Below are 144,179 nucleotides of genomic sequence, written 5' to 3'. Positions count from 1 at the left end.
TAGACTTGTGCGTTATATAATAGTTTGTGCAAAACGCGCACCTGTACACTGCCACCGACTGCCACACACGTGCTGTTTTTAAATGCAAGCACGGACGCAATAAGAACCTAACTGGTTTTTAGGAGCGACAATTACTGAGAAGTCTGACACTATCTGGACTGTTTTACACTGTGTACACCAGCCCCAGATATGATGAAGGCTGGTATACGGTCACCACTACCCTGCCTGCCTGCCTGTATACTGCTACAATAGTCCTGACAAGGACTCTTCTGGTCACTAGCCTGTATTCAGACCTGGCTATACCCTGCCTGTATATAGCAACAATAGTCCTGAGAAGGACTCTGCTACTGTACTCCGACCTGGCTATACCCTGCCTGCCTGTATACAACTAGAATAGTCCTGAGAAGGACTTCTGGTCACACTGTTTGCAGCCCTGCTCCGGAACTAACTATAAAGGGCCGCAAAGCTTTCCCTGAATCAGCGACACTCTCCCTACACTCACTGTCAGAATAGCTGTGAGCAGAGCACAGCGCGCCGGCCGATATAAAGGCTCGGTCACGCTGTGCAGGCCGGCCAATCACTGCAATTCCACAACTAACAGGGCTGTGGCATTGCAGTGGTCTGCCAGCCAATCCCTGCATGAGGGCTGGCTCTCAAAAGAGCGCCAACATGCAGAAATGAAGACCACGAGTACAGCACGAGTATCGCGAGATTACTCGATCCCCGCCGAGCAGCCCGAGTACAGCGATACTCGTGCGAGTACCGAGTAGTGACAAGCATGCTCGCTCATCACTAGTGGAGATGTCAAGAAGGCGTGCATTTCTAAGGTTATTTATTCACCTGGACTTTCAGGTCGTATAATTTTCATTGGAAAAGAAGAAGATTCTAGTCTCAACATCTCAACGGCCAATTTTTAGTTATTGTCCCGTGCTTTGTTAGAGGGAGGTAACTCCCAGCTCTATAGCGAGGTGAACATGACTTTTATGAGTATTTATTATCAGTTTAAGCCAATTAAGGACTGAACCGTCATTTTTTATAGTTATATTTATTGATATTGATTACATTGATTTTTGTAATATCATCCCTTTAAGAAAGCACTACAGCCTATTTATGCAATATGGTGTTATGCTGATTATTTAGTGGTAAGAATGGAACATATATTCTCATGAAGATGTATGTTTCTGAAAAAGGGATGGTCTTTTAGAGAGGTATCAGTGTATAATGTAAAATAAATGATTCAGTTTCAAAAGATCTAATTCTTAAGTTTCTTACTACAATGCCATGTATTAATATTTAAATATGTATTTTTCCCCGATTTGTGTCATATTTTTTAAGAACATATTTTTTTACTTAATAAAAGTAAAATTGTCCCTTTTATTTTTAGAACATTTTGTACATTGGGAATTTTATTTAGATATTTTTGGAGCCATAGAAATATCCGCACTACAAACCATACATAAATGGATTCATCTCCTCTTTAGTAATGTTTGTACAGTTTTCAGCTACCGAAATGTATCATTGTGACATTTTTACATTTTGTCCTGGAGTAATATCTTCATAACCAACTCAATATGACTAGAACTCTTTTGAAACATTTTTACTTTGAACACAATAATATATTCAGAGACTTTCAAATAATATAGCGCGGATGTGGACATTTAAAGATAATTTGAAATATTTAGCTTCACTTTGTCTTCTATCAAAGCAATAAAAAACATCTCAGATAAAATTGCAGACGGTAAAAGCCAGTAAACTGCTTCTATAGTTCAGCACAACCAGGTATTATTTTCCAATGATTATATTATGCATGTTTAATGATAAATGCAACATGTACTCTCTAAGTAGCTTGAACACAATTAATGCAGATATTAGCTTTACATATTATTATTATTAATCATAGAAGAGTTAGTGAGTTATAAGTACAGTGCAAATAATCAAAGGCTTAAACATCCCACACAATAGACCTGAAATAATTACTCTCCCTGAGCTACTATTGTTTCCAGCCCCAGGCACCTCTAGACTAATAAAAGGTTTCATTTTAAATTATATGAAAAGAATGTCAATATTATACAGCAAGTATGTGTTCAGCTGTGGAGAGCTGCATCAGATGAAAAAGGTTCAGTAATGAATTTTTATAGAATTGGCCAGATGTATTAAATCTTGTGACACTTTCCCTTTTTCATCTTTTTTTTTTTCACTTTCTTGGTAATAAAAAAGATTCAAATATTGTATGATTTACTGTGGAGGAAGTCATTTTAATTGCACATATCTTACAGTTTACATACATAATTCGATTCTAACTGTTAAAATTGAAAGCAATAAAATATTTCTTTGGTTTGTATTCTAGCGTGATCTACAATACTTGAATGTTACAGCAAGATACAATCAGGCTCAGACTGGTCCACAGGGAAGCAAGTGAACCCCCTTGTGGGTGCCTTTTCAGTATTGACCACCCCAACCCCTTTATATGAGTTGTATTTGGCACAATACACTTAATTCACTATAGATAAATTCAGCAAACAACATTCATTTAACGAACTACCCAGTATATTATTTGCATATAGCTGTACAGTGGGCTCCCAAACTCAATGTTAGGCATCTTTCACAAGACCGTACAAAACACACATGTTTTGCACGGTACATGGAGTAGGCGCGTATGTGTCTACATGTGTCCGTGTGTGTGTTCAGCATGTGCTGTCAGTGTGCTATCCGTGTGACATCCACATAGCACACTGACAGCATGAACTTCTATACTCACCTGTCCCCACTGCTGCTGTCTCCAAACGCTGCTGCTGCTTCCGGTCTGAGTTGCAGTGAATATGCAAGGAGCATAATGAGCAGGGATCGTAAGAAAGTGACAGCAGTGCTTGAGACATCAGCAGTGGAGACAGGTGAGTAAAAAATGCATTTTATTTCACAGACATATTTCTCTGGTACATGTCCCACTGATTTCATACGGGCTGTGTGACATCCGTGCTACTTGAGAAATACGGACATGTCTATGTCTGGAGCCCACGGATACACGTATGCTCCCCACGGACACATGATCCATGTGAAAACACAGAGGTGTGCGTAGACCCATTGATTTTAATGGATCTATGTGTGTCCATGTTTCCGGTACATGTGAAAACAGACCTCACGCTTACTGGAAACATGGATGTGTGAAGGAGGCCTTACTGGAGGGCCCATGGCACCCCTGTCCAATACTGGATTAATTGTTTTTATAAGAGAGGAAAAGCTATCTATTTGTAGACAAAATTCTGGATTACTTGTATAGTAATTATCAAGTTGAAAGTGGCTGCTATAGGAGAATTATCATCATATATAAGCAGATGCTCTACAAGAGCTTGGTTGATCATCTTGCCTACTGGCCTCAGATTGTCCCCTCCATGGCTATAATTGGAAGCAATGATCTTGTAACTAGTCTTAATGCTAATCAGACTGAATGTGTTAGCTACTGTCAAAATATGAGCCAGTAGTAGTGGTTGTCCAAAACTCAATAGTTATGAATAATCTTCCTGAAAGAACACAGTCCAAGAACCAAGAATGTTCACAGATCATTCTCAAAAACAGGACTGGTCTTTCACTTGCTGCCATTAAACACAAGATTTAACCAGCTTGAACTTAGATATGTATGGCTGCTTTGACTGGACAAGGCTGATTTGGCTTATTGCCTCTGTTGAGGAAATGAAGTAGGAGTGTGGAACCTTTTTCTGCCAAGCTGGAAGTGGAAAAACTCACATCCCTAGTGTGCCGCCCCCGCGACAGCTGACGGGCTGCTCAGAACCTGATCCGCAATGACTCGAGGGGTCTCCAGACCCGAGGCGGGGACGCACGGCCACTGAAAATGAAAAAAGGGGGGTAAAGGTATTTACAAAGGGGTGAAAAATAAAGTTTGTGATGCCACCCACGGGTTGTGGTAATGTGGGATACCACCTCTGCTGCGTTTGGGGGAGCGCCCGGGAGCTACGGGATGGCAGCTTGTGATGTTAACCCCTCCGTGGGTAGGGGGAAGGTGTCCCGGGGACCCAGGAGTGGAAAGGACAGGGATCCGTCGGAAGGAGAGGGGCACAACGTACTCACAAAGTCCAGGAATTCTGACACTGACAACGGGTAAACCAAAGACTTGAATGCCCTGCAGATTTTGTTGGAGCATGCTGGGTCCATGCCCTTTTGGTGTTGCTGGTTGGTCTGAAGCCTTGTCCCTTGGCACTGTGTTTACTCTTTGTGGATCCCTTTTGCCTTAAACTACTCGGGTCTCACTCACCCGAGTGGCTAACGATGTGAGCTTGCTCTCAGTGTTCACGCTTGGGATTTTCTGGACGTTTTTGGGAAGTCCTATCCCCTTTGTTGTGCTAGTACCCCGGTTTTGGAGTGGGTGCAGAACGGCTAGTGAAGACTCTGTCCTTGTCGGGTGAAGCTACTTCCCAGCCTAGAGTCCCCATACCCCGTCGTGCCCTGGCCCCTGCCTGGTTGTAGCACAAGGCTGCCGAACTGCCCTCTGTGGCAGTACTGTGCCCCTTGCCACTACCCCCTGCGACCGAGGTTCCAGCTCCTTCCAGGCCAGGCCAACGTCTGGTACCTGGGACGGGTACAGGAGCCCAGCTCCACAGCGTGACCTCTCACTGTCATCGCTGCTCTCGAACCGACTACTCTCTACCAACTCCTGACACTTCTGGCCCTCCTTCTACCATCCCTCCATCTGGGTGGCCCTATTCCCCTCAGGCTGCCCAATGGGTGTCTAGTGGGTGTGGTGCAGAGTGTTCCTCAGGATTTGTGAATACCTATTCTTAGCAACACCAAAGGGACAGGACCCGTAACTAAGGAGGAGCAGGTGCCATGCAGAAGGGCAGGTTGCACAGCACCCTTGTGATGACCTGATAGGCCAGGGCGTCACACTAGCAGCCTAGCTGGGACCAAGGCCTTTCTTGCAGGAAGAACCCCTCTTGGGTGCTCAAGCTGCTTACCAGCTTTAAAGAAACCCCCAAGATTGATGGGAGCCGTAATAAAGGAGTTATGGAGTTATCGTATATCCTAACCATTTACTGGTTACATTTTTGAGACTTCAGGAATGGGACAAAGGTCTACCCAGATCTCAATCTGTTCTAGCACCCCAGGTTGGGAGGACACATAAGACAACTTGTAGAAGCCTGGTAGAAAAGCCATGTTTGCTCTTAAAGCGTAATGGGGGCCCAACTAACCTATGACCTTCTGTTGAGAAGATATGATACATCATATGTTTTGGACTTTTAGCTACCAGATCTGAGGTAGAGGTAAACTAGGATCTTCCTGGGGACAGGAAAACCAGTAACTGACCAAAGATATAATTGCTACTGTGAGGCAGTGGCCATGCATTCTCTGAGGGAGGTCCCGCCATTGTATCATGTTGGAAGAACACGATTCTTCCAGCCACATTCCAGACATCTTCCATGTGGTAACAGACTTTGTATCATCTGCTTATACATATTGTACTACTACCTGAATTTGCATATCTGATCATTGTATATGTATATCCAATGTGTATATAGTACAGTCCCTGACAGAAGTTCTATCGCTTATCCATGTTATGTAAATAAAAGCTTATATAACCTGACTTTAAATTCATCCAATGGTTTTATAAATTACTCTTTTGAAAGCTGAAACCCTCCCAAATTTGGTTTAGGTTGTGAAAATAAAGTTGGTGCAAAGCTGAAATATTGATCATTTAATGAACACAGACAGGTCAGATTTGGCAATTTTTTTTTACATAACATGGATAAGCGACAGAACTTCTGTCAGAGTGTGTATTTTGTCTAGTGTACCCTTAAGGCAATTAAATATCCAATTTAACTCTAGGTTGCTCTTTTATCTCAATCTACAAATCCAAGTGTCCATGTTCTCAGTGTAACGTTACATGCTACTGTGACGCCCTGGGCAAGCCAGGGGTCACAGGTCACAACACCACACGCACCCCACATTCCCTGTAGGCACACCAAGGTCAGAACACAAATCCTTGTTGCCTTCCTCCAGGGGCTGATGTTCACACCAGGGGGTGGGCCAGGTGGTTGGCTGCGCCCACCGAGGAGTTCACAGCCCTGGAGGCGGAAAAACCAGGCAGTTCAGTTTAGGAGGTGAAGGAGTAAACAGAGAGAGTTGAGAGTTGAAAGTGAAAGGAAGTGAAGTGAAGTGGTAAAGGAGGAAAGTAGGAGTAGTGACAGCAAGAAGCCTGAAGTTAGTCCGGGTGTGTGCCCCGGACTGAGACAGCAAGGTTGGCAGACGGCGGTGACCGTCTGCAGGCGAGACTGATTGGAGGTTGCCGAAAGGACCGTGGACGGGTGGTGACCCGGCGATACCGGAGCGGTATACGAAGATTAGTCAGCACCAGGGCAGGGGCCTTTCGGATCCCGGCAAGGCTAGGAGTCGCCATAATTTGCCAAATCCGTCAGTGAAGGGGACGACTGTCTCCCAACAACCAAGTCCCGATTGAAGGCAACAGTCCGACCGTTAAGGGGAGACACCGCCACCGCCAAGGCACCAGTTTCCCAGGGCCAGCGCCTGCGGGCAAGAGTGGAGCTCCTCCGGCTCATATCCAAGTTGGGGAGCGGGTTACCGGTGGGAACCCATCGCTACCAAACAACAACACACACAGTTAGGTCCAGAAATATTTGGACAGTGACACAAGTTTTGTTATTTTAGCTGTTTACAAAAACATGTTCAGAAATACAATTATATATATAATATGGGCTGAAAGTGCACACTCCCAGCTGCAATATGAGAGTTTTCACATCCAAATCGGAGAAAGGGTTTAGGAATCATAGCTCTGTAATGCATAGCCTCCTCTTTTTCAAGGGACCAAAAGTAATTGGACAAGGGACTCTAAGGGCTGCAATTAACTCTGAAGGCATCTCCCTCGTTAACCTGTAATCAATGAAGTAGTTAAAAGGTCTGGGGTTGATTACAGGTGTGTGGTTTTGCATTTGGAAGCTGTTGCTGTGACCAGACAACATGCGGTCTAAGGAACTCTCAATTAAGGTGAAGCAGAACATCCTGAGGCTGAAAAAAAAGAAAAAATCCATCAGAGAGATAGCAGACATGCTTGGAGTAGCAAAATCAACAGTCGAGTACATTCTGAGAAAAAAGGAATTGACTGGTGAGCTTGGGAACTCAAAAAGGCCTGGGCGTCCACGGATGACAACAGTGGTGGATGATCGCCGCATACTTTCTTTGGTGAAGAAGAACCCGTTCACAACATCAACTGAAGTCCAGAACACTCTCAGTGAAGTAGGTGTATCTGTCTCTAAGTCAACAGTAAAGAGAAGACTCCATGAAAGTAAATACAAAGGGTTCACATCTAGATGCAAACCATTCATCAATTCCAAAAATAGACAGGCCAGAGTTACATTTGCTGAAAAACACCTCATGAAGCCAGCTCAGTTCTGGAAAAGTATTCTATGGACAGATGAGACAAAGATCAACCTGTACCAGAATGATGGGAAGAAAAAGTTTGGAGAAGAAAGGGAACGGCACATGATCCAAGGCACACCACATCCTCTGTAAAACATGGTGGAGGCAACGTGATGGCATGGGCATGCATGGCTTTCAATGGCACTGGGTCACTTGTGTTTATTGATGACATAACAGCAGACAAGAGTAGCCGGATGAATTCTGAAGTGTACCGGGATATACTTTCAGCCCAGATTTAGCCAAATGCCGCAAAGTTGATCGGACGGCGCTTCATAGTACAGATGGACAATGACCCCAAGCATACAGCCAAAGCTACCCAGGAGTTCATGAGTGCAAAAAAGTGGAACATTCTGCAATGGCCAAGTCAATCACCAGATCTTAACCCAATTGAGCATGCATTTCACTTGCTCAAATCCAGACTTAAGATGGAAAGACCCACAAACAAGCAAGACCTGAAGGCTGCGGCTGTAAAGGCCTGGCAAAGCATTAAGAAGGAGGAAACCCAGCGTTTGGTGATGTCCATGGGTTCCAGACTTAAGGCAGTGATTGCCTCCAAAGGATTTGCAACAAAATATTGAAAATAAAAATATTTTGTTTGGGTTTGGTTTATTTGTCCAATTACTTTTGACCTCCTAAAATGTGGAGTGTTTGTAAAGAAATGTGTACAATTCCTACAATTTCTATCAGATATTTTTGTTCAAACCTTCAAATTAAACGTTACAATCTGCACTTGAATTCTGTTGTAGAGGTTTCATTTCAAATCCAATGTGGTGGCATGAAGAGCCCAACTCGCGAAAATTGTGTCACTGTCCAAATATTTCTGGACCTAACTGTATCTTAGCCTATTAAGATGTTTTTGATTGGAAAAGCTTTTCATTTCAGTAAATGTGACCTCTTAATGTTTTAAATTCAGCAAATGACCCTTTTCACTTCTTTACAACTTATGAAATGTTTGGAAATGCTGTTGTGCATAATAATTTAGAACAGTGCATTTTGATTTTTAGATTTTTATAGTTTTGACAAAAAATATTGTTATCATTGGGATGTTTGCCAATAAACTTTTATTTATCCTCTAACAGTTGATGATTTGAACATTATAGTAACTCAGTAGTAGTAGTGTTCTAAACACAGAAAATAATATCTGTGCATGCTGTATTTACTTGTGCCTTTATCTTTTCTTTAAAGGGAACCTGTCAGGTGCAATATGCACCCAGATCCACAAGCAGTTGTCATAGTTGTACATAGATTGCACACAGATGGACTTCCCTTCACTAAGCATGTGACTTATGAAGGTAATTGCTTGGACGAGAACTTATTAGGGTCATCATATCAAAAGGGGTGAATATATATGCACATTTAAGATTTTCTTAATTTTATCCTATAAATTTAATTTTTACCTATATTTTTTCACTTCCACAACTTGGACTATTTAGTGTCGATATATCACGCACAAATCATATTACAAAATATTTAAACACGTTATAGTTAGTGATGAGTGAACCTGTAGATATTCGGGTAGCCAAACCAGCATGGGAAACTAACAAAAATTTGGTTTGGCAAGAGAATTTGACACCGAACTTGACCATGATCAACAAACTCCATACAAGTGAGACATCCAGAGATGTAAAGTGGCCATATTAAGTGCAAATAATGTAATTCCTATGAATTTCCACCAAGATCCCGGCTTTGCTACATACTGAAGTCGCAGCACGCGGGCACATTAGAGAACATGACTGCCCGCTGCAGCTTCAGACAAACACTGACTGAGCCACAGCTGTGAGCGGTGACGTCCACTGTCCCCACCTGAGATCACAGATAAACTCACCTCAGGTGAACTCATTGAGTTCAATGAGGCTTGCATCTCCTGGCAGAAAAAACACATTTTTTTGCCAAGAGATGCATATTTGGTGCTGTAATTTATACACAAAATTCCTACACCAAACCTGTATCTTCTGGCAAAAAAACCCCATCTAAATACAAGAAGATGCAGATTTGGTGCAATAATTTGGTGTATAAATTCCAATCTCAAATCTGCATATATTGTCAAAAAACTTGGTTTTAAGTCAGGAGATGCAGGTCTCATTGAACTCAATGAGTTCACCTGAGGGGAGGTCACTGAGTTCAATGAGTTCAGCTGAGGGAGTTTATCTGTGGTCACAGGTAGAAGACCATGGGAATCTCCAGATGTGAGCGCAGGTGAACTTAGGGACATCACAACTTACAGCTGTGGATCAGTTAGTGTCTGTCTGAAGCCGCAACAAGGTGATCACGTTTCCTAATGTACCTGCATGCTGCAACTTCAGTATGTAGCAGAGCCAGGCTCATCATGGAACTTTGTATGGATTATGTTGGATCTGCAAGGATGTTTTGAGGGGTTATTGAAGGGGCGAAAGTGGATTTTTTGGTGTTTGTGATTTATATCTTTTCACTTACAGGATTAGTAATGAGGTGGTCTCATACACATTGTAATATAACAAAATATTTAAAAAGCCAAGGTAAGGGGGAATACTTTTGCAAGGCAATGTATAGACAGTACTTGATTTACAAATAAACAAATGATTAATTGCAGAGCTGAATGTTATTAATAAATAAATGACCAATGACAGAAAAGTAGGCAGCAAGTAAAAAAAAAAAAAAGTCAAAAAAAAAAAAAAAGTAAAAAAAAAAAAGTAGGCAGCAAGTCAGTTAGCTCACTGACTTGGGGCATTGGATGCACATCATATTTGGAAACTTAACTCAATTCAGTTTACAATAATTATTACAAAACCACCATTCTCCATGTGGCTTTGGCACAAGGACAATGGGACTGGACACATCCATTTTTAGACTCTTCAATTATGCCAATGCTCAATAGCCTCTTCACCTCTTTAGAAAAAGCCTTCCAGTGAGCTTTGGGGATCTGATATAGCTTTGTTTACTCACACATGAGGCTCAGTAAGAACCTCATGTTCTATAGCCTAAGTACATCCTCGTAATTCTGAGAAGAAGTATCTACTTCGGTAAGCAATTCTCAGCACTTCTGTTTATGGGCTTGTCACAGTGCCTCTGCTACCATGACATCTTCAATCTCAACTTCTATCTTTAACCACCAGACACAGATGTGTACTCCTCTATTCAGCCTGAGTGTCCTGCTTCATGAAGCAGGCAACCCAGGATGAGCTGCGCCCGCAATGTGTAATCCTCTGTTCAGCTTGAGTGACTTGCTTCATGAAGCAGGCAGCCCAGGATGAACCACGCCGGTGATGTTTCCACTTCTGCTCAGCCTGCGCCTCCCGGTGCATGAATCGAATTGTGTACTGGGAGGCCCAGGATGAGCCGCGTCAGTGATGACCCGCAGACAGCATCTGTGAGCAGAAGCAGTCAGACGCTGTCACAAAGGCTGGGGGTGCATCTGATTGCACCAATCACAGATGCCAGGGAGGCAGCAGGAGCAGCATACAGCCGGGCCGGAGCTTGGGTAAGTATGAATCTCTTGCTTCATTTTTATTTTCTTTATTGTTCCTTTATTTTTTTATTTTCTCAAGTGCTGGATTCGGATCAAACACCGGAATCCTGGGCCCGGATCCGGCACCCGAGCAACTTTGAAACCGCGCGGATCCAGAGTTTTACAGTCCGAGTCTGCTCAGCCCTATTCATTATATATTTACTTTCATTAGTGAAGTATTCCACATTTTGTTTTTTGTTTTTTTAGGGTAATACAGCCTATAATACACAATTTGGTTATACCAAGCATCTTGCACTCTCAGCAGCACACATAATTTTACACCATAGCACTTTTTTACTATAATATAGTTGCATTAGTATATAATTTTATTACAACTATGTAGTTGAGGAATACATAATTTTTTTCAGGTCAGCATTCATGCCTTGTAAAGCTGTCCACGGTGTGTCCTGATCTAGGCAATTTGGGAAGCACGCCCACACGTTGTCAATGATGACCTGTGACATGTGCGTTCCATCATCCAAGTTTCCGGACTTACTTGTTGTGGAACGCATGTACAGGGCGCCTGCACCGACTTCTGACCTGCCACATATGGCAATAGGCCTTTCCGCATTCACCACGCATGCTCGGTATAACACGAGTGTTCCATTACTGAACTTTCAGATTATGGAGCGCACGCATAGGGCGGAAGCGCCATCGTTACATAGTTACATAGGTTGAAAAAAGACCTAGGTCCATCAAGTTCAACCTTTCTCCACCAATTATACAATTTCTCATTTATTTAATTGTATGAATGTATACCTTACCATCATATAAAAATAAACACCAGACAATAGATAGTGATTGAAAAATATCAAAAGGATACAAATCAAAGTTAAATATCAAGATTTTCTATATATGCAATAGCGTTATCATTTACAATATAGAAATCATTCTTGTCACCATGGTAAGATCTCAGGGGGCACTCCTCAACAATGTGCTGGATAGTTTGATGATCTCCTCCACAGTCACAGGTCGGAGAGTCATATTTTCCCCACTAATACATAAAATCTGCACAGACGCCAAAGTTTGTTCTGATACGATTTAGAGTAACCCATGTTTTCCTTGGTAGATTGAAGCCTGGTGGAGAGTTTTGTAAATTAGGGAACATTTGGGGATCACCGTCTACTACATTGACCCAAAGTTCTCGCCATTTCTCCTCTAAATTGAAGTCTTGTTCATGCAAGGTGATTGCAGTTCGGATGGGTGGGTGTCTTGATTTTAATCATTGTATTGTAACATCTCTGATATTTTAGTGTATTGGAAGTTTTTCATTATTCACTACTTTAGTGTATTCTTTAAGTAGAAGCTTTTGTCTTCTTAAATTCGCGGGTGCGATATGACTCAGCACAGGTAACCAGTCAACAGGTGTAGGTCTAATAGCACCAGATATTATACACAAAGAGTTGTTCAGCTGAGTGTCAATTATGTTTACATGACAGCTATTTAACCATGCTGGAGCATAGTATTCTGCAGCAGAGTACACCAGGGCAAGAGTAGATGTTCTCAAAACAGATGTTGCCAAGCCCCAGGAGGATCCACAAAGTTTCTGAATAATATTATTACGTGCTTTCAGTTTCTGCGCCAATTTATCCAGATGGGATTTAAAAGTTAGACTTCTATCAATGGTTACACCTAAGTACTTAGGATTGAAATTGTGTTTAACAGATTGGCCTTCAAATTGTACTTTAAGTTCAGTCTTAGCACTTGCATTGTGTAAATGAAAGCAACAAACTTCAGTTTTTGATGGGTTAGGTTTTAATCTCCATTGTCGGAAGTACTTTCCCATTACACTAAGATCTTTTGTAATAACATCCTCTGCTTCCTCCATTGTTTTGCTTACCATAGCAAGTGCCCAGTCATTGGCATATCCAAATTTCCATGACACTGTTTTCACATTAAGTCATTTATAACCAACAATGTTGTGTGTACTGAGGAAATCATCCAGCCCTTTTTTAATAGCTATTATAGTATCTGCCATTACTACCTCTTGCTATAGGGCATTCTACAGTCTGACTGCTCTAACTTTAAAGAACCCTTTCCTATTTAGCCGGAATTGCTTTTCTTCCACTCGCAGTGAATGCCCCCTGGTCCTTAGTATTGTCTAATTGCCAGCCTTTGAACTGACTCTAACTTCTGAATGTCCATTTTAAAATGTGAAGCCCAAAACTGGATCCCATATTCTAGATGTGGCCTTACAATAGATTTATAGAGGGGTAACAATACATTGGGATCCTGGGATCTAATCTCTCTTTTTATACTATCCTAAAATCTTGTTTGCTGTTGCAGTTGCTGCTTGACATTGAATAGTGCTGCTCAGCTTACTTGTAACCAGAATACCCAAGACCTTTTCCTGTTCTGTAGTCCTGAGTTTTCTTCCATTTAATGTATACGCAGCTATAGGATTACTCTGCCCTAGGTGCATTAATTTACATTTATCAATATTAAATCTCATTGCCAAGTATCTGCCCATTCTGACATCTTATCCAGATCTTTTTGTAATATTGTACTATCAAGGTCAGTTTTTAATATCCTACATAGTTTGGTGTCATCAGCAAAGACTGACACTTTACTATCAATCCCATCCACAAAGTCATTAATAAAGAGATTAAAAAGAATCGGTCCTAGCACAGATGCCTGCGGCACCCCACTGCGGACTATAGCCCATTTAGAGAATATACCATTTATCACTACTCTTTGTTTCCTATCTTTTAGCCAATTCCTTACTTTCCGTTGTATGACCAATGACTCTCGGTTACAGTATGTACATTCTTATTGGTGCCCATTGATATAAATATCCATCCCTTTCCTCCCCACCTCATGACTCCTGAGGAAGTATCAACGAAACTTGCAATTGGGCCACAGTTACGGATGGCTGTACATTTGGTTTTATTCCATACTTCGTTACATATTTCACACTTAGGGTTTTGGTGTTGGATCAATTTTGTGTGTGCACATTTTAAGCATAAGATTTTTTGCTGCAATCATTAAAAAGACTATGTTAATTAATATATGTATTGATCTTCAAATTCATCAGCTAGCTGTCCTGTACCTGACATTTGATGTCAATGTGTATATATATTTTCAGGTGAGCTTTTAATATATCATAAAATGAAATTTTTAGGCCCAATACTTTTGTATTTATTTGTTTAATATTCACACTGCTATTTGTTAATACCAGTCAGCTATGGTTAATTTCTCTGCTCTTTATGCTCTTCACCCAGCACCTATCTTTTCTTATTTGTTAGGAAGTAGGTGGCATGTTCTTCTAGCAGTAAGCTCTTTTTTCCACTCTGCATTTTGTGGTTTGTTTTAACTCTGTGATTTATCTAAGAACTCCTTCCTTATTTACATATATTGCATTATGCTGTATCCCTCGATTTTTTAGGAGGTTTGAGAATCTCTCAATGGCCTGTTAGGTAGCCTCGGTCTGAGTGGCTCCTACTTCTTCTGTGATTAAGGCTATTTCAGCTCACACAGGAGCCACTAGAGATTACGGGATCAGGAACCTTAGTTTGTACCGGAACTGGCTTAGTCAATTGCAGTTTTTAGTGTTTTACCAATTTTCCGCGTGAGATGCTATGCAATCATAACAATGAGTTTGTGTTGTGTCCGTGAAAAAAATGGACAGAACATTTACGTGCAACATGGACATCTGAACGAGGCCTTACAGAATGTATCCGTAATTGCATTTGTGTCTATGATCACAGTAAAGGGGGCTTTACACGGAGCGATATTGCTAGCGATGGCACCCGCCCCTGTCGTATGTGCGTCTCAGGCAAATCGCTGCCCGTGGTGCATAATCTCGCTTGTCCGTGTCACACGGATAGCCCTCCTTAACGACGTCGCTGTGGGTTGTGAACAACCTCCCCTGAAAGGGGGAGTTTCGTTCGGCGTCACAGCGACGTCACAGAGCGGGCCGCCAATAGATGCGGAGGGGCGGAGAGCAGACGCATCTCCGTCACTCCCACCTTGGTGCTCATTGAGGACACAGGTACGCTGTAGTTTGTCGTTCCCGAGGTGTCACACGTAGCGATCTGTGCTGCCTCGAGAACGACGAACAACCTGAGTCCTCAACAACCAATTTTGTTTTGAAAATGAACGACGCGTCAACGATGGACGATTTGGTGAGTATTTTCCATCGTTAACGGCCGCTCGTTGGTGTCACATGAAACGACGTCGCTAACGATGCTGGATGTGCGTCACGGAATCCGTGACCCCGGCGATATATCGTTGCGTGTAACAGGGCCTTAACACAACAAACTTTTTTTTTTATAGCCTTGTTACGTGTAATTTATGAAGCAGCCAAAGTACATATGATAATGATGGATCATGATTTATGGACCACTCTTGTTTGGTTTGATCCCTATTAATCTCCAAAATTCATGACAAGGACTTGAGATCAGAAGATTCTAGAATATTTAGTCAAAATCTTCCATCCCTCATCACCTGTAGAAGTACCTATGGCTAGGAGGACACAATGACAGTATTTGATTTTAAGATCAGAAGCATGGAACGGTTAAACAGCAGCAGTGTAACATGTCACAGAAGACATGATATGCCAATACATCTAATATGTAAAGCTGAATGTGTGTGTGTATGTGTGTATGTCCGGGATTCGCATCTGCACTGTCGAAGCTACAGCCACAAAATTTTGCACACTCACACGTCTGAACCCCGAGAGCATCATAGGCTATGTTGTGAGGTGAAATTTTAACCCCGTGCATTCCAATTTACCAATCAATTTTGCCCCTATCTACATAATGGGGAACAGGTGAAACGAAAAGTGTATCCACACCGTCACATTTACAATCACGAAATTTTGCACAGACACCTCATGTGACCCAGGGAACATCGTAGACTATGTTTTAACAGGAAAATTTAACCCCGCGCTTTACAGTTACTCTCCAAAAACATGCCTCCATTAAAGTAAATGGAGCCTGCAACTACAGGTTATTAGTAGGATCTGTGATTGGTTTCTCTAGGAACAAAAGACATTCGTAGTCTAAGAAGCTTATATATGAGGTAATAAGATGTCGGTGGGGAGATGGATATAGAGAGACAGAGAGAGACAGACAGAGACAGAAAGGGAAAGAGACAGAGAGATAGAGACAGACAGGGAAAAAGACAGACTTGGAAAGAAACAGACCTGGAAAGAGACAGAAAGTGAAAGAGACAGACAGACATGCTGACAGGGACAGAGACAGGCAGGCAAGGAAGGAGGAGACAGCCAGAGAGACAGACAAAGATAGATGGGCAAAGACACAGACCTTGATATAGACAGATGGGGAAAGAGACAAGGAAAAAGACAGACAGAGACAGGCAGACAGGGAAAGAGACAGACAGGAAAAAACACAGCCAAGGAGACGGGGAGACAGACGGGGAAAGAGACAGACCTGGGAAAGAGACAGACCTAGAATGAGACAGATGGGGAAAGAAACAGAGAGATAGAGAGAGACAAAAAAAGAGACAGACAGAGACAGGCAGGCGGGGAAAGAGACAGACAGGGAGAGAGACAGACCTGGAAAGAGACCGACGGGGAAAGAGACAGACCTGGAAAGAGACAGACGGAGCACATTACTTGGCCAATTTAGTTACATCTGTGTGGAATATCTGTGGTGTTCAAATATATGTTGTGAAATGCTTCTATTAGCTTAGTTTTTGCCTTTTAATAATTACATTTCTATTTATTTTGTGGTTTTTGTGTGCAGAATAAATTTTTGTTAATACATTCTATTTTGTTAACAGCAGTTATTAACCCAGGTAGTACAGCTAGTTTGATATATTTACTGTTGATTTGTTTAATTTTTGTAATAAATACTAGTTTCCTGCTTTTTCTAAATCTAAAAAATGTAGACTGTTCATGAAATAAATGATAAAATGGTCTCTAACTTTAGCACGGTATAGTCAATTTTTTTCATGTTTTCAAAATTACATGAGATACAATTGCATGCTTTTAATTAAAATATCACTCAGAGGATTAAATAGAAATAAACTACAAATGCAAAACTGTCTGCAACAATATTCATCTCATGACAAATTAATGCTGTAATGCATTTTTGCCCTTGGCCAAGGATTTTCTACATCTTAGATATCGCTAGATGTAATACCATAAACATGTCACATTAAGCAGAAGATCAGCAAAAACATATGGATGAAAGTTAAAGCAACCAAACTAAATGACATTCCTGGTGTTACTGAAAGGCTAGCTATGAGAGGCAGCAATGTTTAACATACTAAATATGTATTTGCTATTTTTTCAAGGTCTATTTGTTTTTTTTGTATTTTTTTACCATTTTCAGTCCATTTGAAGAACAACCAAGTATAAAAAAAAATGATAAAATGTTTAAAATGTTTCAATGAGTAAGATAAAATATGTAAGGTACTGAATACTTAAGGGGTTGTCTCATAAAGACAACTGCTTTCTATAATAACCTTGCCTACATATTATTTTATCTGTCAGATTTTGTATCTTTCAGCTTTTCCTTCGATCAGCTGGTGTTATGAAAGGGCATTGTTGGGTAAATATTTCATTATATGGTGGCTGCTCAAATGAAAACTGAATGGTCCCTGACTGCCAGAGTATAAAATACTGATAGGTGTTCATTCAGGCTTGGTGTATCCAAATGTCAACCCCTTTAAGATTATTTACATTATATGAGCTACACAACTTAAGAAAAAAAAGTTATACCTAAAACGAGCATTAAAGGAAAATCATGTAAATTTTAAAAAGCATATCTTTTAAATCCTGCTGTTCCAGTGCCCTTATCCCCACTAGTGAAGAGCAAGCACTAAAATGTTTGAGTGTTCGTTACTCATATTGAGCAGGTCAGACGCTCGGACGGGTTCTATTCAAGTAACGAGTATACAGGAAGTCAATGGGGAACTCACCTACTGTGTCCTCACCGATCCCTTGTAGACTGTGAGCCCTCGCGGGCAGGGACCTCTATCCACCTGTACCAGTCTGTGCCTTGTTTTGTTTATGATTATTGTACTTGTCCCTATTATGTATACCCCTTTCACATGTAAAGCACCATGGAATAAATGGCGCTATAATAAATAATAATAATAATAATAATAATAATAACTCGAGCATTTTTCCAGAAGACCCTAACAGGAGGGCTGGGGGGCAGGAAAATCACTGAAATAGATGGAAACAGCATGGGGAAGATGCCTGGACTCCCAGGTTGCTGCCTAGAAGTAAACAAATAAATAATTAATTAAAACTAATGATGTGAGGTTCACAATTATTAATTATTATAATAACCAACCAAGGTAAAGCAGACAGCTGGGGGATGACATTATCAGACTGGGAAGGTCTATGGTTATTTAGCCCTTTCCAGCCTAAAAATACCAGCCCACAGCCTCCCCAGAATTGACACATCACAATAGATGCACCAATTCTCACGCTTTACCTAGATCTTGCCAGTTGCACTGGTGCAGTGGCAATTGGGGTAATAGTTATGTAATATGCTATGTAATGTCAGCTTTTACCAAGCACAGGGGTTAGTAATAGAGAAGTGTCCATCAAACACCCCCATTACTAACCCAGTAAGTGAAAATAAAATAATACAAACACGCAAAAATAGTTTATTTGAATAGAGTCTGTAGCATGTCCATTGGGGCTTTGTTGCAAAAACAATGCTTCAAAGGTCGCTCCCGATCAGGCTGCACTTTGCAATACTCAGCAACTGTGTAGAGCGCAGCCTGATATGGAGTGACCTATGAAGAGTCATTCTCAGAACAAAGCTTCATAGATTGTGCTACAGAATCGGTGAACATCATGGGAAAACCATGGACAATATCGGAGCTGCGGGGATTTTTAAAAATAATAAATTGGTGAATGTGGGACAGTCTGTGGTCTTCCTTTCTCTCTTTTCATGTCTTTCAAGTTCCCTTTTGAGCACTACATCAGATTCAGTCGACTACTTTGGAACTTCATGGCTTTTTTTTTTACAAATTGGTGAACCAGGGAGTGCTTTTTAAATACAATATATTTTGTGTGTTCTTTGCAATTTTTTTTCTTACTGGGTTAGTAATGGTTTGTCTGATAGACATCTCTCCATTACTAACCCCAGACCTTGATGACAGCTGATACTACACAGCTGACATCCACCACATCTACCATTACCCAGATTGCCACTACACCGGGGCAATGGGGAAGAGCCGAGGTAAATTACTTCATCTAATGTGCTGTATGAAATCTAGGGGCTCCTGCAGGCTGATACTTTTAGGCTGAAAAGGGCCCAATAACCTTGGACTTACCCAGCCTGATAATACCAGCCCGCAGCTGTCTGCTCTACCTTGGCTGGTTATCAAAAATAAGGGGCATCCTATGTCATTTTTTAAAAGATTTATTTACTTATTAGGTTAAACAAGGCTGCAAACATCCTTTAGTGTCACAGGAAAGGCACAAAAGGGTGCAAGTGTACTCTAAGCTAAGCTCTCCCTGATACATCATTTACAGTAATGCCAGTAGCCAACATGGTTATCAATCCTGGCATGTTGATTGGCTGTCTAACAGCCACAAAACATGTGGGGCAGGGAGCACCCACCATTATCGATCAAGTGATGAGCATCTCATGCACCTCAATGCTTGATTGAGTATCGAGCAGTGCCATGCATGCTCACTCATCACTAGTCCACACCAGTCTTTCAATGAAGATGCCACATCTGCTGTTGCCTATCACTGGCCTCAATGTATGTAAGGCATGTGAAGAATGACGCAAACAATTGGCTCCAGTGGTAACTTGAATGATGGATGTGATGTTTGCAGAATGGGAACCATGCACTGATGAAGACTTGAATAGATAAGTAATGCTTTTATTCATAATTCACATAATTTCCTGTTGTTTGCATAGGCTTTGAAAAATCCTGGACAGCCTCTTTAAATGACACCTTAGTCAAAGTCTGTGAGCATATTATAATATTCTGTGCGCTTGTAATACAAGAAATTGATAGTTAAAAATGGCAGAACAATGCTATTTTGAAATGAGATGATTTAAAGTACATCACGTTTGGGAAATATGAGTTAGAATGGCTGGTAGTAAATATATTTATATTTTCTCCCATTTTGTTTACTTTTTCTCAGCATTTCTGGTTGCCATTTGTTGGCAAGACCTAAAGCCCCCGTCACATTTAACGACTTACCAGCGATCCTGAAAACGATGCGACCTGATAAGGATCGCTGGTAAGTCGCTGGGAGGTCGCTAGTGAAATGTTACACAGTCAGATCTTACCAACGATGCAGTAACAATCAGCGACCTGTATAACGATCTCGGCGGGCGTTGGGACTGTGTTAGGAGGTCGTTGGTAGGCGTCAAACACAGCGATGTGTCCTGCCCAGCAGGACATCGCCTTTGAACAAAATGGTCGAGAACATTGAGCAACAACTAGCAATCTCACAGCAGGGGCCTAATCGCTGGTAGGTGTCACACATAATGAGATCGCTGGTAGGATCGTTGCTGTGTCACAGAAATGGTGACACAGCAACGATCTCATTAGCGATCTCGTTGTGTGTGACGGGGCCTTTATTTCTGTCTAATTATCATAGAATTGCAAATATTTAAAGAGGACGTTTCACCAGGTAATAGTGGCCAGCTTTTGCTCTTATTTTAATCTTTCTATCTCTCTGAGTGTTAATTTTTGCCCATTAAAAGTGCCCCAAATAGGCTAATTGTATAGTCTTTACCAAGAGGGTGCTGCTCATGGGATTCTCTTGGGCTTGTCTTTAGGCTGCTCTGAAGGATTACCTTGTGATCCATATCACCTTTTTTAAAACAATAACAATTTGCTTAAAAAAAAAAATTTAAGGTTGAACTAGATAGACCTAGATCTTTTTTGAACCTATGTAATTATGTAAATATTTGGTACGCTAAGTTTAAAAAACAAAAAAAAAAAACAGAATACCCAAGGGAGCATCAAATATAAAATTAAAGGAAAGTATGGCCACTTTTCACTTAGTGTCAGGTCTTCTTTAAAGATTGCACTTGCAGATAATTATCCACGTGTGACTCTTGAACCTTGTAAATCAATTGTATTATCACAGTTGAATATTTCTTGATAAACTTGTATAATTCATAATTAAACTTTCTCTTCTGTGTTCATCGGTACGGCTGTTCCTAGCTATAATATTCTATACACACAGCACTCTGCATGAGCCTTATATAAACAGAGTCTGTGGCTGTGTGATTCCAAGTCTCGGCTCTAAATGATAAAATAAACACAACTCAGTTTGAGCACTGTGTAATTGAATGTGGAGCTCACTTGAGCTAGTGTTAAATTACCACTACATTCAGGCCCATCACAACAATATGTTGTGTAAAAAGCAGATGTAAATTCTCGTATAATAAAATAATGCAATTACACATTATACATAATCTCTTTTAAAAGTATTAAGTAATTTGGATTTAAGGTGTAATAGTATAATGGTGTTATATCAAACCAGATTTTACAGAATGTTTACACATTTGCATTTACTTTTTATTTTTTTTCTACAATAAAAAACATGCAACTTTGGAAAAATAGTTCTATTTTTCTGTTATATGCTTAAGAAAAACTCATTTGTATTGTATTGTACAACAGTTGATCTAAAATGTGAATAAAATATCTTTGTGAACATACATTAAGCCTTCAGGCAATTTCAAATTTCTTAGATTTATTAAAGAGCCATAAGTCCATTAATATAGTGGCATGCAAAGGTTTGGGCCCCCCTGGTCAAATTTACAATTATTAAGCAAGTTGAAGATTAAATTATCTTTAAAAGGCATGAAGTTAAATATGACACATTTCCTTTGTATTTTTGGCATATATATTTAGTCTATGGCACTTTACAAGTGAGAAGGGTATACATAACAAAACAAGTACAACAATCATGAACATTGCAAAAGCAAACTAGTACAGGAGGAGAGGGGACCCTGTCCGCGAGGGCTCATAGTCTACAAGGGATGGGTGAGAAAACAAAAGGTGAGCACAGTGCTGGTGTCGCAGTAGTGTACTGGTATTCATGCTCTAATAATTTTGACCACGGTTTCAGACCTTAATTAGCCTATTAGGGTCATGATTTGTTCACTATCTTCGTTAGGAAGGGCCAGATGATGCAAATTTCACAGTTTTATAAAAACCCAGCCTCCTCTGACCTTGTGCCAAAAATCAGCAGCCATGGGTTCTTCTAAGCAGCTGCTTAGCACTCTGAAAATTAAAATGGTGCAGGAAGCAGGAGAAGGCTAGAAGATGATAGCTAAGCCTTTTCAAGTTACCTTTACCTCAGTTTGAATTGTAATTAAGATATTGCCGTTAAGGCTGCTTTCACACTACGTTTTTTTAACATCCATCATGAACGTTTTTTTAACGCAAAAACGGATCCAGTGCAAATGCGTTTTCATTTCAATGCATTTGCAATGGACTCGCGTCAACATGCGTTTGCGTGTGTTATAGTAAGGATCCAACGACTTGCAGTTTTTTAACTGTTTTCAAAAACGCTACTTGTAGCGTTTTTGAGCTGCGTTCAAATACTGCAAATTGCTGGATCCTGACTAAACAGCACGCAAACGCAAGTGAACGCTGGCATGCTGATAGACAGGATCCTGCTTGCTCTACTGAGCATGCACAGAAACCAGCCTCGCGTGATCAGTCCCTCTCTCCCCCTCCCCCTCCCTCTCTCTCCACCTCCCTCACTCCACCTCCCTCTCTCCCCACCTCCCTCACTCCCCCTCCTTCTCTCCCCACCTCCCTCACTCCCCCTACCTCTCTCCCCACCTCCCTCACTCTCTCTCCTCTCTCTCTCCCCCGCCTGAGAGCGGAGGACGCTCGTAACCAAGGTAAAGATTGGGTAACCACGGTCTTAGTTACCCGATGTTTATCTTGGTTACGTGTGCAGGGAGCAAGCAGCCGGCTCCTAGCAGCTGCGGACGCTCGTAACCAAGGTAAACATTGGGTAACCATGGTCTTAGTTACCTGATGTTTACATTGGTTATGTATGCAGGGAACCGGCTCCTAGCAGCTGCAGACACTCATAACCAATGTAAAAATCGGGTATCCAAGCAAGTTACCCAATGTTTACGTTGGTTACGAGCCTGCACAGCTGTCAAAAGCCGGCTCCCAGTCTATCACGTTCAGTTCCTTGACTCCCGATCACATGACTCCAATGCCCGCCCATAAACTTAAAGTGACAGGATCCTGCAAAATAACACATGCGTTTGCATGCGTTTTTTTGCTGTAAAAGCAGGATCTGCTTTTGCAGCAAAAAAACGTTCATGACGCATGTTAAAAAAACGTAGTGTGAAAGCAGCCTAACAGGAACAGTGGAGGTCAAGATAAGGTCTGGAAGACCAAGCTAAATTTCTGTGAGAGCTGCTGTAGGATTTTTAGAGAGGCAAATCAGAACCCTTGGTTTACTGCAAAAGATCTTAAGGAAAATTTAGCAGACTCTAGATTTATAAAACATTGTTCTTCTGTTCAGAAACACCTGTACAAATATGGCCTTCATGAAAGAGTGATCAGAAGAAAACCTTTCCTGAGTCCGCACCATAAAATTCAGAGCCAGCAGTAAGCAAAAGAACATTTAAACAAGCCTAATGCATTTTAGAAACAAGTACTGTGGACCGTTGAGGTTAAAATAGAACTCTTTGGCTCCAATGACCAGAAGTACTTTAAATGAAGGGATAAAAGGACACATAATTTAAGGAAAAGAACATATCTCCAACCATTATGTGTGGGAGTGGATCAATAATACTTTGGGGTTATAGTGCAGCCAATGGCATGGGGAACATTTCACGGGTTGAGGGAAGAATGGATTCAATTACATTTCAACAAATTCATGATGCAAACATAACACCGTCTGTTAAAAAGCTGAAGTTGAAAAGAGGATGGCATCTACAAATGGATAATGATCCTAAACATGTCAAAAATCCACAATTGACTACCTTAAAAGGGTGAAACTGATGGTTTTACAATGGCCTCACAGTCCCCTGATCTGAACATCATTGAAGATAGTTGGCGCTGTCCTCTAAAAAGAAGCGCAAGCAAGACACCCCAGGAACACTTTTCAAAGGAAGAATGGATGAAAATCCCTCAAATAAGAACTTGAAGATACTTGGTTGCTATAAAAAGTATTTACAAGCTGTGATACTTGCCAAAGGGGGAGCTGCTAGATACTAAAGGGTACCTTACACACTGCGACATCGCTAGCGATCTCATTAGCGATGTGAAATTCTAGATAGCAAGTGCAATCTTTCGGGATCGCACATAGGTCATTTAACGCATGTGCGATCCAAAAAGATCGCACTTGCTATCTAGAATTTCACATCGCTAATGAGATCGCTAGCGATGTTGCAGTGTGTAAAGTACCTTTAACTCTGCAGGGTGCCCAAACGTACACGTTGGCAAATTTTCCTTGTTTTGTTAATTTAAGGATGTAAGAGATAAAAATATTTTTTTTTTTCTAGAATAGAAGGAAAATCTGTCATCTTTAACTTTATACCTTTTAGAGATCATTTAATCTTCATTTCCTTAACTGTTCACAATATCATAATTTGGAGCAGGGATACCCAAACTGTAATACATTGCAATTTTCACCAACTACTCTCTCAAATTCCATTGGTGCAAAATATACTATGTTTGGTACAGATGAGTAAATCATTTGTAAAAGTCTCAATTTTTTTTGGCATTCAATTTGGATAAATTCAACGAAATTGTAGCCATCCACGTTATTGATATTAGTGAATTATATCACTCCCCACATGACCGCAATGGGCCTAGTCAACAAAAGCAAACGTCAAACGCCTGGGACAAGATGATGGCATAAGAGGAGCAATCAGAGGACTGGGCTTATTTCTGCTTGACTTGTTTAATGAAAGCTAAGCAGAGATGGGTATAATAATAACTTTTTGTTTTTCGCCTCAAATTAATTTAATGCTAACCTTATTTTCTCACCTAAATTGATTCATCTGCAGGAAACACATTTTGGAAGATTTGTTTAAATCTATTACATCAAGTTAAGGGTACTTTACACGCTGTGACATCGCTAGCGATCTCGTTAGCGATGTGAAATTCTAGAGCGCAAGTGTGATCTTTTGAGATTGCACATGCGTTAAATAACCTATGTGCGATCCCAAAAGATCGCACTTGTGATCTAGAATTTCACCTCGCTAGCGAGATCGCTAGCGATGTCGCAGCATGTAAAGTACCCTTTACAATAGTATAACCACATCTGTATTTGAAAAAGTAAAACTACTGATTTTAAAACAACAGCATTCACTTTCTTAACATTAGGAGCCTCTGCGGAATGGAGTTTGAACCAGAATGGTACAAGACTAAAGGCCTGTCACACACAGAGATAAATCTGCGGCAGATCTGTGGTTGCAGTGAAATTGTGGACAATCAATGCCAGGTTTGTGGCTGTGTACAAATGGAACAATATGTCCATGATTCCACTGCAACCACAGATCTGCCAAAGATTTATCTCTGTGTGTAACAGGGCCTTAAGGCTCAGGAGGACTTAAACATGACTATATGTTCTTATTCTTAAACAATTTCCTAAAGTTATAAAAAGTTTTTTAGACTGCAGAAAGACAATTTCTGTTTCAAGGCTTTTCTCCTTTGAACATTTTGTAAAAGTTCATTCTTGCCTTGATAACTAAAATAACAACAATATTAGCTGGTACTCACCCTCCCTGGATCCAGCAGTGTGACTTGCTACTATTGATGATTGTGTACAGGCTATTGTAGTGATATGCCATCTGCCCAGCTTTAGCCTATCACTGAACTGATATATACAGTACACAATGCTGAGCTTAGTGATAGGCTGCAGTGTTGTACAGTGCTGGAAACAATGCTAGAGCGTGAGAAGGTGATCACCTGATGATTTTATTTGTAATCAGCAAATCCATAAAATGATACTATATGATAAAACCCATTCAATGTGTCTACAATATTTAACTACCATTCTATAAAACAAATGGGCAGCAGGTGGGTGGGGATGGGGCACACTATTGATGCAACACATTCAGCCACACAGGGTCCTAAAAGGTAAGGGGACCCACTTATATCTCCAAACCAGGTAGAACAGAAAATTTTATGAGCTATTGGACAGCAAAGAGCCCATATACTGTTCTTAATCAGGGGCCTCTTCTGTCTGTGTTAGCTTTTGATGATTAATGTAATGAAAAGTCATCACACAACTTTTCCTTCAAATGCAAGTACCATACCTTAGTTAATATATTGAAAAATCTCCAAACAAAAAGGGTTAAAGGGAACCTGTCACTGTTTTCCCAATATAAAGTATGACTTCCAATTTTAAGGCCGCTTTTACAACATTCTATTATGCTGTATGTATTTCCCCAATCCTCTTTGCAAAGCTCAAAAAGACCATTTATTATACCCACAGAAGGTGTAATCTGGTCTGATGTGAATCTCTGGCCTTCATCCAGCGCCTTAACTCTTCATACAATTACCTTCTCTTCTTTATGCGGATGATGTGTCCTATGCCATCTGCACAATGTCTCAAAATTGCAATACTGCACAAGTTTACTTTGTACAGCATGTTCGAGCAAAGTTGTGCAGTGGCATGCATTTGCATTACCTCCTGGCTATAGATGCTCTTTAGCTTTTCCTGGCGCATGCGCATTACAGTACTTTGCTGTAAAATGATATAAAAGCAGCCTTAACCCCTTAGAGACCCATGACATACTGGGTACTTCATGGATCGCTCGAACTTAATCCCCGCAGGCTGCCGTGGGCAGTCCGCGGCGATCCACGCACATGTCAGCTGATTTCAACAGCTGACATGTGTGCCTACTAGTCGTGAGTGGAATCGTGTTCCACTCGCGACTATTAATCCCTTACATCTCGCTGCCAAAATCTGGCAGCGAGATGTATATATGCGCTGCCATTAGGATAACTTACCCTGCCCCCATCGGAAGTCTTGTGACGTGATCATGTGACTTCCAGTAGTTGCCATGGTAGCACAGGGTCATGTGATGATGCCCATAGCTAACATGAGTCACTTTCTCTCAATGCCAGCATAGTGTCGGCATTGAGAGTAAAGGAATATATCTGCAGATCTCAGCTCTGTAGCTGTGATCTGAAGATATGGAAGAGCGATCAGACAGCTGATCGTTATAGTCCCCTAAGGGACCTAGTAAAATAAAAAAGAAGTTAAAAAAAAGTTATAAAAAATAAAAATAAGTTCAAATCATCCCCCTTTTGCCCCATTGAAAATTAAAGGGTTAAAAAAGTAACAAATATACACATATTTGGTATTGCCGAGTTCATAAATGCCCGGTCTATCAAAATATAAAATCAATTAATCTGATCGTAAACGATGTAGCGGCAAAAAAATTTCAAATGGCAAAATTAAGTTTTTTGGTCGTCTCAAATTTTGCACAAAATACAATAACAGGTGATCAAAATGTAGCATCTGCGCAAAAATGGTACCATTAGAAACGTCAGCTCGAGACGCAAAACATAAGCCATCACTGAGCCATAGATACCGAAAAATGAGAATGCTACAGGTTTAGAAAATGGCGCAAAATGTGCGCCACTTTTTTTGGACAAACTGGTGAATTTTTTTAAAACCCTTAGATACAAGTAAACCTATTCATGTTTGGTGTCTCCAAACTCGCACCGACCTCAGGCATCACAATGACATATCAGTTTTACCATATAGTGAACATAGTGAACAAAATATCCCAAAACGTACTGTGCGATCACACTTTTTTTGCAGTTTTTCCATACTTGAATTTTTTTTGCTGTTTTCCAGTACACTATATGGTAAAACTTATGGTTTCATTTAGAACTACAACTTGTCCTGCAAAAAACAAGACCCCGTATGGGAAGATTGACGGAAAAATAAAAACGTTACGGCTCTCGGAAGATAGAGAGAAAAAAAAACAGAAAAACGCAAAACGCCTGGGGGCTGAAAGGGTTAAAGGTGCTGACTATACTTTATACACTTCAGAAAAACTGAAGACAAGTAACCTTTAATACAATCACATTTTCCATCTAAAGCCATCTTGACTATGCATAATTTTCTGTACTTGTCAATGGAATGAGCAAATACATCTCAGTGTATGTTATTCTGGATTTATATTAAAGATTCTGTTGCCTTTACCTCACTTTACTGTCTATATGCAGATGATGTCACGTTGGTCTCCCTGCATGTAGAGACCAGTGGCAGCTTTTGGACTGGAGCCTCTCATCTGACTTTCTACATTTAAATGGGTTTCATTCCTCATGCCACTGAAGTGGTTAAGTGTCAGTTTTTCTCTTCTAGCCTTTCCAAACAGTTCCCTGCTGAGTGTTTTCAGCTGCACTTACTTTGTAGTCACGCCCTTCAGGGTTAAATAGTGGTGTATCCCAGCAATCTCTGCTGAAGGTTCATTGTCTTTTGGTCTCTGGTCGCCTTGGAGGAAGATTCTAGAGTTGAAGTTTCCTGTGCTCAGGCTATATCCTTTTGGTTGTTTTTTTCCCCTTGTTTGTCTTTACTTCCCTAGCGTGTTGTTAGTGCATCGGTGAAGTCTAGTGAACTCCACCTGCCCCTCACTAGTCAGGGCTACTATAGGGGCTTCCAAGGGTCTCAGGTTCCTGTTTGGTGACAGTTGAGAAGACTGTATAGGGACTGGGGAGGAGAAGAGGGACAGCAACAGGTGAGGTCAAGAGGTGTCCAGCTACTCTCTCACTAGTTCCAGGGCTTCTCATTGTTCTTGTGTCCCCGGTGCCCCCTTTTTTGTGTTTTTTTTGTTGTGCATCAGACGCACATAGGTCTGAACGCACCTCGCCATGCTTGTTGCACCCGACAAGCGTGACAGATGACAATTTTTTTATGTTTTTGGAGTTTTGATTTCTATTTTTTGTTATCTTCATTGCTTTATTTTATGGTAAAACAAAATAATTACAAGAAATGACAAGCATGTTTCCATAAAGCAACTGCCAATAACATTCAGAAGATATTCAAGAAAATATTCCGGCAGCTTATCAGAAAAAAAAAATATAAGGGACATAAAACTGGGATTACTAGTGGAACCTATTTTCCTAGACATCTTGTCAGTAATCTCACTGAAGGACAATCAACTTATTTCATGATCCTTGCACAGGGGGTTTCCATTCAGCAAAACCATCTACAATATTAAATATTTCAGGTTGTGTTAAGGAACATGAACACAATGAAAGGTATATATAGAATCCTATTTGGAGCTCTTTTATAAGGCAATTACATTTTATGTTCATTCAGTGGTTATTTAGACATAACGACAAATGAGAAAATTCATACATGCTCAGAGACATATAATACCGGGTTTTCAAGTTTTACCGTACCCCATTAACATAATATGCTTGAGTTTTGGAACTTGACTAGCATAATGGAGGCTTTTCATTACTTTCACACATACTTTATTTTACAGTGGAAAGACAGTTTTTATAAAAGTAATTGTGGAGAAACATTTTTCCTACCGCTCTGAAGTAAACTAATTAAGTCCATGTTGCAATATAGACACATTTACATTTTTTTTATTTTTTTTTTTTTACACCCCGGCACAAATTAGAAATATTTCCACTCGTATCAGATTGTCTTTATTGTACATTCCAAATCTTAACATTCAATCTGATCAATCTAGATTAAAAATAAAACAATTCCCTCACTTGTGTATAATGTTTCATATGCGCCGAAGCAGTATGTAAACAGAGTATTTGGCATTTTTATTAGGATGTGGAACTCAGTCATTTCCTTTGCAACAACATCTCATAAACTATTTTGACAGTCTAATAAACTATAAAAAGCTGTGGTAAAAACTGGCTCAGAATGTTATAACCGTACAAAATGGAAAGAGCAAGAAAAAACATCTATCACTGGGATTATTATCACTGTTGTCATAGCAACTTAGTTGCAAAGGCAATATCTCCATGGTTCTGCTGTTTGTTATCATCCTTCTTGATTTTACATCATTGAAATTGTAGTAATTACACTCTGCCTGATGAAAAATGCATGCTGTCATGGCAACTAAGTCAAATATTCTTAATCATTTCACCTCTTCAATCTAAAATATAATTGTTTGTCAGTAAAATAGGTTAGACTGAAGGCTTCTACAGAATTATGATTGCCTTAAGTGTTTCAAAAATGTACTCTTAAGTTTAAAGCTTTAAGATAAAACACAGTAATGGCCCGATACACAAAACAAAGGCTTTTCAGAAAATGTATCAGCCTTTTGAAAACACTTCTGCTCCAAAAATTTTGAGGGATTATACTCTAAACATTTTTATAATTGCGCTTAAATATTTATGTTTGACTTGCTATTGTGTCTGGTCTCATGAGAAGAGGAGCAGTAAAATATGTGAACATTAGAACAAGTATTTTCATATTCCTAACCATAAAAATATTTACAACAAAGACATAAGTATCAGTGACTGCAGATGTCTCGTGCTTTTCTTTATCAAACTCTGGACATAAACTACATCCAGTTGTGGGGATATTAATTATGATGGGTTCACAGAGAGCATAAAAGAACCCACTTTGAAACTAATCTGGATAATAGGCAACAAAATATACATGTTGTATATGAAGATTTTGTCGTAGATTTCATTTTGACCACAAATGCCATCCAGTGCAATAGGTGTAATCACAAATAGGGTGTGGTATATGTAATAGATTTTATATCCAAAAATCTGCAATAAGAATCACATATGGCATTTGGCAAATGCGCCTATAGTTCATTTAACCATGCTAGAAAAAAAATTGAGCAAATGTAATGTCACCACTAAGGGGAGTCAGCACACAGTATGTGTAATGATAACAGCCACCACAGGGAACCAGAGCACAAGGCGTCCCAGGTAATTAAGTGGTTGCTAAGAGGAGTAGTGCTAGTCGGGTCAAATCCAAGAGGGAGCGCAGTACAAGAGAGGAGATGGAGTCAGGGTCAGGAACAAACCAGAAATCAGTAACCAAGAGTGCAAGCCGAAGGAGGGGACGCTCTGACGGGACAACAAGCAGGGAGCAGGAGGGAAGAATGGAAGGTAAGACAAGATGGAGGGCATGGGAGACAGGGTGGTTTGGCAGAACAGAAGTGAGGGAGGTCAGGCAGAACAGACGTCAGGGAGATCAGGAAAGGTCAGGGGAGGTAGCGGACAGAATCTAGAGCACTTACAGGGACCAGGAGAGCACGCTGCAGAGCAGGGCTATAACTGGCACTGTGATGATGGAGGGAACTTCCTGATAACGCAGCGTGCTCCTGGGAATGAGGCGTAGAAGGATAGGCTCTTCTCACCAGGAAATGCCAACCAAGGAATCAGGTGACTGATACAACTTTGCGACAGCAGAATGCAAACAGTATTGTGACAGTAGAAAGGTTTGTAAATGAAGAAATTTAGACATGTTTGGTAGATATCATCATTAAATTATTCATCACCAGTGTCACCACTCTGCCCCTACTTCACTACATCCTCTTTCAGTATTCCTAAAGGAAACAACACATCAAAGCATCATTCATTCACTTCTTATGAACTTCAAAAAAATAAAGAGGCTGATTTTTTATATAGGATCATGTCATCAGGATATTAGACACCCTACATAAGGCGTGTGTGTTTAGGCCCATTGATGTTTATTAAATCCATACCTTGCTTGTACTAGAGAATTTAGAAATTATAGAGAAATCCAGCCTTTTAACTGCAAGTATAGGAGGCAAACATTGCACTCCCAGCTTTTCTACCTCTCTGCCTATTTCCTCGCGTGCTGATGATCTCCAGTCTGCATAAAACTATATTATTTAGGGAATGTGCAATAAGGTTTTATCAAAATATATTGAGGTGAAACAATGCTGGTTTGCTTATTTGTCAGGGTTGTGAGTAGCACAACCATTACTAAGACTATATCAGCTGCTGAAGCATCCATAGAGGTGACATATGAATGCCAATAGTTAATGAATTTGTCTCTCCAGGGAGGAAGAAGACAATTTGAATATTTCCCAGAGGGGCATTGCAGCTATAAGACCCCTCACTGGCAGCCAGACTGGTTTGTCAGGTCTCTGCAAGGAGAAAAATAGTTAATGAAGTGATTCTGTGCTGCTGATCAATAAAGGATACAGGATCAGGATTAGGAGAATGCTTTATTGTCTACACATTTCAGATTTAATTCAACTCCTTCCACAGAACATCCACATGTGAGTGTCCTGAGGAAGGAGTTGGAATATCTCTGAAACGCATATACAATAAACCATCTTCTTAATCCTGATCCTGTATCCTTCATTGATCAGCAGCAAAGACCTCCCGTCTGTGAAAGATAAGTCACTCTTTTTTCATTAACTTGTCTATTTTGCTCAAGATTCTGTTCATTGCCCTGGGTTGTTTTCTCAGAGAGGGCGATACATGTGCAGTAATCTCCTGAGAATCAAATGATGAATAAGACCATTTGTTGCCCCTTCTGAGATGACTCCAGACAATAATGGCTCCTGCATGGAATCTTGGGCAGGGATGGCAGGTCACTGAGTGAAGAGCGACCTGTCAGTCTAAGACCAGGGGTTGGTAGTGGATGGTGAAATAGGAAGAGAAGCAGGAGAGTTGGAAGTGCAATACCCAACCCTTGCACTTGTTATTAAAATTTCAAGTCTCTACTTCTTTACAATTTCCTGCATTGGAATTTTAAGTGACTGAAGGCAGTAGAATACTTCCTGAATACAAGAGGCTGCCAATTCCAAATGCATAATATCTGAATTCTGAAGCTTTGTTTCTGTCTGCTCAGAAACTTTATTTATTTGACCAGATACTCCACCACCACCAGCTCCATGGCATTGCTATGGGGGGCACTGTGATGGCGAGCCTATGTGCCCCCATATATGCCAACTTGTTACTGGGCTGGTAGGCGGAAAACAGGCTCTTCAGGACAGAAATGGAGGCAGTGACAATCAATTTTGAGGTCTGGACCAGCTACGTAAACTATATCTCCATCAAGAAAGACTCAAGGACGGAGTTATCTAACTATGCAGTGGGTCTGAGCAGAAATTATATAGGCCAGAGATTTTCTCATGTTATTAAGAAATCTTGATCAAACAGGATGGATTTAGGGGGCTACATACTTTTCTACATACAGAAAACCTATGGCAACCAATTCATTGCTTAGATAGGAGAGTAGCCAACCCATACATCTCAAGAGGAATCCCTAAGGGAAATTTCCTCATAAGCTGCAAGAACTGTTCCTATGGATTCAGTTTTGAGAGGCAAGCCAATGAGTTGAGGGACAGGTTCCAAGAACGGGGTACCCAAACGATATTTTGAGAAAGTCATATCATTAAGCAAAGTGCACTACAAAAGTAGAGCGGCTTACTCCTAAAACAAAGCCTCCTACTCACGATGAGACAGCCAGATTTATTATGACATATAACAACAGCACACATGAAATACGTAAGAGCCTTAAAAAGCATTGGCCCATCTTAATGATGGATACACACATTGGTCCTATGTTACTGACATATCCATTCATTACATACAAGAGGGGTAAACCTATTCAAACAATTTGGTTGACTAGGGACCTAAAGGGATGCTACAGATGCTCTATATGTATAGTGTGCCAATACACTTAGATACAGTTAGGTCCAGAAATATTTGGACAGTGACACAATTTTCGCGAGTTGGGCTCTGCATGCCACCACATTGGATTTGAAATGAAACCTCTACAACAGAATTCAAGTGCAGATTGTACACTTTACGTATGAACTTTACTTGCATAAGCATCGCTGTGCTAAGCTACGCTCAATGCATTTCCCAGTGGCAGCTGCTTACAGTGTTTGAATGGTTTTCACTGGGGGTAACAACAGCGTTTTCAGATTTTGTGTGCAACAAATGTGACACCATAGCGCTGCCAGGTGGTCACAGAGGAGCACTACACCCAACATAACACCATCCTACACCAGGTTCCATCAGCCACAAAATCCTAGCCACCCCCCTCAGGGAAGGAAGGAAACACCAGTGGGCAGGACCAGGTGGACCCCACCTAGGGGTCTTGAGGATCCAGGGGAGGAAACCAGTCAGTCTAAGTTGAAGTTTGGAGTTGAAGTTTGGAGTTAAAGTGGAGAGGAGTGGAAGTTACAGTGCAAGGTCAAGGCTGTGCCTAGTGGAGGGTAGCCAGGGTAGTGGCCCTGGCCTACTGGCTAGGTGGAAAGCAGTGGACCGTGTACAAAGGTGACGGGAGTCCGGTCGTGGGAAATCCAAAGTGGACCGGGACAGGGTTGGAGCCCGCCGGTACCGACAGCGGAGATCCGGTCCGGAAACCGTGCACAGGCGGGGTACCTGGACCCTAGTTAGAAGACGGTTGTAAGCCCGTTCTCTAATTAACCAGGCCGGGAGCAAGGTTCCAGCCATTGTTCCAGAAGTGTTAGTCCAGATAGAGCGAAACGGCAGCCCACCACGGGGGATAGGGTATCCGCAAACACCCACTGAGATCCCAAGGGTCAGCTTTCGTGGGCACATCTCCCAACCAGAACATACCGGGAGCAGACTTCCCCATTCCATACGAAGTCATCCAGAATTGAGAAAACTACAGACTGCCGGAGGAAGGGACATTGGTACACCAGCCGGGTGTGGGACCCAAGTACACCCGGACGTGGCAGCCTGCCACTGACACTTTGGTTTACCAACAGACTTGTGTGGAATTATTCAACAGTGAGTACATCAACATTCCCCGGTCCGGCCCGGCGCGCCACCTCCGGCCTACATCACTCCCCGTGTCCTGGACACAGAGCCCTGGGGCATCCACCCCTACCTACGAAGGGGTTAAACAACCAGCTGCTATTCCATTGCCCCTGGGTGCTTCCTAATAGTAGCGGTGGTACTCCATATTACCACACACCGTGGGTGGCGTCACAAAGTATCCACAGCAATCCCTGTACATATATGCCCCCCTTTTATTTGAGTGTCCGCGACCCCGGGTCCAGAAACCCCTCGAGCCACTGCAGATCCGGATCCGAGCAGCCCGTCTGCTGACGTGGGGGCGGAACACCTCAAAACCTGGCATCACGAACAGGATTGTAACCCATCCACCAACCTGGTGGAAGTGTGCCTTGTTTTGGACTGTAAACGGTGATCCGTTTGAAAATTTTTCAACACCGCCATTTTGCCGCCATTTTTGGGCGCGAATAACAACAAACCGGCATCTTCTTCCACGGAAAAGGGCACAAAGTTGAAGCCCCGCCCCCTGGGAACGCGGGCGGAAGTTGGTGACTCCCCAGACAGGAAGCGCAAAGAACAGTGGCTCCCGTGAGACTGCTGTCGAAAAACCAAGGGGGAGGACAGAAAAAGCGGCATGTGACACAAGAAGATGAAAGGCAGAGACACCAGGACTTTGCAAATCCCGTTCCTGGACAAGCAAGCCACAGGATGTCTCAGGGGTCCGACAACCAGCAAGTGGAGAGGCCCGTTCCCGGGACCACTGACTGGATTTAAGCGCAGAATGAGAGGATGCGTTGGAGGATTCAGGCCCAGGCGCATTTTCTAATGATGCGATGGACCACCGAGATGAAGGGCTTGGCTGCCGCTGTCTGGGCACGCAAGATGGAGATGGCCTCAGAGGAGTGGGTAAGCAGTGACCCACACCCCTATGTTCCCCAGGAACCGTCCGTCCCGGCTGAGGGGCCTGGCCTGCTCCCGTCCGCCACGCCATCTCCCTCGCCACCCGTGTCCGCAGCCGGTACCCTGATCGGCCAGCTACCCTAAATAATGGCAGCGGAACTTGTCATGTTTACCAAAGAGGCCCCAGCAATGGGGACCTCAGGCCTTACCAGCATCCCTGCTCTGACACCCGTCCCGGCCCCACGCCGAACCGCAATCAGGAAGACATCCCCTCCGACCGCAAGCCCGGCCGCGGTGATGATGAGGTCATCCCTGGCCCCGGCCCCAGCAGTCTGCCTGTCTGCAGCAGAGATTGCGATGACTCCATCAATCCGCCTGGCCGCAGCAGAGATGGCAACGGCTTCGGCAATCCGCCCGGCTGCAACAGAGATGGCGACAGCTCCGGCAGTCCACCCGGGGGCAACGGAGATGACGACGGCCCCGGCAGTCTGCCCGGCCGCACCGGAGGCGGTGCCCACCCAGAAACAAGCGTCGGCAATCGCGCAGGTTGTTACCCAGTGCCCAGTCCTGGCCGTGGAGCAGCTGGGATGTACCTGCAGGGAGACAGAGAATGCCAATGAGAGATGGGGCCCTCGGCACAGTGAGAAGCTGGTTGTAGTTGGCACCGAGGCCATCTGTGTGGGCCACGTCCCTGAGCAGGAGGAGGAGCATGGAGCCCGAGCCCCGTACTGGGAGCGACAAAAGCGACAGTTAAAGCAGGAGATTGCTACCTGGGAGAAGCGAAAACCGAGGTGCTGGTGCGTGCCTATCAGGAAAAAGATCACCTGCAGTAGGCTACCTTCCGGGTGCGGGGCCCGACCTATCGAGGGCAGGTACGCCACTTTAACCCCCAAAAGAGATGGGGGGTTATCTACGAGCTGGGACTGGATTCCGAGATTTTTATGTCCCAGAGGGATGTGGCCCCTCATCTGCCCACAGGTCACCCGGACCAAGAGTTGGAGCCCGGGGACCTTGTGAGTTACACCCAACACTGTGGGGAGTGAGGGTGGTTTGCCCTTGATGTAAAGAAGTGGATGGTAGTGAATGAGACCCCCTGCCTCACCTCCCACCATTTCCTGTATGAAGACAAACAGGAAAAGGTAGCGGTTCCCCGGCTACCCATTCAGTGTTACAGTTAACCCCGGTTTCCGTTTAAAAATGGACCAAGATCTCAGAATTGGTGAGGTCACCCCAAAAACTTCTTGGGTCTTGTAAATACACCTACCTTCTTGTTATTCTTCACCTACACGGCCTCTGGAGAGGTAGATTGGAGGAAGGGCCTGCGGTGGAGTAGGCTGAGGCCCAGCCACTACTGAAACCGGTGGCTAAATTCCAGGCCAGAGGTCCCTGAACTTGGGGCCCTTGGGATGGACTGCCGGGTAAGGAACTTTTTACCCGGACCGTGTAAGTGTTACTAGGAACTCCTGTGGACTGCGAAAAGGGGTGCCCACCATTCTTAGCAGTGCCACCATGATACCAAGTTGTTTGGGTGGCAGGTGAAGAAAAAGGGAAAGTAATGTGTTTTATGTTTTGCAACATTAAAGAAATGTGCCTCCCATAAAGGGAAGAAATGTTTACAATGTTTTACTATTTTTCCCGTTTCTTTTAGAAAAAAATAAACGTCAGTGGTCAGACAGCCCGCGGATGGGCTGTATTCAACCAAGGGGGAATGTGACACCCTGGCGCCGCCAGGTGGTCACAGAGGAGCACTACACCCCATATAACACCATCCCACACCAGGTTCCATCAGCCACAAAATCCTAGCCACCCCCCTCAGGGAAGGAAGGACACACCAGTGGGCAGGACCAGGCAGATTGGGAGCGCCCACCTAGGGGTCTTGAGGATCTGGGAGAGGGAACCAGTCAGTCTAAGCTGAAGTTTGGAGTTCAAGTGGAGAGGAGTGGAAGTGACAGTGCAAGGTCAAGGCTGTGCCTAGTGGAGGGTAGCCAGGGTAGTGGCCCTGGTCTACAGGCTAGGTGGAAAGCAGTGGACCGTGTCCAAAGGCGACAGGAGTCCAGTCGCGGGAAATCCAAAGTGGACCGGGACAGGGTTGGAGCCCGGCGGTACCGACAGCGGAGATCCGGTCCAGAAACCGTGCATAGGCAGGGTACCAGGACCCTAGTTAGAAGACGGTTGCAAACCCCTGCTCTAATTAACCAGGCCGGGAGCAAGGTTCCAGCCATTGTTCCAGACGTATTAGCCCAGATAGAGTGAAACGGCAGCCCACCGCGGGAGATAGGGTATCCGCAAACACCCACTGAGATCCCAAGGGTCAGCTATCGCGGGCACATCGCCCAACCAGAGCATACCTGTAGCGGACTTCCCCGTTCCATATGGAGTCATCCAGAATTGAGAAAACTACAGAGTGCCACATGGGTGGCGTCATGAAGTATCCACAGCAATCCCCGTACATATACGCTCCCCTTTTATTTGACTGTCTGTGCGACCCCCGGGTCCGGAAACCCCTCGAGCCACTGCGGATCCGAATCTGAGCACCCCATCTGCTGACGTGGGGGCAACACACAAAAATAAGTAAAATGAAAAACCCCTGCCCACTCTGAGCCGGCAGTGATCTGCTTATGGCTAGCTGCATATGGGCGGAAACCCGCACTGCAAATTAGTAACTTCCATTGTGGTTTGGGCCGAGTCTGAACCTGTGGAGGTACAGTTTGGCTGTAAGCGCCGAACCAAACTTCCACAGGTTCGCTCATCTGTAGCCTCTACCTGTGGATCTTAGGATTATTCCCCTCTTTGTGCCTTAAGTCACCTGAAGAATCCACTGGGAAGACACTCGATGGAACACACTTAGGGAGAGAGCAGGGTTTCCTAATCAAGGCAAGCTGTGGACTACCATTGTGAGGGTGGGAGAAATTGTGGATAGAAACATTTTTGTCAAAATAGAAAAATTTCCAGTGTCTCCAGGAGATAAAATAACAATTATTTTATTCGTGTAAAAATCTTCTTACCATCAAATAAATGACACATATGGGCATGAGGACAGAGGAGCTCTTTCCTACGCGTTTCACTATGTGGAGGGCTTAATCGTGGAATTATGGAATTGTTATTTTATCTCCTGGAGACGCTGGAAATTTTTCTATTTTGCCTTGTGATTACACACCCGGGTCAGGGTGTTTCCGTGCATCGGGGGAGAGATCAGGAGTGAAGAGGGGTGAGCTGAAAATCCTTTGTTTTCTGCAGAAACATTTTTGTCATCTTGAGGGATTCCTAGGGTTAGCAATTCTGATAACCTGGAGGGACCTGATTTGAAGTATTATGACCCTACACCCTGTCTCCCATCTGCTTAGTAGTAATATTGTTCCATAATTATCATATATGCTTGAGGTTCAACATTTCCACTGTGATTTAATTACCACTGTCATGTTAGGATTATTATTTGATTTTTCTTGGATTTTTCTGCTAAATTGTTTTTTGATGAAAAGCAACTGGGCCGCTGCCTGTTACAAAATAAGTATACCCATTTGAGTTTTTGTATTGTGTTCTATTTTTTGTGTTTTTTGTGCACCTATTGGCTACTAGTATCTCCCCCTACGTTCAGTATACTTGGTGGAGAGCGTTTGATGATTTTTTTATTATACCCCCCTAAAAAGCTTTGTGTTTTATTGTGGGTAATCAATCAGGTTGCTTTATGTAATACTGTATGTTCTATGTTATGTTATAGCTTTATGTTAAGAACACTTATGTCTATAGACGTTGATGTTTTTATTCTTCTAAGGATATTTTTAACTTTACATCATTAAAAGTTATATTTCAATTTTTGTCAACTTAATACTAATTATTTTCTTTACAATTTCCAAAGAAAATACTACTAGCAAGGTAAGGATTTAATAACCATTAAATGGCTTTTACACACATTTTTAATTAGAGGTCTAATATCCTGATGACAGATTCCCTTTATGACTGTCTTATAATGAAATGTGTTGTCATAAAATGGCCAGTTATTAAAAATGTCATGAATATTATAAATTCACCTGATTAGCATGAATGAATCAATTCTTAATTAATTGAATTTATTTAGAATTCCCAACTTTGCAATTCTAACTTATCCAAATATTTGTGAACATGATTAGCGCAAGTCCAGTAATGTTGGCTGCCATTTTACTTAATTCATATGAACTGGAAATTGGTTAAATCAGAATGAAAAATTACTATTGACTGCTATGGGTATAAAAGGAAAGAACCTCATGGTATGGCCACCAACTTTTTGAGTATCCTCACGCAAAAGGACTATGACAGTGGGAGGCAGTTCACATCAAACATCAGATCTGGGAGCCTATTCTATATCCTGAAATGAAATTAAAGCAGAAGCTATCAAAAAGCTCACAAGTTATATGGATGCAAGAATTGTGAAGATGACATCATTGTGAAGGGGTCTTATGATAATATATACAGTCAGGGCCAGAAACATTTGGACAGTGACATAAGTTTTGTTATTTTAGCTGTTTACAAAAACATGTTCAGAAATACAATTATATATATAATATGGGCTGAAAGTGCACACTCCCAGCTGCAATATGAGAGTTTTCACATCCAAATCGGAGAAAGGGTTTAGGAATCATAGCTCTGTAATGCATAGCCTCCTCTTTTTCAAGGGACCAAAAGTAATTGGACAAGGGACTGTAAGGGCTGCAATTAACTCTGAAGGCGTCTCCCTCGTTAACCTGTAATCAATGAAGTAGTTAAAAGGTCTGGGGGTGATTACAGGTGTGTGGTTTTGCATTTGGAAGCTGTTGCTGTGACCAGACAACATGCGGTCTAAGGAACTTTCAATTGAGGTGAAGCAGAACATCCTGAGGCTGAAAAAAAAAAAAAATTCATCAGAGAGATAGCAGACATGCTTGGAGTAGCAAAATCAACAGTCGGGTACATTCTGAGAAAAAAGGAATTGACTGGTGAGCTTGGGAACTCAAAAAGGCCTGGGCGACCACGGATGACAACAGTGGTGGATGATCGCCGCATACTTTCTTTGGTGAAGAAGAACCCGTTCACAACATCAACTGAAGTCCAGAACACTCTCAGTGAAGTAGGTGTATCTGTCTCTAAGTCAACAGTAAAGAGAAGACTCCATGAAAGTAAATACAAAGGGTTCACATCTAGATGCAAACCATTCATCAATTCCAAAAATAGATAGGCCAGAGTTAAATTTGCTGAAAAACACCTCATGAAGCCAGCTCAGTTCTGGAAAAGTATTCTATGGACAGATGAGACAAAGATCAACCTGTACCAGAATGATGGGAAGAAAAAAGTTTGGAGAAGAAAGGGAACGGCACATGATCCAAGGCACACCACATCCTCTGTAAAACATGGTGGAGGCAACGTGATGGCATGGGCATGCATGGCTTTCAATGGCACTGGGTCACTTGTGTTTATTGATGACATAACAGCAGACAAGAGTAGCCGGATGAATTCTGAAGTGTACCGGGATATACTTTCAGCCCAGATTCAGCCAAATGCCGCAAAGTTGATCGGACGGCGCTTCATAGTACAGATGGACAATGACCCCAAGCATACAGCCAAAGCTACCCAGGAGTTCATGAGTGCAAAAAAGTGGAACATTCTGCAATGGCCAAGTCAATCACCAGATCTTAACCCAATTGAGCATGCATTTCACTTGCTCAAATCCAGACTTAAGACGGAAAGACCCACAAACAAGCAAGACCTGAAGACTGCGGCTGTAAAGGCCTGGCAAAGCATTAAGAAGGAGGAAACCCAGCGTTTGGTGATGTCCATGGGTTCCAGACTTAAGGCAGTGATTGCCTCCAAAGGATTTGCAGCAAAATATTGAAAATAAAAATATTTTGTTTGGGTTTGGTTTATTTGTCCAATTACTTTTGACCTCCTAAAATGTGGAGTGTTTGTAAAGAAATGTGTACAATTCCTACAATTTCTATCAGATATTTTTGTTCAAACCTTCAAATTAAACGTTACAATCTGCACTTGAATTCTGTTGTAGAGGTTTCATTTCAAATCCAATGTGGTGGCATGCAGAGCCCAACTCGCAAAAATTGTGTCACTGTCCAAATATTTCTGGACCTAACTGTATCTTAGCCTGTTAAGATGTTTTTGATTGGAAAAGCTTTTCATTTCAGTAAATGTGACCTCTTAATGTTTTAAATTCAGCAAATGACCCTTTTCACTTCTTTACAACTTATGAAATGTTTGGAAATGCTGTTGTGCATAATAATTTAGAACAGTGCATTTTGATTTTTAGATTTTTATAGTTTTGACAAAAAATATTGTTATCATTGGGATGTTTGCCAATAAACTTTTATTTATCCTCTAACAGTTGATGATTTGAACATTATAGTAATTCAGTAGTAGTAGTGTTCTAAACACAGAAAATAAAATCTGTGCATGCTGTATTTACTTGTGCCTTTATCTTTTCTTTAAAGGGAACCTGTCAGGTGCAATATGCACCCAGATCCACAAGCAGTTGTCATAGTTGTACATAGATTGCACACAGATGGACTTCCCTTCACTAAGCATGTGACTTATGAAGGTAATTGCTTGGACGAGAACTTATTAGGGTCATCATATCAAAAGGGGTGAATATACATGCACATTTAAGATTTTCTTAATTTTATCCTATAAATTTAATTTTTACCTATATTTTTTCACTTCCACAACTTGGACTATTTAGTGTCGATATATCACGCACAAATCATATTACAAAATATTTAAACACAAGTTATAGTTAGTGATGAGTGGACCTGTAGATATTCGGGTAGCCAAACCAGCATGGGAAACTAACAAAAATTTGACACCGAACTTGACCATGATCAACAAACTCCATACAAGTGAGACATCCAGAGATGTAAAGTGGCCATATTAAGTGCAAATAATGTAATTCCTATGAATTTCCACCAAGATCCCGGCTTTGCTACATACTGAAGTCGCAGCACGCGGGCACATTAGAGAACATGACTGCCCGCTGCAGCTTCAGACAAACACTGACTGAGCCACAGCTGTGAGCGGTGATGTCCACTGTCCCCACCTGAGATCACAGATAAACTCACCTCAGGTGAACTCATTGAGTTCAATGAGGCTTGCATCTCCTGGCAGAAAAAACACATTTTTTTGCCAAGAGATGCATATTTGGTGGTGTAATTTATACACAAAATTCCTACACCAAACCTGTATATTCTGGCAAAAAAACCCATCTAAATACAAGAAGATGCAGATTTGGTGCAATAATTTGGTGTATAAATTCCAATCTCAAATCTGCATACATTGTCAAAAAACTTGGTTTTAAGTCAGGAGATGCAGGTCTCATTGAACTCAATGAGTTCACCTGAGGGGAGGTCACTGAGTTCAATGAGTTCAGCTGAGGGAGTTTATCTGTGGTCACAGGTAGAAGACCATGGGAATCTCCAGATGTGAGCGCAGGTGAACTTAGGGACATCACAACTTACAGCTGTGGATCAGTTAGTGTCTGTCTGAAGCCGCAACAAGGTGATCACGTTTCCTAATGTACCTGCATGCTGCAACTTCAGTATGTAGCAGAGCCAGGCTCATCATGGAACTTTGTATGGATTATGTTGCATCTGCAAGGATGTTTTGAGGGGTTTTTGAAGGGGCGAAAGTGGATTTTTTGGTGTTTGTGATTTATATCTTTTCACTTACAGGATTAGTAATGAGGTGGTCTCATACACATTGTAATATAACAAAATATTTAAAAAGCCAAGGTAAGGGGGAATACTTTTGCAAGGCAATGTATAGACAGTACTTGATTTACAAATAAACAAATGATTAATGGCAGAGCTGTATGTTATTAATAAATAAATGACCAATGACAGAAAAGTAGGCAATTGAAAATTTTTAACTACTGTCAGAAGGGAAGAACAGGCAAACTGGCTAGCTCCTAGCAGAAACATTTCAGCAGAGTTGCATTGTGAAACAAATTTCACTGAAATAGCAAATTCCAATATCCCAAAGATGATCACTCCACCGAAAAAAATAATGCCCATAAAATTTAATTTTTAACGAATTCTAGGAGGCTTAAATAACCCACATACAGTGCACTATTGTAATTCATATCCCAATTGTGTACTTTTATATATCACATGACTACAATGTAAAAAGTGTAAACAGCACCAGTATAATTGTTTGTTGTTTAATTTGCAATGATGCATTCTGCTTAAAAAGTTGCATTCAAAATTTAATCTGTGTGTGTCTGGGGCAGATCATATCAACCAGAACTTGGAAAAATGTTACTGTGCAAATTGACATTGCTGGGAATACATTGCTAATTAGAGTGGCACTGTATATTTAGGACCATGACTTGTTTAGTTAAAGCTCAAATGAGCAATTGTTAGTTTCTGTTTTACCTGAATTATTTTCAAATGTAAGGATTTGTGTTCATTATGCATTGAGACAAAATCAGTCAATCCCTGTTTTTGGATTTGATAATCCAGATCTCCACTCAGATTAAGCTAAGCCAAATGTTTCTACATCGTCTAACTCATTTGATGCTAATTTGCCAGACATACTGCAAGTCTACTAATGAGATGTAAAAAAAATCCAAATCAAAAATAGGGAAATAGGTTTGGTCTGCAGCTCAACCTAGTGATAGCGATGGGCAGATCTGTTATGATATTGATGGAAGAAGGCTGAAATCCAGTGGCCGCAAGAGCACGGGCAGGGAAAGGCAGACAGTGGTGGTAATCCATGGATACAGGAATAGGAGTTGTAGGAATAATCCAGAGATGAGTGGAACAGCCTGGGTAAAGACAGTTCTCAGCAGCTGGAGACTTAAACTAGGCTATAGCTAGACATAATTCTCAAGGAATGAGTAAATGTTCTATGTGGTTTAAGTAGGCTCAATCAGGAATCAAGATGGCTTACATAGGATCAACAGCAGCCATCTTACCAAAGGGTGATTGCAAAAGTAAAAGGAGTGGAATTGCAACACAATTTAGCAAAAGGATTAATAGCAGCCACTAGTGGTCAATCCACAAAAGGGAAACAGAATCCTAAATATTACTTCCCCCTTTTAACAGAGGCCTCAGCTTGGTATGGTTTATCTAGATATCTATGGTGAAACTCTTTAAGCAAATGGGGAGCACTGATATTTTCTACAGGTTCCCAGGAATTGTCTTCAGGGCTGTACCCATGCCCTTTTATTAAGCACTACAACCTGTTTCTGAATATTCAGGTGAAAACGCACATTCTGAATTATGAGATTGGCAGTCTCATTAGCAGAAGGCAAACCCTTACAGGGAACAAAACGTGCTGCTTTGGTGAGTCTGTCAACCATCACTAGGAGGGAACTCTTCCCCCTTGAAACTGGTAAATCAACAATAAAGTTCATAGATATAGAACCCCAAGTTCGGGAAGGACTTTACAGAGGCTGCAATAATCCCATTGGTTAAGGGAAGGGAGTTTTATACATGGCAAAGGTGCATCAGGAAGAAACTTATTCTTTAAAATATTTTTGGTAATTTGGCCACCAAAAGAAGCAAGACAGAAATTCTTGTGTTTTCTTAATTCCCTTGTGCCTTGCTAACTTTGAGCCATGGATCAGTTTGAAAACCCTTAGTCCAACAGTTTATGAAACATAGATGCAAAGATTATGTCTATATTTTATTTTGAAAGGTAAGAAATATTTCATCTGCTGGGCTCCGATTAGTTGGTGGTGCTATTCGGGAGGAATCTTTGGAGAACATCCTATATAGAGCATCAGCCTTATAATTGTGCTGAGGCCACACGGGGTTATGTGCATGTTCTCGCATGCCACTCAGATCACACTCGCAGCACAGCGGGAGCCAGGTGTCATGGGAGGGTCATGTGACTGTGGTCTGATTGTGCGATCAGATCACAGCTGCAGAGGGGAGGGCTGGTGCTGCAGAGGAGAGGGAGGGATTTATCTCCCTATCTCCTCTGTTGCCAGCTATTGCGATTCTCACACTGCACTTGCATTACACTGGGGTACCATGAGTGCAGTGCGATATTTCTCTCGCCCCGTGAAGGATGAAGGCTATAGGATGCTTTACACGCTGCGACATCGCTACCGATATATCGTTGGGGTCACGTCATTAGTGACGCACATCCGGCATCGGTAGCGACAATCGCAGCGTGTGACACCAAGGAGCGATGATAAAGGATCGCAAAATCGTTCAAAAACGGTGATCTTTTACACGTCGCTCCTTTCCTTAATATCACTGCTGCCACAGGTACGATGTTGTTCGTCATTCCTGCAGCAGCACACATCGCTATGTGTGACACCGCAGATGCGACGAACATCTCCTTACTAGAGTTGAGTGATGGTCGAGGTTCGCCAATTTTATATTCGAGTGATTTTGGGGGGTGCTCGAGATCGAATCCGAACTCGTGCTTTTTGCTAAAAGCTCGACAGTTCGAGTTAGGTTCGAGAACGGTTCGATCACCATAAACGTGGCTTTTCACAGTAAGGCTATGTGCAAATATTGCTATCTGCATGCGTCCTGCATCCCCAGCACAATCCCTCTCCCTTTCCTACTCCCCGATCACGGGCGCCTCGCTCCACGTCTGTCACAAATCTGCAGTGTCTTTTCCTCTTTAGAAAATGGCTGCAGCTTCATTAGTCAATTAGTTGTTCCGTACTTTCCCCGCCCACCGGCGCCCATGATTGGTTGCAGTCAGACACGTCCCCAAGCTGAGTGACAGCTGTCTCACTGCAACCATTCACAGCCGCCGGCGGGCAGGTCTATATCATGCAGTAAAATAAATAAATAAATAATAAAAAAAAAAAATGCGGTTCCCCCATATTTAATACGTTTCAATGTAATATTCAATAGAACATTTGAAGGGGAAATGCTACAACCTGGAATTTTAGGAGAGCTGATTTCAACAAATTAATGGAAGAGCTTAATTGTGTATATTGGGATAATGTCATGGTATCTGGGGATACCAAACATAAATGGGGAATGTTTAAGGATATACTACTAAAGTCCTGTAAAAAACGTATGCTCTTTGGTAATAAAATGTCCAGGAATAAAAAGAAACCATAAAACAGTACAAGGTATAATAAAACAAAAACAAAGGGCATTCAAAATCTTGAAGGCTGAGAATACCGAAATAGCATTTCAGAAGTATAAAATTCTCAAAAGGAAATGTAAAAATGAAATCAAGCTAGCAAAATTAGCTACTGAAACAAAAATCGCCAAAGACATTAAAATAAACCCCCTCAAATATATTTAAATACATCAATGCCAAAGGGAAAAAAAAGGATGATATTGAGCCATAAAAGATTATACAGGATAATTATAGAGAACAAAGAAAAGGCTGAGATATTAAAAAGGCACTTTTCATGAGTGTTCACCAAGGAACTGACTATATAAGGGGATCATTCAACAAGGCAAAAATAAAAGTCCCCCCCGATATTTAACACAAGAAGATGTATGCCTGCATCTGAGTAGATTAAACATTGAAAAAATCCCCAGGTCAGATGACATTTATCCACAGATATTGAGGGAATTGAGCTCAGTAATTGACAGACTGCTGTATCTTATCTTCTAAGACTCTCTTGTAACAGAGTTGGTACCTCAGGATTGGAGAATCACTGAGGTAGTACCGATATTTTAGAAAGGTAAAAAAGTGGATCCAGGCAACTAGCTTCCTTGTGCCAAGTCATTTGACCTCACCACCTCCTCTCATAAGTAGCTCACTGTCTATAGTATGCTACTTCCAGATGAGGTAGCAAAAAAAACTGATCACAGATTCCCTTTAAAGCATTTGGCAAATCTGAACTTTAAGTTTATACCAGAATCTATTCTAGGAATAACATTTTTGATTTAGCCCTTGTGTCAGGGATAGCATAACAATTATTCATTCAGTATATGAGTATAAGCAACACTAAGAAAGATCATAGCCTAATATCGTCACTTCTGGATTGCTTTCACTGACTCCAGGAAGATGATATAGGACATTTTATGTATGTTATTATTATCTCTATTACCAAAAGAAGGATTTGTGATCTCTGATTATCATGAGTAGATAGGAGGTCTTCTTTTTCTCACTAAAGGAATGAGAATCCGAGCAGTTGCAGATCTAATCACACCGTTCACCTAATCGGGCTACTTGTCAATTCAATAACTTAAATGTTTACTGGCATCTGGGTTGAGAATGTTTTTCTGTCTGTTTAATTCTGGTGATTATGTTAAGATATGTGCATGTAAACACAGGCATTTGTGACATGTCGAAATGCTGCCATCCTGTATGTTTTACATTTTTGTACTTCTAGCTACAAATTCAATTTTGCATCCATTTTTTTTTGCGTTCTGCTTTAATGTGAAATTTCTTAAAGGTCCTCATGAATGTAAAGTGTTGGGCGGTATTTTGTATTATGTCTCTACTTATTAAAATTCATGTGCATGGGTAAAGAAATATAAATATTTTTCCTTTCATTATTGACACTTTATTAATTTCTTAAAAGTGTGTACATGCTGACCTCTATGTCTTTTAGTGAACAGTGTGTGATATCCGGAATGAAGACTATCAATTTTGAGAAGTATTGAGAAGTTGTACTGTCTAAAATGAGAAGCCTAACGTCATGTGATACACTTGCGTTAAACAAAGCCATATCCATCTAGTCGGATTCTGGCCAGGAGTATGCATATTGTGTATTCGCCTTGGCATTCTTGGCCCTGACATTGATGAATCCTCACAGTGATAGCATGTGATGTGAGGATACACAGGTCTGCAGTCACATAGACTGATTGCAGACTTGTCATTTTAGACTGGACAACCCCTTTAAGTTTACTCTCAGATAGCACCTGGCAGAACAGAACATAAAATGCTGAAATGTAAACAAATAAATATATAAACTGTTATGTTTTTGCAGTTCCATTAGAGATGATCAAATCAATTCAATATGAATTGAATTTTAGTAGAATTTTATGAAATTCGCAGGTTTCAGTGAATTTAAACAAATTGTGATTCCAATCAAGTGAATTACCAAAATAATGCCTGTGTCCTTTTTTATATATTCAGTTACAGATTGCTCACCTGACTTTAATAAACCTGAGCAGTCTTCCCCATATTGCCTTGCAGCTATATCATTACATGTGATAGAACAGCCAATCAGGAGAGACTATACTAGCATGTTTAAAAGCCTACACAGGGAATGCAGCCACTATTTCAGGATGGCTTAGGATGGAGATAATCATAAAAAACAATGGACGAATCACAATCTCCAGATAATAATATGTTGAATAACTGTAGCACTGAAGAAGATCAGAGCAGTAACATACATACACTATGTGTCAGCACATTGCAATTCAATTATACATGAATTTCGCTAATGCTAGACAATTAAATGTAAGGTACTCAACTAACATTTTTTTTCCATCAAACAGAGTAAAAACCAACCGACCGTGAAATTAATATATATATATATATATATATATATATATACATATACAGTGCCTTGCGAAAGTATTCAGCCCCCTTGGATTTTTCAAACGTCTCCCACATTTCAGACTTCAAACATAAAGATAAAAATGTTAATGTTATGGTGAAGAATCAACAACAAGTGGGACACAATTGTAAAGTTCAACGAAATGTATTGCTTATTTTAAACTTTTGTAAAAAATAATAAACTGAAAATTGGGGCGTGCAATATTATTTGGCGCCTTTACTTTGAGTACAGCAAACTCACTCCAGAAGTTCATTGAGGATCTCTGAATGATCCAATGTTGTCCTAAATGACTGATGATGATAAATATAAGCCCCGTATGTGTAATCATATCTCCGTATAAATGCACCTGCTCTGTGATAGTCTCAGTGTTCTGTTTAAAAGGCAGATACCATCATGAAGACCAAGGAACACAACAGGTAGGTCTGTGATACTGTTGTGGAAAAGTTTAAAGCCGGATTTGGTTACAAAACTTTAAACATCCCAAGGAGCACTGTGCAAGCGATTATATTGAAATGGAAGGAGTATCATACCACTGAAAATCTACCAAGACCCAGCTGTCCCTCAAAAATGTGGTCTTAAACAAGGTATAGACTGATCAGAGATGCAGCCAAGAGACCCATGATTACTCTGGATGAACTGCAGAGATCTACAGCTGAGATGGGGGAGTCTGTCCATAGAACAACAATCAGTCTTACACTGCACAAATCTGGCCTTTATGGAAGAGTGGCAAGAAGAAAGCCATTTCTCAGATATATCCATAAAAGTGTCATTTAAACTTTGCCACAAGCCACCTGGGAGAAACACGAAACATGTGGAAGAAGGTGCTCTGGTCAGATGAAACCATCTAATCTAAATCTAACTTTTTGGGCTGGGCAAAATGTCAAACGATATGTTTCGCGTAAAAGCAATGCAGCTCATCACTCTGAACACACCATCCCCACTGTCAAACATGGTGGTGGCAGCATCACGGTTTGGGCTTGCTTTTCTTCAGCAGGGACATGTAAGATGGTTAAAATTGATGGGAAGATGGATGGAGCCAAATACAGGACCATTCTTGAAGAAAACCTGTTGGAGTCTGCAAAAGACCTGAGACTAGGACAGAGATTTGTCTTCCAACAAGACAATGATCCCAAACATAAAGCAAAATCTACAATGGAATGGTTCACAAATAAACATATCCAGGTGTTAGAATGGCCAAGTCAAAGTCTAGACCTGAATCCAATTGAGAATCTGTGGAAAGAGCTGAATACTGCTGTTCACAAACGCTCTCCATCCAACATCACTCAGCTCGAGCTGTTTGCAAAGGAAGAATGGGCAAGAATTTCAGTCTGTCAATGTACAAAACTGATAGACACATACCCCAAGCGACTTACTGCTGTAATCGTAGCAAAAGATGGCGCTACAAAGTTTTAACTTAAAGGGGCCGAATAATATTGCACGCCCCACTTTACAGTTTATTATTTTTAATAAAAATTTAAAATAAGCAACACATTTCATTCAACTTCCCAATTGTGTTCCACTTGTTGTTGATTCTTCAATTTAAAATTTTAATTTTTTAACTTTATGTTTGAAACCTGAAATGCGGGAAAAGGTTGAAAAATTCAAGGGGGCCGAATACCTTTGCAAGGCACTGTGTATACATATATATATATATATATATATATATATATATACACACATATATATATACATATATATATATATATATACTGTATATGAAATGTAGCGTGCTGGTGCATAATTTATTTATATAGTTGAAACCAGAAGTTTACATCCACTATCTAACAAGACACATCTGCATGTTTTTCTCACTATCTGACATGAAATCAAAATAAACCTTTCCCGTTTTAGGTCAATTAGGAACAAAAATTATTTATGTTTTCCAAATGCCAGAATAATGAGAAAGAGAGAAAGAATGTTTTAAACATTATTTCTTTCTCCAAAGTCAAAAGTAAACATTCATTTCATTGGTATTTGTTACCATTGACTTGGGTCAAACATTTTGGATATCCTTCCACAAGCTTCTCTCAATAGTTGGTAGAAATTGGGGCCCATTCCTCCTGACAGAACTGGTGTAACTGAGCCATGTTTGTAGATCCCCTTGCTCTTACCTGCCTTTTCAGCTTTGCCCATAAATTTTCAATATGATTGTGAGCAGGGCTTTGTGATGGCCACTCCAAAACATTGACTTTGTTATCCTTAAGCCACTTTGTAACCAGTTTGGCGGTATTCTTCGGCTCATTGTCCATTTGGAACACCCATTTCCGTCCAAGCTTTATGCACATGGCTGATGTCTTGAGATGTTGCTTCAGTATTGCCACATAAACATCTTTCCTCATGATGCCATCTATTTTGTAGAGTGCATCACTCCTTCCTGAAGCAAAACAACCTCACAAAATCTTGCTGTGACCCTAGTGTTTCACATTTGGGATGGTGTTTTTAGGCTTCAAAGGTTCTCCCTTTTTCCTCCAAATGTAACCATGGTAATTATGTACAAACAGTTCAATTTTAGTTTCATCAGACCACAGGACATGTCTCCATGTCTGCATTTGCAAACATTAATCTGTCTTTTTTATGTTTCCTTTGGAGTAATCGCTTCTTCCTGGCAAAGTGGCCTTTCAGGCCATGTTGATACACTACTCGTTTCACTGTTGATAATGATACAATCTTGCCAGCTTTCGCCAGCATCTTCACAAGGTCTTTTGCTTTTGTTCTTGGGATGATATGCACATGTCTGACCAAAGCACATTAATCTCTGGTACACAGAACCTGTGTCCTTCCTGAGCGGTATGATAGTTGGACCTTACGATCTTGTTTGTACTTCCATATTATTGTTTGTACAGATGAGCAAAGCACCTTCAGGTATTTACAAATTGCTTCCAAGGATAAACCAAACTTGTGCAAGTCCACAATTCTTTTACTGAGCTCTTGGCTGATTTCTTTTAACTTTCCCACGATGTTACAAAAAGAAGCAGTGTGTTTCAGGTGTGCATTAAAATACATCCACAGGTGTGTCTCTAATTAATTCAGATATTGCCAATAAATAAATCAGAAGCTTCCAAATTCATGACATCATCATATGGGCTGTCCCATATGGTTTAAGGCACAGTACTCTTTGGGGTACTTTTCACGCTGCGACATCGCTACCGATATATCGTTGGGGTCACGTCGTTAGTGATGCACATCCAGCGCCGGTAGCAACATTGCAGCGTGTAACACTAATGAGCGACGATCAACGATCGCAAAATTGTTCTAAAGCGGTGATCGTTGACACGTCGTTCAATTCCTTAATATCGCTGCTGCCACTGGTACGATGTTGTTCGTCATTCCTGCGGCACCACACATCACTATGTGTGACACCGCAGGAACGACAAACATCTAATTACCTGCGTCCACCGGCAATGAGGAAGGAAGAAGGTGGGCGGGATGTTATGTTCCGCTCATCTCCGCCCCTCCGCTTCTATTGGCCGGCCTCTTAGTGACGCCGCAGTGACGTCGCTATGACGCCGAATGCATCTCCCCCTTGAGGAAGGGATTGTTCGGCGGTCACAGCGATGTCGCTAACCAGGTATGTGCGTGTGACACTGCCGTAGCGATAATGTTCGCTACGGCAGCGATCACCAAATGTCGCACGAGCGACGGGGGCGGGAGCTATCACGCTCGACATCGCTAGCAATCACTAGTGATGTCACAGCAGGTAAAGTACCCTTAAGTGTGTGTAAATTTTTGACTTTGCAGAAAGTAATAAAAATGCCTTAAAACATTCTCTCTCTCATTATTTTGGCATTCGGCAAATATAAATAATTTTGGTTCCTAATTGACCTAAAACGGGAAAGGTTTATTATGATTTCATGTCACATAGTGTGAAAAACATGCAGATGTGTCTCTTTAGATAGTGTATGTAAACTTCTGGTTTCAATTATATGTTTGTATATTGGCCACATCATTTTGCATGGGCATAACAAAGAGGGGTAATGGCAGGGCATTTGCTTTGGGCACAATCATCAGGCAGATGCTTTGCATCTTCACTCTTGCAGCAGTCTGAACTGTTTCTCATGACCCGACTTTAGCTGACTTTATGACTTAAGGTCACAGATACAGCTGAAAATAGTGGTGAAAGGAGCTGACATGTTTTTAAATATGAAAAAAATGAAGGAACTGCCAAAAAAAATCATATGAACTTTGTAACTTCTGTTTAACATTTATACCAGAACATATAGGTTAAAGAGGACATCCTGGCAGAGAACATATTTGGCGACCACTATAGCATGCCAAATTTTAACAGTGAGTAAACAACTCATGATCAGAATTTAGCTCTGCTTGTCAGATCCAACAGTCATCATGTCACCACTCATACGCAGTTTTCATACTTACGGTCAAGTGCACACTAGCTTTCCTTCCTGATTTTATCAAACAAGCAGGGGTTTTAGCTTTTTCCTGAGAATTTTGAAAATCAGGTCGAAAAACTAGTAGGGATTAGAGTTGAGCGAGGTTCGAGGTTCGCCAATTTCATGTTCGAGTGATTTTGGGGGGTGCTTGAGATCGAACTCAAACTCGAGCTTTTTCCTACGTTCGAGAACGGTTCGATCACCATAAACATGGCTTCTCACAGTAAGGCTATGTGCATACGTTGCTATCTGCATGCGTCCTGAGTCCCCAGCACAATCCCTCTCCCTTTCTCCCTTTCCTACTCACCGATCACGGGCGCCTCACTGCACGGCTGTCACAATTCTGCGGCGTCTTTTCCTCTTTAGAAAATGGCTGCTGCTTCATTAGTCAATTAGTTATTCCGTGCTTTCCCCGCCCACCGGTGCCCATGATTGGTTGCAGTCAGACATGTCCCCAAGCTGAGTGACAGCTGTCTCACTGCAACCAATCACAGCCACCTGCGGGTGGGTCTATATTGTGCAGTAAAATAAATAAATAAATTAAAAAAAAATGCGGTTCCCCCCATATTTGATACCAGCCAGGATAAAGCCACACAGCTGGAGGCTGGTATTGTCAGGATGGAGAGCACCAAGTTATCGGGAGCCCACCACCCTAACAATATCACCCAACAGCCACCCGGTATAGCCGCATCCATTAGGTGCGACAGTCACGGGGGACTCCACCCAGCTCATCCCGAATTGCCCTGGTGTGGTGGCAATCGGGGTAATAATGAGTTTAATCATGCCAGGTGTCTCCTCGAGACACCTTTCATGATTAAACTGAAAGTGAAAGTAAAGAAAAACACACCGCAAAAAATCCTTTATTTGGAATAAAAGACAAAAAACACCCTGTTTAACCCCTTTATTAATCCCAAAATACCCCTCCAGGTCCGACGTAATCAACACGACACTGTCAGCTCTGCTACAGAACACGAGTGCTCTGTATGAGCTCCATGTAGCAATGAAGTGAATCGCGCGGTCAGCTGAGACTTCAGCAATGCAAAGTCAAGATTACCAAATCTGCCTATCTTTATCATTAGAGGCAGTAGACTGGTGGATAGAGTGCTTGCCTAAGAAGCATAATGTCAGGAGTTCTGGTCCCAGTAAAGAATTATTTTTTTTTTTTTATTTTTAATTTTAAATTATGATTATTATGTATTTATAAAATGAAACTAAATAAACACACACCGCGAAAAATCTTTATTTGGAATAAAAGACAAAAAAACACACTATTTCACCATTTTATTAAAATCCTCCAATACCCCTCCAGGTCCGACGTAATCCACACGACACTGTCAGCTCTGCTACAGAACACGAGTGCTGTGTATGAGCTCCAGGTAGAAATCAAGTGAAATGCGTGGTCAGCTGAGACTTCAGCAATCCAGACTTCAAGATTACCAAATCTGCCTATCTGCGTCATTAGAGGAAATAGCTGAGTGCACAGAGCCCTCGCCTAAGCAGCATAAGGTCACGCGTTTTAGACCCGGTAAAGATTGTTTTTTTTTTATTTTTAATTTTAAATTATATTTATAATATATTTATAATTATAATTTAATTATGCAATGAGGGGAGGTGCCGGACATCAGCTGTGAGCTCTCTGTCTCTCTCTCTCTCTCTTCTTTCTCTTTCTCTCCTTTCTCTCTATCTCTCTCCTTTTTCTCTCTCATTTTTTTCTCTTTCTCTCTCTCTCTCTCTCTCTCTCCTTTCTCTCTCTCCTTTATCTCTCTCTCCTTTCTCTCTCTCCTTTCTTTCTCTCTCTCTTTCCCTCCTTTCTCTCTCTCCTTTCTTTCTCTTCTTTCTCTCTCTCCTTTCTTTCTCTCCTTTCTCTCTCTCCTTTCTTTCTCTCCTTTGTCTTCTTTCTCTTCTTTCTCTTTCTCTTCTTTCTCTCTTTCTCTGTCTCTCTTCTTTCTCTCTTTCTCTCTCTTCTTTCTCTCTTTCTCTCTCTTTTTTCTCTCTTTCTCTCTTCTTGCTCTCCCTCTCTTTCTCTCTCTCTCTTCTTTCTCTTTCTCTTTTTTCTCTCTTTCTCTCCCTCTCTCTCTTTCTCTCTCTTCATTCTCTCTCTCTCTTTCTCAGACCTGGCGATGATCAACTGATGTGGTCACATGACGGAATCAGCTGACACTATAAGTCAAGCTGTGTGGCCGGCTTTTTACCGCCCGGCTGGCTAAACTATCAGCTGATGCTGTCGGACAGGAGTCTGCACTGAAGTGTGTAGTTTGTTTTGGGTTTTTTGCACTGATGCATCAGCTGATTGTATAGAAGCCGTTTATACAATCAGCTGCTGTGTCATGTGATTCAGGCCCTTGAACCTGACACATCATCTGATCGCTTTGCCTTCCAGCAAACCAATCAGATGATATTGGATCCGGATTGGACGACATGGGACTCTTGACCCAGGATTACTGCGGAGGGGGGTTCTTTTTTTCAATAAAGATAGAGTCACTAATTGTGTTGTGTTTTATTTATAATAAAAATATTTTTCTGTGTGTTGTGGTTCTTTTTATCGATACTAGAAATTCATGGTGGCAATGTCTAATATTGGCGTGACACCATGAATTTTGGGCTTAGGGCCAGTTGATAATATACAGCTAGCCCTAACCCCATTTTTACCCAGCAAGCCACCCGTCACCAGGGCAGCTGGAAGAGTTGGATACAGTGCCAGAAGATGGCGCTTCTATGAAAGCGCCATTTTCTGGGGCGGCTGTGGACTGCAATTCGCAGCATGAGTGCCCAGAAAGCTTGGGGGGCACCCTGAGCTGCGGATTCCAATCCCCAGCTGCCTAGTTGTACCTGGCTGGACACAAAAAATTGGGTGAAACCCACGTCATTTTTTTTTTTAAATTATTTCATGAAATTCATGAAATAATTAATAAAAAAAAGGGCTTCCCTATATTTTTGGTTCCCAGTTGGGTAAAAATAGGCAGCTGGGTGTTGGGGGCAGCCGCTAGCTGCCTGCTGTACCTGGCTAGCATACAAAAACAATGCAAAGCCCACATAATTTTTTGGGGGGGGCAAAAAACTCCTGCATACAGTTCTGGATGGAAAAAGGGAAGGGAGCCAGCACTGCTTATGAATGGCATGCAACAATGAAGAAATAAAAAGTGTAATATTCACAAATTCATTCCTACTGTAACAATTCAATGAGATTTTTTTGCAAATGATTGATCAATGATTTGAGCCCCCCTGCCCCATCACGGCAAATCTCTATAGGGGGGTCCCTAACGCTATATTATAAATTATTATGTACCATAAGGTCTCATATAATGAGCAGGACCATATTAAAACACCACTTACCCGAGACATGTCTGAACCGCTCCCATGCTGCCAGGAATGACAACCGCGAATAAAGGCAGCCCAGGTGCCAGTGTGTGTGGCAGAACCACACACACCAGCACAATGTCAGGACTGGCCCTCACAGTGCCAGACCAGCAAACATGGATGAGGGCAGAACAAGGTTCATGCAGGTGGTGTTTAAATAATGATGCCTTGGAGCAGGAGGCGGTGGCTATGTGTGAACAAGCACCAAACTGAATTTTGATGGCGACAGAAGGAATTTGCAAACCACACTGGGCGTGCATGGCATGGTGGCGGTCAACCACCTGACCAGTAAACGAAAAAAGGAAGGGAGCCAGCACTGCTTATGAATGGCATGTAACAATGAAGAAATAAAAAGTGTAATATTCATCCATGTTTGCTGGTCTGGCACTGTGAGGGCCAGTCCTGACATCGTGCTGGTGTGTGTGATTCTGCCACACACACTGGCACCTGGGCTGCCTTTATTCGCGGTTGTCAGTCCTGGCGGCATGGGAGCGGTTCAGACATGTCTCGGGTAAGTGGTGTTTTCATATGGTCCTGCTCATTATATGAGACCTTATGGTACATAATAATTTATAATATAGCGTTAGGGACCCCCCTATAGAGATTTGCCGTGACGGGGCAGGGGGGCTCAAATCAGTGATCAATCATTAGCAAAAAATCTCATTGAATTGTTACAGTAGGAATGAATTTGTGAATATCACACTTTTTATTTCTTCTTTGTTGCATGACATTCGTAAGCAGTGCTGGCTCCCCTCCTTTTTTCGTTTACTGGTCAGGTGGTTGACCGCCACCATGCCGTGCATGCTTAGTGTGGTTTGCAAATTCCTTCTGTCGCCATCAAAATTCTGTTTGGTGCTTGTTCACACACAGCCACCGCCTCCTGCTCCAAGGCATCATTATTTAAACACCACCTGCCTGAACCTTGTTCCGCCCTCATCCATGTTTGCTGGTCTGGCACTGTGAGGGCCAGTCCTGACATTGTGCTGGTGTGTGTGGTTCTGCCACACACACTGGCACCTGGGCTGCCTTTATTCGTGGTTGTCAGTCCTGGCGGCATGGGAGCGGTTCAGACATGTCTCGGGTAAGTGGTGTTTTCATATGGTCCTGCTCATTATATGAGACCTTATGGTACATAATAATTTATAATATAGCGTTAGGGACCCCCCTATAGAGATTTGCCATGACGGGGCAGGGGGGCTCAAATCATTGATCAATCATTTGCAAAAAATCTCATTGTTTTGTTACAGTACGAATGAATTTGTGAATATCACACTTTTTATTTCTTCATTGTTGCATGCCATTCATAAGCAGTGCTGGCTCCCCTCCTTTTTTCAGTTCTGGATGGAGTATGCTGAGCCTTGTAGTTCTGCAGCTGCTGTCTGTCTGTATGGAGGAGAGCAGACAGCAGCTGCAGAACGACAAGACTCAGCATACTCCATCCAGGACTGTATGCAGGAGTTTTTTGCCCACCAAAAAAATGATGTGGGCTTCGCCATATTTTTGCATGCTAGCCAGGTACAGCAGGCAGGCCCCAACTCCCAGCTGCCTATTTGTATCCGGCTGGGAACCAAAAATATAGGGAAGCCCATTTTTTTTAATTATTTCACGAATTTCATGAACTAATTTAAACAGAAATGACGTGGGCTTCGCCATATTTTTGTATGCTAGCCAGGTACAGCAGGCAGCTACGGCTGCCCCCAACACCCAGCTGCCTATTTGTACCCGGCTGTGAACTAAAAAAATAGGGAAGTCTTTTTTTTTAATTATTTCATGAATTTCATGAAATAATTAAAAAAAAATCGACATGAGCTTCGCACTATTTTTGTGTCCAGCCAGGTACAACTAGGCAGCTGGGGATTGGAATCCGCAGCACAGGCTGGCCCGCGCTTTCTGGCCCCCTCTGCTGAGAATTGAAATCCGCAGCCACCCCAGAAAATGGCGTTTTGATAGAAGCACCATCATCTGGCGCTGTATCCAACTCTTCCAACAGTCCTGGAGCCGGGTGGCTTGCTGGGTAATAATGAGTTAATACTAGCTTTGTTTTACTAGCTAGTATTAAGCTAGAGATTCTTAATGTCAGGCAAGTTTGACCTGGCCATTAAGAATCTCCAATAAAGGGTTAAAAGAAAAAGACACCACACAGCGAAAAAATACTTTAATCGAAATAAATACACAGACACACTTAGAGACTCCATGTTTATTACTCCCTCTTATCCCTCCACGATCCATGCTCTTCTGTCTTCTCTCTCCTTCAACCCATGCAGCTCTGCTACATCAGACAGCGCTGCATGGGAGGAAGAACGCTGCTGCTCCTGTGCAGCCTATTCACTCAGTGAGTGAGAAGCAGCTGCGTGCTGTAAGCGGTGACGTCACCGCTGACTGGTGTGTTGCTATAGCAACAGTGATCTCCGTTATTGACCGGCTGTGGCAGCTGGTGAATAATGGAATGGGGAAGCAGAACGGGGAGCCGACGGTGTGCCAGAGCTTGTCGCCGGTACACGGAGATACACAAACGATCACGGCGTACTGGAGAGATGCACTGACAGGATCTAGCATGACGTCAAAGCCATGTGACCAGTCTGTAGCCAATGAGATAATAGACACGTGACTGGCCAGACGCTTTATTTAACGTCACGGAAGGTCCTATCATCAGTGCTGGTTACCGGGAGGGCGCAGCGATTATCGGAAGGAAAAGCGGCAGGAGACAGAGTGCAGGACGCATCGCGGGGACAGGTAAGTGTTATGGCAATGTTTATTAACTGTATGTGTACATTTATAATGTGTTTTTATGTTTGTGCTTGCCTGCCATTGGTTTCAATGGGGTTCGAGAGGTTCGTCGAACGGCTCGCCGAACCAAACTCGAACGCGGCCTTCGTTCAACGAACCGAACTTGAGCCTCTAGAGGCTCGCTCATCTCTAGTAGGGAGATAGCTGTGAGTAAGGGAATCACATATGAGAGATCACATGAGAACAATTGAAACTGATTAAGTTGTTTATAGGAGGGGGTGCAAAACTGAATTTTTGCCCTGGGTCTTAAAAACCTAAACTCACCACTGACTTGAGCACCTGCATGTTAATTTAATACTTTAGGTATACTAGCCATTTTTTTGAGGGGTGGTGGTGGGGATTATGCATTAAGGGTGAGGAGGGAGCTTGTAGAGGGAGGGGGTCCCATTTCTGCTTTAATCGGCACAACATGATTGCATTGTGCTGATGGTTTCCATGGTGACCCAGGGCCCAATAATGGTTCCAGGATCACTCAGGTATAGACGACTTTGAGATTCTGCCTTGAACAGCACCTGATACACCTCCTGCCTGTGTGCCGGTCACTGATCTGATGCCCTGCAATATAAAAGAATTGCAGAGCATTAGATCAGCGTGCAGGACAGGGAAAGTTGATGTCCCACCCTGGGACGAGGTAAAAAGTAAAGACAACGTTGAAAAATTGTAAAAATATTTTTTAAAAAATCTCAAAATAATAAAAAATAATACACCAATAAATACTAAACAAAAATAAAGGCAAAAGTACACATATTTGGTATCTACACATTCATAACAATCCACTCTATGAAACTTTCACACTAGTCAACCTTTTAAGTAAACATTGTAAAAATTTTAAACGTGGCTAAAAACAACATCTTCATCAAATCGCTGAAAAAAGAGAAATAAAATGCGAAAAAATTGCATGTAAGTAAAAATTGTACAGCTGCAAAAGTCATCTTGTCCCACAAAAAATGATCCCCCACTCAGCTCTGTCCACAAAAAAATAAAAAAGCTATAGCTCTCAAAATGTAGTGATGCAAAAAAACAAGTCTTTTTTTCCTATAAAATTTTTTTAATTGTTGAAAAGCAATAAAATATTATAAAAACAATATACTTTAGATATGGTATCACTACAGTTGTAATGATCCAAAGAATAAACCTGTCTTATTAATTGTACCACATGGTAAACAACATTAAAAAAAAATTCACAAATTGCATCACGCTACAAAAAAGCGCTCACATGACTCTTAACAGAAATACAGAATAACTAGAGCTAGCAAAATATATGTAAAAACTTTTTTTCTGAAAAGCATTTTTTAGCATGACTGTACCCAACCATAAATAAAAATATAAATCTGGCATTACTGTAATCACATCTACTCAAAGAATAAACCCACCTAATTACTTATACTACATGGTGAATGGCATAAAAAAAATAAAATAAATTTGTGACCTGCTGTTGATTTATTCATTCTTCCTCCCAAAGATCCTAGAAAAGCTCGGCTCACATTTATCGTGCGCACTATACTGAGTGCTTACATCGAGTTTTCATGTAAATTCCTGAAATACGTGATGCTGAAAGAACCCCCTGATGTAAGATTCTGTATAATGAGACAGATAGAGTCACCATGTCTGTGCTATGAGCAGAGTTGAGTGCGGTTCGCGGTTCGAGTGATTTTGGGGGCTGTTCTAGATCGAACTAGAACTCAAGCTTTTTGCTAAAGCTCGATAGTTCTAGATACGTTTGAGAATGGTTCTAGCAGCAAAAAGACAAGCTAATTACTAGCTGGCTTTCCGCTGTAATAGTGTAAGTTACTCTGTGACTCACACTATTATGAAATTTCAGTGTATAGTGTGCAGGAACAGCGCATTCAGATCACTGCTGTTTGGATAATGGCGATCGCCATTTTTTTTTTTTCCTTGTCTTCCTTCCCTAAACGCGCGCGTGTAGTGGGGCGGACCAGCATGTCAGCCAATCCCAGACACACACACAGCTAAGTGGACTTTTAGCCAGAGAAGCAACGGCATGTGTGATAGGATGTCCATGTCACATGTCCCTGCATTATAAAAACAGACATTTTCCTCCAGCACGCCATTATCTACCTTCTGCGTCTTGGTGTCAGTACGCTCTATACACAGCGCTATACAGAATAGGGATAGAAGTTTCTTTCAGCCCTTGTAAGGGCTAATACCGGCAGGGTCAGAGCCATAGGTGACAGTCAGGGCCGTGAAAACAGATTTTAACAGCTACACAAGATGACAGCGTCTGTGTAGCTAAGGTCAGGGATTTCCTCGCTGCCTTTCCCCATTAGGATAACAGAGAGTAGTAGAGAATGGGTTTCACAGCCGCGCCAAAAGACTACTGGATTCTTCTCAGATTAATGTTTCTTTTATTTCATAACAGGTCAAGTCTACGCGTTTCAGGAGAACACAGCTCCCTTCTTCAGGACAAACCAGCAAAGAATCATCAAATCTGCTGTATAGAGAGCCTATACAACAGTATATACCTCATGGAATGAGGTCAGAGCACACCCACCAAAAGGAAAAAAAAAAAAAAAAGGAGGCGGGAAAGACATGCTTGCAAGTCACAGTGACGTAGTATGGAATAAAAAAGTCATAACGCAATACAATTGTAAAGGCTCTCTATTAATTCCAACAACTTAAAAATCAATGAATTAAAAATACCGAATAAAATTATGTTTATATTAAAATGTTTCTGAGTGATTTATTTAATTGTGTATAAAATGTGTATATATGTATAATAAAGAACACTCTCAGGGAAGTGTATAGTGTATTGCCCAGAACACTGAAATAGCTTAAAGTTTTCAGTACCATATAAACCGGGAACCATGTGTGGAAGACGTGCAGCTGAACATGCCACCTGTGATTATATAGATCAGACCCATACAAACACTTGTTTAGGGAGTTAAATCCTTCCAAGAAGGATTGGAGACAAAAATGGATAAAATATCTATATAAGCAAGAGTCTATTACTAGCGGTCCCATAGTGACCGCCCAGACATAAGAAGAAAAAAAGTCTCCAAAATCTTAGAATGACCTGGTGTTTTGTGAATAATTATCTATGTTATTATATAAACGCAATCGTGACATTAGTGTCAACGTGTGTGTGCCACTGAGGGAATAATCAACCTTACAATCTTGGGACAAGGGTTGGTATGGATACGTGCAGTGAAAGGAGATATACTAATGAAAGTGAAACACAGGGTCGGGCCGGATTTGCAACACTTCATGCATAAATACAATTTAGACCATACATGAGTCCAACTATGGCTCACGGGTCTTAGGATCATAGATTCAAATAGGTCAAATAAGTTCACCGGGTGAATGGGGTTTAGGACCGTGGGAAAATGTGGAGTACACATGCTCAAAGGGAAGATACAGAGCTAGTGCTCCATCAGAACTTTAGAAGTGAAGACGGGGTCAATGGAGTTTAGGAGCGTGGGAAGGAAAAGCAGTGCACATGTACTAAAGAAAAAAAAAAAAAAACACCTAGAATTAACTAGAGAAAAATAGAACCGTGAGAATCAGGATAGAGGAGCGGAAAGAAATCCCTCCACTTGTTAGATGAAAGGGAGCATCTCAAACAACAGGTTCAATACCCCCATGCTAGTGAAAAGAGTGAAATAAAGTTATCCTCCACAATGACATATGAGTGATACTAAAACTGCATATATATATATATATGCATAAATATGTGAAGAATTACATATATATATATAATGTATAATAACGGGCAAAATAAATTAATCCATGACAAATCCATGAATCCATGGAAAATAAGACGTGTATATAAAAATAAAAAAATATAAATAAAATGACAATAAATTAACAATAAAATACATAGTAGGAAAAATACATATCCTACTAGCTACAATCAACCCAAGCTACCCAAATCATACACACATTAAAAATGGGAATAAATTGACGCATACAATTAAAAACAATAATTAATATACGAGACCTGGCACAATATCCACAAATTATTATATAAAACCTTTAGGGCCCATATTTACAACAATTACAAAAAAAAATATATATATATATATATAATAAATAAATAAAATTTAAATTATATAAAAAAATATATGGGAAAGGGACCACCTCTTAATCCTAAATCAATAGGCATATGATATGTATAGGAAACATGTCTCTAATAAAATAGATCTGTCACTTCATTAAGCCCAAGAGGTTTTAAGGTATTCAATTTATATATCCAGTATGTCTCTTTTCTTTTCAATAGATCCATACGGTTATGGGCAGACAGGGGTATCTGTTCGATGGGAGTAATCCTAAGACTGGATTTCCCATCGTGACATAGAGTGATGTGTCTGGAGAGGCCGTGTAACATGAACCCTATTTTCACATTGTGCCTATGAGAGTTCAATCTCTTATGTAATGCCTGTGTAGTTCTCCCAATATATTGTTTTTGACATTCACAATCAATCAAATTTATGACAAATTCGGACTGACACGTGAGATGGGTCCTGATGGAAAAAAACCCTCCTCCCATGAAGGAAGAAAAATCCACCCTTTTATGTTGTATAGATTTACAACACAAACAGTTTCTCGTAAAACATTTGAAAGACCCCACCACATGATGGGCAGTTTCCTTGACATTCTTCTTTCTCAACCTACTAGGGGCCAGCTGATTTTTCAGACTGGACGCCCTCCTGTAAGTAATCCCTGGTCTCTCCGGTATGGTATCCTTCAAGAAGGGATCATTCTGAAGGATTGCCCAATGTTTGTGGATGATATTTCTGATCAAGTCTCCATCGTTACTATATGTGATCAGAAGATTAGAGGAAAAACTGTGTTCAGGTTTCTTCTCTACGATTTTATCCCGTACAATAAGCTCTGTCTGTGTTAATGTTTTATTCTCCCTGTATGCTCTTCTTATCAGTGAAGGGGGGTATTCCTTATCAAGGAATCTTTCCTTCAAAGTATTGGCCTGTGTAAGAAAATCTCCATTAAGTGTACAGTTCCTGCGGATTCTCTGAAATTGATTTTTGGGGACATTCCTGAGCCATTTATGATAATGGCTACTGGAGAAATGAATATATCCATTGCTGTCCACTTTTTTAAAAAATGTTTTAGTCCGGATTACTCCCTTTTCATGTGTGATGGTAAGGTCCAAAAAATCAATGGTACTCTTATTTATATTAGGTGAAAACGTCAAACCCCAATCATTATTCTCTATACGTCCCAAAAAAGTATTTATATTTCCATCGACATCATCCAAAATGAGGAACAGATCATCTATGTATCTTTTGTATACAATTACGTGTTTGAACAAATCGGAATTATAAATAAATAACAATTCAAACATACCCATAAATAGATTAGCGAACGTCGGCGCGACCTTCGAACCCATTGCGGTCCCACAGTGCTGATGGTATATTGTCTCTTGGAAAGTAAAGAAGTTATTGGTCAATATAAATCTCATCCCCTCAAGGAGGAACTCTTTTTGGGTCTTAGGGAGCCGATCATCCACTAGAAGGAATTGTTTGAAACATTCTAAACCCAATTCATGGGAAATATTGGTATATAGCGCTGAGATGTCTAGAGATACAAACAAATAGGAGTCTTTCCACTCCACATCTTTAATGATGTTGATGAGGTGTGTGGAATCCCGCAAATAACTTCTTAAATTCATAACGTGCACCCTCATAATCTGGTCTATATAGGATGCCAGATTAACCGTTAGTGAATCTATCCCAGAAATGATGGGCCTCCCTGGGGGATTTTGGAGGCTTTTATGTATTTTAGGCAGGTGATAGTAGAAAGCCATTCTGGGATTTTTTATTTCAAGAAACTTCCTTTCATCTTTGCTAAGTATACCCATGGTTGCAGCTTTTTGAATCATGGCGTGGTATTCCACAATGGACCGTTCATAACAGATCATGTCCACCACCTCATAATGTACGGGGTTAGACAGGTTCCTTAGGGCTTCTTGAATATAAGTGTGTCTGTCTTGAATTACTATCCCCCCACCCTTATCAGCACTCCTGATAACTAAGTCGGTATTATTTTTCAGTGAGAGAAGGGCTCTTCTTTCCTCTGTAGTGAGGTTCTTTTTGTTGGTGCTCCTATAATTATTAAGTTTTTTAAAGTCCTCCAGCACTAAATCACTGAAGGTTTTCAGATGATGGCCTTTACTTTGTATGGGATAAAAATTGGATTTATTTTTCAGATCTGTATGATGGAAATTATCAACTCCTTCTATATTCTTATTAGGGTTAAATTTGTAAATTTGAAAATGTCTCATAAGTGTGAGCTTCCTAACAAATTTCTGAAAGTCTAAGTACAGATCAAAATCATTGGCATTGTTAGCCGGACAAAAGGATAATCCCTTGTTAAGAATTGTTACTTCTCCTTCAGAAAGATTGTAATTTGATAAATTAAAAATACCATTATTTCCATCTTTATTTTTATTTTTATTTACAGCTGTGGACCTCTCCTCTTTTTTTTGCTGGATCCTGATTCCAGCTCTTGTTCCTCTATATTGCTTTTTCTTTTTCCTGTTCTGGGTGTCAGGAAATTTGTAATCTGGCTCTGTGTATTTCTGGCTTGGGATAAAAAAGGACCACAAGTATTCCCCTTTTGGGTATTATCAATAGTGATCGTCTGATCCACTGATGGGGATACTGCAGGAGTATCCTGTACCTCCGGCAGTGGAACATACTCCTCATGTGTGGAAATCTCTAGCAGGTCTATGAAATCCTTAGCAGTAGTATCTGTTTCCATAGAAGTGAGGTTTTCTCTCTCCTACAACAATTCCAATTCCCTCCCCCTGCGAATCTTCTCAATCTGAATTCTTATGGCCTCTAATTGCTTTCTCGTTTCCATAAGGTCCCTAGGATTGTTATTGCCTCTGGTAGTAATCTCTGGAAATGTTAAAACTGATTCAGTGGGGAACACTTCATCAGAAGTAATTGCGGGTTCAATGTCAGGGATTTTATCGATGGGATTTAGAACAGTTTTAGTATTAGGATTATTATCCATAGATGTTTTCCTAGTGTGGGAATCCGGTCTCTTTTTATGAAACTTACTATTGAAAAAACTTTTGCTATGGCTATTTGTTCTGTTCCTGTGATTCAGGGGTTCTCTATTATTAACCCTATTACCTGGATTAGGTGTTTTATTGGAAATCATGTCCTGCCTGTCCCTCTGAAGTTTTTTGGATTTTTTAAAAATAGTATCCTGTTCCAATTGGGTAAGCTTGGTATTAATGTCAGAGTTTAAAATTTTATACTCAGGATGTAAGTCATAATGATTAAGTTCTTTGTAAAGTTCGTTGATCTTACTCGTTGTCTCATTAGCATCCAATTTTTATCATTTTTATCCAATTTTTATCCCATACAAAGTAAAGGCCATGATCTGAAAACCTTCAGTGATTTAGTGCTGGAGGACTTTAAAAAACTTAATAATTATAGGAGCACCAACAAAAAGAACCTCACTACAGAGGAAAGAAGAGCCCTTCTCTCACTGAAAAATAATACCGACTTAGTTATCAGGAGTGCTGATAAGGGTGGGGGGATAGTAATTCAAGACAGACACACTTATATTCAAGAAGCCCTAAGGAACCTGTCTAACCCCGTACATTATGAGGTGGTGGACATGATCTGTTATGAACGGTCCATTGTGGAATACCACGCCATGATTCAAAAAGCTGCAACCATGGGTATACTTAGCAAAGATGAAAGGAAGTTTCTTGAAATAAAAAATCCCAGAATGGCTTTCTACTATCACCTGCCTAAAATACATAAAAGCCTCCAAAATCCCCCAGGGAGGCCCATCATTTCTGGGATAGATTCACTAATGGTTAATCTGGTATCCTATATAGACCAGATTATGAGGGTGCACGTTATGAATTTAAGAAGTTATTTGCGGGATTCCACACACCTCATCAACATCATTAAAGATGTGGAGTTGAAAGACTCCTATTTGTTTGTATCTCTAGACATCTCAGCGCTATATACCAATATTTCCCATGAATTGGGTTTAGGATGTTTCAAACAATTCCTTCTAGTGGATGATCGGCTCCCTAAGACCCAAAAAGAGTTCCTCCTTGAGGGGATGAGATTTATATTGACCAATAACTTCTTTACTTTCCAAGAGACAATATACCATCAGCACTGTGGGACCGCAATGGGTTCGAAGGTCGCGCCGACGTTCGCTAATCTATTTATGGGTATGTTTGAATTGTTATTTATTTATAATTCCGATTTGTTCAAACACGTAATTGTATACAAAAGATACATAGATGATCTGTTCCTCATTTGGGATGATGTCGATGGAAATATAAATACTTTTTTGGGACGTATAGAGAATAATGATTGGGGTTTGACGTTTTCACCTAATATAAATAAGAGTACCATTGATTTTTTGGACCTTACCATCACACATGAAAAGGGAGTAATCCGGACTAAAACATTTTTTAAAAAAGTGGACAGCAATGGATATATTCATTTTTCCAGTAGCCATTATCATAAATGGCTCAGGAATGTCCCCAAAAATCAATTTCAGAGAATCCGCAGGAACTGTACACTTAATGGAGATTTTCTTACACAGGCCAATACTTTGAAGGAAAGATTCCTTGATAAGGAATACCCCCCTTCACTGATAAGAAGAGCATACAGGGAGAATAAAACATTAACACAGACAGAGCTTATTGTACGGGATAAAATCGTAGAGAAGAAACCTGAACACAGTTTTTCCTCTAATCTTCTGATCACATATAGTAACGATGGAGACTTGATCAGAAATATCATCCACAAACATTGGGCAATCCTTCAGAATGATCCCTTCTTGAAGGATACCATACCGGAGAGACCAGGGATTACTTACAGGAGGGCGTCCAGTCTGAAAAATCAGCTGGCCCCTAGTAGGTTGAGAAAGAAGAATGTCAAGGAAACTGCCCATCATGTGGTGGGGTCTTTCAAATGTTTTACGAGAAACTGTTTGTGTTGTAAATCTATACAACATAAAAGGGTGGATTTTTCTTCCTTCATGGGAGGAGGGGTTTTTTCCATCAGGACCCATCTCACGTGTCAGTCAGAATTTGTCATATATTTGATTGATTGTGAATGTCAAAAACAATATATTGGGAGAACGACACAGGCATTACATAAGAGATTGAACTCTCTTAGGCACAATGTGAAAATAGGGTTCATGTTACACGGCCTCTCCAGACACATCACTCTATGTCACGATGGGAAATCCAGTCTTAGGATTACTCCCATCGAACAGATACCCCTGTCTGCCCATAACCGTATGGATCTATTGAAAAGAAAAGAGACATACTGGATATATAAATTGAATACCTTAAAACCTCTTGGGCTTAATGAAGTGACAGATCTATTTTATTAGAGACATGTTTCCTTTACATATCATATGCCTATTGATTTAGGATTAAGAGGTGGTCCCTTTCCCATATATTTTTTTATATAATTTAAATTTTATTTATTTATTATATATATATATATATATATATATATTTTTTTTTTTTTGTAATTGTTGTAAATATGGGCCCTAAAGGTTTTATATAATAATTTGTGGATATTGTGCCAGGTCTTGTATATTAATTATTTTTTTTAATTGTATGCGTCAATTTATTCCCATTTTTAATGTGTATGATTCGGGTAGCTTGGGTCGATTGTAGCTAGTAGGATATGTATTTTTCCTACTATGTATTTTATTGTTAATTTATTGTCATTTTATTTATATTTTTTTATTTTTTTATTTTTATATACACGTCTTATTTTCCATGGATTCATGGATTTGTCATGGATTAATTTATTTTGCCCGTTATTATACATTATACACTATATATATATATATGTAATTCTTCACATATTTATGCATATATATATATATATGCAGTTTTAGTATCACTCATATGTCATTGTGGAGGATAACTTTATTTCACTCTTTTCACTAGCATGGGGGTATTGAACCTGTTGTTTGAGATGCTCCCTTTCATCTAACAAGTGGAGGGATTTCTTTCCGCTCCTCTATCCTGATTCTCACGGTTCTATTTTTCTCTAGTTAATTCTAGGTGTTTTTTTTTTTTTCTTTAGTACATGTGCACTGCTTTTCCTTCCCACGCTCCTAAACTCCATTGACCCCGTCTTCACTTCTAAAGTTCTGATGGAGCACTAGCTCTGTATCTTCCCTTTGAGCATGTGTACTCCACATTTTCCCACGGTCCTAAACCCCATTCACCCGGTGAACTTATTTGACCTATTTGAATCTATGATCCTAAGACCCGTGAGCCATAGTTGGACTCATGTATGGTCTAAATTGTATTTATGCATGAAGTGTTGCAAATCCGGCCCGACCCTGTGTTTCACTTTCATTAGTATATCTCCTTTCACTGCACGTATCCATACCAACCCTTGTCCCAAGATTGTAAGGTTGATTATTCCCTCAGTGGCACACACACGTTGACACTAATGTCACGATTGCGTTTATATAATAACATAGATAATTATTCACATCACAACGGTCATTCTAAGATTTTGGAGACTTTTTTTCTTCTTATGTCTGGGCGGTCACTATGGGACCGCTAGTAATAGACTCTTGCTTATATAGATATTTTATCCATTTTTGTCTCCAATCCTTCTTAGAAGGATTTAACTCCCTAAACAAGTGTTTGTATGGGTCTGATCTATATAATCACAGGTGGCACGTTCAGCTGCACGTCTTCCACACATGGTTCCCGGTTTATATGGTACTGAAAACTTTAAGCTATTTCAGTGTTCTGGGCAATACACTATACACTTCCCTGAGAGTGTTCTTTATTATACATATATACACATTTTATACACAATTAAATAAATCACTCAGAAACATTTTAATATAAACATAATTTTATTCGGTATTTTTAATTCATTGATTTTTAAGTTGTTGGAATTAATAGAGAGCCTTTACAATTGTATTGCATTATGACTTTTTTATTCCATACTACGTCACTGTGACTTGCAAGCATGTCTTTCCCGCCTCCTTTTTTTTTTTTTTTTTTTCTTTTGGTGGGTGTGCTCTGACCTCATTCCATGAGGTATATAATGTTGTATAGGCTCTCTATACAGCAGATTTGATGATTCTTTGCTGGTTTGTCCTGAAGAAGGGAGCTGTGTTCTCCTGAAACGCGTAGACTTGACCTGTTATGAAATAAAAGAAACATTAATCTGAGAAGAATCCAGTAGTCTTTTGTCGCGGCTGTGAAACCCATTCTCTACTACTCTCTGTTATCTGCCTCATGGGGACCGCTGCCGGGACTTGGTGTTACATGCTGCTATAGGTGTTGTGACTGTCACAACCCGAATTGGTGAGTAGGATTATTCTTTGCTTCACCCTATATATATTGGGGTAAGACCCTATTGCGCTTTCTTTTTCCACAGTTTTCCCCATTAGGAGGGATAGAAAGGGAGGCTTCATTTCCTCTACCCAGACCCACAACCCTGCCACTGTAACCTCCTGCCCTTTGCACACTCAAACTCATTGTTACTAAGCCATTATACTAGCAAACACTGGGAAAACTTAGTGGCATCCTAAAAATGGCTGTTGGACTTCATTATTGTCCCACTAGTGCAAAGATATTTGCAGCACGTCTGCCTGCATTGCACACTCAAACTCATTGTTACTAAGCCATTATACTAGCAAACACTGAGGAAACTTAGTGGCATCCTAAAAGTGGCTGTTGGACTTCTGTATTGTCCCACTAGTGCAAAGATATTTGCAGCACGTCTGCCTGCATTGCACACTCAAACTCATTTGTTACTCAGGCTGCTTTCACACCTCCGGTTTCTGCAATGCGGCACAATCCGGCACTTTGCAGGAAAATCGCAACCGTTTTTTTTTGCTGCCGGTTGCGTTTTTTCTGCATAGACTTTAATTAGTGCCGCATTGTGCCGCAAGGCCATGCGTTCCATCTGGTTTTTGCCGCATGCGGCAGATTTAGCCGATGCGGCGGCCGGATGGAACATTGCCTGGCACGTTTTTTCGTGCGGCAAAAAAAACCGCATCGCGCCGCATTCGGCCGATGCGGCGCATTTTTCAATGCATGCCTATGGCGGCCGGATGCGGCGTGATGCGGCAATAACCGCATCCGGCCGCCGCATGCGTTTTTTGCCACTGCGCATGCTCAGTAGCATGCCGCAAGCGGCAAAAACCGGACTGGCCACAAAGGAAAGACTTATGCAAAGGATGCGGTGTTTTCACCGCATCCGTTGCATAGCTTGCACAGCCGGATTGAGCCGCAGAGCTCAAGCCGGATGTGTGAAAGCAGCCTAAGCCATTATACTAGCAAACACTGAGGAAACTTAGTGACATCCTAAAAGTGGCTGTTGGACTTTTGTATTGTCCCACTAGTGCAAAGATATTTGCAGCACGTCTGCCTGCATTGCACACTCAAACTCATTGTTACTAAGCCATTATACTAGCAAACACTGAGGAAACTTAGTGGCATCCTAAAAGTGGCTGTTGGACTTCTGTATAGTCCCACTAGTGCAAAGATATTTGCAGCACGTCTGCCTGCATTGCACACTCAAATTCATTGTTACTAAGCCATTATACTAGCAAACACTGAGGAAACTTAGTGGCATCCTAAAAGTGGCTGTTGGACTTCCATTAGTGCCCCACTGGGGCAAGCTATTTCTAGCACCTCTGCATGACACCCTCCTGCTCTGTTTTTAATAAGCTATAATGATAGCAAAAAAATGCTGCCATTTAGTGGCATACAAGAAGTGGCTGTTGTACTCCATTAGTGCCCCACTGGTGCCAAGCTATTTCTAGCACCTCTGCATGACACCCTCCTGCTCTGTTTTTAATAAGCTATAATGATAGCAAAAAATGCTGCCATTTAGTGGCATACAAGAAGTGGCTGTTGTACTCCATTAGTGCCCCACTGGTGCCAAGCTATTTCTAGCACCTCTGCATGACACCCTCCTGCTCTGTTTTTAATAAGCTATAATGATAGCAAAAAATGCTGCCATTTAGTGGCATACAAGAAGTGGCTGTTGTACTCCATAAGTGCCCCACTGGTGCAAATCTATGTGCAGCACCTCTGCATGACACCCTCCTGCTCTGTTTTTAATAAGCTATAATGATAGCAAAAAATGCTGCCATTTAGTGGCATACAAGAAGTGGCTGTTGTACTCCATTAGTGCCCCACTGGTGCAAATTTATGTGCAGCACCTCTGCATGACACCCTCCTGCTCTGTTTTTAATAAGCTAAAATGATAGCAAAAAATGCTGCCATTTAGTGGCATACAAGAAGTGGCTGTTGTACTCCATTAGTGCCCCACTGGTGCAAATCTATGTGCAGTACCTCTGCATGACACCCTCCTGCTCTGTTTTTAATAAGCTATAATGAGAGCAAAAAATGCTGCCATTTAGTGGCATACAAGAAGTGGCTGTTGTACTCCATTAGTGCCCCACTGGTGCAAATCTATGTGCAGCACCTCTGCATTCCACACTCAAACTCATTGTTACTAAGCCATTATACTAGCAAGCACTGAGGAAACTTAGTGGCATCCTAAAAGTGGCTGTTGGACTTCTGTATTGTCCCACTAGTGCAAAGATATTTGCAGCACCTCTGCCTGCATTGCACACTCAAACTCATTGTTACTAAGCCATTATACTAGCAAACACTGAGGAAACTTAGTGGCATCCTAAAAGTGGCTGTTGGACTTCTGTATTGTTCCACTAGTGCAAAGATATTTGCAGCACGTCTGCCTGCATTGCACACTCAAACTCATTGTTACTAAGCCATTATACTAGCAAACACTGAGGAAACTTAGTGGCATCCTAAAAGTGGCTGTTGGACTTCCATTAGTGCCCCACTGGTGCAAGCTATTTCTAGCACCTCTGCATGACACCCTCCTGCTCTGTTTTTAATAAGTTATAATGATAGCAAAAAAATGCTGCCATTTAGTGGCATACAAGAAGTGGCTGTTGTACTCCATTAGTGCCCCACTGGTGCCAAGCTATTTCTAGCACCTCTGCATGACACCCTCCCGCTCTGTTTTTAATAAGCTATAATGATAGCAAAAAATGCTGCCATTTAGTGGCATACAAGAAGTGGCTGTTGTACTCCATTAGTGCCCCACTGGTGCAAATCTATGTGCAGCACCTCTGCATGAAACCCTCCTGCTCTGTTTTTAATAAGCTATAATGATAGCAAAAAATGCTGCCATTTAGTGGCATACAAGAAGTGGCTGTTGTACTCCATTAGTGCCCCACTGGAGCAAATCTATGTGCAACACCTCTGCATGACACCCTCCTGCTCTGTTTTTAATAAGCTATAATGATAGCAAAAAATGCTGCCATTTAGTGGCATACAAGAAGTGGCTGTTGTACTCCATTAGTGCCCCACTGGTGCAAATCTATGTGCAGCACCTCTGCATGACACCCTCCTGCTCTGTTTTTAATAAGCTATAATGATAGCAAAAAATGCTGCCATTTAGTGGCATACAAGAAGTGGCTGTTGTACTCCATAAGTGCCCCACTGGTGCAAATCTATGTGCAGCACCTCTGCATGACACCCTCCTGCTCTGTTTTTAATAAGCTATAATGATAGCAAACAATGCTGCCATTTAGTGGCATACAAGAAGTGGCTGTTGTACTCCATTAGTGCCCCACTGGTGCAAATCTATGTGCAGCACCTCTGCATTCCACACTCAAACTCATTGTTACTAAGCCATTATACTAGCAAAGGATAAAAATTAAACAAGGGAGCGCATGTGAAGGTTCTGGGAGATAACGGTGAGGAGGAGAAAAGGAATCTGCTCACCTGATGTGGTTGTGCAGCCCTCGCACAACTACGGTATAAGGCAGGAGTGTGGAGTCAGTTATCTTCTGACCTGTTAGCCCACGATGTCCATCCAGGGAAGCAAATTCCTGAGGAGCTGGTCACATGACAGATCACTGGGCGTCTCTGGTAATCTGACCTCCGTATCAAGCAGCTCTTGCCGTGAACCCACAGGGGGGAAGATCAGCAGTAAAGTATAGAAGCACGGTCTGATAGAGCGCTAAGGAGGCCACAGTATTAGATTAATTTTTTTTTATTAGAATTTATTGTTTTCTATCAGCCACAACGTGTTTCGATATACACAATATCTTCATCAGGTGGATATCCACCTGATGAAGATATTGTGTATATCGAAACGTGTTGTGGCTGATAGAAAACAATAAATTCTAAAAAAAATTAATCTAATACTGTGGCCTCCTTAGCGCTCTATCAGACCGTGCTTCTATACTTTACTATTATACTAGCAAACACTGAGTAAACTTAGTGGCATCCTAAAAGTGGCTGTTGGACTTCCATTAGTGTCCCACTGGTGCAAACCTATTTGCAGCACCACTGCATTACACCCTCATGCACATTTTGCTACACTAATTTTATAGCAAACTCAGGGAATTCCTTGCTGCATTTGATCATTCGGAGGGATAGAAAGTGAGGCTTCCTTTACTGTCCTGGTACCCAAAGAACACGGCCACTGTACCCACCTGTCCACTTTTGCCACACTATTTAATTTGCCCAAAGAGCTGACTCTTTTTCTGCCTTCCTAAAATTGTCTGTAATACTATGTTAGTGTTCCTTTGCTGCCAAGCAAGGTACAACACATGTGCATTTTACACTCCTTTCCATTTCTGGAATGCAATTATTAACTGCAGGTAGTCCAGCCAATCTGTGACGAAGGTGCAGGCGTGGATATAATGTAGCCTGCATCCAATGATGGTTCTCTCGATGTCTGACAGCTCAACAATACCTTCTGTTTCCACTTCCAAAACAAGTGATGACCTGCCAACCACACTCCCTGTTGCGTGTAAAGGGGTGGAAGTTCAGTGTGAAAAACCATGTGTGACTGCTGTCCCCACAGTCACAGAGGATGAAGAGCACGCAGATGAACTTGATGGGGCAGGCGGTGGTTGCACAGGCACGCTAGGCCGCATTGTAGCACAGTGAAATTCACATTGCGACTTATGCTTCATTTTAAGTCGTGTACAGGGTGGGCTCCCCAGTATGCAGCAAAACCAGGCAACAGGAAAAGGACTCTAGGCAGTTGGGTTGATAAATGATTGTTTAACTTTACCAAAACAAACAATAAGAACCATGCATACAATTTAACTAATTGAACAATCTATTCTGTTGCCTACTACCTGCTAATCCCTCTGCGTAGCAGTAATTGTGTGTTTGTGCGTGTGTGCGAACACGACTTACCAGTGTCGCATCACAAGAGCTTCCAAGTTATCTACCTAAACATAGACAAAACACATTACCCCCCCTGAATACCCTTGTTAGCTGAAGCCTCACAGATAAGGCAGATGATAGCAGTGTGAATGCAAACCACACAGCTCTGCAACACAGTCATGGAAATCTTGAAAATCAACAGTCAATGCAAACATGTGTCGCTGTCCCTCTATGATTTAAGCTGTACGTGACTATTTGACAGTGCAGAGGCAGCAAGTCTTATTGTCTATATAGTCGGCCTACCCAGAACAGATATGTGTTTTGCTAATAAAACAAAGTGTTGCGTGCCCGCATTATTGTCTGGGCACAGCCTACCGTACCCGGGTACTGTGATGTCCAGTTGCCAGAAATACAGACTTTACGCTCCTCTCACGGTAAGCACTATAGACAGCACCGTAAGAATGTTGGTCTGTGGCACAGGATGCTGCTCATTGGCGTTACGGTACTCCTCACCAAACTCCAAAATGACTCCCCTCACAATTGAACGAAGTGTTTCCGCGGTGGCTCCTTGCTGTAACACACACCTTTAGCTTTTCCTTCTGTTCATAGACAGCATCTCCAAGTCCACACCCGAAGAGCAATTTCTCCTCCATGTCTAAGTGTGGAGAGGCAGCTAGTGCGCATGCGTGTGCCGATTTACCCCAGCCGCAGCCTAACTACAGTGTTTCGCATAGTGAGTATGCTCAGCCTGACTGTGCCATTCCTGAGGCTAAGTCTTCATTTCGGGATACAGCGCATGCTCCCACACTTATTGCGAAAAGCCTCTTTGCACAGGTACTTGCACTCCGTGCCGGGTCTAAGTCCTGTGTTGTGCCTAGACACCATACTAAAGCTGATAGTCTTTTTTGAGAGACTGTATTTCATGCTACTGAGCATGCTCAGGCACTTACTGCATCAGAGACTAGGTCCGGTAATGAACTCTTTGGCCCTGCCCCTGATGTGGGGGGCCCATATAGACCACAGGGCATCAGGTGTCCCGACGATGTGGCCAGGCCACTCCCAAATGGCTTGCAGAGGCCCGACCCTATGACTTGTCACCTCATTATTGATGGTCAGACGATGACTGGTGAGGTGTTTGTATCGTGGCAGCCATGAGGTCATTATTGATGTTGCGGTTCCAAATAGGACGCTAGTTATGCCACTCATGACGTGTCACTCTGCTTTTGTCTCCAGGAGGTGTATTGTGGTCCACCCTGGTTTGGGGCAGACCCAGGTTATAAAACGGGCTGGAGCCAACAAGGAGGTGCACAGTCTTCTATTATGATCCGAAATAGCACACCTCCATGTGTGGAACCCATTGCGGCTTTAGGCCAGAGGTAGGCAGGGATACGGCGTCGATGCAGGCCGCCACCACAGTTGGTAGCGCAAAACGGTTAAGACCAGCTCCTGTCCTACCATTCCTGCTTGTGCAGCCCAGTGGCATTAACAGGCCTGCTGCTGCTGATGCGCCTGCTGTCCACAGGTGTGGCCCCAATGCACACGGTCAGCGTACTCAATGGCCCCTGTGATGTTAACAGGGAGTTCCTGGGCTGGGTGGGCGTGTGGACCCTGTGATGCTAACAGGGCTGCCAGTCTCCAGATCCGAGTGGCGTCTAACTCGGTTCAGGCTACTATTAGTTTCATAGCCACACAGCTCTGTATCCTCCGCCTAACCTTCCCGTTGCCAACCTCTCCTTTTCCATCTGGGAGCACGGTGGACACTGACTGCTGATGGGGATATATACCTTTCTCTTTCTTTTCTTATTAATTTTCGTTATATAGCGGTAACATAGTATATACCACCTTATCCAAATCTGCCAGTCCCACCGTAACAGATGGTGTTTCTTCAGCAAATGTTACTTTTGCTTAACCACCAAACCCACGGACAAAAACTTTTTTCCCCTTTCCTACACACCTGTTCCCCTTTCCACCAGCATCTGTCCTTTTTCAACTCATTTTGTATATGACCAAAAGTGCAACTCTGTAGGGACAGCGTACTCAATGCCATCTCAGCACAGCAGCCAGCCCTCGGTCCCTCAGATGTGGACAAGTAAAAGACCATTTCCTCCTATCCATGACAAAGCGTTGAGATTCACTCTGCGCAGCACTGGTGTTTAGTGGAAAAGCAGATCTAAGATTGCGTACCACCTTCTGCAGATACTCCTGTATACGTGCATCCCTTTCTATGGCAGGAATTATTTCGCCAAATTTTGTCTTGTACCGGGGATCTAACAGTGTGGCAACCCAGTAGTTAGCATTACTTCAAATTCGTACAATCCGAGGGTCATGTTGTAGGTAGTGCAGCAAGAAGGCGCTCATGTGTCTTGTGCATCCAGGAGGACCAAGTCCTTGGTGTGTTGGTGGCAGAGAGGTGAGAATCATGCCTCTTTCCTCTGCCCTCTCCCCCCAACCTCGAACAACCGAAATGTGAGCAAGCTCTCACTCATCTGCTGAGTCTTCCATGCCCATTGCCAGTTCGTCCTCCATTTCGTCATGGGCTCCTGCACCTTCCTCAACACTTTTTGCTGATACTATGCACCCTTGTTAATCCCTCTCCCCCACCATGACTGCCGCCTAGGTGCCGCTGACCATCTGGACCTCGTAGATCTTGTTATCCCTTCCGCATATGACTCCTCCTGTACTTCCTCCCCTTCCTCTTGTCCCAACACCTGACTCCGAATAATGCTTACAGTGTGCTCCATCATGTAGATGACCTGAATTGTCACACTGAGAATGGCATTGCCAGTGTTAAACATCTTCGTCGACATTTGTAAACTGTGTAGAAGGGTGCATAGGTCCTTGATCTGACACCACTCCAGCAGCATGATCTGCACCACCTCTGGATCAAGTTAGGCCAGGCTATATGTCATAACGTATTGCAGCAGGGTTCGGCGGTGCTGCCACAAACGCTGCAACATGTGCAGATTCAAATTCCTGCGTGTCGGCACATCGCATTTCAGGCGTTTAACCGCCAGACCTAAAGACTTCTGTAGCGACGAAAGTTGTTGAGCTGCTGTGTGCGCACGATGGAAGTGAGCACATGGCGAGCGTGCCCGCTGCACAAGGCCATGTAGGCCGGGATGGTGTTTTAAAAATTGCTGGATAATTAGATTCAACACGTGAGCCATACAAGGCACGTGTGTCACATTGCCCTGACGATGGCCCGCAGCCAGGTTTGCATCATTGCCGCACACTGCGGTTAAGTCATCAACGGAGTACGCTCCGTCAATTTGTACTCCGGTCGCCAGGTGACAACGTGTTCCTTTCATGCATAGTGCTGATGATGGGAGAGAAGTTGATGCCAGCGGCGCAGGTGGACGCAGGTTATGCTCACACACTGGGTTGCATTACCTTGACAGATGCAGAATCTCTGGCTGAATGTAGGTGGTGGGTATCTCACAGATGAAGTACCATCATTCAGCTACAACCAATGGGAAGACACAACACCATTTTTTATGCCCATCCTGTCTGCAGACCACTGCCAGACATAGCTATGAACCTCTGGTTACTTTTACCCCCAGTTCAGTTTTATGAGTTTGTGTGCTTGTTACCTGACTACTTTTCCTGCTTGCTGTTTATGTACCTTGTTGGCCGATCCGCATTTCACCTCTGCTTGTTTTCTGATTAAGTCCTTGCCGTCCCATTCTGTTCCTGTTCCTCAATTAATGTTTTGTCCCTGCCTGACTACTATTCTCTGGAACTGCAGCCTTCCACAGGTATTGATCACCTTGGGCCCTGTATAATTCCTAATCCCTGTATAGGGGTTAAAGGGTTTCAGGGTTCTGGAGGTCCTGCTTGGTGAGTGGCTTCCCTCTAGCCTATACTTTACAGCCCATCTGAGTGTGTGGATTAAGGAAGGCGTTACACCGTGCCCTCTGCAGAAGGCCATGTAGGCCAGGATAGTGCTTTAAAAATTGCTGGACAACCAGGTTCAACACGTGAGCCACACAAGGCAGGTGTGTCACATTGTCACGGCGAAGGGCCGCACCCATGTTTGCATCATTGTCACACCCGGCCTTCCCTGGCTGCTGGTTGAGTGGAGACAACCATTGATGAAACTTGGTCTCCAGAGCTAACCGTCCACAACTTCTCAGCGGTGTGACTCACATTTCCCATACATTTCAAAGTAAACATTTGACCGCATGATGGCATTGAGCTCTGCTGCCAGCATAGTAAGGAGGTGTGTGGTATTCCTTGTGCGCAGTTACAAGGAAGGGTGCCCTGACCACACAGGGTTTGGGCCGAGGTGAAGGACCGACACGAGGTTGAGGAGGCAGAAGCAGTGTATTAACTTTTACATACAGAGGAAGGATTGCTACAACTCGTGGGGACAGCAAGACTTGTACAGCAGACCCTTCTCCATCTCTCCCCATAGTAACCCATTGCCCAGTCAGCGACATGTAACACCCCTGTCCATGCTTACTGGGCCAAGTATCTGTGGTGAAATGCACCCTGTCACACAGTTTCTCAAAGAAGCGGTGATGTTTGGTGCGACATGCTGGTGTAGCGCGTGCACGCCTTTGTTGGAGAAGGAGTGGCGCCTGGGCATCGGCTCTTGGGGCACTGCGATGGGCATAAGGTCTCGAAAATCCTCGGTTAAAAAGGTTGGAAAGGAAGCATTTTGGTAGCCAACTGTTTGCAGATGCTGAAAGTCAACCTCTAAGCCATGTCATGCCCTTCTAAAAGCATGTAAAACACAGCAAGGGGACTCCAACCACAGTCTCCCTCGTTTCCACTAATTGGGCCACACACACCCCACTTGACTGGCATCAGTTGACCCCATTTTCAAGATGAAAAAGATGCTTTGCATGAAGCACTCTCAAAAATACGCATGCCTTTCACCTCCCCTGGATGACCCAGGGGAAGAAAAGTCCTCTGAGAGCCATGACTTGTTCATCTTGGTTCTTTTTTCAAAAGCGAGGGGGCTCCAACCACAGTCTCCCTCATTTCCACTAATTGGGCCACACACACCCCACTTGACTGGCATCAGTTGACCCCCATTTTCAAGATGAAAAAGATGCTTTGCATGAAGCACTCTCAAAAATACGCATGCCTTTCGCCTCCCCTGGCTGAGCCAGGGGAAGAAAAGTCCTCTGAGAGCCATGACTTGTTCATCTTGGTGAACGTTAGTCTGTGCACATTGTCAGTGGACAGATGCGTGTGCTTAGCTGTCAGCACACCCCCAGCAGCACTGAGGACACGTTCCGATAAAACGCTGGCTGCGGGACACAACAAGATCCCCAAGGCGTAAGTGGTGAGCTCAGGTAATTTATCCAGATTGGAAGCCTAAAATGAGCAGGGCTCAAGTTGCACAGTAATGGCATCGACGTTCCCTTGCATATACTCATATCTGTGTCTCCTCCTCATTTTCCTTGTCCAGCTCCTTTGTTTTCGCATGAGTATATGTCCTTGTCACTTTCCCACGTGTTTGTGTTGTGAGTTGTTTGTCACCTTTTGGACACCTTTGAGGGTGTTTTCTAGGTGTTTTTATGTGTTTGTGATTGCCTGCCATTGTTTCCTATGCGGTTCGAGTTCGGTTCGTCGAACGTTCGCCGAACTGAACTCGAACGAGACCTCCGTTCGACGAACCGAACTCGAGCCGAACCGTGGCTGGTTCGCTCATCTCTAGCTATGAGATTCTTTTTTGTTCCAAGTACCCATAAACAAGTGCGTGGGTTTTTATTGATTGTTTAATTGTATTTCCAGTGCATAGATACATATATAATGGGTATGGCCTCCTTTTATTTTACCCTTATTAATGATATAACTGGGTTCAAACTTATACATTATTTCATATGATGTAAATTCATTTATTTATTCATTTTTTCTGATAATTTTATGTGGATATAAGTCTCGATGATTATTGAATTATGTACAAGGTACTGATTATGTCCATTTTTTCTTTGTATGTAAATTTCAGTTTGTGAAGAAGACATGAGCTTAAACGTTAACTGAATTATTACTGATAATTACCTGCTAATAAAGCTAAATCCAATTTCACTGCTCAAGAGTGCCGGAGTTTTTTGCTATATGTATATTTTATTCTCCTGAGCACCAGGTACAGGGAGCACGATCATTTCACTTTACAATGTGCTATGATCCAGTGTTGTCCATCTCTTCAGTGGTGCATAAAAGTGCGGTCGACCACATTTTTGTGCACTTCTGCAAAGGGCAATGGTAAACAGAGGCCAGACAGAGTCCAGAGTAAACGGTACTTTACATGCTGCGATATCGGTACCGATATTGCTAGCGAGCGTACTCGCCCCTGTCGGTTGTGCGTCACGGGCAAATCGCTGCCCGTGGCGCACAACATCGCTAACACTCGTCACACAGACTTACCTTCCCTGCGACGTCGCTCTGGCCGGCGATCCGCCTCCTTTCTAAGGGGGCGGTTGGTGTGGCGTCACAGCAACGTCACACAGCATCCGTCCAATAGCAGAGGAGGGGCAGAGATGAGCGGCCGGACCATGCCGCCCACCTCATTCCTTCCTCATTGCTGGTGGACGCAGGTAAGGAGATGTTCGTCATTCCTGCGGTGTCACACACAGCGATGTGTGCTGCCGCAGGAACAATGAACAACATCGTACCTGCAGCAGCAATGATATTTGGAAAAGGAGCGATGTGTCAACGAGCAACGATTTTTCACGTTTTTGCGCTTGTTGATCGTCGCTCCTTGGTGTCACACGCTGCGATGTCGCTAATGGCGATGGATGTGCGTCACTAACGACGTGACCCCGACGATATATCGTTAGCAATGTCGCAGCATGTAAAGCACCCTTTACTCTGCTGCCCTATTATAGTGAATGAATCCCTAGAGGGTGCCATTCGAATCTCGTCATTTGGATATTTAGATGGAAACCCAGAGGTAAGTGCTCAACTTAGAGCACAAGATTAATGTTTTACAAAGTTTTATGTAAAAGGTAAGGGACTTCCAAATTACTGTGGAGGAGCTTTCACATTTTTTCCTGTTACCCTTGTGAGAAAAAAAAAAATAGGGTCAAAGCAACATTTTTGTGTGAAAAATGTGATTTTTTATTTTCCACGGTGCAATATTATAAAATTCTGTGAAGCACCTGAGGGTTCAAGATGCTCACCACACATCTAGATAGATTCCTTGAGGGGTCTAGTTTCCAAAAAGGTGGTCAGTTGTGAGGGGGTTCCACTGTTGAGGCACATCAGGGGCACTGTGAATGAGACATAACATATGAAATCGATTCCAGCTGATTTTAAATTCCGAAAGTCAAATAACACTCCTTCCCTTCTGAGCCCTGCTATGCACCCACCACATATGGGGCATCATTGCACTCAGAGAAATTGCACAACAAATTGTATGGTGCATTTTTTTATTCAGCATTGATGTTGTTCCTGTGAAACACCTGAAGGGTTAATTAACTACTTGGATGCGGTTTTGAACACTTTAAGGCTATGTGCCCACGGGGGAAAGTGTCCTGCGGTTATATCCGCAGGACATTCCGCAGGAGCTCCCAGAAAACCACAGCACAACTTTGTCTGTTTCAATGCTGCGGTTTATTTGCGGAATGTCCTGCGGATATCCGGCGGGCATTCTGCATTGAGGATACAGTACCATGACTTCAGCACTGCATCCTCAATGCAGAATAAGTGCTGCAGTGATCGGGGGAGTTCATACGTACCTCCATCACACAGCACCTCTCTCCGGCATCTGTCAGCGTCTCTAAACTGTGCAGGAGAAGGTGGGCAGGCCTGAACTAGCTCTGGCTGTCACATGACCGGAGTTCGTGCAGGCCCCGCCCACCTCCTCCTTCCTGCTCATGGATCCACCACGCTCCAGCCTCCTGTGCACCGAGGGAAAGCCGGGTGTCTGCTGTCAAGGCAGGTAAGTATGGGACCATCCGCAGGAATAATTGACATGCAGTTATGTGCGGCTGCGGGATATCCGTAACATATTCCGCAGTCACACATTCCGCAACGTGGACACAGACACTCCCCATGTCCCATAGGATAACATGGGGAGTGTCTGTACATGCTAAAACCTGCGGATTTATCTGGAAAATCCAGATAAAGCTGCAGGTTTTCCGTGGCAAAATCCGCAGAAGCAAGCTCCCGTGGGCACATGGCCTAAGGGTTGCAGTTTTTAGAATGGTTTCATTTTGAGTAGTGATGAGCGAGCATGCTTGTTACTACTCGGTACTCGCACGAGTATCACTGTACTCGGTCTACTCGGCGGGGACCGAGTAATCTCGCGATACTCGTGCTGTACTCGTGGTCTTCATTTCTGCATGTTGGCGCTCTTTTGAGAGCCAGCCCTCATGCAGGGATTGGCTGGCAGACCACTGCAATGCCACAGCCCTGTTAGTTGTGGAATTGCAGTGATTGGCCGGCCTGCACAGCATGACCGAGCCTTTATACCGGCCGGCGCGCTGTGCTCTGCTCACAGCTATCCAGACAGTCAGTGCAGGGAGAGTGTCGCTGCTTCAGGGAAAGGTTTGCGGCCCTTTATAGCTATTTCCGTAGCAGGGCTGCAAACAGTGTGACCAAAAGTCCTTCTCAGGACTATTCTAGTTGTATACAGGCAGGCAGGGTATAGCCAGGTCGGAGTACAGTAGCAGAGTCCTTCTCAGGACTATTGTTGCTGTATACAGGCAGGGTATAGCCAGGTTGGAATACAGGCTACTGACCAAAAGAGTCCTTGTCAGGACTATTGTAGCAGTATACAGGCAGGCAGGCAGGCAGGGTATATAGCCATTCCTAGTGGTGACCGTATACCAGCCTTCATCATATCTGGGGCTGGTGTATACAGTCTAAAACAGTCCAGATAGTGTCAGACTTCTCAGTAATTGTCGCTCCTAAAAACCTGTTAGGTTCTTATTGCGTCCGTGCTTGCATTTAAAAACCGCACGTGTGTGCCTGTCGGTGGCAGCGTACAGGTGCACGTTTTTCACAAACTATTATATAACGCACAAGTCTAGTGAATAATACACGTCAGTCAGCAGTGGCTGATAGTGTCAGACTTCTCAGTAATTGTCGCTCCTAAAAACCTGTTAGGTTCTTATTGCGTCCGTGCTTGCATTTAAAAACCGCACGTGTGTGCCTGTCGGTGGCAGCGTACAGGTGCACTTGTGTGCATTTTTCACAAACTATTATATAACGCACAAGTCTAGTGAATAATACACGTCAGTCAGCAGTGGCTGATAGTGTCAGACTTCTCAGTAATTGTCGCTCCTAAAAACCTGTTAGGTTCTTATTGCGTCCGTGCTTGCATTTAAAAACCGCACGTGTGTGCCTGTCGGTGGCAGCGTACAGGTGCACGTTTTTCACAAACTATTATATAACGCACAAGTGTAGTGTATAATACACGTCAGTCAGCAGTGGCTGATAGTGTCAGACTTCTCAGTAATTGTCGCTCCTAAAAACCTGTTAGGTTCTTATTGCGTCCGTGCTTGCATTTAAAAACCGCACGTGTGTGCCTGTCAGTGGCAGCGTACAGGTGCACGTTTTTCACAAACTATTATATAACGCACAAGTGTAGTGTATAATACACGTCAGTCAGCAGTGGCTGATAGTGTCAGACTTCTCAGTAATTGTCGCTCCTAAAAACCTGTTAGGTTCTTATTGCGTCCGTGCTTGCATTTAAAAACCGCATGTGTGTGCCTGTCGGTGGCAGCGTCAGGCTCCATATTGTCCCTGGATAGAGATGTGCATGAGGGCCTCAAAACATTGTTCCCATTGCAAAGGAGCGGGTCTTCTGTCGTTGTAATGCCCATTCTGAAAGAATGGGCGAAAAAATTTACCACTGGGGGTATACCTGAAACAAAGGCCTAACTCTTGTAACGGTCATCATGATGGCGCATGAGAAGAAGGAGGAGCAGTCCAGCGATTAGCCAAAGTCCAGAAGTGTGTTACCATGGGTGAGTGGAGGTACATGGCAAAATCCCGTTACAAACTTTAAATTCCGCTGTCATTTGCTGGTGGTGTGGTGAAGTCTGGCCCAATCCAACCCTTGTTCATCTTGATTAGAGTCAGCCTGTCAGCATTTACAGTTGACAGGCAGGTGCGTTTATCTGTAATGATTCCACCTGCGGCACTAAAAACACGCTCTGACAAAACGCTAGCGGCAGGGCAGGCCAGGACTTCCAAGGCGTAGAGAGCCAATTCATGCCACGTGTCCAGCTTGGATACCCATTAATTGTAAGGCACAGAGGAATGTCGGAGTACAGTTGTTTGATCTGCAAGGTACTCCTTGAGCATCTGGGAAAACTTAGGATTTCTTGTGGCACTACCCTGCACCTCAGGGGCTGTGGTATGTGAGGGGCTGAGAAAACTGTCCCACATCTTAAAGACTGTTCCCCTACCTCTGGCGGATTGGACTTGTGCCCCTCTCGGCTGTACGCCTTGGTTGTCCACTGATTCCTGACCTATGCCGCTATCGTTTTGTGAGGGGAATGCTTTGCCTACTTCCGTGACTATGGCCTTCTGGAACTGCTGCATTTTTCCTGACCTCTCCGCCTCGGGAATAAGAGACATATAAAGTTCTCCTTGTAGCGTGGGTCTAACAGTGTTACCAACCAGTAATGATTGTCGGCCAAGATGTTCTTAACGCGAGGGTCACGAGACAGGCAGCTTACCATAAAGTCAGCCATGTGTGCCAGACTCTTAACAGCCATCACTTCAGTATCCTGACCAACACGATGACTGAACATGCTGTCCTCCTCCTCCTCCTCCTCCTCCTCCTCCTCCTCATCATCATCTACCCTGTCCTCTGGCCAGCCACGCTGAACCGAGGATATGACTGCATGTCATATCCTCAATTTGGCCAGAGAGTTGCTCCATGTCTTCATCCTCCTCCTCGTCATAGTCCTCCACTGCACGTTGTGATGAGACGAGGCTGGGCTGTGTGTTATCACCCACACCCACTACTGTTTCTTGCTCAAACTCATCGCGCTCCGCCTGCAATGCATCATGGTTGTTTTTTGAGCAGAGACCATTTTAGAAGGCAGAGAAGCGGTATGGTGACGCTAATAATGTCGTCATCGCCGCTCACCATCTTGGTGGAGTCCTCAAAGTTTTGGCGGATGGTACATAGGTCGGACATCCATCTCCACTCCTCAGGTGTTATGTGTGGAGTTTGACCCATTTCCCTATGGCTTAGGTGATGCAGGTACTCAAAAACTGCCCTCTTCTGCTCACATATCCTGACCAACATGTGCAGAGTTGAATTCCAACGCGTGGGGACATCACACACCAGTCTGTGAGCCGGAAGATGCAAATGGTGCTGAAAGCCAGCAAGGCCGGCTGAAGCAGCAGGTGACTTTCGAAAATGTGCAGACAGGCGGCGAACTTTTACCAGCAGATCAGACAGCTCTGGGTATGACTTTAGAAACCGCTGAACCACGAGGTTGAGCACATGGGCCACGCATGGAACATGTGTCAGCTGGCCTCGCCTCAAAGCCGCCACCAGGTTCCGGCCATTGTCACACACGACCTTTCCTGGCTTTAGGTTCAGAGGTGTGAGCCAGTGATCTGCCTGCTGTTTCAGAGCTGTCCACACCTCTTCTGCATTGTGGGGTTTGTCACCTATGCAGATTAGCTTCAGCACAGCCTGTTGCCGCTTCGCCGAGGCAGTGCTGCAGTGCTTCTGTGTCGCCCTGGACAAGCCAGGGGCCACAGAGCACAACACTTACACACCCCACACTCCCTGCAGGCATATCATAGTCAAAACACAAAATCCTTGTTGCCTTCCCCAGGGGCTGTTGTCCACACCAGGGGGTGGAGCCAGGCGGTTGGTCTCCACCCACCAAGGAGGAGGGAAAAAACAGGCAGTGAGAGTTAAGCTAAGGAAGTTGAAGGAGGAAAGTAGTAGAGAGGAGAAAAGTGACAGCAAAGAGCCTGAAGTTGGTCCGGGTGTGTGGCCCGGACAGGACAGCAAGGTTGGCAGGATGTGGTGACCGTCTGCAGTGGAGGCCGATTGGAGTCTGCCGTAAGGACCGTGGACGGGTGGTGACCCGGCCTTACCGGACCGGTATACAAAGAGAAGCCAGCACCATTGGCAGGGGCCTTTCGGATCCCGGCAAGGCTTGGTGTCGCCGTGAATTTGCCAAATCCGTTAGTGAAGGGGACCTCAGGGTTTCCAAACAGCCAAGTCACGATAGAAGGCAACCGTCCAACCGTGAAGGGGAGACACCGCCACCGCCAAGGGCAACCGTCTCCCAGGGCCAGCGCCTGTGGGCAAAAGGGGCTCCTCCGGCCCATATCCAGGCCGGGGAGCGGGTTACCGGTGGGAAACCATCACTACCAACACTGAACTTAGGTGCAGGGAGAGACAGTCATCACTAACCTGCAGGGAGGAACAACCGCAGCCGTCCGAGGGACCCGTCCATCCAGCCACTTGTTTTACCATGAACTGTGTCATCATCATTGGGCTGAGTAAGTACCTCCGTGCCGTGCGGCACAGCGCTGCCCCTGCGACCTTGCACCTCATCAGGCCCCGCAACCCGCCTGTCATCCATCTCTACCCCATCACCGGGCCCTGGGACAACCAACCCCCCTACCCATGGCGTGGAGAAATAACAACAAAGCTGCTTCCTGTCACAGGCTCCCGGGATCCCCGTCCAGAGCAGCGGTGGTGTCCACACAATCACCACAACCGTGGATGGCGTCACGGACAATATCCCCAAAACCCAAACGACCCCTTTTCACTCACGGGCGATGAGCGCCGCTCGAGTCCCCGGGATCCGGCCATCGCTCGAGCCACCGAGCAGCAGCAGCCGTAGAGCAGTGGCAGCCGGACCCGAGCAGTGGGAGAGCGCAGCGTCCCCTCCTCCGCCCGCAACACTTCCAGCTTGGGACTGGTGTGTAGGGTAAAGTGGATGAGGATGCGCAGGAGGAGGAGGAGGCTGAGGAGCATGACATTCCGGAGCTGTAGAGTGTGGGTGAAACCCTGACTGAGGTAGGGCCTGCAAAACTTGGTGTGTGAAGGACGTGTTCCGTCCCTCGCTCAGACTGGGTCCCAGCTTCCACAATATTAACCCAGTGTGACGTCAACGAGATGTAGCGGCCTTGCCCACATGCACTTGTCCACGTGTCTGTGGTTAGGTGGACTTTGGCTGAAACAGCGTTGTTCAGGGCACGTGTGATGTTTTGTGACACGTGGTTAGCAATGCTGGGACGGCACACCGGGAGAAATAGTGGCGGCTGGGGACCGAGTAATGTGGGACAGCTGCCACCATCAGGTCGCGGAATGCTTCTGTCTCAACCAGCCTAAAAGGCAACATTTCCAGCGCAAGCAGTCGCGAAATGTTAGCATTTAGAAGTGTGGCATGTGGGTCGTTGGCAGTGTATTTGCGCCTGCGTTCAAAGGCTTGCTGAATGGATAACTGAACGCTGCGCTGGGACAAGGACGTGCTTGATGATGGTGTTATTTCTGCGTGGGCAACTGCAGGTGCAGGGCCGGAGGAGGCTTGTTCTTGGGCAGCATGGACAGGGGATTGGCTCGCATGCACAACAAGCGAAGACGAAGCAGTGACATCAGCAAGCACTGCTCCTCGACTCTGTTGTACATCCCACAAAGTCGGGTGCTTGGCTGACATGTGCCTGATCATGCTGGTGGTGGTCAGGCTGCTAGTTTTGGTACCCCTGCTGATGCTGGCACGGCAGGTGTTGCAAATGGCCTTTTTAGAATCATCTGGAGCCAACTTAAAAAACTGCCAGACTCGGGAAGACCTAACATTTGTACAGGCACCTTGTGTCGTGTTGTTCCAGGGAACAGTTGCCTGACGTCTGCCTGGGGCCACCACCCTGCTTCTTACTGCCTGTTGGGATGCTACGCCTCCCTCCCCCTGTGCACTGCTGTCCTCGCTCTGCATATCCTCCTGCCAGGTTGGGTCAGTTACTGGATCATCCACCACGTCGTCTTCCTCTTCCGCACCCTGCTCCTCCTCCTGACTTCCTGACAATTGTGTCTCATCATCGTCCACCCCTTGTTGAGACACGTTGCCAACTTCGTGAGAACGTGGCTGCTCAAATATTTGGGCATCTGTACATACAATCTCGTCATGGCCCACTTCAACAGGAGCTGGCGAGAGGCCAGAATGTGTGAATGGAAACGTGAACGAACAGCTCTTCCGAGTGTCCAAGTGTGGGATCAGTAATGTCCGTGGACGTGTACTCGGCCTGGTGGTAGGAAGGAGGATCAGGTTCTGAAATGTGCGGTGCAGTATCACGGCTACTGACACTTGACCGTGTGGAAAACAGAGTGTTTGTGGTGGTGCCAATCTGACTGGAAGCATTATCCGCTATCCAACTAACAACCTGTTGACACTGGTCTTGGTTCAAGAGCGGTGTACTGCTGCGGTCCCCAAGAATTTGGGACAGGACGTGCGAGCGACTAGATGTGGGCCTCTGTTGTGGCGAAATTAGAGCTTGCCCACGACCTCGGCCTCTGCCTGCACCACCATCACGTCCACTTCCTTGTTCCTTGCCAACGCCCTTGCGCATTTTGCAATGCTGTGCTGACGTGTATTCACTAGACTTGTGCGTTATATAATTGTGCTTCTTACTGCCTGTTGGGATGCTATGCCTCCCTCCCCCTGTGCACTGCTGGCCTCGCTCTGCATATCCTCCTGCCAGGTTGGGTCAGTTACTGGATCATCCACCACGTCGTCTTCCTCTTCCGCACCCTGCTCCTCCTCCTGACTTCCTGACAATTGTGTCTCATCATCGTCCACCCCTTGTTGAGACACGTTGCCAACTTCGTGAGAACGTGGCTGCTCAAATATTTGGGCATCTGTACATACGATCTCCTGATGACCCACTTCAACATGAGCTGGCGAGAGGCCAGAATGTGCGAATTGAAACGTGAACAGCTCTTCCGAGTTTCCAAGTGTGGGATCAGTAATGTCCGAGGACGTGTACTCGGCCTGGTGGTAGGAAGGAGGATCAGGTTCTGAAATGTGCGGTGCAGTATCACGGCTACTGACACTTGACCGTGTGGAAGACAGAGTGTTTGTGGTGGTGCCAATCTGACTGGAAGCATTATCCGCTATCCAACTAACAACCTGTTGACACTGGTCTTGGTTCAACAGCGGTGTACTGCTGCGGTCCCCAAGAATTTGGGACAGGACATGCGAGCGAGTAGATGTGGCCCTTTGTTGTGGCGAAATTAGAGCTTGCACACGACCTCGGTCTCTGCCTGCACCACCATCACGTCCACTTCCTTGTTCGTTGACAACGCCCTTGCGCATTTTGCAATGCTGTGCTGATGTGTATTCACTAGACTTGTGCGTTATATCCAAGTTTTTGCAAAACGCACACAAGTGCAGCGGAAAGCTGCCACCAACAGGCACACACGTGCGGTTTTTAAATGCAAGCACGGAGGCACTAAGAACCTAACAGGTCTCTATCCAGGGACAACGTGGAGCCTCCCAATTTTTGGCTGCCCTGCCTAAGGGCTATACTACAATAGACCCACTTCCTTACAATGGGCACTTCAGGTTTACAGGCCATCATGCACGTCTCTATCCAGGGACAACGTGGAGCCTCCCAATTTTTGGCTGCCCTGCCTAAGGGCTATACTTCAATAGACCCACTTCCTTACAATGGGCACTTCAGGTTTACAGGCCATCATGCACATCTCTATCCAGGGACAACGTGGAGCCTCCCAATTTTTGGCTGCCCTGCCTAAGGGCTATACTACAATAGACCCACTTCCTTACAATGGGCACTTCAGGTTTACAGGCCATCATGCACGTCTCTATCCAGGGACAATGTGGAGCCTCCCAATTTTTGGCTGCCCTGCCTAAGGGCTATACTACAATAGACCCACTTCCTTACAATGGGCACTTCAGGTTTACAGGCCATCATGCACGTCTCTATCCAGGGACAACGTGGAGCCTCCCAATTTTTGGCTGCCCTGCCTAAGGGCTATACTACAATAGACCCACTTCCTTACAATGGGCACTTCAGGTTTACAGGCCATCATGCACGTCTCTATCCAGGGACAACGTGGAGCCTCCCAATTTTTGGCTGCCCTGCCTAAGGGCTATACTACAATAGACCCACTTCCTTACAATGGGCACTTCAGGTTTACAGGCCATCATGCACGTCTCTATCCAGGGACAACGTGGAGCCTCCCAATTTTTGGCTGCCCTGCCTAAGGGCTATACTACAATAGACCCACTTCCTTACAATGGGCACTTCAGGTTTACAGGCCATCATGCACGTCTCTATCCAGGGACAACGTGGAGCCTCCCAATTTTTGGCTGCCCTGCCTAAGGGCTATACTACAATAGACCCACTTCCTTACAATGGGCACTTCAGGTTTACAGGCCATCATGCACGTCTGTATGCAGGGGCATTGGTGAACCTCACAATTTTGGACTGCCCTGGCAAAGGAAAATACTACAAAGACTCACTTCCTCAAAATGGGCATATTATACTCAGAGGCCTTTATGTACGTCTCTTCTCAGGGACATCGGAGTGCCACACAATGTTTTACGTAAAATCTTTCATGTATTGATCTCAAAAAGTAACATACATTAGCTCTATCTCACTATTGGGTATGTGCCCTTAACATTTCTGCCATGAAAAATCATTTTGGGGTCATTTTGGAAGGTTTTCTGGTGAGTCCGTAAAAATGGCGTGAAACGCGGACAAAATTGTTCACAGCTGTGACTTTTGAGTGATAAATGCTTCAAGGGGTCTTCCCCATGCTGTTGCCATGTCATTTGAGCACTCTTCTGAGACTTTTGTGCCATTTTTAGGGTTTCTCCATGCTGCCGGGGGGTCATTTCACAAAAATACTCGGGTCTCCCATAGGATAACATTGGGCTCGTTGCTCGGCCCGAGTACACGAGTATCTTGGGAGGCTCGGCCCGAGCTTCGAGCACCCGAGCTTTTTAGTACTCGCTCATCACTAATTTTGAGTATTTTCTATCACATAGGTACCTTGAAGTTACTTTAAATGTGACATGGTCCCTAATTCAAATGGTTTTGTAAATTTTGTTGGAAAAATAAGAAATTGTTAAAAAAAAAACAACTTTTAACCCTTCTAACTTCCCTAACAAAAAAAATAAGTTTCTAAAATTGTGCTGATGTAAAGTATATATGTGGCAAATGTAATACTAATTATTTAACTATTTTGTGTAAAATAACTAACTGATTTAACGCCATACAAAATAAAAATTAGCAAAATTTTAAAAATATTTGCAACTTTTCCAATATTTTTAAAAATAAACTCAAAAAGATATATCGTGCTAAATTTACCACTAACATGAAGTGCAATAGGTCATGAAAAAATATTCTCAGAATCACTGGGATCTATTGAAGAGTTTAAGGCTGTGTCCGCACTTTGCGTTTCCACCTGCGTTTCAGCTGCTTTTCCGCAGCGTTTTGAACTGCTGCATTTTCATGCCAAAAGGCATGCATTTTGATTTTCAAGCAAAGTCTATGGAAAATGGGGATTTCTTGTGCGCTCTTTGCAGTTCAAAACACTGCATTTAATTTGCATAATTTTGGGCAAAAACTCTGCGTTCAAAGAAGCAGCATGTCAATTGTTTTTGCCATTTGGGTTGCGTTTTGCTAACATTGAATTCAATGAGAATTGTAAAAAGCAAGCAACATCAAAATTCTAGCGTTTTACATGCTTTTTAGCTGCAGAAAACATGCGCTTTGGCTACCAAAATGCATGCGTTTATGACATCAAGATACACACACACATAGTCCGACAATTAAATTAATGAAAAATATTAATTTATTGATATTTTAGCGATAAATAGTATAAAACCGCTATAATTATATTAAATATAACTTTTTTTGTTATGATTTAATAAATTATATTTGTTTCCATTTTTTTCCCCTTTTTTCATAGTGTTTGTATGTTAAAACTGTATTTAGTAGTGTCTTTGTAATCAAAATGCATCTGACTTTATAATGTGTATTTATCGCGTTTTGATGGTCAAAAGCAACTTTGGCAAAAGCAATTTCTGCCAGAGGATGCATTTAGAACTGCAACTACATCGACACAAAGTGCGAACACAGCCTTAGGGGTACTTTACATGTTGCGACATCGCTACCGCTATATCGTCGGGGTCACGGTTGTTGTGACGCACATCCGGCGCTGGTAGCGACATTGCAACGTGTAAATCCTAGGAGCGACGATGAACGAGCGCAAAACAGTAAAAAATCGCTGATCTGTGTCACGTCCTTGATTTTCATAATGTCGCTTCAGCTGCAGATATGATGTTGTTTGTCGTTCCTGCAGCTCCACACATCGCTGTGTGTGAAGCCGCAGGAATGACAAACATCTCCTTACCTGCCTCCACCGTCAATGCGGAAGGAAGAAGGTGGGCGGGATGTTATTTCTCGCACATCTCCGCCCCTCCGCTTCTATTGGGCGGCTGCTTAGTGACGTCGCGGTGACGTCGTGGTGACGCCGAATGCACCTCCCCCTTGAAGGAGGGATTGTTCAGCGGTCACCACAATGTCGCCGACCAGGTATGTGCATTTGAAGCTGCCGTAGCGATAATGTTCGCTACGGCAGCGATCGCCAGATAACGCATGTGCGATGGGGGCGGGTACTATCACATTGGACATCGCTAGCCAATGCTAGCGATGTCGCAACATGTAAAGCCCCCCTTAGAGTTGATACCAATAAAATGACACTGGTCAGAAATGAAAACGTTGGCCTGGTCAGGAAAGTGAAAACAGGCTTCAGGGCGAAGTGCTTTCACACACATTTTACTAGTCCAAATTAAGAACTGTTTCCACCACACCACAACTATACTGCTGCTCTATTTGTATTAAAGATCTTGAAAGGGATTGGATACAATCCTAGGATCTTTGGAGACCTCAGAGTGTTCCACACTTCTTTTCAGGGCAATTGCATTACATGTGATTTGTGGAAAATTTCTTCTCTGCAAATTTAATTTTTGGGATAAATTAACTGAACCTTATGAATTTACATTTTAAAAGATTCAATCATCACCAATTACCATGACACCTTAAAAAACAATCACCATATTTTTTGGATTATAAGGTGCACTATTTCTCTCAAAAATTTGAGAGGAAAATGAGGGGTGCGTCTTATAATGCGAATGTAGCTTACTGAGAGGTGGAGAATGGGCGCTGTGCTGACTGCGGTTGGGGCTGTGCTGGCTGCAGTGGGGGCTGTGTGGAGCAGGGTGGTGTGGTGGTTGAGATACTCTGTTGGCGGTGCGAGCTTCAAATAATGTCGCCTGGAGTTGGCGCGTATGCAGATGTAGTTCTCAGCTCAAGTTCTCATCTGTGCGTGCACTGCTTCTGGCCCACTGATCTCCCGCAGCGGACTTAAAGAAAATGGTGCCCGGAGGTGGCGTGTGTGCAGATGAGATCTTGGCTTGTCATCTGTGCATGCGCAATGTCTGTGAAGCCTGCAGTGCCGACTGAGCATCTGTGACATCCGCCTCACTGCCTTGCTCCATACCACCAGCATGGCGTCTGCAGCCAGCACAGCCCCTACGGCCAGCACAGCCCCCATCGCAGTGACTGCAGCATCACCCTACTCCAGTACCTCCCCTGCCTCTTCTTACCCCACTCACACCACCGCTGCCACCCCCCGGTAAAACACCACTGGACAATAAGACGGACTTTTTTTTTTTCCTTTTTGTCTCTAAATTTGGGGTGCATCTTATAATCCTGTGCGTCTTATAAAACAAAAAATATGCTAACTTATTTGTTCATGTATGACATCTCACCAAAAAGAGCCAAGACAGATAATGTATGCACAAACAGAATGTGGTGAACCTTCCTCATCCTCATAAAGATGGCTGCAGCCCAGGTGCACGATGCTGATGATACAGCCACTCAAACCTCCACACTAGAGGGGAGGAACAGTTGCTTAGCATAAGACTTGCACACTCATAAGGCTTGCACTGGGAGCCCATCATACAGTCATACGAAAAAGTTTGGGCACGCCTATTAATGTTAACCTTTTTTCTTTACAACAATTTGGGTTTTTGCTATTAACAGCTATTTCAGTTTCATATATCTAATAACTGATGGATAATAAAGATGGTGGACAGTAGAAGGCAAGAGGATAAGCGACAATGACGTTTCGACCTGTGAGGTCTTTATCAGAAAATCGCTGAAAATAAGTTAAAAACAAATATCAGTGTGTACCCTGTAAACCATATATAATAAGCATACATAAAAAACATACATAGAAATATATACAAATTGTACATATATACATATATACTGTATAGATCAATATTCAAGTGAAAACATTCTTTGATACAGCATACAGACTGATCTGGTAACTAGTGAGTTAAAGAGACTCATAATATCCATTAGAAGCCATTGTGGCAGAAGGTATGTACATAGAAGGCTAGTATGTCAGGAATGTGAGGCAGGGTATTTACCTTTAAGCAATGTGGTCTGGGTGCTCCCGCGCCTGTGTCCCTGCTGGTCCGTCAGTGTGTGTATGACTGCTAGGAAGCCTCAGGTTTAAATAGCCCGCTCATGATGGAGGAGGCGTAGCGTGGCGGTCACGTGATAGTGTGATGTCACGTTAGTATAGTGAATGTGGGAGATATTGCTCGTTGGAGCAAGGGGATGGGCTTCGGCAGTCACGTGGGTGTGAAGGCATTTGTGCTTTAGGAAGCCTGCTCTTAGTAACTGTTAATAACTGATGGACTCAGTAATATTTCTGGATTGAAATGAGGTTTATTGTACTAACAGAAAATGTGCAATCCACATTTAAACAAAATTTGACCGGTGCAAAAGTATGGGCACCTCAACATAAAAGTGACAATAATATTTTTGTAGATCCTCCTTTTGCAAAAATAACACCCTCTAGTCACTTCCTGTAGCTTTTCATGAGTTCCCGGATCCTGGATGAAGGTATATTTGACCATTCCTGTTTACAAAACAATTCCAGTTCAGTTAAGTTTGATGGTCGCCGAGCATGGACAGCACGCTTCAAATCATCCCACAGATGTTCGATGATATTCAGGTCTGGGAACTTAGGTGGCCATTCCAGAACATTGTAATTGTTCCTCTGCATGAATGCCTGAGTAGATTTGGAGCGGTGTTTTGGTTCTTTGTCTTGCTGAAATGTCCATCCCCTGCGTAACTTCAACTTCGTCACTGAATCTTGCACATTATTGTCAAGAATCAGCTGATACTGAGTTCATCCATGCGACCCTCAACTTTAACAAGATTCCCGGTGGCGGCATTGGTCACACAGCCCCAAAGCATGATGGAACCTCCACCAAATTTTACTGTGGGTAGCAAGTGCTTTTCTTGGAATGCCATGTTTTTTTGCCTCCATGCATAACGCCTTTTTGTATGACCAAGCAACTCAATCTTTGTTTCATCAGTCCACAGGACCTTCTTCCAAAATGTAACTGGCTTGTCCAAATGTGCTTTTGCATACCTCAAGCGACTCGGTTTGTGGCGTGCTTGCAGAAAAGGCTTCTTTTGCATCACTCTCCCATACAGCTTCTCCTTGTGCAAAGTGCGCTGTATTGTTGACTCATGCACATTGACACCATCTGCAGCAAGATAATGCTGCAGGTCTTTGGAGGTGGTCTGTGGATTGTCCTTGACTGTTCTCACCATTCTTCTTCTCTGCCTTTCTGATATTTTTATTGACCTGCCACTTCTGGGCTTAACAAGAATTGTACCCTTTGTTCTTCCATTTTCTTACTATGTTCCTCACAGTGGAAACTGACAGTTTAAATCTCTGAGATAACTTTTTGTATCCTTCCCCTGAACAACTATGTTGAATAATCTTTGTTTTCAGATCATTTGAGAGTTGTTTTGAGGAGCCCATGATGCCACTCTTCATAGAAGATTTAAATAGGAGAACAACTTGCAAGTGGCCACCTTAAATACCTATTCTAATGATTGGATACACCTGCCTATAAAGTTCAAAGCTCAATGAGGTTACAAAACCAATTTAGTGCTTTAGTAAGTCAGTAAAAAGTAGTTAGGAGTGTTCAAATCAAGAAATTGATAAGGGTGTCCATACTTTTGCATCGGTCAAATTTTGTTTAAATGCAGATTGCACATTTTCTGTTAGTACAATAAACCTCATTTCAATCCAGAAACATTACTGAGTCCACCAGTTATTAGATATATGAAACTGAAACAGCTGTTGCAAAAACCCAAATTGTTATAAAGAAAAAAGGTTAACATTAATAGGGGTGCCCAAACTTTTTCATAAGACTGTATAATGAGTGCAATGCACAGTGTCTGAACTGTAACCTATAAATGACGCCATTTATGACATCACCTACAATGTTTGTCTTAATAAAAATTATGTGAAAATTTACCTAGAATTCATATAAGCTATTAAACCCCCACTCAAATACACAATTATCCACCCTTAAGGCCGCTTTACACGGTATGATTTATCGTGCGTTCCCTTGTGCGATCGCATCTGTCCCCATCGTTTGTGCGTTACGGGCAATTTGTTACCCGTGTCGCACAAAGTCGATAACCCCCGTCACATGTACTTACCTCCCGAACGACCTTGCTGTGGGCGGCGAACATCCTCTTCCTGAAGGGGGAGGAGGTCCAGCGTCACAGCGACGTCACACAGCGGCCGGCCAATAGAAGCGGAGGGGCGGAGATGAGCGGAACATAACATCCCGCCCACCTCCTTCCTTCTGCATTGCCGGCGGGACGCAGGTAAGCTGTGTTTGTCATTCCCGGGGTGTCACACGTAGCGATGTGTGCTGCCTCGGGAATGATGAACATCCAGCGCGCAGAAGGACGATCGATTTTTTTTAAAATGAGCGACGTGTCAACGAGCAACGATAAGGTGAGTATTTTTGCTCGATCATAGTCAAACGATGCCGGATGTGTGTCACTAACGACGTGACCCCGACGACATATCGTTAGATATTTCGAAGCGTGTAACGGGTCCTTTACTGACAAAATATGTAATTCCTCACAATTGATTTCCATGGCCTAAGGCTTTGTGTCTTTATAAAGTTACAAAACTAATTTGGTATCTTATTTCCTTAGAAACTGACAGCATAGTTTACATTATTTCCATTCATTTTCCAAGATTTCTGTTTTTCATTTACGTGTATAATAGAAAGCTGTGTTTTTTTACTACCCTAATATGGTTGGACAGATCATAAACATGTTGGTCATGGCAATGGTCTTTATCCAACAGTACATATTATATAAGCATATGACTGAAATGAACAGTAGTGAATAATAAAAAAAACGGGAATAAATTACTAAGATATTGCAAGGTCCAATATATAGACCATGGAAGACACCTGATGAACACCTTGTAAATTCTAATTAAGTTATAATATAGTTTCTACGCATAAATAGATAATATAAAGCAGTGTATGCGTTATGTAAATTTAGAAAATTGTATTCTTCTGTGTCGTGGGATACATTCAGTAAATAATTAATATTTTTATATGGCTCTCCAAAGGTTAACATTTTGGTAATAAAAATGTGTGTTTAATACTGAACATTCTATATATCACTGAAATTATTTATAGTCACAAAAACTGTATTGTTATTTCTATAGCGTAGATGCTTTTCTATAAAAAATAAATGGACAGTTGTGATTTATGAACTTAATTATAGAGTGATATTGAACATTACAGCCTAGAATGGAAAGCAGTTTGTTCTAAATCTAATCAGACTGGTGCTGGGTTTTTATTAGTTAGGGTTTTTTGTACTTTTATTCTCAAAGTACAGAAAAATATTGTAACATTTAAGGCCTTTGTAAAGGTTTAAAATAACTAATCTGGTTGTTCTCATTTCTTATAAATGTACTGAATTTTCCATACTGCTCTCTTCTGATGAAATACATACAGTCATGGCCGAAAGTGTTGGCAGCCTTGAAATTGTTCCAGAAAATGCACTATTACTCCCAGAAAATTATGATTAGACATTCTTTTTTATATACATGTTTATTTTCTTTGTGTGTATTGGAACAACACACAAAGATAAAAAAGGCACATTTGATGCATTTACAAAATTGTGAGTAAATATTACAACTTTGTTTCAAGCATGTGATGCTCTTTCAAACTCACCTGTGGCAAGTAACAGACATGGGCAATATGAAAATCACATCTGAAACCCGATAAAAAGTGTACATTATGCTATATGGACAACTATTGAGTGCATTATACTATATAGAGGACTATGGGGATGCATTATAATTTAGAGAGGACATTATACTATTGTTACGGTACAACGAGGGAGAGTGGTACCTCCTATTTCGAGTGTCAGAAGATCGCAGGGGTTCATACACACTTGCTCAGGTTAATACTGCTGGATGTGGAGATTTTACTTTATCCAGCGCAGCTAGGGTTAAGTAGATTCTCTGGTATCCTGAACTCTAAATTAAGGCTATAGCCAGCTGTTCTGTGTTGCTAATTACCTCTGTATAAAGACTTCTCTCGCAGCCCAGGTAATCACAGGTAATAGTTTCTGATTAGCTTGCCGAGTGTCATACTGTGATGTGATCCTGCAATCAGAGCACAGCTATGGAGGAGAGGGAGGGGTTAATCTCCCCATCTCCTCCATTATCAGGTGATGTGATTATCGCACTGCACTTTTGTGTAATGTGAGTGCAGTGCTTTGTTTTTCACACGCCCATAGACTTGTATGGGTGCTAGTGAAAACAAATTGGATTCCATCCGTAGCATGCTGCGATTGTTTTCTCGGTCTGATAGAGCTGAGAAAAAAAATCACTCGTGGGAGCTGCCCCATAGAGTAACATTGGTCTGAGTGGAATGCGATTTTTTCATTAATTCATGGTTCCCTCAATGAACTGTAGCTCTCCACTAATGCAACCCCAAACCATTCCACTACCACCTTCATACTTGATAGTAGGCAAGACACACTTGTCTTTGTGCTCCTCACCTGGTTGCCACCAGACATGTTTGAGACCATCTGATCCAAAAAAGTTTGTCTTGATCTCATCAGATCACAGGACACGGTTCCAGAAATCCATGTCCCTAGTCTGGTTGTCTTCATCACACTGTTTGCGGGCTTTCTTGTGCATCATCTTTAGAAGAGGTGTCCTTCTGAAATGACAGCCATGTAGACCAATTTGATGCAGTGGACGGCATATGGTCTGAGCACTGACAGGTGTATCCTGCACCCCTATAATCTATACAGCAATGCTGACAGCATTCATACACACATTTTGAAAAGACAACTTTTGGATATGATGCTGAGCATGTGCACTCATCTTCTTTGGTTAACCCTGGGTGTGGCCTGTTCTGAGTGGAACCTGTCTCTTTAAACCACTGTATGGGCTTGGCCACTGTGCTGCAGGTCAGGGTGTTGGTGGTCTTTTTATAGCCTAGGCTATAGGCTATTTTTAAGTAGAGCAACATTTTTTTTTTCTGAGCCTCAAAGAATTTTTTTGCCATCAGGAGCGATGTTGACTTTACAGTGATCAGTATGAGACTGTGTGAGCGATAACACCAAATTAACCCCTTCACGACCGGCCGATTTTTCGGTTTCCGTTTTTATTTTTCGCCATACTTTTTCTGAGAGACGTAACTTTTTTATTTTTCAGTCAATATGGTCATGTAAGGGCTCATTTTTTGTGGAACGAGCTGTAATTTTAAATGAAACTATCAGTTTTACCATATAGTGTACTAGAAAACGGCAAAAAAATTCCAAATGCTGAAAAATTGCAAAAAAAGTGCGACAGCACTATGGTTTTTGAGATATTTGTTCACTATGTTCACTATATGGTAAAACTGATGTGTGGGTGTGATGCCTCAGGTCAGTGCGAGTTCGTAGACACCAAACATGTATAGGTTTACTTTTATATAAGGGGTTAAAAAAATCGGAAGTTTGTCCAAAAAAAGTGGCAAGTGGCGCACGTTTTACGCCATATTCCGTGACCCGTAGCGTTCTCATTTTTCGGGATCTATGGCTCAATGATGGCTTATTTTTTGCATCTCGAGCTGACGTTTTTAACGGTAACATTTTTGCGCAGATGCTACGTTTTGATCGCCTCTTATTGCATTTTGCGCAAAAGTTGTGTCGACAAAAAAACATCGTTTTGGCGTTTGGAATTTTTTTGCCGCTACGCCGTATACTGATCAGAATAATTGATTTTATATTTCGATAGATCGGCGTTTCTGAACGCGGTGATACCAAATGTGTGTATATTTTTTATTTTTTTAACCCTTTAATTTTCAATGGGGCGAATGGGGGGTGATTTGAACTTTTAGGTTTTTTTGGTTTTTTTTATTTTTTAAAACTTTTTTTAACTTTTTTTTTTTATTTTACTAGTCCCCCTAGGGGGCTATTGCGATCAGCATTCCAATCGCTCTGCACTATCTGCTGATCATAGCTACAAGGCTGTAAACAGCAGATACGCTGTCTTTCTCTTTTGCTGTGCGGCTGGCACAGCGAAAGTGAAACCAAGTCAGGTGTAGTACAGGAGTCATCACATGACCCTGTGCTACCATGACAACTATCGGGAGTCACGTGATCGCGTCACGTGATTTCCGGTATCGGGCGGTAAGTAAAACATTACCGCAATCACACTTATAATGGCGCTGTCACGTATTGACAGCGCCATATAAGGGGTTAATCGGCACGAGCAGATAACGATTCTGCTTGTGCCTAGCAGGCACACATCTCAGCTGTGAAAATCAGCTGAGATGTGTGCCGATCGCAGCATGCTGCTGACAGGAGACCGCGGGCAGTAACATTATGTCATTTAGGACGTAATTTTACAGCCCGCGGTCGTTAAGGGGTTAAACACACCTGCTCCTATTCATACCTAAGACCTTGTAACACTAATGAGTCCTATGACACCGGAGAGTGAAGATGGCTAATTGGGCACTATTTGGCCATTTTAACTTAGGGGTGTATTCACTCTTGTTGTCAGTGGTTTAAACATTAATGGCTGTGTGTGTTCTTTAGAAGCTACACAAAATTGACACTATATACAATATACAATACAATCTGCGCACTGACTACTTTACATTGCATCAGTGTCATATATTCAGTGTTGTCCCATGAAAAATTATAATAACATGTTTACAAAAATGTTAGGGGTGTATTTACTTTTGTGATATACTGTAACTATGTGCATGATTCCATAAAGGTAATATATTTGATTGTGTTATATTAAACCTTTGGGATCACTGTGTAAGTTATCTCCACACTGTGCATATTATCCCAATACTGTCACACCACTATTCTGAGTTTATTTTCTCTTTGCCATTATCGCGGGCGGAGGAGGGGACGCTGCGTTCTCCCACTGCTTGGGTCCTGCTGCCGCTGCAGCTGCGGCCTCTGCTGCTCGGTGGCTGGAGCGATGGGCCGGATCCCGAGGACTCGAGCCTCGCCCGTGAGTGAAAAGGGGATTGGTTTTTGGGATTGTTTATTGTCCGTGACGCCACCCACGGTTGTGGTGATTGTGTGGACACCACCGCTGCTCTGTATGGGGATCCCGGGAGCGGTGACAGGGAGCAGCAAAGTTGTTGATTCTCCCCTCCGTGCGTAGGGGGTGGTTGTCCCGGGGCCCAGTGATGAGTTGGGGGATGAGGGATGGCGGGCCGGTGCAGGGCTTGGTGGGGTGCAGGGACGCGGGGGCAGCGCTGTGCCTCACGGCACTGTGGTACTCACTCAGCCTGAGACGGGGACACAGTTCTCGGTAAAACACACGGCTGGAAAGACAGTTCCCATGGACGGCTGCTGTTGCTTTTCCCCAGTAGTTGACGGTGACGGTCCCTTGTCCTGCACCTAAGTCTATGTTGGTAGCAATGGGTTCCCACCAGTAACCCGCTCCCCGGCTTGGATATGGGCTGGAGGAGCCCCTCTTTGCCCGCAGGCGCTGGCCCTGAGAAACTGGTGCCTTGGCGGTGGTGGTGTCTCTCTCTAATGGTTGGACTGTTGCCTTCAATCGGGACTTGGTTGTTGGGAGACCCAGAGGTCCCCTTCACTGACGGATTTGGCAAATTGACGGCGACTCCTAGCCTTGCCTGGATCCGAAAGGCCCCTGCCAATGGTGCTGGCTTCACTTTGTATACCGCTCCGGTACTGCCGGGCCACCACCCGTCCACGGTCCTTTCGGCAACCTCCGATCAGCCGCTCCTGCAGACGGTCACCGCCGTCTGCTGACCTTGCTGTTCTCAGTCCGGGGCACACACCCGGACCAACTTCAGGCTTTCTCAACTGTCACTTTCTCTTCCACTTTTACTCCTCTCCTTTGCTCCTCTACCACTTCACTCTTACTTCAACTAACTTCCAAACTCATCTCTGTCTGTTTTTCCCGCCTCCAGGACTGTGAACTCCTTGGTGGGCGGAGCCAACCGCCTGGCCCACCCCCTGGTGTGGACATCAGCCCCTGGAGGAAGGCAACAAGGATTTTTGGTTTAGCTTTGGTGTACCTATCTGGGGTGTAGCGTGTGGTGGTGTCATGACCTGTGACCCCTGGCTTGCCCAGGGCGTCACATTCCCCCTTAGCAAAATGCAGACCGTCCGCGGGCTGCCCGTCCAACACTGGTTTTATTTTTCTAAAAAGATAAAAAAAAACACAAGACAAGTATAATAACTTCATCCCACAACGGGAGGCACTTTGCTTAAACGTTACGGTAACGGTTGCGGCTGCCGCTCTCTGCCACCCAAGTAACCTGGCCCTGATGCTGCCCCTAAGAAACAGGCAGCACCCCTTGACCCCAGTCCTGAACCAAGTCACCCGAGCGGGATCTGTCCTTCCCCTCCAGAGGGTAGCCACCGGTTCCGGTGGTGGCTGGGCCCCAGCCTGCTCAACTGCGGGCCCTCCCCCCAACCTGCCTCTCCGGAGGCGGTAATGGTAGCTGCAACAAACATATTTTATTTACATCCCACCAATGTTTGTGGTTGCCCTGCAAGTTCTCGGGCCTGTTCATAGAGAGTTCCCTATGCAACTAGATGGTCCCTTCGGGGACAACAATGCCGGCAATGGCCGGTTCCAATCTTGTTTAATCAGGTGAACTTCGGTTGATCACTCATTTTCATTCTTTAAACTTTTCAAACTTTTAAACACACACAGATGGTGGTCCCAACGGGGACAACTGCAGCGGGCCTCCGCTGACCTTGAGGCGGCTACCACCGCAGGGGGTCGGCCCACTCAGGGACCGAACGGTACATGGGGTTCTCCCTCCATCGGCAATTCAACCCCGAACCACTGACAGCCGTTAGGAACGGCGGTGGAGGCAGCATACTTGGGGCCTCTTCTTCCATCAACGGCATTCCCTCCGGACCCCCGGCCGCGGCGCTGATGTCCGTCTCCCACTCAATCAGGGCTGCTTCTGGGGTTTGGGTGGCCTGATCGCGGCGCGGCATGGCCGCAGCGGCCCCTTGCTCACGGGCCTCCACTACGGCAACCATTCTGCGCATCTCCGCTTTCCAGTCCATCAACTGCTGCAGGCTCTGCGCCCTCACCTTCAAGCAGAACCAGCCCAATTCCCACTCCAGCCATGCAGCGGTCCCGGCGGGGAGCTCACCCGGGCCGCAGTCCTCAAAGGCTACTCCTCCTCGTTTCCCCCAGAGCTTGGATGCCCCGGTGGCGGGTATTCCCGCGCTCCAATTCGAGGACGCCGCCATTTCTCCATCCGCATCCCCCTTAGCCTCTTTCTGGCCCCTCCTCTATCGGGGCGGGGTTTTGGCCTTCGCGCCTTCACTACTCGAGAAGACGCTCGAGCGGGAACTTTTCGCGCCAAAGATGGCGACTTCCGAAATTTTTCGACCGGACACCTCCGGCAGTCACAAGGCGCACCTCTACCCAATGGCAGAGCGGTAAGATCCTGTTCGTGACGACAAGTTGGCGCGGGCGGAGGAGGGGACGCTGCGCTCTCCCACTGCTCGGGTCCGGCTGCCGCTGCGGCTGCGGCCTCTGCTGCTCGGTGGCTCGAGCGATGGGCTGGATCCCGGGGACTCGAGCGACGCTCCTCGCCCGTGAGTGAAAAGGGGATTGGTTTTTGGGATTGTTTATTGTCCGTGATGCCACCCACGGTTGTGGTGATTTTGTGGACACCACCGCTGCTCTGTATGGGGATCCCGGGAGCGGTGACAGGGAGCAGCAAAGTTGTTGGTTCTCCCCTCCGTGGGTAGGGGGTGGTTGTCCCGGGGCCCAGTGATGAGTTGGGGGATGAGGGATGGCGGGCCGGTGCAGGGCTTGGTGGGGTGCAGGGACGCGGGGGCAGCGCTGTGCCTCACGGCACTGTGGTACTCACTCAGCCTGAGACGGCGACACAGTTCTCGGTAAAACACACGGCTGGAAAGACGGTTCCCACGGACGGCTGCTGTTGCTTTTCCCCAGTAGTTGAAGGTGACGGTCCCTTGTCCTGCACCTAAGTCTATGTTGGTAGCGATGGGTTCCCACCGGTAACCCGCTCCCCGGCTTGGATATAGGCCGGAGGAGCCCCTCTTTGCCCGCAGGCACTGGCCTTGAGAAACTGGTGCCTTGGCGGTGGCGGTGTCTCTCTCTAATGGTTGGACTGTTGCCTTCAATCGGGACTTGGTTGTTGGGAGACCCAGAGGTCCCCTTCACTGACGGATTTGGCAAATTCACGGCGACTCCTAGCCTTGCCGGGATCCGAAAGGCCCCTGCCAATGGTGCTGGCTTCACTTTGTATACCGCTGCGGTACCGCCGGGCCACCACCCGTCCACAGTCCTTTCAGCAACCTCCGATCAGCCGCTCCTGCAGACGGTCACCGCCGTCTGCTGACCTTACTGTTCTCAGTCCGGGGCACACACCCGGACCAACTTCAGGCTTTCTCAACTGTCACTTTTTCTTCCACTTTTACTCCTCTCCTTTGCTCCTCTACCACTTCACTCTTACTTCAACTAACTTCCAAACTCATCTCTGCCTGTTTTTCCCGCCTCCAGGACTGTGAACTCATTGGTGGGCGGAGCCAACCGCCTGGCCCACCCCCTGGTGTGGACATCCGTCCCTGGAGGAAGGCAACAAGGATTTTTGGTTTAGCTTTGGTGTACCTATTTGGGGTGTAGGGTGTGGTGGTGTCATGACCTGTGACCCCTGGCTTGCCCAGGGCGTCACACCGTAACATCACTATGTGTATTACCCATGCAAATAATGTCAAGATACAAAGAATAAAAGACAAATAAAAGTATTCATTAACTTTTCATGTCCTGAAATTCCTGCTATTGACCATAATGATCATGGTATAGCAGGGAACTACTGATGAGCAAGCATTACCATGCATGGGTGCTTGGTACTTGGAATGAGCAGGTCAGACTCTTAGATGGGCTTGACTCGAGTACCCAGTATATTGGAAGTCAAGGTTAAACTCTTCAAGAAAAATGCTTGAGTTTCCCATTGACTTCCATTTTACCCGTCACTCGAATCGAGCCTATCTGAGCCTCCAATCTGCTCATTTTGAGTATTGAGCACCCAAGCTCATAATACTCATTACTACAAGGCACAAATTCAATGCATATCCATGGTGTAACATGTTTGCATGTTATGCTCCTACACATTCCTAATAAATCTATATCTATGGACCAATTCATGCTATAGTGATTATCTCAAAGGCATAAAACAATCTGGGTTTTATCATTTTTTTTATCAAATTTGTTTCAAAGTTTGATCAGGTTGCTAGTTTTTACCATCAAAGTTTGGTCAGAGTTCAGTTTTTCTCAAATAAAAAAAATATATTTTAGTTTTCTCAAGCTGCTCAGAATAAACAGTCCATGAAAAATGACACTGGTAGCATCCAAATGCTGTCCGATTTTTTTACAGACTCATAAACCTACATTGGCACATTTCATCTGAAGCTCAGATCAAATTGGACTTGTCTCCATGATTTGGTGTGGACCACTCACTCCTATAAACTATAATCGGTACCAGTTCTGTCTGTGAAAACTACAGAGAACTCATATGAGAAAAATTGATGTCTGAATGACCCTAAAAGTTGCTGATCAGATAAGCTGTTATCATGATGTGACTTGCTGGATAACAAGGGATAGGGGCCCCTATACTATCTCTAATCTCAGGGATACTCTTAATGGTGAAAATGCCTGAGTCTCATTCCTGGCCCTGCTTTGACCAGACCTAGTCTAATTCCCCCCCTTCCTTCCACTAGGGAAGGATGGGGCAGGAGTGTAATGTTAAAAACAGATGAATACAGGCAAGGGAAAGCCAAAACTCTGACACACTGCATACACACACAGTATTGGACAATAAGAGGTTCAGGAGGAAGACAAGAGCAGGAAGGAAAGTAAAAAAGACAATTGGAGTAAACACCACAACCACACAAAGCCATAAGAACTACAAGAACCGAAAAGTCTGGGACACTGCATCACACTGGACCAACTAAGACAAGCTATAGCTGGCATAGGTGAAAGAACCTAGCCAGTATATAAATATGAGGGGAGCAGATGTTATAGGTACCCTCACAAAAAATGACCAAAGAGAGCAAATAAGTAGATCAGTAAAGATTAACTCTTGCTTGCCTGCCTGTGAATTATCACACAGCAGGTTGATGCCCGAGTCTGCTTGTATTGCTCACAGACACCACAGAATCTTTCCGGCAGTGTGTCAGAATCTGCAATCTAAATAATCTAAATAGGAGCTGACACCGCCTGCATTGATCCTAGACACCAGGGAATCTTTCAGGCTGCCAGTATATATATATATATATATATATATATATATATATATATATACGTATAGAGCAGATGTTATTGGCCTCCCTCACAACAGGTGACCAAAGAAAGCAAACATGCAGATCAGCAGAGATTTACTCTTGATTGCCTTGTGAGAGGGTGAGAGTGTATTAATGACCTTTACCCACTGTGAAATGCTTATTTACTGTTCATTGTATGCATTGTTACTGACCAGCCACAAGAGGCCGCTGTTTTGCATCTGCATTTGACTGTTTGGTTACTATAGCAACATCTCAACAGACTTCGGCTGCGGAGATCTGAGGAGGTGCTGTGTGTGAGCTTCAGGGAAAGCGAGAGGTGTGCGTAATGAAAAGGAGCCGCCGCAGAAACACTTAAGTGAATTAGGAGAAGACTCGTGTTAGAGTTTAACGAGGAGGACCATAACACATGTCAGCAGCATCCTGTGACGGAGATAACTGTTCTGCAGTTTCTGGCTATACGGGTCACCGTGAGAGGATCTCCAAGTCTCTGATTATGGCAGCTGGACACCATAGTACCCGGGTGCGGTAGGCTGAGCCCAGGACTGCGTGCATGCTAAACTTTATGTTTTGGTACCAAATCACCTATCTGTTCTAGTTAGGCTGACTATATATATACAGTAAGACTTGCTGACTCTGCTGTGTCAGGTGTCAGTTATATTTAAAACCTTAAGGGGACAGCGCCACATGTTTGCATTGACTGTTCCTCCAGAAGATTTCCAGGACTGTGTTGCTGAGTTGCGTGGTTCGTCTTCCCACTTTTACCATCTGCCTTCTCTGTGAGGCTTCAGAAATGAAGGGTATTCAGGAAGTTATGAGATTTGTTTATCTTTAGGTAGATAAGTTGTAAACTCTTGTGCTGCGCCACTGGTAGGGCGTGTTCAAACACACACACACACACACACACACACACACACACACACACACACACACACACACACACACACACACACACACACACACACACACACACACACACACACACATTACTCCTACTACCCAGTGGGATTACCAGGTATTAAGCGACTGTTTAGACAGTCCCTTGGTTAGGTAATGGTTGGTAAGAAGGCGACATAAGTCGCCATTACAGGTGGCACAGCACAGGGGTATCGGCCTTTGACCCTGTAAATATATTGTTCTATTCTTGCTGTTTTATGCATGTTTTTCTGTTTTGGTAAAAGTAAAGCAATCATTTATCAATTCAGCTGCCTGGAGCCACTTTACTGGTGTGTGGTTTTACTGTATACTGGGGAGCCCACCCTGCACTCGACTTACAGCCTGTCTATGAATCAGCACACAGCAGGTCGACTCCTGAGGCTAGTTTCACACATCCGTATTTTCGCCAGATTGGCGGATCTGCGCATTCCAGTACAGTGTATACACTACAATGGCAGCGCGGCAACTTCCGGGTCACATGTTGGCATTGTCATGCTGCCATTGTAGTGTATACACTGTACTGGAGTGTGCCGTATCCGGATATGTGAAACGGCCCTGAGTCTGCTTGCATTGCGCCCAGACACCAGAGAATCTTTGAGGCAGAGTGTCAAAATCTGCAATCTGAACAGGACCTAAGGCAGCCAGGACAGTCAGCGGAGTTAGTGAAAATCTTTGTTTGACAGCTTTCACTTTGTTTCATAATAAAAAAATGGTCCCAAAATATCTTGCTTTTATTGATGTCTATATATAACTGAGGAGTGGTAATGTAGGATATATTTTGAAAAAAAAAAACATGTTTCTAAAGAAGACAATGCCAATAAATGAATGGAGGCTGTTGTTATTTGTTGGTAGCCTTACCTTCTGATGTCCCCTGTACTTACTTCTGTTGTTCTTCCTACACATTGGGCGCACTAGTGTGGACAGTACAGAATATCACTCTACCAATCACATTGCAGGTGCTAATAGATAATTGTGCAGATAACTACTGGGAAACACATTTGTCTTTGTCTTTTACGTCAGTTGTTTTAATAAATTAAATGGTTGGATCATTACACTGAGCAATATTCCATATTGGCAACTCCTTCATAATTAATATCATTATCTGGCCTGCAGAACAGCAATAAACCTAACTTGGAATTGCTCCAATTTAGCAGGCACTTATAAATTAAATAACAAATTACATTATTCAGCTAATAAATGTATTGCTCACTACATATCAACACATTTCACTGCAAATTGCTGTTTTTAAAAATGATTTCACATTTTATTTAATGTTAAATGATTCATTAAATAGAGTGCCAACTCACTTTTTATTATTATGGTTTTATCTTACACTTTGTCAAAATATGTCTACTTGATAGGAAATGTAACAGAAGTTGCTTGTGATGGGATCACTAACATTCATTGGTTTCTCTGTAGCAAGTAAAACTGTAACCATGGCGACAATCTTTTTTTGCCAGAATGAAAATGAGACAGCACTCTGCAGCAGCTATTAGTAAAATACACAAATATCCCTCAAGGCAAACATCTAAAGCAAATGGACTGCAAAGTAAGGAGCACTAATTTCTATTTATTTAGGATTTGTAAACCTAGCAGAGCAAGATATTAACAAAGGAACAAACAGGGATCGCTCCAGAACATTCTGTTTAGATTTCTTTTTGTGTCTCGAAATATTCATTTTCAGCTGAATAAAGAGAAAAGGCTCAATTTTCATATTTCTACATCCATCCATTGGTAAAACATTTTTCAGTGTTCCATGATATCTTCTATTGTGTATATAGCTGTTTATGATTTCTTAGGTGCACAATGTTTGAGGTTCATGTTTGCAGCACTTTGTGGTCACTATGTACTGGGATTCCCTTTATGATGGTGCCTTTTAATGTTCCTTCACTTAAAGCGCACCAAGCATCAGGATTTACCTATATAACCTAAAGCCAGTGCTATACTGGCACTATCATGCTGATTCTCTATGTACCTTTAGTTGTCAGCTAGGATGTATAGGTTTTGAAACACAAGCAAGTAAAGTTTGTAAAATGAGCAGCTTTTTGAAGGACAGCAGCTGCCGATCACCTGATATTTGGGTGGGTATTCATAATGATTCCCACCCCCTGCCTGTCCATCCTCCATGTTATTTATGCTAATTCTATTATAGAATTGTTTTACTAACTGACTAAAAGGACCTGTACTGATATCATACCCATGTGACCAGAAGGGGTGGGGCTTCAGCCAACATAGGTGATACCAGGAAGCAACATTATATTTCAGTTGGCATTCTGGTCACATGGGTATGACAACAGCACAGGCCATTCTAGTCAGTTAATAAAACTATTCTATAATAAAAATAGCATAAATAACAGGGAGGATGGACAGGCAGGGGGGCAGGAATCACTATGAATACCCACCCCACTATCAGCTGATCGGCAGCCGCTGCCGAATAGCTAATATGTGGATGGAATTTTGCTATCTATTCCTGCCCCTGTCTGTCTCCCTGGCCTCTGTAGATGTTAGACTGTATGGGTTGCATTTCAAACATACCTCTATCACATGACAGAAATGACTCATACCTGGAAGGAGCCTATACAGTTAAGCATCTACCAAGGCCAGGCAAGCATACAGGGACAGGTATAGATAGCAAAACCTGACCCCCCATATTAGCTATTCGGCAGCTGCTGCTAATCAAAAAGCTGTACATTTAGGCTCAGGTTCTGCTGCAAGCGTAACCCGAGTGTCATGCGACTGTGACCCTATCCTGCGATCGGGTCACAGCTACGAAGCTGAGGGCAAGCACTGCAGAGGTGAGGGAGGGGTTAATTCCCCATCATTGTCAACCTGTGCATATGTGACGCCCCAGAGCTATGGGGTGCTCAATATATGTACGGGGATGCTGTGTCACGGTTGTGTAATGGCCGATGCCTAGTTCTGTGACCCTGGGGGTCGCTTTTTAAAGGGATTATATACAGGGGCAATTAAAGAGTTTATATCGTGATGCCACTTGCGGGTTGCGGTTATGGTGATGGAAGCGCTGCTGCACAGTCTGTTACCACTGGGGCTGATAGTGATGGCAGCCTGGAGGGGAGAAGAAGGGAGACCACACGATGGGGAGGCAGTGTAACTTCTGTTTTTACTCATGGTGGTGTTGAGCTGAGGCACTGAGGATGGCTGGTTCAGACCCTTGGTCCCTTTTGTCCCAGTGCCGGTGTGGTGACCTGGTAGTCTTTTTCCTCGTCTGTTTAATCATCAGTAGATTATCATTAGAGGACTACTTGGCATACTGCCATGTAGTTCAGCATATTCATGAGTTCGGTATAACTGCTAGATCTGCAGCAGAGAAAACATTGATTTTTATCAAAATGACAGCAAATAGCTCAATATGTGACACATTGCTGGAATCGGAGTCTCTGTCCCTACAATATGCTGCTCTCAGATGGGGAGCAAAAACCTGGTGACAGATTCCTTTTAAGAACACTGGACAGAACCTATTAAATGTAGCTAATAGTCACATGCTTAATTAAATACAAAAAGAAGATAATAAAAAGTTGAAAACAAGTCTCTTTATTTATGGTTTCTTGTGTTTAATTACACACCAGACAAATCATGTCATAACATTATGCAATTCTCAGATTGCTCATATAATAATGCATAACGAATATAAAGGATTGCCATACACCGTTTCTGTATATGCAATATCTTAATAAACATATTCTTAAAAGGATTTTCCTGTTATATACATTTTTTGCATAACGATTCAGAAAACTGCATGCTATGAAACTTACTAATAAATGTCAAGTTAAAAATTTGTAGCTATTTAATATAAAATAAAATAAAATTACAGTGACCTCTCCTATACCAATGTCTGGCTACTTGGGGGTTCATAATTGCATTTATAGCATCTCCCCACACCCAACGATTTTAGCCTTTTCCACCAAATGGGAAGCACATGAATGTTTTATATATTGTCCTGTGTGTTTGCACATGTGCTGAAAGATTTTACCCAACAGGGTGGCTGAAATCTAACTTGTGGACATTGTATAAACTGTTTTGCTTTGTTACTACTAGCAATAGTGATCAGATCCTTGATATATCCATATTGTGTAATTGTTTACTAAATTTAATATGGGTCTATAAAAGATGTATAAAAGCTAAACTGATCCATTGCTTTAAATAGTTGTTCTGATCATCTCATTTGAGGGCGTTACTCTTTGACCCAACAGTTCAGGTTGTCGGTATAGTCCTGCTGCAGACCTGAATGTTAGTGCTCCTGATATTGCTATATGAGGTAGCTATGTTTGTGTTAGGCCCCGTTCACACGTCCATGATTCTGGTACGTATGACGTCCGGTTTGATACATATCGGAGACACTGACATATGCAGATCCATTAAAATCAATGGGTCTGCGCACACATCCCTGTTTTCTCACGGATGTGTGTCCATGTGGAGCACACTTGGTGACATATCCATTTTCTATGGCAGCACAGTTGTCACATGGACCGCACACTAATGTGAACCTTGTTACATCAGTGTGACACGTACTTGAGAAACAAAATGATTTTCTATACTCACCTGTCTCCAGAGCTGCTGTCTTCGGCGCTTCTGTCACTTGCTTGTAGGCCCACTGATTATGACCATGCATATTCACTGCACCGCAGACCCAGAAGTAGCAGCAGTGCTGAAGACAGCAGTGACGGGGACAGATGAGTATAAAAGTTCCTAGTGTCTGTGTGCTATCACAGAAAGCACACGGAGGGCACACTGACAGCAGACGCTGAACACACACAGAACACGCACACACGCACACACATATACACCCACACCATGGACCATGAAAAATGTGCGTTTTTATCATGGACGTGTGAATAGGGCCTTAGCAGAATCATAAACACATCCGTTTGGAAAAGGGGAGGGGATGGAGACAAGGCACATCTTGAAATAGGGAAGTGGGTGGAGAGATATTACATTATTCTAACTGATGGTGGGGGAGGGGGAATAGCACATCTTTCCTGCTGATGACTGGAGGGGGGGTCATTAAGAGGTTGATTATCACTTCTACTAATGACAGTGGTAGAGGGATTGATAGGTAACATATTGTACCTGCAGATGATGGGTGGGTAGGGCTGGAAGAAGTGAGCAAAGGTAATGAAAAACACCTCAATGGGGGATCAACTATTAATGGAAGAGCTGAGATGAGGTTTAGGAATCCCTCATCTTCAGCAGGATAGTAAGTGCAAAACAATAGGTCCATACACCCTTGTTTTCAGCCTTGTATGGAACCAATTGTATTTAGGGATTGAGCTAGCCCTCCAAACTATCAGACGGATCACTAGTGACTCACAACCTACACAATATTCAATCTTGCAAAAGTAAAATATATTCTTGGTGTCAACCATTTATTATTAGAATCTACTTTTTTATTTAACTTTTTTTTTTACAAATAATCTGTAAGATGTTATTCATGATATGTCCTATTTGACCATAAACTTAACGATGCAGTGAAATAAAGAATGTTCACCTGTTCCATATAAATGAAGTATGAACCCTTCAGAATTACTCAGTCTGGTTGGTAAAAAGAACCTCAATCCAGCACGATCTGGTTCATTTTTCCTTCTTTTTTGGCTCCTATTTCCCTTAAACAATAACTAAATATATACGGTAACTACATACCATTTCAGAACATTTGTACTGACATTTCATTTGGTCTGTTTTACAATATTTGTATATTTATATTTAACAAAGTCTTCTTTTACATTAGTCCATGCACTTAACACACTTTATTTCCCATCTGTATGCACAGGCTCTCACACAAAATAACTCAAGAGCTTTATGACATTCCATTCTAGTTATACATTGAAAACTCCCTGAATCTTTCTATAGTCATGGTGTATTTCTTATTTCTAATGTCATTTTATATTACTTTAAAGTAACATTACACTGTATGATTCAGGCAATTTAGAAAATGTAATAACTATAAAGTAAATCTATTTATGTTGCAATTTGAAACAAGATATATGCAGGCACTTGCCAAAATAGAAGTTGGTATGTCATAGGAAAAATAAATTATTATTGCTCTATAGCTCTGGACTAAACTACATTTCTTCTTATAAATTAAATAATAATGGATGACATGATATGTTTAATTGCCAAAAATCATGGACAGACAAACAGTAAAGTTTTACAGGTCTGCGCCCATCATAAATATCCAGTCTGAAATTAAAGTATAGTTAAAGTATTTCTTCAAAATATCTGGATGGCAACAATGGCTTAGTGATGTCTGGCATCTTTGGGGTCCCTAGTTTGAATCTAACCAAGAGCAAAAGCTTCACAAAATTTACATTAAAAACAAAAAGCAATGTTATTCCTATGGCATTTTACTTTTCTGAGGCAAAAACAGGAAAAGGTTCAGTAAATCAGAAATCAGCAGTTAAAAACAGGATAAATAAAACTTTACTCTTAAGACAGTCTATAGTGTAAATCAGACCAAACCTCTATTGTTTGTTCTGGCTATGTGCCCACGCTCGGAAAATTCGCGGAATTTGCCATGATATTTTTGCGGAAATTCCAAGGATTTTTCAAAAATCTGCAGTACAGCGAGTCCCCAGTCATTTCTATGACATTTTGGAACTGCTGTGTCCATGCTGCATTTTTTTCGCAGCGGAAATAATGCGGATTTCCCTGCGGAAAAATCTGCAGCATTTCAATTATTCCTGCAGATTTTTCCGCATGATCCCATACTTACCTGCCTTGATAGATTACACCAGAGTCACTTCCTCCGGTGCAGAGGAGTGCAGTGGAGCCAGGAGCAGGAAGCAGGAGGTGAGCTCCGGTCATGTTACAGCCGGAGCTAGTTCAGGCCCGCCCACCTTCTCCGGCAATGTGCAGACACATACGCCCGAGAGGGAAGTGCTATGTGATGGAGGTAAGTATGAACTCCCCCATCACTCCAGCACTTGTTCTGCATTGAGGATGCAGTGCCAAAGCCATGGTACTGTATCCTCAATGCAGAATGACCGCAGTATATCCGTAGGACATTCCACAATACAACCGCAGTATTGAAACAAAGTTGTGCTGCGGTTTTCTGGGAGCTCCTGCAGAATGTCCTGCGGATATATCTGCAGGACACTTTCCCTGTGGGCACATAGCCTTAAACTTCCATTCAGCATAGAGCGTTACCCTATGTTACCCGGTAAGCTCAACCTCCAATTTTTGCTTGACCAGTGGTGCCACAAGGAAAAACCACTTCACACCTAATCACAGCAGTAACTGATCAAGTTAAAAAATAACTAATTCATAAGACATCACAGCCAGTGGCATTTATCTAGAAAATGACTTTATTGTACTCACAGTCTTTACATATAAAATCCAGGTACAGTGCCTTGCGAAAGAATTCGGCCCCCTTGAATTTTTTAACCTTTTCCCACATTTCAGGCTTCAAACATAAAGATAAAAATGTTAATGTTATGGTGAAGAATCAACAACAAGTGGGGCACAATTGTGAAGTTGAACAAAATGTATTGCTTATTTTAAACTTTCTTAAAAAATAACTGAAAATTGGGGCGTGCAATATTATTTGTCCCCTTTAAGTTAATACTTTGTAGCACTACCTTTTGCTGCGAGCTTGGGATTTGTGTCTATCAGATTTACACATTGAGAGACTGAAATTCTTGCCCATTCTACCTTTGCAAACAGCTGGAGATGAGTGAGGTTGGATGGAGAGCGTTTGTGAACAGCAGTTTTCATCCAGCCAGACAGTGCCCCAAGCCTGTGTTAAAGCATGGCTGTGGGTCACTGTAGATTGGAGTAAAAATACATAAAGTAAAAAATTGTCATAGGTTCCCCCCATATTATGATACCCAGCACAGATATAGCATATGACTATAGGCGTCATCCCTTCATCCCCCAGCTGTGCGCTTATCTTACCTGTGTATCAAAATAAGAAGAACCACATGTGGCTTTTAAAAAAAATAAAATAAAAATTATTTAAATAAATAATTTCAAAAAGTAAATTTAAAAAAACCTTCCGACATGCGGGGCCCCCAAATTTTGATACCCAGTCATGATAAAGCCTCACAGCTGGGGGCTTGTATTTTCAGACTGGGGAGACCCATGCTTATTGGGCCCCCAGCCTAAAATTAGCAGCTTGCAGCCACCCAGGATTGTTGCATCCATTAGATGAGACAGTCTCGGAACTTTACCTGGCTCTTCCCAATTGCCTTGGTGCGGTGGCAATCAGGGTAATAAGGAGTTAATAGCAGCTCACAGCTGCAACGAAGCCCTACATTAGTAATGGGGAGGGTGTATGAGTCCCCCATTACTAATCCGTAAGTTAGAAGAAATAAACATAAACACCAAAAAAATACTTCATTTAAAATAAAATGCAAAAGAAACCACCCTCTTTCACCCCTTTATTAACTGCTAAAACAGCCAGGTCTGACATAATCCACATAAGCTCTGCTACATCTAAAGTGACGAGGTGCAGCGGTAGAAAATGGCTACCCACTGACAGCTTCAGGCAGAGACTAACCTGCATGATGAGTTATTTGCGTTCACAACTGGAGGTTCCCACAGTCCTCCACCTGTGATAGCAGGTAACCTGACCTCAGTAAACTCAGTGACCTCACCTCAGATGAGGCTACTTAGTTCACTGACCTGCATCTCCAGGCAGAAAAATGTGTTTTTTTGCCAAGAGATGCAGATTTGGTGCTGAAATTTCAACAGCATATTCCTGCACCCAATCTACACCTCTTGGCAAAAAACCTGCATCACTAGTATTGCCAGTCGCTCAGTAGTTTCATTGTGGGTCTGGCTTGCAATTTTTTTTTCCTTTCCAGTGTACAGTCAGAGGACCATTGCTATCAAAGGAAGCTTTGATAGCATTTGCTGCACTTACTCTATGCTGGCGACCAGCATGTCTGATAGATTTCCTGCTCTACATGAGACTGTCTGGATTATGGCTAAGAGACTGAAAAGCAGCAAGCAGTTAGGTCACTTTTCTATCAATGGTATTAGTTCAGTCTTGAGCTATAGAAACTTCTTCAGTCACATGGTTGACAAGTCTTACAGATTTCTTAGGACCAAAATGCCCTCATCACAATTGTTGTCGGAAGTGCCGTTGTTGCAGCAGCTGCTACTACTACTGCAAAATTCAGGCAATGCTATCGATTGCTGAACATGCTCAGCTTCCTTTCTTCTTCATTTCTCTGCCTGTAAGTCTCTCAAAAATCTTCTGTCCTCGACCTTGTTAAACTTTCTGTCTAATGGTCCCTTGCTTTCATGATAACCTTTTTCTTTTTGAGTAAGCAAGAAGTCACGATATTTCTGAAGTATAAGGCTATGTGCCCACGCTGTGGAAAATTTGGGGAATTTGCCGCGATTTGTTCACGGAAATTCTGCGGATTTTTCAAAAATCCACAGTACAGCGAGTCCCCAGCCATTTCTATGGGATTGTGTAACTGCTGTTCCCATGCTGCGTTTTTTTCCGCAGCAGAAATAATGCAAATTTCCCTGCGGAAAAATCTGCAGCATGTGAATTATTCCTGCGGATTTCTCCGCAGGGCCCCATACTTACCTGCCTTGATAGAAGACACCGGAGTCACTTCCTCCGGTGCAAAGGAGCGCAGTGGAGCCAGGAGCAGGAGGTGGGCGGGGCCTGCACATGCTCCGGTCATGTGACAGCCGGAGCTAGTTCAGGCCCGCCCACCTTTTCCGGCGATGTGCAGACACTGACAGACACGGCCGGAAAGTGAAGCGCTGCATGATGCAGGTAAGTATGAATGCCCCGATCCCTCCAGCACTTGTTCTGCATTGAGGATACAATGCTGAAGCCATGGTACTGTATCCTCAATGCAGAATGACCGCAGCATATCCGCAGGACATTCAGCAATACATCCGCAGCATGTAAACAGACAAAGCTGTGCTGCGGATTTATCCGCAGGACACTTTCTCTGTGGGCACATAGCCTTATAGGTTTCATGGCTTCAGCATCAAACAAATCATCAATTTTATTTAACAAATTCCTTCTCCTTAGACTCCTGTGTTTTGGTTCGCTGTTTAGCATTCTTCTAGTCACTCTTCCTTTAACAGAACAGATTCTTGACCTTACGGATCACGTGATATTGTTGCCATGTCGAGATTTAGATTTTTTCCAGAACCAAAGTACTTTGTTGGCTGCGACGGTAGCATGTACATATTGGTTGTGTGTTTCTGTACAGTGCAGGAAATAAAACCTGGCCAACATCTGCCGATTCAATGGCAGCTTACAACCAGTAATACTGCCTGCTTTCTCACTAATTAACCACATTCCTCTAGCATTTCAATTTGAAGACTCCATTTTTTCTGACAACAGTGACTAAACCTGTGGGAGGCCTAAATAGCAAACATAAAGCCACATTTCACTAAAGTTTGATGCATTGCTGCTAGGGATGAGTGAATTTCTGTATATTCATCTGTGGACCTTGTTCTTCACAATTAACAATCTATGTTAATGACTGAGGCAGGGGCTACATCCAAAGTTTGTTGATTGGCTGCCCTGCAGTCTTTCAACACACTTTATTGACCTGGATGGAGGTCAGGATGATGAATGCTGCTGTACATGTTCACAATCCACTCCATTAATTTCCAGTGTGGACTGGCCAAAGTCGAATACATAAGGATTCGCTCAACCCTAGGTACTGCAAATCACCCTAATATACATTACAGACCAAAAGTTTGGACACACCTCCTCATCTCTAGAACAACTGTTAAGAGGAGACTTTGTGCAGCAGGCCTTCATGGTAAAATAGCTGCCAGGAAACCCCATGCTAAAGACAGACAAAAAGCAGAAGAGACTTGTTTGGGCTAAAGAACACAAGTAATGGACATAAGACCAGTGGAAATCTGTGATTTGGTCTAATGAGTCCAAATTTGAGATCTTTGGATCCAACCACCATGTCTTTGTAGAAAAGGTGAACGGATGGACTCTACATGCCTGGTTCCCATCGTGAAGTATGGAGGAGGAGGTGTGATGGTGTGGGAGTGCTTTGCTGCTGACAATGTTGGGGATTTATTCAAAATTGAAGGCATACCGAACCAGCATGCCTACCACAGCATCTTGCAGCAGTGTGCTATTCCATCCGGTTTGCGTTTAGTTGGACCATAATTTATTTTTCAACAGGACATTGACCCCAAACACACCTCCAGACTGTGTAAGGGCTATTTGACTAAGAATGAGAGTGATGGGGTGCTACGCCAGATGACCTGGTCTCCACAGTCACCAGACCTGAACCCAATCGAGATGGTTTGGGGTGAGCTGGACCGCAGAGTGAAAGCAAAAGGGCCAAAAAGTGCTAAGCATCTCTGGGAACTCCTTCAAGACTGTTGGAAAACCATTTCTGGTGATTACCTCTTGAAGCTCATCAAGAGAATGCCAAGAGTGTGCAAAGTAGTAATGAAAACAAAAGGTGGCTACTTTGAAAAATCTAGAATATAAGACATATTTTCAGTTGTTTCCCACTTTTTTAAGTATTTCATTCCACAAGTTTTTTTAGCATAGTTTTGATGCCTTCAATGTGAATCTACAATTTTTAGAGTCATGAAAATATAGATAACTCTTTGAATGAGGAGGTGTGTCCAAACTTTTGGTCTGTACTGTATATCGATTCTTGGTGCATTGCATGCCGTTATTATTTACATAGTTACATAGTTACTTGTTACGAGGGGGACCCGGGGAAGCGTGCCAAGATGGGAAATGGACTGCTTCCGCCGGTCAAGGTCCACTGTGCGGTGTAAGGGACCGCCGCTATGGTGGGTGAAGAGTGAGCGGGTTGCTGCTAGCGATCGTCTGGAATGTCACAGACGATCTATGTACACCGATCTGCCCTAACCCGTGAGGGTTGTATGGCACAGATCTCACGGCTCGGTGTACCTGTTGCACGGGGAAGCACAGAGGTGCCCACGCACGTGTGCCAGTGGAAGTCACGAGAATATGGCACGAGGGTAGCACAGAGGTGCCCACGCACGTGTGCTTTCAATAACCAGGTGAGTCCAATGGAGACTTGAGGAGCTCACCTGGGACAGGAACACAGCCTGTTGACGGGGGTACTGCCGGAGCAGCAAGGCAGGAACACGGCCTGCAAACGAGGTACTGCCGGAGCAGCAAGGGCCAAGCCCACAAGAGACAGTAATGCCTGAGCAGTGGCGTGGCAGCACGCTGCCAGACATCCAAACATAGAAGGATGGTCGCGCGCCGCCATGATGGCAGGGGGAGCTTTTAAGGAGGTGCAGCTCCACCCGAGGGCGGGCGCGAGGCGGAGATGACGGACTTGACCCAATCAGGGTCCACGACGTCCCAGCCTGGCCAGTCAGGATTCACCACGTCACCAGCCTTGTCATCAAGCCGTGTGACGTCAGTGAGCGAATCAGGACCCACCACGCATTGCACATGCTCACCCTCCTGCCTCTGGGAAATAGAGGCGGGATCCTCGGTCTCACAATGTGGAGAGATAACGGGAATCTCACTGCTTCCCTGAGCAGTAAACCTCTGCACATTGCGCAGCCTCGCAGACCTTCGGGGCTGCTGAGCAGGAGAGTCTGCGGCAGGCCAGGAATGGGAGACCGCTTCACTCCTTGTAACAGGAGAACGACTAGGTGTCACCCTTCTGCTGCCTCTCTGAGAAGGTATCTCCTGCACACTGCGCAGTCTGGCAGACCTTCGGCGCTGCTGAGTAGGAGTGCTTGTGGCAGGCAAGGAATGGGAGACTGCCTCAGTCCTTGCCTCAGGAGAGCCACGAGATGTAACATTACCCCCCCGTCTAGGCCCCCCCCCTGTCCGTGCTCGAAGGCCGCTATCAAACCCGGGGCGCGGATATGATCCTCCAACTCCCAGGATCTATGCTCCGGACCACGGCCGGCCCACTCCACGAGGTAGTACCTCTTGCCCTGTATGACTTTTGTCTCCACAAGTTTTGCCACCTCAGGGTCGTCGGACGGGGAGTCGGTTTGAGCCGGCAGGGACCCCGAGAATTTATTAAGTCGTACGGGTTTCAGGAGGGACACGTGAAAGGTGTTGGCTATAGCCCAGCATGGAGGGAGCTGGAGTCGATATGCCACTGGGTTTACCTGCTGTAGTACTTTAAACGGACCCAGATACCTAGGGGCGAATTTGGCTGCCTGTACCCGTAGGTTAACATTCTTAGAGGACAGCCATACTAGGTCACCAGGGGCGAAGGATGGTGCAGGGCGGCGGCGAACATCAGCCGTTGTCACCATCTGGTCTTTAGCCCTTTTAAGAGCCTCTTGGGTGTCATCCCAGATCTCCCGGGCCTTGGTCGCCCAATCCTCCACTCTAGTATCGGGTGACGTAATGGGCATCGGAACCGGGATTCTGGGATGTTGTCCGTTATTGAGTAGGAACGGAGTCTGGCCAGAGGATTCATGGACCGAATTGTTAATGGCAAATTCGGCCCAAGGAAGGAGGTTAGCCCAGTTGTCATGATGCGCGGATATAAAATGGCGGAGGTAAGTTACCAAGGTCTGATTAGTCCTCTCCACTAGTCCATTGGTCTCGGGATGGTATGCGGAGGAGATGTTCAGCTCTATCTGCAGGAGCTTACAGAGCTCTCTCCAGAAGCGAGACGCGAACTGGGGACCCCGGTCGCTCACCACCTTGTCAGGCATGCCATGCAACCTAAATACATGCCGAATGAACAAGGTGGCGAGAGCACGTGACGTCGGGAGTCGTGGGAGAGGCACCAAGTGGACCATTTTAGAGAAGTGGTCCGTGATGACCCAGACCCTGTGCCCTGCTGACTTGGGCAGATCTCCCAGGAAGTCCATCCCCACCACTTCCCAGGGACGATCCGGCACTGGCAGTGGGTGAAGAAGACCTGCCGGTCTCTGCCGGGACGGCTTATTCCGAGCACACGACATACAGGCTCCCACATATTCCTGTATGTCCTGGGGTAGTCTCGGCCACCAATAATGCCTGGTCACCAGGTCTCTGGTCCTTTTGACCCCGAAGTGACCCCCGACCTTGGAGGCATGGGCCCACGATAGCACCTCGTTCCGTAGTTCAGGGGGAACGAGGGTTTTGCCAGGTGGCACCTGGTCCAAAGAAGTGGGAGTGACCATCCTCAAGCGGTCCGGGGGTAGTATAAGACGAGGCTCCTCCTCGTCCTCCTCCAACACAACCATACAACGTGACAAGGCATCGGCCCGTACGTTCTTCTCACCGGCCAGGTGGCGGATAGTAAAGCGGAACCGGGAGAAGAATAAAGACCAACAAGCCTGCCTTGGGTTCAGGCGTTGTGCTGTCTGGAGGTATGTGAGGTTTTTGTGGTCAGAAAAAACCTCAAATGGATGCTTCGCACCCTCCAGGAGATGCCGCCATTCCTGGAATGCTAGTTTCATCGCCAGTAACTCCCTATCCCCTATGGAGTAGTTCCTCTCGGCCGGAGAAAAGGTCTTGGAGAAAAAGAAACACGGATGTTTCCTTCCTCGTTCGTTTTTCTGGTACAGGACTGCACCTGCACCGACCGAAGAGGCGTCTACCTCCAGTAGGAAGGGTTTGGAGATGTCTGGACGATGAAGGATGGGAGCTCTGGAGAAGTGAGTTTTGAGAGTGTGAAATGCCTCTACCATTTCCCGTGTCCATGCTTTGGGATTAACGCCCTTGCGGGTAAGGGCAATGATGGGTGCTGCCACCGTCGAGAAGTTGGGAATGAACTGGCGATAATAATTGATAAACCCCAAGAATCGCCTTCAGCGAGCGGGGCTCAGGCCAGTTCATCACTGTCTCCAACTTCCCCGGATCCATTGCTAACCCCTGACTGGACACTATGTACCCCAGGAACGGCAAGGATTCCTGTTCAAAAACGCACTTTTCCAGCTTAGCATATAACGAATGGGTACGGAGCCTCTTAAGTACTCGGATGACATCCCTCCGATGGGTGGTAAGATCGGGGGAGAAGATAAGAATGTCATCCAGGTATGCAACCACGGAAAGATACAAATCCCGGAAAATGTCATTCACAAAGTCTTGAAATACGGCGGGGGCATTGCAGAGTCCGAAGGGCATTACTAGATACTCGTAGTGACCGTCCCTGGTGTTAAAGGCGGTCTTCCACTCATCGCCCTTTCGGACTCGCACTAGATTATACGCCCCGCGTAGATCCAGCTTTGTGAAGACCTTTGCCCCGCGGAATCGATCAAATAGCTCAGTAATGAGGGGCAAAGGGTATTTGTTCTTGATTGTGATTGCATTTAATCCCCTGTAATCGATACAGGGGCGCAGATCCCCTTCCTTCTTCTGCACAAAAAAGAACCCTGCACCAGCCGGTGAAATAGACTTGCAAATGAACCCCTTCGCCAGGCTGTCCTGAATATATTTGGACATAGCCTCCGTCTCTGGAGCAGAGAGTGGATACACTCTGCCCCTAGGGGGCTCGGAGCCTGGCTTCAGGTCTATTCGGCAATCATATGGCCGGTGGGAAGGAAGAGTATCTGCGGCCCTTTTGGAAAAGACATCCCTGTAGGCCTCATAAGGTGTCGGTAAACCCGGCCCCTCAGTATTCCCTGAGGACCCAACCGACCTAATGGTAGCGGGTGGTTCGGTAGTCACGAGGTGCTCTCTACAGGATCCTGCCCAGGATGAGATCTCCCCTGTTGCCCAGTTGAGTATAGGAGCATGCTGTCTCAACCAGGGAAGGCCCAGTAGGATCTCATCCGTCCCCCCTGGAAGCACCAGGAAGGACACCTGCTCATGGTGTCCCGGTGGTACATCCATCCTGAGAGGGATGGTGATCTGGGTGATAGGATCGAGTAGTATGGACCCGTCGACTACCCGGACCCTGAGTGGCTTGGGCAACAGAACCAGGAGAACTGAGTATCGGGTTGCCAGGGAGGTCGAGATGAAATTGCCTTCAGTGCCTGAGTCCAAGCAAGCCAGGGCAGAGAAGAGAGTAGTGCCGAACTGCAACTGGGCGCTGATAGTCAACCTAGAGGGAGAAGTAGCGTCTAGAGTCCCCCCTCTGATAGAAACTAGACGCTGTCTTTTCCCGACGGTTTGGGACATAGGGTAGCTATGTGTCCCCTCTGCCCACAGGAAAAGCAGATGACACAAGACCGAGAACCTGGGGCAGAGGAGACCACCTTGGACACCTCCATTGACTCCACGGAGTCGCCTACAGGACTGGCTGGGGGACCTGTCTGATGGAAGACGGGAGTCAGACGCTTTTTAGGCCGAGAAGACGTGGGTGCTGAAGAGACCTCGAGCCTTCGCTCCGCCTGGCGGATGTCTATGCGAGAGGCAACCTGAATCAAGGACTCTAAAGTGGCAGGCACCTCACGTGTGGCCAGTGCGTCTTTGACAAACCCTGCCAGGCCCTCCCAAAACACAGGGACAAGGACCTTATCCGGCCAGTCCAGCTCTGCGGCCAGTGTCCTAAAGTGTACAGCAAAGTCCCCGACTGAAGCAGACCCTTGCCGAAGTCGTAGGAGGCGCAGCGCGGAATCGTGGGTGACTTGAGGCCCGAGGAACACCATTCTCATGGCCCCAAGATAAGCTGCTAAGTTATTCACCACACGATCTCCGCGCTCCCACAACGGCGTGGACCACTTCAGTGCTCTCCCTGTGAGCAGGGACTGGACGAAGGCTACCTTCGCCTTCTCGGTAGCGTAAAGAGTCGCGGACAGCTCTAAGTAGGTGGAAACCTGGTTTATAAAACCACGGCACTCAGAGCTGTTGCCGCTAAAGCGCTCTGGAAGCGCAAGGCGAGGAGACCTTCCGCCCAATAGCACAGCCTGGGTAGCCGCCTGGGTGGCGACTGTCGTCAGAGTAGTCTTATCGGAGGAAGACTGCTCCACTGCTGCCAATCGTGACTCCAACTGCTGCACATAACACAGCAACTGCTGCTGCTCTTCAGCCATAGCCAGATCTTTGGCGCGACCGTAATGTTACGAGGGGGACCCGGGGAAGCGTGCCAAGATGGGAAATGGACTGCTTCCGCCGGTCAAGGTCCACTGTGCGGTGTAAGGGACCGCCGCTATGGTGGGTGAAGAGTGAGCGGGTTGCTGCTAGCGATCGTCTGGAATGTCACAGACGATCTATGTACACCGATCTGCCCTAACCCGTGAGGGTTGTATGGCACAGATCTCACGGCTCGGTGTACCTGTTGCACGGGGAAGCACAGAGGTGCCCACGCACGTGTGCCAGTGGAAGTCACGAGAATATGGCACGAGGGTAGCACAGAGGTGCCCACGCACGTGTGCTTTCAATAACCAGGTGAGTCCAATGGAGACTTGAGGAGCTCACCTGGGACAGGAACACAGCCTGTTGACGGGGGTACTGCCGGAGCAGCAAGGCAGGAACACGGCCTGCAAACGAGGTACTGCCGGAGCAGCAAGGGCCAAGCCCACAAGAGACAGTAATGCCTGAGCAGTGGCGTGGCAGCACGCTGCCAGACATCCAAACATAGAAGGACGGTCGCGTGCCGCCATGATGGCAGGGGGAGCTTTTAAGGAGGTGCAGCTCCACCCGAGGGCGGGCGTGAGGCGGAGATGACGGACTTGACCCAATCAGGGTCCACGACGTCCCAGCCTGGCAAGTCAGGATTCACCACGTCACCAGCCTTGTCATCAAGCCGTGTGACGTCAGTGAGCGAATCAGGACCCACCACGCATTGCACATGCTCACCCTCCTGCCTCTGGGAAATAGAGGCGGGATCCTCGGTCTCACAATGTGGAGAGATAACGGGAATCTCACTGCTTCCCTGAGCAGTAAACCTCTGCACATTGCGCAGCCTCGCAGACCTTCGGGGCCGCTGAGCAGGAGAGTCTGCGGCAGGCCAGGAATGGGAGACCGCTTCACTCCTTGTAACAGGAGAACCACTAGGTGTCACCCTTCTGCTGCCTCTCTGAGAAGGTATCTCCTGCACACTGCGCAGTCTGGCAGACCTTCGGCGCTGCTGAGTAGGAGTGCTCGTGGCAGGCAAGGAATGGGAGACTGCCTCAGGAGAGCCACGAGATGTAACAGTTACTTAGGTTGAAAAAAGACCTAGGTCCATCTAGCTCAACCTTCCTCCACCAGTTCTACATTTGGTCACTAAGTCATTTATAACCAACAATGTTGTGTGTACTGAGGAAACTTAGTACACACATTTAAACTCAATGCAACTCTGTTTTTGTCTTTTTCATTACTATTCTGGCATCTGGCACACAGCATCTGTTTTCAATCACAGATGCTGTGTGTGTCCCTAACATGTAAAAATAAATAAGCTAACAAATTGGCATAGGGTTCCCCCTTTTATGTTACCCAGCACAGATAAAGCATACAGCTATAGGCTGCAGCCCCTAGTCATGCGCTTATCTTGGCTGTGTATCAAAATGAGAGGGATATGGCTTTTTTTTTAAAAAAAAATATTTAAATAAATAATTTTAAAAATCGGCATGCATTCCCCCCAATTTTGATACCCAGGGATGATAAGGTCGACATCTGGGGGCTGGTATTCTCAGGCTGGGGAGGACCCAAGGTTATTGGGCCCCCCAGCATAAAAATAGCAGCATTCAGCCACCCAGGATTGTCACATCTGTTAGATACAACAATCCCGAAACTTTACCCGGCTCATCCCGATTGCCCTGGTGCGGATGCAAATGAAATAATAAGGGATTAATGACAACTCACAGCTACCACTAAGCCCTAGATTAGTAATGAGCGGCATCTATGAGACCCCTCCATTAATAATCTGTAAGCAAAAATAAACAAAACACAGAAAAAACACCCAGGTCTGACGTAATTCACATGATGTCCCACAACAATTCCAGCTCTACTACATTACTGAAGACATTCCGATTGTGCTCACAACATGACTGCACACTGTGGGCTTCTGTCAGAGACTGAGCCGCAGCAATGAGCGGTGACATCACTCAGTTTATCTGTGGTCACAGCTGGAGGTTGTCACGGTACCCTAGCTTTGACTGCAGGTAAACCGACCATAGCTGACCTCATTAAACTGAGTACACAGATCTGCATCTCCTGGCAGAAAACCTTGGTTCCGCTCTATGGTCCAGTGTTTTCACTGCAGCAGTCATGCTTATTGGCTACGGTGATAATCCCTAGTGGTAGACAGGTGGTGCTTACTTTAACAAAGAGCCCATGTCCATAAAAATCAGAAAAAAAGAGGAAAAAAGGAGTGGCACTGACCTTATTAAAAAAAACACACATTATTTCAGATTGTAAAGAAAATGGGTCAACGATCGGATGCAAACCTAACAAGGATGACGGTTGTTTCACACCTAGTTGGCACTTCCACAGGTCCTAGCTTGAAAATGACGTGCAAACCCCTCCTTTCAGGTAAGAGCCTCAACTCATGTCACTGAAGCGACCGGTGGTAGGGCCGCGGGTGTGTGTGTATGCTCTATTCCAACAAAATCCCCATACTCAGATTTTACCGGTAGTAACATTTCTTTACTAGGAAACATATTTATAATACAATCAACCGAACTATCTGCGCACATGAGTATAGTGGAGTCCCTGGATTTTCACTCCTTCCGGGTACGCAGCAAGAAGAAAGGAAAAACAACAACAAAGAAATGGCGGCAACTTTCCCTAACTTTCCCTACAATCACGTACCAGTCTATCCCGGAAGAAGATGCCGCTCCCACGTCGCAGGCCTGGAGTCTCACGATGATGGGTCCCGGTGCAGCGCTGAAGGGATGCAGCTCCTCGGTCTTTTCCTTTTGATCTTTCCCCCGCTGGTAACGGATTCTAATCAGTCTTTTAGTCCCGGGGCACGCCGAGCAGAAGAAGGGAGGTCACAGCCCCTGCACTTACACTCTGGTTGCGATGCTCTGCAGTCCGGTTAGATCCTTGGTGAAAACAAAGTCCTGCAGACCGGGAATGGCAGAAACCACTTCCACAGGGTGATTTCTCCAAGACTCTGGTGGCAAAAGAGCCCTCTGTTCAGGGAGACCACACGCAGCTCTCTTCTGGCTGAGCTCTGGAGCTGAACAACCTTCCCGCACTTTTTTTTCTTCCTGGTTTTCACACACTAGCTGCAGTAGGGGATTTCCCAGCTCTGTGTTTGTGATTGCACAGTCTGACACTGCCCCCTTGTGGGCAATTGCTGAAACAGTATTCAAATCCATTTCTACATTAACCCCTTAACGACCGCGGGCCGTAAAATTACGTCCTAAATGACATAATCTTACTGCCCGCGGTCCTCCGGCGGCAGCATGCCGCGATCGGCACACATCTCAGCTGATTTTCACAGCTGAGATGTGTGCCTGCTAGGCACGAGCAGAATCGTTATCTGCTCGTGCCGATTAACCCCTTATATGGCGCTGTCAATACATGACAGCGCCATTATAAGCGCGATCGCGGTAAAGTTTTTACTTACCGCCGAAACCGGAAGTCACGTGACGCGATCACGTGACTCCCGATAGTTGTCATGGTAGCACAGGGTCATGTGATGACTCCTGTACTACACCTGACTTAGTTTCACTTTCGCTGTGCCCGGGGCACAGCAAAAGAGAAAGAGAGCGTATCTGCTGTTTACAGCCTTGCAGCTGTGATCAGCAGATACTGCAGAGCGATCGGAATGCTGATCGCAATAGCCCCCTAGGGGGACTAGTAAAATAAAAAAAAAAAGTTAAAAAATAAGTTTTAAAAAATTAAAAAAAAACAAAAAAACCTAAAAGTTCAAATCACCCCCCATTCGCCCCATTGAAAATTAAAGGGTTAAAAAAATAAAAAATATACACACATTTGGTATCGCCGCGTTCAGAAACGCCCAATCTATCAAAATATAAAATCAATTAATCTGATCAGTAAACGGCGTAGCGGCAAAAAAATTCCAAACGCCAAAACGACGTTTTTTTGTCGCCACAACTTTTGCGCAAAATGCAATAAGAGGCGATCAAAACGTAGCATCTGCGCAAAAATGGTACCGTTAAAAACGTCAGCTCGAGACGCAAAAAATAAGCCGTCATTGAGCCTAAGATCCCGAAAAATGAGAACGCTACGGGTCACGGAATATGGCGTAAAACGTGCGCCACTTTTTTCGGACAAACTTCCGATTTTTTTTTAACCCCTTATATAAAAGTAAACCTATACATGTTTGGTGTCTACGAACTCGCACTGACCTGAGGCATCACACCCACACATCAGTTTTACCATATAGTGAACACAGTGAATAAAATATCTCAAAAACCATAGTGCTATCGCACTTTTTTTGCAATTTTTCAGCATTTGGAATTTTTTTGCCATTTTCTAGTACACTATATGGGAAAACTGATGGTTTCATTTAAAAGTACAGCTCGTTCCGCAAAAAATGAGCCCTCACATGACCATATTGACTGAAAAATAAAAAAGTTACGTCTCTCAGAAAAAGAATGGCGAAAAAAAAAACGGAAAGCGAAAAATCGGCCGGTCGTGAAGGGGTTAATGATGCAGTCTGAATTGTTGATCCCATTACATCACCATAAATTGAAAACAACTGTGTATAGTAGTGCAAACAAATATACATAAATACTTTGCATATCTATATTATTACAAAAACACACAAATCATTTCTGTCATTGAAAAGGGAGGCGGTTGCATGTTAATAAGGTGAATGCCACTTCTTTTTTCTTCTTTTTTTTCAGATTTGTGTAGACTCGGTGAGTATAACACGCTTGTTCTAATCCTCTTATCCCTTCTACCACCATTTTAAAACACAGAATTCCAGTCCCCATAGACTTATATGGGGACTGGCAAGAAAGCAGATATCTGGGATCAATTCCAGGCCTGAACCTGTTTGCTTTTTTTTATAAACCCGGTTGGACCTGTTGTTCCCGGGTATCTGCAGGTCCACCCATGACTAGTCTTCTGTCATGTTTAAAAGACAAACTAAAAAGATTATGCAGTTTCATTCATGTTCAGACAGGCTTAGATATTGCATCTGTTAGTAGAAGTGTTTGTTCTTCTGTTGATCTAATGTGTTTTGCTTTTTCTCATATTTTATTACATCTTTTAGTTTTTATAAATGTTTCTATATTGCCAAGAAACTTTTTAAATCATCCAATTTTTGTTATGTGTGTAGTGAACTGACATTCAAGAATCAGAGACGAAATCTTACACCACTTGTAAAAAAGTGCTATAAGGTTTAAAATTAGCAGCCTGCAGCCACCCAGGATTATGGCATCCATTAGATGAGACAGTCTCGGAACTTTACCTGGCTCTTCCCAATTGCCTTGGTGCGGTGGCAATCAGGGTAATATGGAGTTAATAGCAGCTCACAGCTGCCACGAAGGCCTAGATTAATAATGGGGAGGGTGTGAGAGTCCCCCATTACTAATCCGTAAGTTAGAAGAAATAAACATAAACACCAAAAAAATACTTTATTTCTAATATATAAAGCTGAATGTGTGTGTGTGTGTGTGTGTGTGTGTGTGTGTCCCCGGGATTGGCAACTGCACCGTCGCAGCTACAGCTACAAAATTTTGCACACTCACATGTCTGGACCCCGAGAGCATCATAGGCTATGTTGTGAGGTGAAATTGTAACCCCGCGCATTCCAATTTACCAATCAATTTTGCCCCTATCTACACAATGGGGAAAAAGTGAAACTAAAAGTGTATCCGCACCATCACATTTACAATCATGAAATTTTGCACAGACACCTCATGTGACCCAGGGAACATTGTAGACTATGTTTTGAGAGGAAAATGTAACCCCGCGCTTTACAGTTACTCTCCAAAAAACATGCCTTCATTAAAGTAAGTTGAGCCTGGAACTACAGGTTATTAGTAGGAGCTGTGATTGGTTGCTATGGGAACAAAAGACATTCATAGTAAAGGAAGATTATATGTGAGGTAATAAGATGTCAGTGGGGAGACGGATAGAGAGAGTCAGACAGAGAGACAGACAGAGAGACAGACAGAGAGACAGACAGGGAAAGAGTCAGAGAGATAGAGACAGACAGGGAAAGAGACAGACAGAGACAAACGGTGAAAGAGACAGACAGAGACATATGGTGAAAGAGACAGACAGAGACAGACGGTGAAAAAGACAGACAGAGACAGACCTGGAAAGAGACAGACAGAGACAGACCTGGAAAGAGACAGACCTGGAAAGAGACGGACCTGGAAAGAGACAGATGGGGAAAGAGACGGACCTGGAAAGAGACGCACCTTGAAAGAGACAGATGGGGAAAGAGACGGACCTGGAAAGAGACAGATGGGGAAAGAGACGGACCTGGAAAGAGACGGACCTGGAAAGAGACGGACCTGGAAAGAGACAGATGGGGAACGAGACAGACCTGGAAAGAGACGGACCTGGAAAGAGACAGATGGGGAAAGAGACAGACGGGGAAAGAAACATACAGAGACAGACAGAGACAGACCTGGAAAGAGACCGACAGAGCCAGACCTGGAAAGAGACAGACAGAGACAGACCTGGAAAGAGACAGACCTGGAAAGAGACAGATGGGGAAAGAGACAGATGGGGAAAGAGGCAGACATACATGCAGACAGATAAATAAGGAATAACGTTTGGAACACCATTCTAAGTCTGAACTGGGTGCAAAAACCATATGTTCATGGCAGTAATGCAGATTCCATTTTTCACATTTTCACTCTTACATATAGCTATTGGATTTTTCAAGTCAGTATTCACACAGCAGTTTCTGCTATTTCATGTAATCCCCTTACATAGTCACTGGTGTGCATACCTTATTTCCCCATAGTGATGTTTTTTAGGTTTTTGCACCCAGTTCAGACTTAGAATGGTGTTCCAAACGTTATTCCTTATTTGTTAGTAGTTTTTCGTTTGTGAACCCTCCCCAACCACACCTATTGCCAATCCATATCATACGCATAAATAGCCTGGGTCTCAGCTTCCCATACACGGTAAGTTTTTTAACTGCATGAGAGGACACACACAAGCTAGGGACCCCAACGTAGAGAAATACTTTGGCGTAGTGTTGGGGCTCTATTGCATTGATCAATTCAGTAGCTAAATTTCTCTTGATTCATATGTTCATGGCAGTAATGCAGATTCCATTTTTCACATTTTCACTCTTACATATAGCTATTGGATTTTTCAAGTCAGTATTCACACAGCAGTTTCTGCTATTTCATGTATTCCCCTTACATAGTCACTGGTGTGCATACCTTATCTCCCCATAGTGATGTTTTTTAGGTTTGTGCACCCAGTTCAGACTTAGAATGGTGTTACAAACGTTATTCCTTATTTGTTAGTAGTTTTTCGGTTGTGAACCCTCCCCAATCACACATATTGCCAATCCATATCATACGCATAAATAGCCTGGGTCTCAGCTTCCCATACACGGTAAGTTTTTTAACTGCATGAGAGGACACACACAAGCTAGGGACCCCAACGTAGAGAAATACTTTAGCGTAGTGTTGGGGCTCTATTGCATTGATCAATTCAGTAGCTAAATTTCTCTTGATTCATATGTTCATGGCAGTAATGCAGATTCCATTTTTCACATTTTCACTCTTACATATAGCTATTGGATTTTTCAAGTCAGTATTCACACAGCAGTTTCTGCTATTTCATGTATTCCCCTTACATAGTCACTGGTGTGCATACCTTATCTCCCCATAGTGATGTTTTTTAGGTTTTTGCACCCAGTTCAGACTTAGAATGGTGTTCCAAACGTTATTCCTTATTTGTTAGTAGTTTTTCATTTGTGAACCCTCCCCAACCACACCTATTGCCAATCCATATCATACGCATAAATAGCCTGGGTCTCAGCTTCCCATACACGGTAAGTTTTTTAACTGCATGAGAGGACACACACAAGCTAGGGACCCCAACGTAGAGAAATACTTTGGCGTAGTGTTGGGGCTCTATTGCATTAATCAATTCAGTAGCTAAATTTCTCTTGATTCATATGTTCATGGCAGTAATGCAGATTCCATTTTTCACATTTTCACTCTTACATATAGCTATTGGATTTTTCAAGTCAGTATTCACACAGCAGTTTCTGCTATTTCATGTATTCCCCTTACATAGTCACTGGTGTGCATACCTTATCTCCCCATAGTGATGTTTTTTAGGTTTTTGCACCCAGTTCAGACTTAGAATGGTGTTCCTTCCAAACGTTATTCCTTATTTGTTAGTAGTTTTTCGTTTGTGAACCCTCCCCAACCACACCTATTGCCAATCCATATCATACGCATAAATAGCCTGGGTCTCAGCTTCCCATACACGGTAAGTTTTTTAACTGCATGAGAGGACACACACAAGCTAGGGACCCCAACGTAGAGAAATACTTTGGCGTAGTGTCGGGGCTCTATTGCATTGATCAATTCAGTAGCTAAATTTCTCTTGATTCATATGTTCATGGCAGTGATGCAGATTCCATTTTTCACATTTTCACTCTTGCATATAGCTATTGGATTTTTCAAGTCAGTATTCACACAGCAGTTTCTGCTATTTCATGTATTCCCCTTACATAGTCACTGGTGTGCATACCTTATCTCCCCATAGTGATGTTTTTTAGGTTTTTGCACCCAGTTCAGACTTAGAATGGTGTTCCAAACGTTATTCCTATTTGTTAGTAGTTTTTCGTTTGTGAACCCTCCCCAACCACACCTATTGCCAATCCATATCATACGCATAAATAGCCTGGGTCTCAGCTTCCCATACACGGTAAGTTTTTTAACTGCATGAGAGGACACACACAAGCTAGGGGCCCCAACGTAGAGAAATACTTTAGCGTAGTGTTGGGGCTCTATTGCATTGATCAATTCAGTAGCTAAATTTCTCTTGATTCATATGTTCATGGCAGTAATGCAGATTCCATTTTTCACATTTTCACTCTTACATATAGCTATTGGATTTTTCAAGTCAGTATTCACACAGCAGTTTCTGCTATTTCATGTATTCCCCTTACATAGTCACTGGTGTGCATACCTTATCTCCCCATAGTGATGTTTTTTAGGTTTTTGCACCCAGTTCAGACTTAGAATGGTGTTCCAAACGTTATTCCTTATTTGTTAGTAGTTTTTCATTTGTGAACCCTCCCCAACCACACCTATTGCCAATCCATATCATACGCATAAATAGCCTGGGTCTCAGCTTCCCATACACGGTAAGTTTTTTAACTGCATGAGAGGACACACACAAGCTAGGGACCCCAACGTAGAGAAATACTTTGGCGTAGTGTTGGGGCTCTATTGCATTAATCAATTCAGTAGCTAAATTTCTCTTGATTCATATGTTCATGGCAGTAATGCAGATTCCATTTTTCACATTTTCACTCTTACATATAGCTATTGGATTTTTCAAGTCAGTATTCACACAGCAGTTTCTGCTATTTCATGTATTCCCCTTACATAGTCACTGGTGTGCATACCTTATCTCCCCATAGTGATGTTTTTTAGGTTTTTGCACCCAGTTCAGACTTAGAATGGTGTTCCAAACATTATTCCTTATTTGTTAGTAGTTTTTCGTTTGTGAACCCTCCCCAACCACACCTATTGCCAATCCATATCATACGCATAAATAGCCTGGGTCTCAGCTTCCCATACACGGTAAGTTTTTTAACTGCATGAGAGGACACACACAAGCTAGGGACCCCAACGTAGAGAAATACTTTGGCGTAGTGTCGGGGCTCTATTGCATTGATCAATTCAGTAGCTAAATTTCTCTTGATTCATATGTTCATGGCAGTGATGCAGATTCCATTTTTCACATTTTCACTCTTGCATATAGCTATTGGATTTTTCAAGTCAGTATTCACACAGCAGTTTCTGCTATTTCATGTATTCCCCTTACATAGTCAGTGGTGTGCATACCTTATCTCCCCATAGTGATGTTTTTTAGGTTTTTGCACCCAGTTCAGACTTAGAATGGTGTTCCAAACGTTATTCCTTATTTGTTAGTAGTTTTTCGTTTGTGAACCCTCCCCAACCACACCTATTGCCAATCCATATCATACGCATAAATAGCCTGGGTCTCAGCTTCCCATACACGGTAAGTTTTTTAACTGCATGAGAGGACACACACAAGCTAGGGACCCCAACGTAGAGAAATACTTTGGCGTAGTGTTGGGGCTCTATTGCATTGATCAATTCAGTAGCTAAATTTCTCTTGATTCATATGTTCATGGCAGTAATGCAGATTCCATTTTTCACATTTTCACTCTTACATATAGCTATTGGATTTTTCAAGTCAGTATTCACACAGCAGTTTCTGCTATTTCATGTATTCCCCTTACATAGTCACTGGTGTGCATACCTTATCTCCCCATAGTGATGTTTTTTAGGTTTTTGCACCCAGTTCAGACTTAGAATGGTGTTCCAAACGTTATTCCTTATTTGTTAGTAGTTTTTCGTTTGTGAACCCTCCCCAACCACACCTATTGCCAATCCATATCATACGCATAAATAGCCTGGGTCTCAGCTTCCCATACACGGTAAGTTTTTTAACTGCATGAGAGGACACACACAAGCTAGGGACCCCAACGTAGAGAAATACTTTGGCGTAGTGTTGGGGCTCTATTGCATTGATCAATTCAGTAGCTAAATTTCTCTTGATTCATATGTTCATGGCAGTAATGCAGATTCCATTTTTCACATTTTCACTCTTACATATAGCTATTGGATTTTTCAAGTCAGTATTCACACAGCAGTTTCTGCTATTTCATGTATTTCCCTTACATAGTCACTGGTGTGCATACCTTATCTCCCCATAGTGATGTTTTTTAGGTTTTTGCACCCAGTTCAGACTTAGAATGGTGTTCCAAACGTTATTCCTTATTTGTTAGTAGTTTTTCGTTTGTGAACCCTCCCCAACCACACCTATTGCCAATCCATATCATACGCATAAATAGCCTGGGTCTCAGCTTCCCATACACGGTAAGTTATTTAACTGCATGAGAGGACACACACAAGCTAGGGACCCCAACGTAGAGAAATACTTTGGCGTAGTGTTGGGGCTCTATTGCATTGATCAATTCAGTAGCTAAATTTCTCTTGAATCACATGTTCATGGCAGTAATGCAGATTCCATTTTTCAAATTTTCACTCTTACATATAGCTATTGGATTTTTCAAGTCAGTATTCACACAGCAGTTTCTGCTATTTCATGTATTCCCCTTACATAGTCACTGGTGTGCATACATGCAGACAGAGACAGGCAGACAGGGAAGGGGGAGACAGCCAGAAAGACTGACAAAGATAGATGGGGAAAGACACAGACCTTGATAGAGACAGACAGGGAAAGAGGCAGAGAAATAGAGACAGACAAGGAAAGAGACAGACAGAGACAGGCAGACAGGGAAAGAGACAGACAGGAAAAGACACAGACACAGACAAAGAGACGGGGAGACAGAGAGGGAAACAGACAGACCTGGAAAAGAGACAGACCTAGAAAGAGACAGATGGGGAAAGAAACAGAGAGATAGAGACAGACAAAAAAAGAGACAGACAGAGACAGGCAGACGGGGAAAGAGACAGACGGGGAAAGAGATAGGATGGGAAAGAGACAGACGGAGCACATTACTTGGCCAATTTAGTTAAATCTGTGTGGAATATCTGTGGTGTTGAAATATATGTTGTGAAATGTTTCTATTAGCTTAGTTTTTGCCTTTTAATAATTACATTTCTATCTATTTGTTTTGTGTTTTTTTTGTGCAGAATAAATTTTTGTTAATACATTCTATTTTGTTAACAACAGTTATTAACCCGGGCGAAGCCGAGTAGTACAGCTAGTTTGAAATAAAATACAAAAAAACCCACCCTCTTTCACCCCTTTATTAACTCCTAAAACACCCAGGTCTGAAATAATCCACACAAGCTCTGCTACATCTGAAGTGACAAGGTGCAGTAGTAGAACATGACTACCCACTGTGAGCTTCAGGCAGAGACTAACATACATGATGACTTATTTGCGGTCACAGATGGAGGTTCCCACAGTCCTCCACCTGTGATAGCAGGTAACCTGACCTCAGTAAACTCAGTGACCTCACCTCAGATGAGGTCACTTAGTTCACTGACCTGCATCTCCAGGCAGAAAACCGTGGTTTTTTTTGCCAAGAGATGCAGATTTGGTGATGAAATTTCAACAGCATATTCCTGCACCCAATCTACACCTCTTGGCAAAAAACCTGCATCAGTAGTATTGCCAGTCACTCAGTAGTTTCATTGTGGGTCTGGCTTGCAATTTTATTTCCTTTCCAGTGTACAGTCAGAGGACCATTGCTATCAAAGGAAGCTTTGAAAGAATTTGCTGCAATTACTCCATGCTGGCGACCAATAGATTTCCTGCTCTACATGAGACTGTCTGGATTATGGCTAAGAGACTGAAAAGCAGCAAGCAGTTAAGTCACTTTTCTATCAATGGAATTAGTTCAGTCTTGAGCTGTAGAAACTTTTTGAGTCACATGGTTGACAAGTCTTACAGATTTCTTAGGACCAAAATGCCCTCATCACAATTGTTGTCAGAAGTGCCGTTGTTACAGCAACTGCTACTACTACTGCAAAATTCAGGCAATACTATCGATTGCTGAACATGCTCAGTTTCCTTTCTTCTTCATTTCTCTGCCTGTAAGTCTCTCAAAAATGTTCTGCCCTCGACCTTGTTAAACTTTCTGTCTAATGGTCCCTTGCTTCCATGATAACTTTTTTCTCTTTGAGTAAGCAAAAAGTCGCGGTATTTCTGAAGTATTAAGGGGGCTTTACACACAGCGACATCGCTAGCGATGTCACTCGTGAAAGCACCCGCCCCCGTCGTTTGTGCGTCACGGGCAAATTGCTGCCTGTGGCGCACAATATCGTTAGGAGCTGTCACACGTCCGTCCTAGCAATGTTGCTGTGGCCGGCAAACCACCTCCTTTCTAAGGGGGCAGTTCGTGCGGCGTCACTAAGCGGCCGCCTAATAGAAGCAGAGGGGCGGAGACGAGCGGCCGTAACATCCCGCCCAACTCCTTCCTTCCTCATTGCCGGCGGCCGCAGGTAAGCTGTAGTTCGTCGTCCCCGAGGTGTCACACATAGCGATGTGTGCTGCCTTGGGAACGATGAACAACCTGCGTCCTCAACATTCAACGATTTTTTGAAAATGAACGACGTGTCAACGATGGACGATTTGGTGAGTATTTTTTCCATCGTTAATGGCCGCTCGTTGGTGTCACATGCAACGACGTCGCTAATGATGCCGGATGTGCGTCACAGAATTCGTGACCCTGGCGATATATCATTAATACGTCGTTGTGTGTAACGGGGCCTACAGTGAACAATTACAAGTGAAAGTGCTGATATGCATATAGAGTATAGTTCACTGTATTAAATTATTACGCTAATACTTTTAAAAATATCCCAGCTATTGATTATATATGCAAAAAAATGCATGCACTTTTTGCATTTGAATATAAAAATATATATCGCACCGATAAATAATGCTGCAATTGAGTTAATTATGGGAACCCAGATATATAAGACTAGCAGCAAATGGTCAGTATGTGCAAAAAAGCAATTTATTAGATATCAAAATTTAAAAATATATTGCACAAATAATACTGCAATTATACTTTATGGGAGCCCAAACTTTTACAATTAGCAGCAGATGGTTTATATATAAGGGTGCAATGTGCAAATTAACAATTTATTAGAAGTTAAACTAATTTGTACAAAAATAAAATATATTGCATTGCTGTCATAAGGTTATCGCTAATAAGCTATTCAGATAAAATACTAACCTATATGATCAGCAGCAGATGGTTATATAAGAAACAATATATAATATACAAGGCAAAATAAAGAAGTAGCCAGAAAACTATTGTAATAAATGCGTGAAAATACTGCAAATATATTAATCATAAGGGTCACTAGTAGAGTTGAGCGCGGTTCGTGGTTCGTGGTTCTCCAGTTCGCGGCTCGAGTGATTTTGGGGCATGTTCTAGATCGAACTAGAACTCGAGCTTTTTGCAAAAGCTCGATAGTTCTAGAAACGTTCGAGAACGGTTCTAGCAGCCAAAAAACAGCTAAATCCTACCTTGGTTTCTGCTGTAATAGTGTAAGTCACTCTGTGAATCAAACTATTATGACATTTCAGTGTATAGTGTGCGTGAACAGCGCCTTCAGATCACTGCTGTTTCTATAATGGCGATCGCCATTTTTTTTTTTTTTTTCTTGTCTTCCTTCCCTAAGCGCGCGCGTCTTGTGGGGCGGGCCAGCATGTCAGCCAATCACAGACACACACACACCTAAGTGGACTTTGAGCCAGAGAAGCAACGGCATGTGTGATAGGATCTGCATGTCACATGTCCCTGCATTATAAAACCGGACATTTTCTTCACGAACGCCATTATCTGCCTTCTGCGTCTTTGGTGTCAGACATCAGTGTCGCAGCTCCGTCCTCCTGAGTCCTATAGCCGATACAGCTGTATGCGCTGCATACACAGCGTTAGACAGCTTAGGGAGAGCACATTCTAGCAGTCCTTTTAAGGGCTCAAAGCGGCAGGGTCAGAGAGCCATAAGTGACAGGTCCTGCAAACAGCAACAGCGTCTGTGTAGCCCAGGTCAGGGATTTCCTCCCTGCATTTCACCATTAGGAGGGAATAGAAAGGCAGGCTTCCATTCCTCTACCCAGAGCACCACAATCCTGCCACTGTACCCTCTTGTCCTCTGCACACTCCAACTCATTCTAAGTAAGCCATTATACTAGCAAACAGTCAGTGTACCTAGTGGCATCCTATACGTGGCTATTGGACTTTGCTATAGTCCCACTAGTGCAAAGACATTTGCAGAGCACGTCTGCCTGCATTGCACACTACAACTTTTTTAAACTAAGCAATTTTACTAGCAAACACTCAGTGTACCTAGTGGCATCCTATACGTGGCTATTGGACTTTGCTATAGTCCCACTAGTGCCAAGACATTTGCAGAGCGCATCTGCCTGCGTTGCACACTCCAACGAATTATAACTAAGCCATTATACTAGCACACACTCAGTGTACCTAGTGGCATCCTATACGTGGCTATTGGACTTTGCTATAGTCCCACTAGTGCAAAGACATTAGCAGAGCACATCTGCCTGCATTGCACACTCCAAGTTTTTTAAACTAAGCAATTTTACTAGCAAACACTCAGTGTACCTAGTGGCATCCTATACGTGGCTATTGGACTTTGCTATAGTCCCACTAGTGCCAAGACATTTGCAGAGCGCATCTGCCTGCGTTGCACACTCCAACTAATTATAACTAAGCCATTATACTTGCACACACTAAGTGTTTTTTAGTGGCATCCTATACGTGGCTATTGGACTTTGCTATAGTCCTACTAGTGCCAAGACATTTGCAGAGCGCATCTGCCTGCGTTGCACACTCCAACTAATTATAACTAAGCCATTATACTAGCACACACTCAGTGAACCTAGTGGCATCCTATACGTGGCTATTGGACTTTGCTATAGTCCCACTAGTGCCAAGACATTTGCAGCACGTCTGCCTGCGTTGCACACTCCAACTAATTATAACTAAGCCATTATACTAGCACACACTCAGTGTACCTAGTGGCATCCTATACGTGGCTATTGGACTTTGCTATAGTCCCACTAGTGCCAAGACATTTGCAGCACGTCTGCCTGCGTTGCACACTCCAACTAATTATAACTAAGCCATTATACTAGCACACACTCAGTGTACCTAGTGGCATCCTATACGTGGCTATTGGACTTTGCTATAGTCCCACTAGTGCCAAGACATTTGCAGCACGTCTGCCTGCGTTGCACACTCCAACTAATTATAACTAAGCCATTATACTAGCACACACTCAGTGTACCTAGTGGCATCCTATACGTGGCTATTGGACTTTGCTATAGTCCCACTAGTGCCAAGACATTTGCAGCACGTCTGTCTGCGTTGCACACTCCAACTAATTATAACTAAGCCATTATACTAGCACACACTCAGTGTACCTAGTGGCATCCTATACGTGGCTATTGGACTTTGCTATAGTCCCACTAGTGCCAAGACATTTGCAGCACGTCTGCCTGCGTTGCACACTCCAACTAATTATAACTAAGCCATTATACTAGCACACACTCAGTGTACCTAGTGGCATCCTATACGTGGCTATTGGACTTTGCTATAGTCCCACTAGTGCCAAGACATTTGCAGCACGTCTGCCTGCGTTGCACACTCCAACTAATTATAACTAAGCCATTATACTAGCACACACTCAGTGTACCTAGTGGCATCCTATACGTGGCTATTGGACTTTGCTATAGTCCCACTAGTGCCAAGACATTTGCAGCACGTCTGCCTGCGTTGCACACTCCAACTAATTATAACTAAGCCATTATACTAGCACACACTCAGTGTACCTAGTGGCATCCTATACGTGGCTATTGGACTTTGCTATAGTCCCACTAGTGCCAAGACATTTGCAGCACGTCTGCCTGCGTTGCACACTCCAACTAATTATAACTAAGCCATTATACTAGCACACACTCAGTGTACCTAGTGGCATCCTATACGTGGCTATTGGACTTTGCTATAGTCCCACTAGTGCCAAGACATTTGCAGCACGTCTGCCTGCGTTGCACACTCCAACTAATTATAACTAAGCCATTATACTAGCACACACTCAGTGTACCTAGTGGCATCCTATACGTGGCTATTGGACTTTGCTATAGTCCCACTAGTGCCAAGACATTTGCAGCACGTCTGCCTGCGTTGCACACTCCAACTAATTATAACTAAGCCATTATACTAGCACACACTCAGTGTACCTAGTGGCATCCTATACGTGGCTATTGGACTTTGCTATAGTCCCACTAGTGCCAAGACATTTGCAGCACGTCTGCCTGCGTTGCACACTCCAACTAATTATAACTAAGCCATTATACTAGCACACACTCAGTGTACCTAGTGGCATCCTATACGTGGCTATTGGACTTTGCTATAGTCCCACTAGTGCCAAGACATTTGCAGCACGTCTGCCTGCGTTGCACACTCCAACTAATTATAACTAAGCCATTATACTAGCACACACTCAGTGTACCTAGTGGCATCCTATACGTGGCTATTGGACTTTGCTATAGTCCTACTAGTGCCAAGACATTTGCAGAGCGCATCTGCCTGCGTTGCACACTCCAACTAATTATAACTAAGCCATTATACTAGCACACACTCAGTGAACCTAGTGGCATCATATACGTGGCTATTGGACTTTGCTATAGTCCCACTAGTGCCAAGACATTTGCAGCACGTCTGCCTGCGTTGCACACTCCAACTAATTATAACTAAGCCATTATACTAGCACACACTCAGTGTACCTAGTGGCATCCTATACGTGGCTATTGGACTTTGCTATAGTCCCACTAGTGCCAAGACATTTGCAGCACGTCTGCCTGCGTTGCACACTCCAACTAATTATAACTAAGCCATTACACTAGCACACACTCAGTGTACCTAGTGGCATCCTATACGTGGCTATTGGACTTTGCTATAGTCCCACTAGTGCCAAGACATTTGCAGCACGTCTGCCTGCGTTGCACACTCCAACTAATTATAACTAAGCCATTATACTAGCACACACTCAGTGTACCTAGTGGCATCCTATACGTGGCTATTGGACTTTGCTATAGTCCCACTAGTGCCAAGACATTTGCAGCACGTCTGCCTGCGTTGCACACTCCAACTAATTATAACTAAGCCATTATACTAGCACACACTCAGTGTACCTAGTGGCATCCTATACGTGGCTATTGGACTTTGCTATAGTCCCACTAGTGCCAAGACATTTGCAGCACGTCTGCCTGCGTTGCACACTCCAACTAATTATAACTAAGCCATTATACTAGCACACACTCAGTGTACCTAGTGGCATCCTATACGTGGCTATTGGACTTTGCTATAGTCCCACTAGTGCCAAGACATTTGCAGCACGTCTGCCTGCGTTGCACACTCCAACTAATTATAACTAAGCCATTATACTAGCACACACTCAGTGTACCTAGTG

This window comes from Anomaloglossus baeobatrachus, chromosome 6, assembly GCF_048569485.1.
Source record: "Anomaloglossus baeobatrachus isolate aAnoBae1 chromosome 6, aAnoBae1.hap1, whole genome shotgun sequence".
Taxonomy (NCBI): Eukaryota; Metazoa; Chordata; class Amphibia; order Anura; family Aromobatidae; genus Anomaloglossus; species Anomaloglossus baeobatrachus.
The sequence above is the reverse complement of the archived record's forward strand: the minus strand, read 5'-3'. Positions refer to the sequence as shown.